General features: G+C 43.2%; 1 protein-coding gene across 1 annotated transcript; it reads left to right on the forward strand.

Moving 5' to 3' along the window:
* Positions 1–3,477: 3,477 nt before the first annotated feature.
* Positions 3,478–74,421, forward strand: LOC119857793 (SITS-binding protein-like). The gene is given in 14 exon segments (XM_038407204.2): positions 3,478–3,748; positions 4,471–4,552; positions 4,554–4,679; positions 4,681–4,785; positions 4,787–4,918; positions 16,140–16,311; positions 24,263–24,470; positions 24,986–25,136; positions 29,185–29,385; positions 31,818–32,086; positions 38,587–38,723; positions 48,467–48,588; positions 51,167–51,346; positions 72,982–74,421. Coding segments are annotated over 14 exon segments (2,106 nt in total). The 5' UTR covers positions 3,478–3,701; the 3' UTR covers positions 73,156–74,421.
* Positions 74,422–119,886: the final 45,465 nt, after the last annotated feature.

Genomic DNA, 119,886 nt, shown 5'->3' on the forward strand with positions numbered 1-119,886 from the left:
GAGACTTTTACGATGGTTTATAGGAGAAGGAGTTTTCTGACCTGGTGCTTCTTGCTTCCCAAGAGAACACACAAAACAAAGCCTTCCTGCCCCCCCCCCCGCCCCCAAGATTTGAAAGTATCTTCTTTCCGCATTGGTCCTTTTGGTCAGGTGCCAACCAGGTTATTTGAGCTTCTTAACCCCTTACAAGTAAGGAAGAATTCTAGGCTACCCTTAGCTATATGGTTATGACAGATGCTTATCTCTGTCTCTCCCTTCTGGATCTGAGGTTACTTTTTTGATGACTCAGCCTTCATTATGGTCTGAAGCCAGTTCCCTTCCCGTAGTTGTGTCCAGCAGTCCCTGTCCCCAGATAATTGTTCCAGGTACCGTAAACAAAATAAGGTTTATTTGGTGTGGGATTGACAACAAAGAAAAAAAATCACAAAATAAAAGCAATACAAATAAAAAAAAATTAAAAATAGCTTACACTCCATGTCCTAGCCAGGTGACCTTCCATTGCTCCTGCCTCCTCCATGAATGGAGAGCCTCTGTTTTATCGTCTCTCTGGGGCTGTGTATCCAGGAGTGATGTCTTCATTAGCGCACTGAATGTGATCCTCATCCCTTAGGGCACGTGGGCAGACTGTTGCACAATCATCCATTGAAGTCAGTGGGGCTTGATGCCAGTACGGCATTCTGCCTAAGCATTGCAGATTGCAGGATCAGAGTCTGCGCTTAGATGTCAATACGCAATTACAATTGTTTCTCTGTGTCACCTCACATTTTAATTAGTTTTCCCCTTTCTCTTGATTAGAGCCACACGAATGCGGCAAGAAACATTTCTGTGAATATTTGTTTGGATATCAAAATGACAGTGTTTGTGCCCCTTGTGTGCTTACCTACAGGTTTGTTCATGCAAACAATTAATTTTTAAATAAATGCTACAGGACATTTGCAGCCAGCACATCTCAAATCCATAACTGTGAGTATTTGCGCTATGCAGTGTTGTGGTAGCCATGTCGGTCCCAGGATATTAGCTATAAGGTGGGGAGGTAAGATCTTTTATTGACCAACTTCTGTTGGTGAGAGAGAGAGACAATCTTTCGACCTACACAGAGTTCTTCTTCTGGTTAGCTCACCCAGATTGTCTCTCTAGTATTTGCACTAAACACCTGATTCCAAGAGTTGCACTTAGCTAATGAAGACACAGAAACATACCATATAACATGTACCCAATTCAAACAGTGCACAACGTGAATATACACTATTCAGTCTCCATGCACTTTTTTTTTTAATTCCCAGCTAACTTCCATGGGTATTTCAAAGGAGTTTTGCTCCTTTCAAAGGATTCTTCTGAACCTCTATAAAGGGCTGTTGAAATACAGACATGGGCACACTATCACATGCTATGAAAGCTGTGATTAGGGTGACCAGATAGCAAATGTGAAAAATCAGGATGGGGGTGGGGGGGTAATAGGTGCCTATATAAGAAAAAAACCCAAATATCAGGACTGTCCCTATAAAATCGGGACATCTGGTCACCCTAGCTGTGATATGATCACTGGTGGCCATGTGGCTAACAAAATCAGCCACTTATTTGTAAAACGTGTTGCGATCGACTGATGAAAAGCACTATGTCAGAGCTGGGTATTTATTATTTAAATCTAACTGATAGGAAATGGCTTGACCAAAATAATAATATTTTAACAACCAAATGTATTCCAGGCACATCATAAAACATGTAACAACCACAGCCCTTGTCCTGAAGAGCTCAAAATCTAGATTAAAATGAGAGAGTGAATTATTGGTCCAGATCCTCAGCAGGTATACATTGGATTAGTTACATTGCAGCCAATGGAGCTATGCTAATTTGCACCTTCCAAAGATCTGGCCTACAGAGTACAGAACACAGATACAGGGTGTGAGGGTATGTATGAAAGCTTTGAGTATGAGGCTTTGGCTTCACGGCAGATAAAAGGTGTGTGTTTGCACTGAGATCACTAATTTGATGTCAAATCCTAGAGGAGACAAGGCACAGGGAGTCTGACATAGCTAACCAAAGTCATCCATAGGTGGAAGGTACAGGGTTGACCTTGAGCTACAACGAGGTAAAAAATACAATCCCTTGTCTCCGCCAGGATTTTAGACTGTGTTGGAATATCTCAGTGTAAACACACTCTTTGTAGTGACGATGGAGCCTGAGTTTGGAGGGATGCATTACGCATAAAGTAGCAAAGTCATTGAAGCTGTATTTGATTTTATTTTGTCATCTCTGGCACATTTCCAGCACTCCTCTATCCACCTCTCAAAGTGTAAAGCACTCCATTAGAAAACCTAAAAAAAAATTCACGACAATATGCTGATTCATCAGACTCCAGAAGCCTTTTTTCAAATAGACTCCCACAAAACAGATTAAAGGCCATCTCTCCAACTGCATCCTATAGTGAGAGACTTCATATAATTCACCTGTCCATCTCCGACCTCTTCCCTTTGGAGCCCCCCAGCCCCTCTATGGCCCTGATCCAGGAAAGCACTTAAAGTTAAGCACATCAGTAATCCAGCTGAAGTCAGTGGGACCAGTCACATGCTTAAAATTAAGTTCCCACTTAAATGCTTTGCTGGATCTGAGCCTAAATGCCTAGGAGAAAAGAGGCTTAGCAGCCTGCCTGGAAGTGAATGAATCCAGTCTTTGCTGGACCAAGCAGGGAAGTGAATTCAAGAAATCCTGTCAAAGAAAATGCTCTCCTATCTACTTGCATTTGTTTGTTATCAATTGCCCTCAAACATGCTGGTCTCCACAGTGGCAGCATGGTGTGGGAGACAGGTGGTCCCTTAGGTAACTGGGTCCCAAACCATGTGGGATTTATAGGATAAAGCCAGCACTTGGAACTCTTCCTGGAAATGTACTGGGAATCAAAACCAGCTCATTAGCGGTCACATGACATCCATGCATCGGTGACAGCTGCTTACATGAAAAGGTAACATTTGGGCACAAGCCAGTTAATTTTTACCTGCCTTAGGGAGACGAAGTGAATCATCTCTCTGTGGAAACTAGCACAAGAGGAGAATCGGGCCTTTGAGTGCTGCAAGTGGAGCTGGGGGCCACAGGTATCTGACTAAACCCAGCCATTCTGTGTTGTGTTTATGCCTCTTTCTAAGTCAGGGAGATGGCATCTTGTCTTTTCATGGCAATGCCACCATGCAGAAATTGAAATGCTGTGCGAAGAACAAATACCCATAACATCACCCTCATATACAGCATCTTAGTTCAAAGGCTGTGCAAATAAATATAAATACATTGTAGGCCAGGAATGCCCCTGTTGAATAGGAAGTGTGACAGAGTGAGTGCGGCGAAAAGATTCAGCTTAATTTCCTGGACCCAGTCATCTGAGCTGGGTCAGACTTCCGAAGATTAATAGCCCTGCATGACATGGGTCAGCGTACATTAAAGCCAGTGGTTACAATTACAGGGAAGTGTGACTTTCACAGAGACTTCACCTAAACCTGAGCAGATGTGCTAGTATTAGTGTTTTTCTTTGAGAGAAGAAAAAAAGCCAAGCAATGTTTTTACTTTGAAACAAACGTTATTTCACATGCAGGAAACCCAACCAAGTGCCGACCACTTGTAAAGAGAACGGCGCTGATCCTCCACTGGTGTAATCAGCATATCTCCATGGGCATCAAGGGAACCACACTGATCTATACCACATGAGGTTTTGAATGAAATTATGCTTTACAGACAGCTTCCAGTTTTTACTACGCAACAGGTAGATTAATCTAACTCTTCTATTTGGGGGAGGGAGGGCTAAAGAACTTGTTAACTTTTAGCTGAGTGACTTGCACTTTTGGAGAATCCCATTCACACCCTTCTCTTTATAATCAGCAAATATCCACTGTGATCTTCTCTGCACCACATGTCCCCTTAACGCTGCATTGCAAGCCTGAACCCAAAGCTGCGTGGAGACTTGAATGCTGTATTTTCCCTATACAGCTGCTGCTGCCCGCTCCCCCCCCTCCCTTACTCCCAATCTAATGGTATACAGGATCCAAGCTTTTCAATGCATGTTTGTCTCTATAGGGCCACAGACAGTGTTCCTGATTAGGCACAGTCTGGCATGCCAGAGAAACGTCACAGCTCAAGCACCTGGGACAAATCTGGCAGGGGGGATGGATCTGACACCACACGTTTACAGCTATATTTTGCAGGCACTCTCCCTTTATACAGCTAGTGCACTGCTGACTAGAGAATTTCCCCTTTAGCAACATGTGCTGAGTGGTGGAGGAAAGCTTTAAGTAGTGGTTTTACTTGTTTTTATTTCTGGGCGGGGGAAGTTGTGAAGTTATTTCTGGGAGGAGGGGGAAATAACCAAAGTTAAAGAGAGCTTCCCAGCAGGTTCCGAAAGAGAGAGCTCCCGGTGTCCTGAAGCAGAAGCGTTTCCTTGCAAGATTGCTTTAAATATTTTGTGTAAAATGCCCCATGCTCGTCCAGGAACCAGAGTCCGATCCTGGAGGTGACGTGGGACTCTGGGCTCAAGGAGATGAATGAGACCTGGAAGGGAGCTATTGCCTGCCTTGGGGGTAGCTGTCTTCTTCGTAATGACCATCGGAATTATCTACCTGGCAAGTGGTGGACCAGCAAACAAGAACTGGATCTTGAGAGGGAGCACCAGTGGTCTCATCTGGGAGCGAAGGTCTCACCTCCCTAGTCCTGCAGACCCTGAGCGAGGAGAAGACCCTGGTGGAAATCAATGTGGGCAACTTCCCAGACCATGGAGCAGTCCTTGTGAAGAACTTGTGCTGGCTGAAACAAGACAGAATTCTGCTATACCTGGGATGCGACGGCGGATCTGGAGATCTCCCTCGAACCTGGTCCCTCTGCCAGCACAGAGTGCTACAGGATAAACTGGACTCCTCTGCACTGCAAGGTTACACTAAAGGTAATGGGGATTTGGTTTAGTTATAAAACAAATGTGTTGTTTTATTAATGCATCCTGGTGTTTTTGGGGCCAGATCCTCCGCTGGTATAAATCAGCACAGCTCCAGTGAAGTCAATGGAGCCACACCAATTTACATCAGTGGAGGATCTGGCCTTATATATTTATATAATTAAAATAAATAAAATAAATCCAAAAAAATAACATTAAGCTGTTCTGCTGGCAGGGCTGGAAGAAGAGAGAGAGAGAGATCTTGTGTGTGTTTACTTTTTGTGGAAGGCACCTGGCCCACATAATGATGGGGTGATCATACAAAATCCTAGACAGATGGGTACTCCAAAGCACTCCAGGTGCTACCGTCACCATTAAAAATACACTAATAATACTCAGCCAGTCAACTATAGCTACTCCTCATAGTGCTGTGGTGTTAACTAAGGGCAGGAAAGCCACATTTAGATAGAGACTGAATACATATATACACCAACACACACAAAAATAACAATGGTGTTTAAAATCAAAAAGCTAGAAAAGGTTATTCCTAAACACAGTCACAATAGATTTATTCCAATAGTCCCTCGGTGGGAGAACAGCAGCACCCTCCTTCCTCTGTTTGTAACTAAAAAGAACTTCTGTAAAATAAATACCTATCGCATATTTGCACTGGCACTGAAATCCTGTGACTGTACCAGGTTTCAGAAGTTGCTTCTCTGTCTATTCTAAAAGTTGGGGAACTTCCTCTTGTGTTCCCTCAGTTGTGTGATGTTCTTGCAACTTACAGAGGGCTTAAGAGTATTTTGTTATACAATATTTAGGAAAGGGAAAGAATGAATCAACTCGTCTGGATCTGAGCACAGCACTTTCCTTTCTCCTGATACATCAGGTGTCAGCACTGAGAACATTAATAAAATCTGATTTCTTTGCTGATCTATACATTATTTAGATAACGACATCTCTGATAGCTGTACAGTAAATCCACATTTAAAACACACTTTGCTTTGGAGTAATTTTTGAACGTAATCGGGGAGCGTAGCATATTGCGCGACTTTGTTTTAATTTGTTTCAGATCCATACTGCCAAGGTGATGAGTAGGATAGAGTGATCATTTTCCAAATAAAAATAAAAAACTATCGGAAAATGATGTGGGGAAATGGTTAGTGGGCCAGAGTCTCAGCTGGTAGAAATCAGCTACCGAGTCAATTGAGCTATGCTGATTTTACATCAGCGAAGGATCTTTATTTAATACTCTGGGCCAAATTCTCCACCTTAGCGAAACATTCAACTTAGTACAGGAGTGGATTTGCCCTGTTTTTCAGTAGAATTTGTCCCTCACTAGCACCCAGATAAGAAATATTTACAAGGTAGTTAAACCATTACAGAGTTCAGAGATTCAGAAATTTTGCTTGACATTTAGGATCAGTCTCAAAGGGACCCCATAGGAACCGAGCCACAAATACACCTTTCATATTATCAGGAGACGAGAATAATTATTCTCTTGTAGATTTCAATCAATCAGAATAAGAAGGACTCCGACACACATAGGTGTTTCAAACAAGGTAGGAACAGGAGTCTGATCCTTTACATGCTGAGAGCCCCCAACTCCTGCTGACTTCAGGGGAGGGGTGAAATTCCTCAGATATTTAAGGTTCAAATCCAGGCCAGTGGAGCGTAGGGGTGAATGTGGTTATAAAAGGTGAAAGGGATTAAGCTGGGAGAGATGAGCAGTGTCTCTAACTTGCAGCAACAGAGCTGGTCAGAGAGAAGAAAATGAAAGGAAATAAAGGCTTTTCGGAAACAATCCAGCAAATTAGCTGGCCGTATATGTCCCTTTATCAGAACATAGGATAATTATAAATGGTTGTTGCTGGCTGGCTGGCTTTTACAGTTGTACTGAGAATCTGCCTCAGATTGTCTCCATGTCCTTAGAAGTTTACACCAGAAAACAAAAATAAACCCCCTAATAGTTAAAGCCATTTATTGATGCACCCTGTGACACTCGTAAATCCTCTCTCTCTGTGCTGAGCCATAGAAACAATGCATCCAATGAATGTGAGCTGTAGCTCATGAAAGCTTATGCTCAAATAATGTGTTAGTCTCTAAGGTGCCACAAGTACTCCTTTTCTTTTTGTGAATACAGATTAACACGGCTGCTACTTTGAAACCAGAAACAATCCTGTGAGACTTGGTTCTGAGTCTTGTTTTGACTGCATTCCATAGTTACACATATAGGGCCAGATCCTCAGCTAGTGTCAATTAGCATGATTCCATTGACTTATTCAGTTTGTACCAGCTAAGGATCAGGCTCAAATATGTTAAGTATCTATGGCTGGCTTTGAGTCACAGTGTTTGGCTCGGTAGTGCCTGTTTTTCATGGACTCAGATGTTCATTTGCAATGCTAAATACAAACTGGAAACAGCCCACTTGAAATAGCGAATTCCCTCCCCGGTACCGCAATTCTGCACGAATCACTGCACAGAGTTAGGAGTTGGTCATTCCTTTTAGTAGTTGAAGGTGTAAGTGGGACTACTGCTAATGCTTAAACAAACCAGAAATCCTCATTCCCCTTGAAATACATCTGGGCTTTCACGGAGGCACCCAAGAGGCCTTGTTTAATTGCCAGAGAATTTGAGTCATGTGGGAGGTTAAGTCTTGCGATCCTGCTGCTTGGCAAAAAGGGAAGTTTAGAAAGAGCAGAGGCACAATGAGCCATTTGAACTGAAATAATATAATTGATTGTATTTAGGTGGTTTAGGAAAACCAGGAGGCAAGGGGGGGGGGAAAGCCACGTAACTCTTGATACTTTCCAGGTTTGTCTTCGTTTTGTATTATGGAGTGGCAGTAGACTCTTCTGAAAAATATTCTTAGCTGTTTTTTAGTTCATCATGTCACCAAAACACCTTGACCTGGAATCTCCAAATTAGTTTTGCTTGCCTTGCTGAGGAGAGGCACCGTTGATAGCACTGGGGGACCTTGGTACAATGTTGGGGAGGAAAATTTAGTGAGGGAAATACATATACATATATTATGGCAGCATCAATAGGGACTCAATAGTTAAGGATGCATTGAGATTTGCACTTGGAGTAGGATGTAAAGTGTAAAGACTCACGTTTTACACTTTAGTGACTGAATTGGTCTTCAAGTTCAATACAGTAACTTCAGAAAACTGAATTTTCATAATATTTGTTAAAATATTTAGCAGCTGTTGCAAAGGAAACATTTTAAAACTATCCCTTCTTGGATTTCCTCATAGCAGCCTGACCAGTCTCTTATATTGCCTTCCTGAAGCTAAAGAACCAGTCAGCACAAACTCAAAACACACACACATTATATTAAAAGAACATTCTTTAGGTTGCAATGTTAAGTACCATTAGGAAAACCATGTGTGATCGCTCATGCAACCTTAATTACTGGCTCAGTGGGCATCCATTCTCTGCGCAGAATAATGCAGGATCCTATAGATATAATTAGGGTGACCAGATGTCCTGATTTTATAGGGAGAGTCCAAATTTTTTGGTCTTTTTTTTATATAGGCTCCTATTACCCTCCACCCCCGTCCCGATTTTTCACACTTGCTGTCTGGGTCACCCTAGATATATTAGTATGATTGTGTAAGACCGTACCATATGGCCATACCTGTAATTATGGTTGTAATCCTAATCTGCCACTTCCTAACTTTCAGGTGCTTGACTCTTCACACATAACTAACATTATTTTAAAAGGTACAAGGTGGGTGAGATAATGTCTTTTATTGGACCAACTTCTATTGGTGAAAGTCTCTCACCAACAGAAGTTGGTCCAATAAAAGACATTACCTTACCCACCTTGTCTCTCTCATATCCTTGGACCACCATGGCTACAACAACAATACATACATTCTTTTAAAGCAGCATTTTGTGTGTAATTGAGGAATTTTGGAGCGGGGGGGGAGGTTAAGATAAAAACAGATTCTGTTGCACGCAACTTTAACAACTCCCCAAATCATGGATCATCAACAGGATCTGTATCCCAAACTTTCAGCATTGTGGCATAGACTGCTGCTCCATGAGCTACAGGACCAACATGAGTGAGTCGTAGGAGAAGGCTGTTTTCTAGGTGTGGGAAGGTGGGAGGGGATTGGATTGCTGAGTCCAGGTGCTGGGTCCAGGAAGAAGCCCAATCCAGCTTGGCTCTTGCTCTCTCCAACCCCCAGAGTCGGGGGGAGCTCCTGCCTCACGTCTTGCCCCCGGAACGTGGGGTTGGTGTCTGGTGCCATTTGCAGGATTTGGGAATGGGGGTGTTGCCATGTCTCTCTCTCTGTCTCCCTCTGCCTAGTAGTTAAGGGAGCCAAGCTTCTGCTCCATGCGATGCCCTGGTGTATAAGTGTGTATGTGTAAACGGGCAACTGGGGCCATGTGCTGGTTCCAGGGATTTGTAGGTGGGCACTCTTCTCCCCGCACTCTGCTCTGGCTATTTTGGAAGCTGCCTACCGTGGCCCTGGCTTGAGCCCACCCTTGGTGTGATCAGCCATTTGTGCCGGCTGCCAAAAGTTCCCTGAGGGACGCAAGCGAGAAAAGGGAAATGGTGATTTAAAATCTACAATTACATATATCACAGCCAACCCTGAATGGAATTTCTTAGGAGAAAAAAAAGGCATTTCTGTAGCCCATGGGGATTCTTTCTTAAATTCTTAAATGTACCGTGTAGCATGTGAGATTCTGTACATAGTGTTTCAAAGTAGCAGCCGTGTTAGTCTGTATTCGCAAAAAGAAAAGGAGTACTTGTGGCACCTTAGAGACTAACAAATTTATGCTCTAATAAATTTGTTAGTCTCTAAAGTGCCACAAGTACTCCTTTTCTTTTTGTACATAGTGTATATACCCTACTTCACACTGCCCTGAGTAAGAATTGCCGTGGGCTATAGAGGCTCCTACGCAGTTGCTACAGGATTTTTTTGGACTGCACGTATGTACCACATAGACTGGCTCAAAGCATTCTCTGTGCCCTGCAGAAACTCAGCACAGTTGGGCTTTGTGAGTGTGAAGCGTGAAAGGGTTAAGGATGCAAACACTCCCCCTAGCTGGGGCCAGAGCATTGAGCCGCAGAGTAATAATCCCTTCAGCCCACTCCCTGTGGCTGCAACCTCTTGGTGCCACTTGCACAGGGCGTTGGGACAATTGAATTTATGTAACTGAGGATTCTGTGGCCTTTTCTCTAACCTATCCCCACCCCATGCATGACTGCCACACCAATTACCCCTCCCTCCGCATGACACAGGAGCTGCAGAAGCTCCTTTGCATAATAATTCTGCTGAAGCAGCACATCTCCTGGCCAGGAGTCCTCTTCAGCGAGCGCTGCCCACTTCTTTGGTGATACTGCCCAGCTGCAGAAACCCCAGTGGCTGGGAGGATACAGCTGCAGCCTGCTTATGGAGGATGTTCTGACACCCATTCATCTGGGATTTAGTTAGCAGAAGCCAATGTAATCCAGGACTAGAACTAGCTCCTTTGTCTTCCAGTCAAGAGGCCAAGCAGCAAGGGGAAGATGGTGCTTTGATCTGTTCTTTTGATTATGAAATAAAACAGTCAGCTGTGTATTTAATATGAAACATACAGAGTTGAGCTTACCCTCTGCTAATGTCATAAAGCAAGCCTGGCCTGCCATGTTGTAGCATTTTGGATGCTAGAGAAAACAGGAGAGACTTTCAAGTTCTGAGGAAGAAAGTCCTTTTCAAGTCAGGGATTACAATGAGAGAAGTAAGTAGCCAACGTTAGGATTATCCTCAGAGTTATTTATTGTATGATGTCTGCCTGGAAACCTTATGGCAAGATCAGTAAGCCTATGTTATCGTGCTGAGCATGCTTACATAATTACTGGATTGACGGAGAGCCAAATTCTCTGCTGTCATAAATTGATCTAGCTCTGCTGAATCTGGTCCAGCCCTTAGGGGAAAGAAACTTCTATCAGTAACCCAGTGTTTGGCAAATATGGGGCCCACTCCTGCTCCCATTGAAGTCAATGAGTTGCTCCCATTGACTTCTACAGAAGCAGGAGTAAATCCACAGTTAGCTGAGTGCAGACTTGAGGAACATGTTCCAGGTGAGGAGGGCTAAATTGGAAGGTTCAGCTTGTGGTCACATAGACTGTTACAGCATTAACCACTGGGATATCTTAAAATATGGAGATGGAAAACAGTGCTATCTATTATAAACAGCTGTGGGCTAAATTCTGCCTACACTTGCACCACTGTAAATCTAGACTAGCTCAGTAGATGTCACTGGAGTTCCTCTAGACTTAAGCTGATGTAACTACGGGCAGAATTTGTCCTGCTGTCTTCACAATCCCCTTGGAATTTGGTTCTCTGGAATGAAAGTTGCCATATATTAAATGTACAGCAAAGCATCCTTGGTTACTTTGATAATTTTGAAAGGATTTAAATATTTGAGAACAGGTACTGCATCCACAAATATCACTAGCATCTAGGCATAAATGTCAGTCCAGATCTGTGAGGGGAAGATTCTGAAATGTGAGACTATCTGGTATCAAGGCCAACAATGAGTTTCTCATATGTCTGAAAGGGAAAAAAGGCAACTAGCAAAGGTTTGCAGGCATGCTATTGTATGACAGTGATGTTTAATAGAGGGAGGATTCTTCAGATTGTTTCTCTTGCCCAAAGGAAAGAGCTCAGCTGGGATATTAGGACTTCTCATCTCTCCACAAACCCATTTTCTTTATTGAAAGGTTTTATTTTAATGCTTCGCTCCTCACATACTGAGTGTGTCTGCATTGTGATCACAGTGTATGATAGCAACTGGTGTAGACATACCCGAGGTAGCTTCAATCTAGGTAGCTCAGGCACCAGAGCAGTGAAACTGCTGCAGCTTAGGTTTCAACGTAGACTATCCGACCGAGTAATTAACCAGTGTTCTGGTCAGGCTTGTGCGTTTAAGTACATTGCTGACCCAGTGCTACGTACAGTAACATACCAACACATCCTAGTATAATGAGAGGAGATGGGGGAGAGATGGTGATGATATATGACGGTGTGTTGTAATATAAAGGAACGTAAGAACACTAGATCAGACCAGCAATCTGTCTAGTCCAGTAATCTCTTTCTGAGAGTGGTTAGCACCAGCTGCTTCAGAGGAAGGTGCAAGAAACTGCAGGAGATAGTTATGGGATAATCTGCCCCCCCCGGGAATGGACATTCTAACACCCCGCCCCACAGTACCCCATTCCCAGAAGTTGGTTTATGCCCTGAAGCAAATGGGTCTGTATCCTATCGAAACTATTGTTAGTTTTTGCGTTATTCACTTTTGTAACCCTGGATAATCTTGTTGTGAGTATAAATGTATAATCTTGCTAAGCTCTTAGCCTCAGGGATAATGTTGTTGCAGTGAGTTCTACATGTTGCGTGTTATATAAATAATATTTCCTTTTAACTGTTGGGAATTTGTCACTTTTCACTTTCATTGCCTGTCCACTTGAAGGGTTCTATTCGCAGTAGTGTGGGATGGCTACGTTGTTTAGATATAATAGACATATTTGACACAAACTGTTTCAGAAATATTTCCTAGGTGCTTTGTTTTAAATGGAGGCACTATTTTCCATATCCTACCACCTAAGAGCATTCATTTTCTTGTGACTCTTGCAGTGGACTAGTGCCTATTTCAAAATTCAAGAAACAATGGTAGGTATTTGAGAAGTTATTCACAGGCAGATCACAAAGGTCAAGACAGCCCCCTGGATAAAGTACATCTGTGCCATTTTATACCTCAGTGTGTGTTTCATTTAATTATTGTTTTATAAAGAACATTACTGGAGAGGTAGAAAAAGCTAGAGGGGGGAATAAAACCTAACCAACGCTGAATGGCGGGTTTCTGGCTTTAATGAACAGCTCACCAAGAGCCTTCCTCAGTGGTTTTACTGTTCTTCATGTTCCCCTTCCTCCTTTGGCCAGGTCCAGGGGATGGTATAGTTACAGCTTTTCTTTTCCCCATTTGGTCCTTCCTTGTCTGTTTTTTATTCTATCCACATGGCCTGTTGAATATGAAAACAGGTTACCTATGATAGGAAAGCTTCTTAATTCCCATTAACAGCTCTGAGGGGAGGGTTTTCAGTGGGGGTCCCCTATGGATTGGTTCTCGGCCCTTTTGGGGTCAGTTATCTTGAAAAAATAAATATCCCCACTAAAGTTTGGAGGACGCAGACTGTGGAGAGGCAAACAGCAACCGGTCGCTGATGCAGAATGATCTGGATTGCTTGATAAACTGGGCACAATCCAATATGCATTAATACAGCTAAAGGCAAGGTCACGCACCTTGGAGCAAAATATGTAGGCCATGCTTACAGGACAAGGGACTGCATTCTGGAAAGCAATGACTTTGAAAAGGAGATGGTGGGGTGGGGGAGAGGAAATTGTTTATAACCAACTGAGCATGAACTCCCAGGGTGATGCTGGGATACACAATATGTATAAAGGGGTGAGTATTGAATAGGAGTAGGGAGGTGGTGTTACCACTGTGTACAGCATTGGTGAGACCACCCTTGGCATATGGTGTTCAGTTCCAACATCTACATTTTAAAGAGCATATTGAAAAGATGGAGAGAGTTTAGAGAAAAGCTATAAGAATGGTTTGTGGTCTATAAAACATTCCTTATGATGAGAGAGACTTAAGGAAAATAGATTGAATGTATCAAAGAGAAGGTTAACAGGTGACTTGATCTGCACAGGGAAAAGATATCTGGTACTACAGGGCTCTTTAATCTAGTAGACAAATGCAGAACAGCTGGAAATTGAAGTCAGCAAAGTTCAGACTGGAAATAAGATGCACATTTTTAACAATTAACCATTGGAACAGATTACCAAGGAATGTGGTAAATTCTCCATCATTTGGCCTCTTTAAATCAAGACCGGATGTCATTCTAAAAGATACATTCTAGTTCAACCACAAGTTATTGGGCTCAGGGAAGGAACCACTGGGTGAAATTCTATGGCCTGTGTGATGCACATTATTATCATAATAGTTCTGTGATGCAGGGTGGTCTCTCACACTATTCCCCATTATGGTTTCAAGTCCGTAGGTTGGCAGTAACACCTAATGGCTCAAGTCTGTGGATTTCTTGTAGGGGAACCCAGGCCCTCCCTCTTCACCAAGCTCCAACCCAGGGCCCTGGGCCTGGCAGTTCAGGTGTGCAGCAAAGGCAAGGGTATCACCAAGACTGCTCCTTGGATCACTTCCTACTACAGCCCCTGTCTCTCTAAAGGCCTAGTGGTTGCCTGGCTATTGACTTGCAATGTACTCTCAACTGAAAGGGGTCTGGAGGTTCTTCCCTCTCACTCAGAGACAGGCACTCTGCTGTCTCTCCACTGGCAGCCTGCATCTCCCAGTTGAGGTCTGTTCCAGATGGCATTGGACTCCTTCTGTATCCCTGCAGGAGCTACCAGAGCAACTCTGCTCACTTGCACTGATCTCCCTGACTGAGCTTTGCCGTGCCTTTTTAAACTCCACTTCTATTGTGAGCACTCCCAGCAAATATGTCGGGGCAGAGCCTCCTGGGCTCAGATCTGTCCCCAGTGTGGGGTTTGTACACTACAGCACATGTCCCTTCTAGCCTTAAAAATCTAGTACTCTTATTTCCAGCATCTCTATATCAGGTTTATGCTTTGATGCACTGCTATTGAGTGTTCTTATATTTAAAAATAAAAAAAATAATTAAAAAAATCTAGACTGGTAGGTTATTGTTTTCCTGAAAGGACTGCATTTTTATTTATTTTTTAAATAAGGGTTACTAGTTTGGGTCAGAACATTAGCAGCTAAAGTTAAAGTTTCAGTTCTGCTCTTCTCTGCATGTTCTCTCTCTTGTATATAGACCCCAGCTGGTCAAAACCTTCTGTTAGCTTTTAGATGGAAAGTTGTGTTTTGTTTAAATAGAAATTCCAACACAAAAAACCCCTAATTTCATCAAAAAAATGAATTTTTGTAAATATAAATTTAGAAACTTACTTTTCAGTTGCCAAAAACCTGATCAACATCCAGATTTTGGTTTTTTTTTGTATTAAAACAATATTTTGTCAGTGTTTTTTTTGGGAGAGGGGATATTTCCTGGTCAGCTTTAATATAGATAATAAAATACACATTGAACAATATTTGTAGTACTTTTGCTGTATCTATAGAAGTGCAAACCATCAAAAATCAATAGGATAAGGGAGCTGGACCAAAATTTCCCTCTCAAGTCCACATGGTAGTAGATATCTGCTTTGATATTCCACCTTCCCTGCATGTGTGGAACTCCCCAGAGGACAAGATCCATTGAGAGGATTTGAAAGGAAAGTATTGCCTTTAGTTTTTGATTGGTAAGAAATAGATACTTTTTAAGACATGTAATGTACTTAGTACCTGAGATGATAGAATAACAGTGTTGCCAACTCTTGTGATTTTACTGAGTCTTGCAATACTTGGCGTTAATAAATCCTCGGCTCCTGGAGTCAAGTGATTATGCAAATTTCAGCTTTCATTTAAGAAAAAAATTCTAGCCCTATGGTTGTGAAGAAACATTTGAGTCACATTTTCAAGTTAAGTTAAAAGCTCAGATACCAAAAGACAAAGAAAAAGTACCTACAATTGATATATCTTTTTAAAATCTCATGGATTAAGGACTGTCTCATGATTATTGAATATTTGGGGCTGGCAACACTGGTAGTATTCGCAAAAAAGAAAAGGAGTACTTGTGGCACCTTAGAGACTAACAAATTTATTTGAGCATAAGCTTTTGTGAGCTACAGCTCACTTCATTGGATGCATAAGTTGACGAAAGCTGATGCTCAAATAAATTTGTCAGTCTTTAAGGTGCCACAAGTACTCTTCTTTTTTGCGAATACAGACTAACACGGCTGCTACTCTGAAACTGGTAGTATTGTGCACTTGCAGAGCAGTCTGCCTCAAAGCACTAGGAAAACATTCACTTCTTAATCCTCACAGCATCCAGTGCGGGAAATGTCATTATCCTGGAGGCTACCAGTGGGGAAGCTTGAGACATGGAGGGTCTGACTTTCCAAAGGCCCCCCAGTGAGTCACTGGTACAGAGTTCCTTGCTCAATCCACTTAAACCTGTTCCCTTTCTAAGCACATACTGTAAAGAGCCTTCTCTCACTTCTTTATTACCCTATGTATGTATTATCCTACGTACCAGTCCCTGGCATAAAGTTTTCTATCTTCATTTCTAACAGAGCTCTGTGTTTGGTTGCAGGATTGTTTTTCAATGATTAATGTCTCCTGGTACGGAGGAGCAAGCATCAGAGCCCAGCGCTGGCCTTTGAACAATGTGAATACAAAGTCCCAGCCATTTGTTATCAGCAACCTCACCAAAAATCCCACTGGCTATGGATCTGTCTTAGAAAAATACTTTTTGGGATCAACAGGTAAGAAGAGTTTCCTTGCTGTGATTTCTCATTGCTGCTGACAGTAACTAGCTAACCCACAGCTTTGGATGTTGGGAATCCTAATTTAGGATATACTTTTACTGATTGAAGGAGAGTTGTCTTGGACCATTGGCTTTCTCCTAATGTGGAACTTGAACCAAAGAACTTGTGACCCAGAAGTGGAAGTGCCATCAACGTGCCCCTCCATTGATCCACTGGTGTCTATGAGCATTAACAAATTAGCCAAATTGCATGCCCTATCTTTTCTCTTCACACTGTGTTAATTTGAAACATTCACTGCTGCAAGAGGTCCCTGTGACTGGATTTTGAAAAGGACTGGATAATTTTATGACACTGATATCTCTATTAGTTATGCAAATTCAGAGAATAAAGGATAATCAGATCTCATGCCTCAGGGTGTAAGATGATCTGCAAGATCCCAGTTCCAAAATACAACACTGCACACCTGGTTATGTGTTTACCACTTCCTCTGAAGCATCAGGTACTGGCAATACCAAAAGCCAGATATTGGACTACATGGGCCAGTGATCTGCCCTGGCAGAGAAATCTTCTATTTTTTCTTTGCAATGCATGCTGACCTGACAATATCCTTCACTGAGGGCAACCCAGAGATACAGTACTGGAAAAGCCCTTGGCAGCTAGCACTATGTATCATTGCTGGGCACATGGCATGTGTGTTTAGGTCTTTAGTGGCATAGGTTACTGAAAGTCACAGATAACTATTTCAGCTACTACTTTGGCTACAGAATCCATTGTGGAAATTCTTCTCCTTCCATTCATGCCGAGTGCTAGCAGAACAGATTAAATGGTGCCTCAGGAGGATGTGCATGGAAACTCAGTCATAAGCACAATTCCTTAAACATGCTCCCTGCAGGGCTAAGTCTCCACTGCCCCACACCTTGGGTAGACAGTTACATCTGTGTAGAGCAGGTGTAGAGGTGCTGCCATTCTGATGACAGGTACATCTACACTACAGCTGAAGGTGTAATTTCCAGCTCAGGTAGATACACATGCACTAGTTCTGATTAAGCCAGCACACTAAAAATAGCAGTGTGACTGGGGAGGGAAAGGTGGTGCAATGGGCGAGCTGCCCGAGTTGGTACCTTTGCACCTACTCCTCCATGTCTGTCTCTGCCAGCAGACAAGCTACATGCAGTTGGAAGTGTCATTTGAGGACTAGACCTGGAATGCCTGGTGCAGCTGCAGTTACATGCAGCCCTTCTGGCTGGCTTGCAACCACTCTTGGTCCCCCAGCCAATCAGATCCTTCTGCTCTTACTCCTCTGCCTGCCTATTCCTTCCCTCATTATTCCAGTGTCCAAGTATAGCCCATGACACTTACTTTCTCCCCCTGAGGCTGTGATACTAGTCATCTAGCCCTCCTTTATTAACCTCCCCAGCTTCCACAAACTCCTCCAACAGTCCCCAAGTCTCAAATCTATTGCATTTTTTAAAATTCAGGAATGAAGAGACTTATAAAGTCAAAGGGCTGGATTGTGTCTTTAGGCACAATCATGAGCAAGAGCCTCCTGTGTATGCTACATCCATCTTGTGACATGGGTCACAATTCCCTTCCTGCTCCTAGAAGGTAGGTAACCACACAGTACTGGCCAACAGTATCAGCAAACTACCTCTGCCCAATTCTACATGCTGGCTCAGCTACACTGGCCATCAAGCTGGAGAGAAAGTAGAGCCAAGGCTCCACCCACTCCCCACCTAACTGCTTCAGGAAGGAAGGAAGCAGACATAGCAGTGTCTACTCCTATGCACCTGTGACCGGGGTCCTAGTGAGGAGCCAGCTGTGGTCACTCAGTTAGCGTGAACTGCAAAGAATGGGGCTGACAATCCCCCCAAAACTGGTGGATATTCCAATACTTAGATTCACCAAACCAGCACAAACAGCTTCTTTATGACCTTACTGGTTACTCAGAAGTCCAAACACAGTTCCCTTAAAGCAGGGATCTCAAACTCAAATCACCATGAGGGCCACATGAGGACTAGTACATTGGCCTGAGGGCCACATCACTGAAACCTTTTGATACAACGATACAAAAGTATAGTCAAAAACGAAAAAAAAGGAAGAGTAATATAGTATGCTATCAAAAGTCAATGTTTTAACTTCTTAAACCATAATGCAAAGAGGGGTTTTAATAAATATAAACACCTGTAATTATTCCTTACGCGGTCAGTAACACTGATGATGATAAAAAGAAAAGGAGTACTTGTGGCACCTTAGAGACTAACAAATTTATTTGAGCATAAGCTTTCATGAGCTACAGTTTATGCTCAAATAAATTTGTTAGTCTCTAAGGTGCCACAAGTACTCCTTTTCTTTTTGCGAATACAGACTAACATGGCTGCTACTCTGAAAACTGATGATGATCTACACTAACAGTCTATCAACATACCTGTAATGGCAGGAGCTTTTAAAGTAACTATACATACAAAATACCTTGCCACTTTAACATTCTTCCCAACTACTCACAGCAAAGAATCATACATGCTGAACTTCATACCTCAGACTGCTCATCTAGTCCATCAGGCCCCACCTCGACTCGTCTCTTCCCACCCCTTCTCTGCCCCCATTCCAACCCCTTCCCCAAAATCCCTGCCCCAACTCTGCCCCCTCTCTGCCCCTATTCCAACCCTTCTCCAATCCCATCCCAGCCCCGCCTCTTCTCCACCTTCTCCCCTGAGCGCGCCGTGTCCCTGCTCCTCCCCCCTCCCTCATGGAAAGTCCTAAGCACTGCCAAACAGCTGTTTGGCAGCGGGAAGTGCTAGGAAATAGGCGGAGGAGCGGGACGTGGTGCGCTAGGGGGGGAGAAGGAGGGAGCTTGGCTGCCGGTGGAGTCAGTGCCTATGGTGGGCTGCAGGAAATAACTCTGCAGGCTGCATGTGGCCCACAGGCCACGTGTTTGAGACCCCTGCCTTAAGGGATCCAGCCTCAGGCCCCCATCCAGGTACCAACATCAAATTTGATGAAAGTCTCTGTAAATCTTATTTTATTATATAAAGAACAGGTTCTACCAATCCTAAAGGAAGGGACACATTATTTCCCAGGTTAATGAATGTTTCAGATCTTACCCTAATACACGCTACAGCCAATCTTATTAACTAAACTAAAATGTATTAAAAACAAAAATATATGATTAAAGGTCAATATACATACAGACATGAGTTCAATTCGTTTGAGGTTCAGATTCAAAGCAGAGATGGTGAGCTTTGTAGTTGCGAAGAGTTTCCTTCAGACTTCAGTTCATAGTTATAGTCCAATGTCAAAATCTCATATTCAGGACATTCTTGCATAACTGGGACCTCAGTCTTGTGACTCAAACTTCCCCTGATGAAGTCTAAGCAGATCTGAGATGACAGAATCAGGACCCAAGGATCCTTTATACAATTTCATGTCTTTGACAAGTCGGAATTCCTCAGGGAACAAAAGGTAATTAGGATGACTTTGAAGGGGATTCATAGACTAGCAGGGTTGGAAGGGACCTCATCTAGTCTAACCACCTGTTCAAAGCAGGACCAATCCCAATTTTTATCCCAGATCCCTAAATGGCCCCCTCAAGAATTGAACTCACAACCTGGTTTAGCAGGCCAATGCTCAAACCACTGAGCTATCCCTCCCTCCGTCACTGGTATTTAGCTTTATGAATTAACATAAGGCTATTTGCTTGTTCCTCCACCATTCACAGCACATTTTAAAGAGAGATGAATACTGAGATATCCCATGTTTACAATTCATTACATAATAGGATGTTCTTTTCACAAACATTATCTCCCCACATCTTCCCTGGGTTAATTATTTTGCAGGATGTTTAAGCCTTTCTAGCCATGCATCACAGTACCCAATCCCAAGGCCTAGGTAGCCCAGCCTAGCAGTATATGGGGTAGTTCCTGTTACCTCCTGGCTCCTGCTCATCCGTGCAGACACATAGTTAAAGTCAGAATCTAATATAATGTACTACTCTGCTGCCAGTTCTGTTTTATCTGAATCTCATGGTATCTGGTACTTTTCTTGAAGCCCCAACTCCTGGAATCAGGTGATTATATGAGAATCTCAGCTTTCATTTAAAAAAAGTGTCTAGCTCTCGTGTTTGCAGAGAAAACTTGAAACATAACTAGAGTGCAACCTAAATATTCAGAAATGAAAAGGCAGAACCTCCCCAACACAATTTGTTTATAATGTCATGATTTTTAAGTCAATCGCATGATTTTAGGGAGCCTGGACTCCTGATTTTGTTGAACCTGCTGGATTAGCAATATTGCAAATATAAGGGTGTGAATGTATATCATGATTTGGGACCTGTGAGAGTTTGTGTGATGGTTTTTTACACATACACAGCTTCTGCTTGTTTAACAAAAGTATCCTCAGAATGCTAAATGAGGCAAAGAAGGCTTCCTCTTGGCAGCATTATGGCAGGATGTCCGTACCAGTCAGACAGCATGTATATTTGCACAAACATTTATGGAGCTGATTAGAAGTCAAAATCTCATGCAGAAACTAGAGGCCTGATCCTGGACAACTGAACTCAATGTTACTTTTGCCATTGGCTTCAACAGAAGTGGGATCAAGGCCTAGATGTAGAAAACCCAATCAGAGCTTGTGTATTGAGAGCTTTGAGTTACAGGCTTCGAAGACTGAAAGGGTCATGTGGATTTGTAAACTAAACTTCATGCATGAAATATAAATCGTGTCATGGGAAATGGATTTACGGGTACCCAGCAGCTGAGCAGTGGAATGTTTTAGTGAAATCCAATGTGTAACACTGACTTTTTTGGTTGTGTCTTTGTGGCTTAGGCTGAATAGAAAGAGGACAAAAGAAATTGCTTGCCTAGAAATTTATAGATAATTCACTGCTCAGACAAGAGTTCAAAAGCCTGATATGCAACTTTATATAATATAAATGTATCTCCTCCTCCCCAACAAGGAAAGCTCTGCTCCAATGCAGATCCTTTTTGGGGATGGTGGTTCAGTCAGATTCCGAGTTTTACTGTAGTTATTCTAGCTAGGTTGGAAAGGAAGTGTGGTCTGACGGTTAAGGCACCAAGACTCAGGAGATCTGGGGTCAGACCCTGCCCCTACCACTGGCTCCTTGTCTGATCTTAGGCATGTCACTTAATCTCCCTGTGCCTCACTGCCCCAGCTGTAAAATGGGAGACAGTAGTGCTTCCTTTTCCCCCCCACACTTGGTCTCTTCCCTAGAAAGAAGAAACAGATAATATGTTATTCTGGACATATACATCTAGCACAATGAGGCTTTGATCTCAGTTGGAGGCCTTTGAATTCTGCTGTTTTTCAAATTCCTTGCATTTCTTTCACCTCTTACCAATGGCCCTGCTGCGTCATCCAGATTTTTGTTCACCCTCCAGCCCTGTCAAGAAATCAAATAATTTAGGGTGAAAATGTAGTGTGTTTTTTTCCTTGTGGGTTTTTTTTGGTAACAAGAAAGATCTTGCTAAAGCCAATATGAACAGAAATGTTTTTATGAAATTTAAAAAATAGTTAATGAAAACTTTTAATGTAGAGCCCCCACCCCCATGAATACCAGGGCGGTAACAGAACACTGAAGGTGAAAGTTTAGCTTCACTTGAGGAGAGGCAATGGGGACCAATGGAGAAGGCATCAAACTGGGTCTCAGGAGACATGGTTTCTATTCCCAGTTGTGAGAACCCAAAGCCTTAATTTAGGGAGGAATACCTGGGCTCCAAGGTAGATCAGCTCATGCCCTCCAAAGGCTCTCTGTGTTTTGGGCCCAGCTTACTTACTTCGGGGGAAAATGGCTTTGTCTATGTTATTAAAAATAATAAATAATCAAAAAGGTCATATCAATAAGGCTAAACTACCACAGTTTCTATCAAACTCAAACTCCATTATCAAATTAAGGTCAACTGAACTAATTAGCAGCAATACTGTCATGAAATCAGTTTAGTCAAATCAGATTAACACAGCAAATAATCAGTTCTTAATCCTAAAGCAGAAATTCAAGGAGATAACTGTTTGCTTAATTACAAACCAGTCAGAACTTTTACTCTCAGGAATGACACCAATCTTTAGCTGGGCGGATATTTTAGTACAGAAACCAAATTTGTTTACATCTGTGCCACTGTCTCAAAAGTGAATTAAAGCTTTCCTCCTTGCATACACTGTTAGGTACAGAGGATAACCCAGAGCTGGCACTAGGCATAAACAGACTGAGTAATGGCTTAGGACCCCGAGCAGCTCAAGGAGGCTCCTATTTGCTTTATATTATGTGTTGTGTGGAGAGCCCCCAAAAATATTCCTGTTTAGGGTCCTGTAGCAGGGTGGCTACCCTGCTCCTAAAATAGAAGGGGTTAAAAGCAGCCCCGGAGAGGGCTGTGGCTGGGGATGGCTGATTGGAGAAGCAGCTGCAGCTGGGCCATGTCCCAATCAGGCCCCAGCTGGCCTGTATAAAAAGGCTGTGAGCCAGAGACCTAAGGAGTCTCTCTCTAGACTGAGAGAGAGGAGGGCCTTGCTGCCAGCCAGGGTACTGAGGGTAGTGCTATGCTGGGGAAGGAGCAGGGTATGTGGGAGTAGTCTAAGGCTCATAGAGGTACTGGGAGGCAGAGGAAGGCAACAAGTCTAAACGCCCTTGCCTATGATGAGTGGCCTTTACGCTGCAGTCTGCCCCAGGGAGTAGGGGCTTGGTGATGACTGGTAGTAGCCTAGACTGAGGCAAGGTGGGGATAGTGGGTTGGGGGTTTCCTGGGAAGGGGAGACCCAGAGGCAGAGTGTGGGGGTACAGCCAGGGGGCAGAACCCCAGAGAAAGGGGCACCAGGGTCTGTGGGGGACACGGGGGCCAGAGCTGGGTGGATCACTGGCCTGCAGAGGGCACTCCAGGCTGGAAAAGTGCTAATTCCCAACAGCCAGCAGGAGGCGCCGCAGGGGTGAGTCTGCTCCTTTACAGGTCTCCACTGGGCGAACACCACCTCTGGGCTAATCTGTTTCCTCTTCTCCCCTCAAATATAAACTTTACCAAGATACTTTAATAAAAGAAAGTTTTACCAACTTTTTCACTGAACAATGACAGTTTTGTTTCTATGAAGACTTTCTGAGAACAAGTAACAAAAACATTGTATTATTTTAAGGCAAAGTTTAGGGAATGTTCTCTGGTTCCTCCCCCTGTGTCCTTAACAGGATCTACTACACCTATAAGCATCCAACCACGTATACACACCCTAAAATAGTAAAAAGTAGAGATGTCTCCCAAAAAGGAAAAATAAAATATTTAAAGTGAAAAACAGGTTTGAACTCATCAGCTCTCTGACTTGTGTGGTGTAGGGACCTGTAACTGCAGTTGTGGACCAGACAGTGATTGCTGGCACTCGGCATTTTGCTAAGGGGCATCTTCGGATACAGGAAAAACTAATCAAGGTTGGGAAGATGACTCCCCTTCTTCTGGAAGTGATTAATTTCAGGGTCTGGCTGGGCCGGTCAGTCTTCTTGTCCTCATTCTATTCAACCTAAGTTACAAAGTCGTCTTGAGATGGCTGGTGACCCAAAAGGCACACAACCCTCTGCGTGACCTTGGTCTCAGTTGACTCTACTACTTTATTCCACCACCCAACTGCTTCAGAGCAGTGAGCAAATCTGGGGTGCAGTACACCCTGGATATAGATGACATGGTCCAGTCCCATCACAGTGACCAAATTCCAGCCTGTGGATAGTTCAGAGAGTTCCCCTTTAGCCCACGATTCCTTTCGGATATCCTTTTGAACAACCACAGACAGAAAGAGGAGGAAATATGAGGCAAGTCTTGGGGATTCCTGAATATTTTTAGAAGCAAACTGAGGGTTCATGCAGGGAGAAGAGAGGCATTTGGGTGGCAGGAGGGAGGAGGAAAGGGAGGGTATCTGAAATGGGGATGTTCCCTGACTTTAATGCTGCCTCTTGTTGTCTCTAAAGGGGTGACAGTGACAGTTGAACCAGATGTCCCCATCTCCCTCTCAGTGGAGAGCAACAGGCACTTCTGTCTGGAGAGCCCTTCCAGCATATCCATGTTCCCCCTACAGTACATGGTGTGCATCAGTCAAAACATCACCTCTGCCCACCAGGAAGTGGGGAGTCAGCTCTCAGAGCAGGAGAGGAGGCTGCCAAACACTGACATATTAGGGTAAGAGAAAAATCTTCCCATTCCAGAGGGCACCAAACAACTATCCAGTGGCAGCAACCCTTGGTCCCTATTGAACTGGGATGGATTTCCACCAGCAATTCAGAGTGAAAAGCTCTGTACCCAGTACCCTGAGCCATGCAGTCTCCCAGTGAATGTAAACAAGAAATTTAATGAAACATTTCCATTTCTACTAGTGTTCAGAAGTAGCTCCATTAATTGATTGGTTCAAAAGCAAGGATCCAAAAGTCTAGTTCGCTGGGGAGGAATATTCCCATTTCTTCTGCAATCAATATCTAAAGTAATGCTCCAAGTGGATCTAGATCATATACTGTTTGATGGGAAGGGGGTTGTATTCTCCAACCATTTCCTCCTTTTACTTTCTCCCACACCCCCCATACACACATTGTCTTCAGAGACCTTGTGTCATGTATCTTCTGCCCAGCTGTGGGAGGCTAGATATAATAAATATCTGTTAAGATCAAGCAAGACTTTTTTTTTTAATTATCCTGATGCAGGTTGCCAATCTGGAGGCATTACAAAGCAGCAGATTCTGCTGCCAAAATGGAGCGAGGATTAAGGTCTTTCTTCAACAGATTGAAAAGACATCATCTCGGGGAGGGGCTAATTGCTCTCAATGAACATTCCACAATGTTACTTTCCAATGCGGTATGTGCATTTATGCTGGGTGAGGGCAAACTGAGGGACTGCTTAGGAAAGCCCAGGAAAAGGGATGATGGGGTTTTGCTACTCTGGAGTAGGGAATGGGCCATTTTTTATGTAGAAACCCAATGCCCCAAGATCTACTTTAGAAGATATGGCAGAGAGGGCTACCTCTTCCAAGAGGTCCCACCTCCAAAGGTAAGAAGTGGTGACTAGTGCATGGTCTGGTCGGTGGGAGAATGTAATGGAATGTTTGAACCTTTGAAAAGGTTGTGTGCAGGGGAATGGGAGAGTATCGGAGATGGTTTGGATGTTATCTGAGCCTGTCCCCCCCCCCATCTCTATGGCAAACAGTAGGGCTGGATAAAAGTTTTCAAATAATTTTTCTCATTGGAAAATCGACTTTGTTCATAAACAAAAAACCTCATGGTTTTTCTAAATTTTCTCTGGGAAAAAAAATGAAAACTAAAAACGTTCAGTTTTTGGCTTCTTTTTTCCTCCTCTCCCTGCCACCCCCTTTTTCAGTGGCCAAATGGAAAAATGAGAGAGAAGATGGGAGTGAATGGGATAAATTTTTGCAAAAAAAAAAAATAAAAATGTTTTTGAACAAACAAAAAAATTATCCTTTCTGAAATCTGAAAAATTAAATTTTTTTTGAAGTTTTCAAAAATTCTCAAAAATGACCATTTTTGGACTAGCAGCCGTGTTAGTCTGTATTCTCAAAAAGAAAAGGAGTACTTGTGGCACCTTAGAGACTACAAATTTATTAGAGCATAAGCTTTCGTGAGCTACAGGAAATGCATCCGATGAAGTGAGCTGTAGCTCACGAAAGCTTATGCTCTAATAAATTTGTTAGTCTCTAAGGTGCCACAAGTACTCCTTTTCATTTTTGGACTAGCTCTAGTAATTTGCATGTAACGTAATTATAAGCACATCATTAAAAAGGGGGGGTATGTACTTTCTAAATCTAATCTTAAGAATAATAAAAGTTGTTTTGCACTTAGGGTACGTCTACACTGCAGTTGGAAGTGTGATCTGCATTCATGAATGTATCCCTGAGCTAGCTTTCATCTAGCTAACATGCCTAAAAATAGCAGTGATGATGCGGCAGTGCAGGCTAGGAAAACATGTACTTACCCAGGCATCCCGCACTGCCACATCTTCACTTAGCTGTGCTAAGCTAGTATAAAGGCCAGTATATATGTGGGGATGTCTATACAAATTATAATCACACCTTCGATTGCAGTGTAGGCTTACCTTTAGTGTGCTCCTGAATTGTTTGTGAGTTGTGGTTATTTTTTTAAGGGATGATGAAGGCTATTTAATTTGAGAGGATGTTCTTGTGGTTCAGGTACTGAACTGGGACTCAGGAGGGTTGGGTTCAGTTCTCAGCGCTGCCATAGACACCCTGTGTGACCTTGGACCAAATTTTCAAGAGTTCAGCTCCCCATTTTAGGTACCTGAATCAAGTGGCTGGATTGTCAAAACCGCTCAGCTCCCAGGAGTTCTCAATGAGTTATGTGGTTTAAATGAAAGCTGAGCTCTTTTGAAAATCTGCCCCTTAATCTGTCTTCACTTCAGTTCCCCAACTGTAAAATCAGTCCTTTAGTCTTTCTATCTTGTCTATATTGATTAAAAGAAAAGGAGTACTTGTGGCACCTTAGAGACTAACAAATTTATTTGAGCATAAGCTTTCGTGAGCTACAGCTCACTTCATCAGATGCATTTGGTGGAAAATACTGAGGGGAGATTTATATACACACACAGAGAACATGAAACAATGGGTTTTATCATACACACTGTAAGGAGAGTGATCACTTAAGATGAGCCATCACCAGCAGCAGGGAGGGAGGGAGGAAAACCTTTCATGGTGACAAGCAAGGTAGGCTATTTCCAGCAGTTAACAAGAACATCTGAGGAACAGTGGAGGGTGGGGAGGGGGGTGGGAGAAATAACATGGGGAAATAGTTTTACTTTGTGTAATGACTCATCCATTCCCAGTCTCTATTCAAGCCTAAGTTAATTGTATCCAGTTTGCAAATTAATTCCAATTCCGCAGTCTCTCGTTGGAGTCTGTTTTTGAAGTTTTTTTGTTGAAGAATAGCCACCCTCAGGTCTGTAATCGAGTGACCAGAGAGATTGAAGTGTTCTCCAATTGGTTTTTGAATGTTATAATTCTTGACGTCTGATTTGGGTCCATTTATTCTTTTACGTAGAGACTGTCCAGTTTGACCAATGTACATGGCAGAGGGGCATTGCTGGCACAGGATGGCATATATCACATTGGTAGATGCGCAGGTGAACGAGCCTCTGATAGTGTGGCTGATGTGATTAGGCCCTATGATGGTGTCCCCTGAATAGATATGTGGGCAGAGTTGGCAACGGGCTTTGTTGCAAGGATAGGTTCCTGGGTTAGTGGATCTGTTGTGTGGTGTATGGTTGCTGGGTGAGTATTTGCTTCAGATTGGGGGGCTGTCTGTAAGCAAGGACTGGCCTGTCTCCCAAGATCTGTGAGAGTGATGGGTCGTCCTTCAGGATAAGTTGTAGATCCTTGATGATGCGTTGGAGAGGTTTTAGTTGGGGGCTGAAGGTGATGGCTAGTGGCGTTCTGTTATTTTCTTTGTTGGGCCTGTCCTGTAGTAGGTGACTTCTGGGTACTCTTCTGGCTCTGTTAATCTGTTTCTTCACTTCAGCAGGTGGGTATTGTAGTTGTAGGAATGCATGATAGAGATCTTGTAGGTGTTTGTCTCTGTCTGAGGGGTTGGAGCAAATGCGGTTATATCGTAGCGCTTGGCTGTAGACAATGGATCATGTGGTATGATCTGGATGAAAGCTAGAGGCATGTAGGTAGGAATAGCGGTCAGTAGGTTTCCGATATAGGGTGGTGTTTATGTGACCATCGCGTATTAGCATCGCAGTGTCCAGGAAGTGGATCTCTTGTGTGGACTGGTCCAGGCTGAGGTTGATGGTGGGATGGAAATTGTTGAAATCATGGTGGAATTCCTCAAGGGCTTCTTTTCCATGGGTCAGATGATGAAGATGTCATCAATGTAGCGCAAGTAGAGTAGGGGCATTAGGGGACGAGAGCTGAGGAAGCGTTGTTCTAAGTCATCCATAAAAATGTTGGCATACTGTGGGGCCATGCAGGTACCCATCGCAGTGCCGCTGATTTGAAGGTATACATTGTCCCCAAATGTGAAATAGTTATGGGTGAGGACAAAGTCACAAAGTTCAGCCACCAGGTTAGCCGTGACATTATCGGGGATAGTGTTCCTGACGGCTTGTAGTCCATCTTTGTGTGGAATGAAACTTCAAAAACAGACTCCAACGAGAGACTGCGGAATTGGAATTAATTTGCAAACTGGATACAATTAACTTAGGCTTGAATAGAGACTGGGAATGGATGAGTCATTACACAAAGTAAAACTATTTCCCCATGTTATTTCTCCCCCCCCCATCCCCACCCCCCACTGTTCCTCAGATGTTCTTGTTAACTGCTGGAAATAGCCTACCTTGCTTGTCACCATGAAAGGTTTTCCTCCCTCCCTCCCTGCTGCTGGTGATGGCTCATCTTAAGTGATCACTCTCCTTACAGTGTGTATGATAAAACCCATTGTTTCATGTTCTCTGTGTGTGTATATAAATCTCCCCTCTGTATTTTCCACCAAATGCATCCGATGAAGTGAGCTGTAGCTTACGAAAGCTTATGCTCAAATAAATTTGTTAGTCTCTAAGGTGCCACAAGTACTCCTTTTCTTTTTACGAATACAGACTAACACGGCTGCTACTCTGAAACATGTCTATATTGATTGTAAGCTCTTCAGAGCAGAGCTTGTCTCTCATTCAGTGTACGTGCAGCTCTCAGCACAATGGGATCCCCAATCTCAGTTGGAGCATCTACATGATACTGTGATACTGCTACTAATAAAGACTGTGCTGTTAACTAGTCTGACTTGCCAAGCCTTGTATTCTCTGGCCATCAGTTTCAAGTTACCTTGATGACTTGTGTTCAAAGTATTGACTAATAGTGCACTCTGCTCTTCCTTCCCTCCAGGACCATATGCACTTGCTCATGGCTAGCAGGAAGATGCATGCTCTGAGACACACCAGGGACCTCTCATTAATTAAACCTCTGAAGTTTTCTATAACTCTGTCCCCGTATACAAGCATTAATTCCCAGCCGTTTCTGATGTCTCTGCAAGAGGGCAAAGAAAATTACTGGCTGAGCCTCCAATCGAAATTCGACAGCCATCCGGTACAAGCCTATATTGCTTTTCTGATCCAATCACTTAAATCTAGGGAGTCTGAATTCAAAAGAAGCCAACAGGTATAAGAAACACTTGGCTGGTTAATCACTCTTTCCGCGTAATAGATAATCAGTGCGGCACACTACACTAGACAGTGTTTAAATATTAGTGATCCAGTCTCAGACATGTAATATTTAATATTAATAAAGCCATATCTTGGATTATTTAATAGAATGTGTCACTGAAAAAAATATTACCCACTTTAGTTGTCTATTAACCAAAATAACTCCTGACTGACACAAATTTGTGTGCTATATTAAAAAGCTAAATCTCTTTTGCTAGATGCTCAGTTTCATACCAGTACTCTTGTGACACTGGGGTATGTTACTACAGAGAGTAAGTTATGAAATGTTTTAAAATGTGCATTGTAACTGGATTTAAAACCAGGCACAGTTAGGTCAATGTGGGGCCAATTAGTCTTATCTATATCTTTTCCTACATTTCCTGTGAAAAGCCCATATAACTCTTTCCCCCTTTCAGTTCTAAATTAGAAGAGAGTCCATAAGCCCAGTCTTCATAAGCAACCTTACAATAAATGGGGAGGACCCATAACTCAGTACCCAGCTGCAAGCCTACCATGATAAAACCAGGGTATTTGTAGCCAAAGCCTACCTCTCTTGGGCCATCAGTGGTAAAAGCTTGAGTCTCTTCCACTTTAGCTCATGGACTAAGGCCTGAAGCTGGCAGCTGTAGCAATCACTGGCCTCTTACGAGGACCAGCCAGTAGAAGGGGGCAAAGACCCACACTCTCCTACAGTGGATTACAAATGCAACTCAGTATTCCTGGCAAACCTTACAATAATGAACCATTACATGGCCGAGCAATGCAGATCATTTTTTGGTAAGCAAGTAGATTTCAAGCTTCCAGAAGGATCTCTTAAATCAAAATAAAACAAATAGTTAAGTAGGAATGTGGCGGGTTTTGTACCTTGTCCACCCCTTTGATCTAGGGGGAGGCGAGGAGTAACCCCGCCTTTCTGCGCTTACATCTGTTCTACTTACCCTTCGGTAGTCTGTATGGTGTGTCTCAATGGCCAGAGTCCCTCTAAACTCTCTCCCCCTAGTGGTATAGTGCAGCCCGGCAGCTGGAGTCCACATAGTATGCTCCCAGAGAAGTATGGCCCAATGGTCCCTCTAAATCCTTTCCCCCTAGTGGGATAGCATGGCCTAGCAGCCAGAGTCCACATAGTACGCTCCTAGAGCAGTATGGCCCAATGGCCAGAGTCCCTCTAAATCCTCTGAGGCATGCAAGGGGTCAGGGAATTAAGTCATCTCAAAAAGGGGAGGCAGTGACCCCCAGTAGGGGAGCCCGGGCCCACCCATCTTCACCAGGTTCCAACTCAGGGCCCTGTCAGGGGTGGAGTGATCCGCCACGGGGTCAATGGGGAATCTGACTGAAACACGCTGACCTCATAGTGATGGGAGGTACCACTCCCTTATCTTCCCTGGGTCTCTTCCTACCAGTCCTCCAGTCACCATAGTAGCTGTAGTGTCAGGGTCCCCAGGGCTCTCAGCACCAGACACTTCCTGGGGTTTTGATAGCTGCAAGCCTCTGGTCCAGGTTCCTGGCTCTTCAGCTCTCCCCAGTAAGGGCTGTAATGGCTCCTGGGCTGGCACTTCCACTGAGCAGCCTTCCTCCTCAGTCACCAGTCCTGACTTAACAGCTCTGCAGGCTTTTATACCTGATTTCCAGTCAGAGCTTGCCCAGCAGAGCCTCAGGGGCATGGCTTCCTCTGCTAGGAGGGAAGAGTTAACTCTCTCAGTCGCAATGCAGGGCCGGTCCACCCCATCACAATAAAAAATACCTCGCAATGCTCTTTTCAATATTTATTCACTGACACACATTTCATAATTTACAAAGGATTTTTTAATTGTAAGCTTGATTTTCAATTAAAGGAATTTTCAGGCTTGAGGCCAATAGCCTGGAGAGAAGTGTAGGCACTTAGGGTTTGATCCAAAGCCTGTTAGAAAGACTTCTCATGACTTCAGGTGGGCACTGGATCAGGCCTTTCGCCAGCAATACAGTGCTGCCAGTTCTCTTGTGTCAGCAAGTCATGCTTTCCGCAAGTCACTTCAAGGGTTGCCCAACCAGTATACATCCAGAATATTATCTCTAACAATGCCCTATGCCATTGGCTTCAGAAGAAAATAAAAGCTCAGTGCTATCTACATTAATAATAATACAAAATAATAACATGGCATATTATATCATGGGAGAAAGCATCTTCCTGACCTCACCTAGTGATCAGCTTATGTCCTGGTGCATGAGGACTGAGAGCTTTTACAATTCCATACTAGCTAGTGTAATGGCAGACGCTCTGGAATTAGTAAGTGTATAATGGTTCAAACCCAGCCTCATAATACCCTTACTGTATCACAGACTCCTCTGCTTACCAAGTGGAAAGGGCAGTTTTCTGTCCGGCTGAATGTGACCAATGATGCTGCAAGAAACTGGTACATGGACAGGGTGAGCCTCTTGTGGCAGAGACTGGGAGCACAGTATGTGACTTTTGAAGGTGCTGAAGGAAACACATTTGCGGAACAGACAATCCAGCCACCCAAAGAACTGGAAGGGGATAAATACATTGGCATTTTTGCATTAATGGCAGCTACGCTGGGAAATTCGACAATAATTAGTGCCGTCACAAGGTGAGTCTCAGGAAAAGCGCTCGAGAGGTGAAATGAAAACAGACATCTAAAACCTCCAATTGATCCTATTTCAGTGCAAGCAGGGTAGCTGGGCTAGGGTCCAAACAGCCAAGGAAGAGGGGGAACTGTACGGGAGCCCTGTTTTAACCCTCCGTGGGAACTTGGGTGGGCATTGTGGAATGAGAGATTCTGCATGTTACACAATTTAAAGCACACAGAGTAACTCATCTTCATGCCCCTTATCTGAAATTGGCTTCAGTGGAGGAGAGCAGTGGTTGATTTATCTCCCACTGAACAAACAGACAAGCTAATGGCAGCTGCCAGTTCTGCTATGCAAGCAAGCAGAGAGTGCGTCTACGTTTGTACTGTAGGAGGTATGATTCCAGCTCACGTAGGCATACCGTGCTGGCCCTACTCGAATCAGCACCTAAAAATAGCAGCAGAATGTGTGGCAGCTTGGGTTAGGTGCCCCATTATGTACCCGGAGGTCAGGTGGAATTGTACTCAGGGCAGCTAGCCCAAGCAGCTGCCTGTGCCTCCAGGGACACACTGCTATTTTTAGATGCTAGCTCAAGCAGAGCTAGCGTCGGTACGTCTATCCAAGCTGGGAGTCACATCTCCCAGCTCATATGTAGCCATGTCAGATCCTTAAAGGCATCTAGATGCTGAATTACCATTGATTTCAAATACCTTTGAGGATCTGGGCCATAATGGCAGTTTGCTCCTCCCAGCCTGTAGCCGCACCATTATTATGGGATGTACTAACCCTGCCAATCTGAAAGCACCACTCCTGAAACTTGTCACTGGAAAGAAAATGTACATACTGCTGGGATGGATTCAGCCCCAGTAGGGACAAGGAAGTGGTTGGGTGATTGGATCTACTGCCTTGTTACCCTGTCAATTAATTTGTTACCCAAGCAAGCTATAATTTGCTGATCTTCTGATTGGGGGCTCATAGAACTAAACTGCAGAGTCTACTGGAAAGATTCTTGCCAAAGACCATTAGACTTTGGTTTGACTCCTGCTGATTTCAGTTCCTTTGCTGAAAAGTGCAAAGCAGAATTAAATGTATATGTTTATTTTATTCCAAAATGAAAAAAAAAAAAGATTGAAAATGGCTTTTTTCCCCACAGAAAAATTCAGGGTTTTTTTTAATTAATCCCCTGCTTTTTATTTTATTTTATTTAGGTAGGAAAATGTTTCAGCTAGAAAATTTTGATCAAATCTACACATACCGTTTTGCAGGCACATAAATGAGGAAATATGCAAAATGGGGCTGGCCAATAAATTTCTGCTGCAGCTTCTAGAATCCAGGGACACAAATCATTGTTTCCCAAAGAGAAAATCCAGCCCAATTAGTACTATGAGAGCAAACAGGCTGAGGCTCCATCTCTCTCTCTCTTTCTTAGAGATAAATGGTGTTAATTTTAAATGGCCATAAAGAATGATAGATTGTTCTTATTCAGTTGCAAGTCTGCACTGATACTCTTGCAAGTCTCTTGAAAATGACCCAACTGGAGGGCTTGTCCTGCAGCGTGAGTGTGTGAGGAGGCTTTTTCTTTCCCTTCCAAAGAATTTTTTTTTTTTTGGTATGTGTGTTATGTTTACAGGATGACACACAAATCCAAGGTCTTGGCCACTTATGGTAATCCAGCTCCCACAGCACCTTTGCAAAGCAGGGACATTAACTCCAGTGTTTTAGCCAAAGTACAGTCTGAGCAATTATTTTGCCTCCTAATTATCACCTGTAGTTTCAAATGGATACAGTCTTCTTCGCTTTCTCTCCTGTAATGTTGCTGTACACTACCTCAGCTGCCATATTCCACACCAGAAGTGGGTGTGTTTCAGTGGAAGGGCAGAGATCAATGGATAATTTGTGCCAGGGCTTGCCAGGGCTGAGACGTGGCACCTCTAGGCTTGTCAGTTCATAGCCCCGGCACCTCTGGGCTTGCCACATAAGTTATTAAAGTAAATCATTGATTGATCCCTGGCACCTCTTTCATTATGAATTGAGCCCTGCAGTGATCTCTAAACAGCCTTTACATACCACACAGCAGGCCTAATTAGTCAGTTAATGATTAAAGGCACTATGGCAGTGGAGAGCTTTGTTGTTTTTATGTTGGGATCTCTTGTATTTACCAGATGGCGAAGGGATACAAATTATTTGGGAAATAAATATTTTCAAGTTTCTTATGAGGGGTTTACAGGAAATTGGAAACAAAGATCTTTTTAAATGGTTCCATTTAAAAAAAGAAAAGGCTGTAACTCTCCTTTGGAATGCCTAGTTAAAAGATATTTCCAAATTGGCTGTGGGATTGACAGTGATTCAGAAAGAAGGTGCTGTCTGTGATTATTCAGAAGCGTGTCAGGTATCACCTAGGTAATGAAAGCAGTAGGGTGGCAAGCTGTTCCTACAAGCTGGTCATTTGTTGATGCAGATTTGCTCAGCCACTTGTAATTAGTAGCTCTCAGATACCAGAACTGCGCCATAAACCATTGCATCAAATCCCATGTCATCTCTTAGAAAGCATCACCAGAAAGTATTTTTGGGAGCACCTGTGGACCAATCAGTCAGTTATTAGTATTACTGTTGCTCATTGTTTATGGTGCTATTTATATTCGTGGCATATCTTCAGATACCTAAAAGACAATATCACTGCCTTGAAGATCTTGTAATCTAAATTACCCAGTTGGGCCTGGGTCACAGTGTGATAAAGGTTAAGAACCCCCTAGTTAATGGTGTTCTTCTAAAATCAAAGGTCACCATTTCAGAGCCCTAAGGGAATTTAGGCACAAATCCTGAAGTTTTTCCCTAATCCTTGCTTGCACATAATTCCTGTTGACTTCACAGAGAGTTTTGCTGGAGTAAAGTCTGCAGGATCTGGCCGTGACTGCACATCCAGAAAAGCAACACCCAAACTATCTTATGGACTTATAGTAGAGGCAATATGCTATCAGAAGCCTTGTGACCCCGGAGTGTGCATTGAGGGCCCAACCTAATTCCCAATGAAGTCAATGGAAGGGCTCCCAGTGGCTTCAATGGGCATTGGGTCAGACCTTGAGTAATGGCACACAGAGCAATAAGGAAACCATGAGGAAGGGTTTGCTGAGTACTATAAGGATAGGTGTTATGGCACTATTGCGGTAGTGACACTGCTAATGACTGTTCTGGAAATGTCCAAATGTTTCTAGGAGCTGGAGCAGTCTGAATCTGATGCTCATGCAGTTTATAATAGCGTTGTACCTTCTTTCTAGCCAATCTAACTCCTGTGTCCTTACTAAATACTATGTGGTGTCAGGAGATACATAAAAGCAAAATTGGAGGACTGACTTCCTCCGACCCCATTGGAATTGCAAGGAATCCTCACAAGGAAATGGCGTCAGTGTGTAAACAGTTTGATATTTTTCTCATACTGATGGGGATCTCAGAGAAAGCAACTAAAATGCCAGCCATGATATTTCTCTGCATGTCAGGATCAGCAGTATTGCAAACGTCTGATGCTTTTACATGGAAGGAGGGACTAGAAGACATAAAGAGGATTTGGCATAGATGATGTATACAGATACTAGGAAAACCTTTCTAACTGTAAGGATAGCTAAGCACTGGAACAGGTTACCCACAACAGTTGTGGAATCATTGCCACTGTATGTTTTAAAGAATGGGTTAGACAAACATTGTCAGGGATGGACTAGGTCTACTTAATATTGCCTCAGCACAGAGCGAAGGACTAGATAACCTTGTGAAGTCCCTTCTAGCCCTACATTTCTATGATTTTAGAATTACTTAAACCTAGAAAAATATTACATCTGAGAGACATTCAGTTTTTAAAAATTCATAGTCAAGAGCAATATGAGTCAGTTAATTTATAAATGACTAACTCGGTGATTAAAGCTCAAACTTGAATTTGGGGAATAATGTGACTCTTAATAACCAAGAGGCTTGTATATGGAATACAAAATGACCAAGTGAGGCAAACTTGTGGAAAAGATTTAACCCACACTTTAGACATCTTGTTGGGCCAGTGAGTGAAATGTAGATTTTGGCTTTTGATGATCTGGCACAGATAAGCAAGTAGTCCAGTGTCGTCATGTTAAAGAGACAAAGCTAGATATGAAGGAAATCAAAATAAAAATCTCTCTCCATTAGAGGTGGTCAAGAACATTAGCCAAGGAATTACCCAGCATTTGGTCAAATATGGTATGAAAGCAATGAAAAAATAATTTTTCAAAGATATGTCAAAAACTGTAGTTAAACTCAAGAGTGTCTCTGTTTTGACAAACAATTCTACAATTCAGATCTCTTTGTTGGTAGTATCTACTAGTAGTTGCAGAATCTACTGCTTCAGACTAACAAATACAGCTAAGCATTAATGATAGAACTGTAGCCTTTTAACCTAGACACTGGAGTACAATGTAGTGTTATTCCATTAAATATCTAATACTGTAGGTAAGGAAAGGATGCAGAAAATTAAAGTAAAGCTTGTTCATATTCAGGTCAGAAAATACTGGTATAAAGGCAAATAACTATTACTATTTGCTTTAGAAAGCAGTCAAAAATAATAGCTTTTCAAACAGTTAAATACAGATGGTATCATTTGTTTGAAGAGTAAAAACCTATCTACCCATGAAATTAGTTAAAAATATGTTTGCTGAAAACACCATAAAATTGCATACAGAGAGCGAAGGCTATATTTGGAAAGACTTCTCAAATGACCTCAAAGACTCAGGGTATCTGAAAGAAAAATTCCAGTTAAGAGAAACAAGTCAATTTACTCTAGTGGTCCAATTATGAAGGGAAAAAATTTGTGCTAATAGATACTGATAAGTGCAATTTTAACTATATGGAAAAAACAGTAATTACTGAAAATTTAGATCAACTTACAGACAGATCTAACTCTAGACATGTAAACTGAAAGCCAAATGAATTAAGAATATGTATCAATCCATGTGGTTTAAATAAAGTCAGAAAATGTGAACTGTATAAGACTAAAAGAAAAGAAGTACTTGTGACACCTTAGAGACTAACATATTTATTTGAGCATACGCTTTCGTGAGCTACAGCTCACTTCATCGGATGCGTTCACTCGATTACAGACCTAAGAGTGGCTATTCTTCATCCGATGAAGTGAGCTGTAGCTCATGAAAGCTTATGCTCAAATAAATTTGTTAGTCTCTAAGGTGCCACAAGTACTCCTTTTCTTTTTGCAAATACAGACTAACATGGCTGCTACTCTGAAACCTGTATATGACTAAAACTTGAAGAATTGGGGGCCAAACACTTTGTACCAAAAAATAGTCTCAGTGTTAGATGAAGAACCTGCATTGTGTCAAGTTCTAAGTTAGTGACTTTTCAGACACTGTTTGGGTGTTTTAAGGTGTGCCTTTAATTATTAATTGTGTTCCAGAGCGTATCAAACAGTGTAAAGACTTGTGAGGAGTACCAAGGGGTGAAAGTTATAATAGATGACATTCTGATTTGGGTTAGAGACCTCAAAGAACACAATGAAAGACTTAGGTGATTTTGGCAGACAGCAAGGGAGAGGCACCTAACCATGAATTTAACTTCTATTAGAGCAGTTGTTGATTTTTATCTGTATTGGACATTTGTGCACTCAAAGAGTAGCCTGTTGCATTTGACTTATGATACCTAAACATGGCAGAAAGAAATGACTTCTAGATTGAAAAGAAGGTGTTTGTGTTTGTCTTACGTTATGTACGTACCCACACCCACACCGAAAAGAGCCATTAATAAACTGGTTGAAGACTGCTTGAAAATGTGTTTAGATTGAATCTTCAGCACAACCTAGATCCCAATTTGTGATGCTGAAGTTGGAGAGAATTATTCCATACTTGAAATAAAAATTGAATAAGGACTTGCCCCAGCTGATACCAATAGCAGGGCAGGAAACACAGTAATACCACCAGACAATAATGTAGATAAATATGAAATTCCTGCAGTGAAACTTATGTCTAACTGGAACATGAAGACACGAAAACTAAGAGTTTTGCAAGGACAACACAATGAAAGAGCAGTGTTAGAAATAAACCTAGCCATTTCAGGACAAAAGCGGGGAGGACAACATTTTGCTAAAGCCAGAAAGATTAATTGTTCCAAAATCACCATACAAATAAACTCTTGCTAAAATACATTAAGTCATCTAGGTATTGAAAAATGTAAGCAAATGGCAAAAGGTGTCTTGTTCTAGAAGGGATGAGCATTCAGAGTATGTCTACACTAGCACTGGAGGTGTGATTTCCAGTTTAGGTAGACACACAAACAGCAGTGTATCTGTGGCTGCACAGGTGGCAGGACGGGCTAACTACCCCAAGCTCTACCTAGGTGTTCAGACTATCTGTTCTAGCTCCAGCGTACGCATACCCTCAGTTGACAGTAGAGGGTGAGGCAGGCAATGCTTTCTGAAAGAGTTGAGGCAGCCTGGCTTACTAAACGTTACATGTGTTTTTCTGGTTTGCTGTTCATCTGCCCTTGTTGCTCGTAGATCTAACCATCTGCCACTCTTCATTCAAATGACCCCACTCCAGTCGGACTGGAGCTATGCTGGTTTGAAGGGAATTATACCTTCTGTGCTTCACTACAGTCTTCTTGGCTACAACTTCTTCATTCCGGATGCTGTAGGTAATATATTTTTGTGATCTGTTCATATCCCAAACCATTCAGCATGAATTTTGTAAGGTCGAAGCATTGCCTCTTGCTACAGCAGGAAGAATGCATGTGGTCTGTTAGCTCCATCAGCAAGCTGCTGAAAACCATAGAAAGCTATATTAAGACAGCCTCAGGGGTTTGGGGTTTTTTTGGTATCTTATTCTATGCCACATCAAGTTTATTTGATTTACTATTAACAGGAATTAACTAGAGAATTTAAAGAAAGGCTTTTATCAAATTAAATAGGAAACCCATTTGCTTCTAGATTCCCTGGGATTAGATTTCAAAGAACTCCTTAACCTTGTACCAAGGGCACCTTAACTGGGTCCAGCTCATTGAAAATATGCCAGGAGCCTGAGGACTGCATGTAAATTTGTATAAACTGGCATAGATTGCATCCACTTTCGTCTCTGGGGTAGACTGTGAACTGGCCATGTGGCATAGTGGGAGCCCAAGGAACTGTGCACCAGCTCCTTGAGGTATTGAGCCAGAGCCTCACCTGGTGTAAATTAGCATAGCTCCACTGCATTCAATGAAGCCTGTCTTATGAAAGGAGACTCAAAGAGCTTGGCTTGTTTAGCCTAACCAAAAGAAGGCTGAGGGGAGATATGATTGCTCTCTATAAATATATTAGAGGGATTAATACCAGGCAGGGAGAGGAATTATTTAAGATCAGTTCTAATGTGGACACAAGAACAAATGGATATAAACTGGCCATCAGGAAGTTTAGACTTGAAATTAGATGAAGGTTTCTAACCATCAGAGGAGTGAAGTTCTGGAACAGCCTTCCAAGGGAAGCAGTGGGGGCAAAAGACATATCTGGCTTCAAGACTAAGCTTGATAAATTTATGGAGGGGATGGTATGATGGGATAGCCTAATTTTGGCAATTAATTGATCTTTGACTATTAACAGCAAAGATGCCCAATGGCCTGTGATGGGACACTAGATAGGGTGGGATCTGAGTAACTACAGAGAATTCTTTCCTGGGTATCTGGCTGGTGAGTCTTGCCCACATGCTCAGGGTTCAGCTGATCACCATATTTGAGGTCAGGAAGGAATTTTCCTCCAGGGCAGATTGGAAGAGGCCCTGGGATTTTTCGCCTTCCTCTGTAGCGTGGGGCACGGGTCACCTGCTGGAGGATTCTCTGCACCTTGAAGTCTTTAAACCACGAGAACTTCAATAGCCCAGATATAGGTCAGGGGTTTGTTACAGGAGTGGGTGGGTGAGATTCTGCGGCCTGCGTTGTGCAGGAGGTCAGACTAGACGATCATAATGGTCCCTTCTGACCTTAAAGTCCATGCGTCTATGAAGCAATGCTGACTCACATCAGGTCAGGGTCTGGTCCCTTGTGTCTGAGGCAGGGGTGATACCTCTGGGAGCAATGGAGAAGCATGTACAGCAGCACCATCCACGTCCTTTTCTCAGGGTGGGGCATATGCACACCCCAGTCTGCCTCTCACAGGAGTTTCTCTGCAATGCTATTGGTGCTAGAGTGTCCTCGACCAGGGATGCAAGATTGTGAGCTGTAGCTCACGAAAGCTTATAAATAAATCAAACAAATGTGTTAGTCTCTAAGGTGCCACAAGTACTCCTTTTTCTTTTTGCAAATACAGACTAACACGGCTGCTACTCTGATGCCTGCACAGAGGTTTCTTGCAAGTTTCTTGTGTATGTTGGCAGGGCCGTCCTATGATTTATGGGGCCCTACACAGTATTATTAAACTGGTGCCCCTATGCTCCATTGAAGGTGGTCCTCAGCTGGTGCCACTGACCCCAGTGTGTCAAGAGGGCACAGCCATCACCTCCGCCCGCGGACCCCCAGGACCTCCCACCACCATTGCTGACACACACTGAGCTTCGTATGCAGCAGACGCTGCAGCAGTGACTCACGGCAGGCTTCACGCTGTCACATGGAGGCTGCAACTTGCCAGAGCCCACGGCCCTCCTGCAGCCCCTTGCCATTCCTGGCTCACTTAAAGCATTTTGACAGGCAGTACCAAGCAGTAATAACAACAACAATGATACAACTGTGTGCGTGTGCATGAGTGTGTGTGCGTGCACGAGTGTGTGTGCATGCGTGTGTGATAGACTGTGTATATGTGTGTGTGAGAGAGAGCCAGTGCATGTGAGAGAGACAGAGAGAGAGACTGTGTGTATATGTAAAAAGAAAAGGAGTACTTGTGGCACCTTAGAGACTAACAAATTTATTAGAGCATAAGCTTTCGTGAGCTACAGCTCACTTCACAAAAGCTTATGCTCTAATAAATTTGTTAGTCTCTAAGGTGCCACAAGTACTCCTTTTCTTTTTGCGAATACAGACTAACACGGCTGCTACTATGAAACCTGTGTGTACATGTGTGTATGTGTGTGTATGTGTGTGACTGTGTTGGGGGACTGCGTGACACTGCCTGAGACTGTGTGTGAGATGATCAGTACTGGAGGACTGTGACTCGTGAGAGGCAGAGTGTATGTGGGTGTGAGAGCCAGTCTGTGTGTGAGGGAGACAGTGTATGTGTGTTAGGGAAGTGTGAGAGACAGTGAGTGCACTGTCACTTTAAGTCCCCTCCCTCGCTCCCTCCCCCTCCACCCCATGTGGAAGTTTCGCTCCTCCTGTCCTGGTCCCGGCCTGCGAGGGGTGCAGGCAGGCTGGGTCCAGGGAAGGACTCCGCTCCAGGCGGCGATGGGCCAGGCTGCCACGCCACTCTGGGCTCCCCAGGGCTGGGGCAGCAGAGCCAGAGGCTGGAGCCCTCAGCCAGCCGGCTGAGGAGGGAGGGAAGGAGGAGCTGGGGTCGGGGAGAAGTCCCCTGGCCCAGCAAGGGGGAGGAGCCAGAGAAGAGAGGATGCCAGTGAGTGTGGTGCCCCAAATTTTCCGGTGCCCTCCGTATGCCTAGGGACAGCCCTGTGTGTTGGGACCTGTCAAGGGCTGTACCAAGAGGGCCTACAAAGGCTGCATCTATGGGCTGCATAGCTACCTGGTAGTTACGCTTTTGCCATCACCTGCCCCAGGCCATCTGCCCACTCAAAGGGTAAGAACAATGGTGGTCTCTATGAATTTCTGCTGCCACTTTAAAATGGTTGAGCTGAAGTCTGCATTCGAGTCCAGTACACTTGAGTCAGGTCTGAGAAGGAGGATCCCTTATGAAAGGCCTAATGGAGAGTAGCTGTACAATCCATGGGTGCCATTTTCTATAATTAGGGCTCTGCTCCTCATTAGTAATTTGGTGCCAAGCTCCCACAGACCATGGCCTTACAAATGGCTGCTCCCAACACCCTCAGATTATTTTTGACCTGCCACTCCCCACCGCCCCTTGACCAGCCAGTATTTTCATGGTGACACTTATCAGCACTGGGAGGTCAATCATTGCTGCAAACTCTACATGAAGGCAGCATCATTTGCACTGGTGCAGTTTACCCCAGCGTGAAGCCCTTATTCCAGCCCAGTTATGGAGTTGCTCAACAGCTCCCCTGCTGATTGGGGTGTGGCCTCAGTAATCCAAGTACGAAGCCACAGCACAGTTTGCTAAAGTACCTAGGTCTCCTGAGGGAAAGGAACTTCCTCTTCCTCCATTGCAACCTACAAAATGATCTGACTGATGTAACTCTGGATCATTCATAGAGGATCCTTGCATAGAGAAACCATTGAAAAGTTAAGACATAAGCCAGGGCTGATGGGCAGCTCAGTGGCCTTTTGACAGAATTGTGCTCATTCCAGAGGCACAACCATGGGTCTGTGTAGATGTCTCAGATCATTTATAGAGAGCCATGTTCATCATCTCGGAGCCAGCCGGGTTGAGTGGTGCCTCATGCCCTGTTGGGAGAACCTGTCTTATCCCAGTGGACAAAATCGGAGTGACTGGTCCCTTGTGCCCTCAAAGGGGAAACCTGTTCACCCTAGATGGAGAAGTGAGGGAGACTGTTGACTCACTCCCTATAGGGACACAATTATAGTAGAGGTTCAAACTGGTGAAGATCCTGATAGAAGGGGACAGACCTGGGCCAGTGAAGACTGTGTCTTTCCTTCTCTCATCAGTGAAGGGGACAGAAAGGTGGATGGATGGATGGATGCCAGGTTGTGAAGCTGCATTTAACTGCACTGTTTTTTGTTTTCCTTTGTCTAATTAAGAGCTAGTAGTTTAATATGAAGTTGCTGCCTCTTGTGTCTGTGTACCTCAGAACCTCCTCTTTTTTGACCATCTCACTCTTGCAGTGGGGTTTGTTTGAATCATTCACACCTGGCAGAGGGGAGATGTGGGGAAAAACACCCCCAGAGCAGGCAGGGGGGGTGGGGCGGGAGAGAGTTGTCATTAGAGCCGCATCTGCACAGGTTGTTTATACTTTCTTTGACATTTCTGGCTTCCTGCTTACAACGTGCTTGGCTAAAGTTCCCTCAGGCAGTGCTGGGCCAGAGCAGCACTTAGTTTCTCTCAGGTCTAAGTTAATATTGATTTATACAACTCATTTTTCACATTTAAAACTTGCTTTAGCAGAGCCAAACCCAGAAGTATATTATTGGCCTGTCTAAGCACACCCTTAAAAGGAGTTTATCTTAATAATGATGAGATTCCCCTTTTTTTTCTTTAAGTGTATATATAACATTACATTGCATCCAAAAAAAAAAAAGCCTATGTCAAAACAACATTAAGCATTACAAACTTAGAAAAGATCAGAAATTAGGTTTCCTGCACAGCTTTCATTTGGCCCCTTGTGCATATCCATTATGATACAATCTTTAATGACATGAGCACATACTATTCTTTTCCACAGGACTCTTCCCTCATTCAGTGCAGGCTGGTCAGTGAATTTTATTTTATTCCCATCATTCAGTGTATAGCCCTAGGCCTTATTTAATGTACACTATTCAAACCTTGCCCTAAGGACAGAATAATTAATTTCCTCATGAATCTGGCCAAGTGTCTCCGATGCAGTGCTTAATTTGAAAAGGAAGAAGTGCCGGGGCTCAAGCATAACAAAATGGCGTCCACCATATAGGCAAGGTCACATGGAGGATGCCATTTTGTAGAACAAAATGGTATCGTCCGCACAGCATGACCTCGCACTCACAGTATATACAAGGTCATGACTTGCATGCAGGTGTAGAATTGCACGCCTTATTAAATGCCACTGATGGAAGAGGCACGTGGGCTGTGCCCTAGCATGAAAAGAGGTGCCAGGGCTAAGCCCCGGTACAAATTAAGCTCTGCGCCTATGCCTGTTTCCAGTAATAACTTGGGCTGGATTCAAGCTGGCGATTTAGAAATTAAAATCTTCCTATCCCAGAGCCGTCTATGTCCCCAGTTTATCCCATAGTCCATATTACTCACTCTGGGTAAAATTCACCCTCAGGGCAGAGATCAGCACAAGGTCTGTATATTATTTAAATCCCATTTAAATCCTCAGCGTAAACCCTTACTTAAGGATGAATTTCATCTCCTGAGAACATTGGAAAATGGAATATATTGCATGTTCAAATGCCTTCTGGCTTTCTGCTGATATTCATCTCTCCATAATGCCTTTCTCAGTGGTAATTACCAAGATTCTGGCAAAACAAAACAAAGTTTCTTTGTTTTATAATAATCTCTTCCCTACTGCTGCTTGATTCATTCAGTTACTCCTCAGTCTAGGGTCTTGTGATGTCAAAATGACTTTCACAGTCACTGGATTGTGTTTGAATGAATCTGAGAGAAAGAGGAGGCAGATTAGAAAGGAAATAGCTTCTGTTTACATAGGTATACTGGTAATCAGCAGAAAATAGTTACAGAAAAGGACAGTTTTCACTGGGATTTTATAAAATTGTATATATTTAGCTTGCTGGAGTGGTGTGCTATAGCTGCTTTTCTCTTTGACAAGACTTACAGAAACCTGGTGTTGCTGTTAAACCATTCAGTTCTGAAAAGAAAGAAGGCGAGAGAAAAAGTTAAAGATTTTCCTTCTTTCAGCAGGTGATTTATCTAGAACATTTGTCTATAATTAACCGCTATAGCCTGTGCATTGTGATACTCCAGCTGGAGTTACCACTGCATCACTTAATTAATTTTAAATCTCCATAACATGGACTGACCTAAATTATATTTTATTTTATTTATTTATACATATTTTATTTCAGCAGTCAGATGGCCAGTAACATTAAGCTTTTCTTCCTTACCTGCATTCTCTCTGTCCCATTCATTCAGAACCAATAGATCAGTTCATAGACCAACCTATTGTACTCATTTTGAAACTCTCTGGAAAACTTTTGTCTCCACATAACCACCTGTGACGAAACATGTGGGGTTAGATCCATAGCTGATGGTAAGTCAGCATTGCTGCACTGACTTCAACAAAGCTATGTCGGTTTACACCAGCTGAGCATCTGGTCTGTGGTGTCCTGAACCATGCTTGCTTCTATAGCTGTTATGACTTTCTTCTTCTTAAATACTATACAGTGGAAAATCCTTATAAGACTAACATATTTTCAGACATATTACCCTTTCAAGTAGAGAAGCCTGGAAAACCGGGATTTTTCTTGAAACATTTTTTGTAGGGAAAAAAATCCCCTTTTGAAATTTTCCCAATGGGAAATTCCAAAAATATGTGAGAGTGGGGTGTTTTTGTTTTTCACTTTCCCACACTTTCTTGCTGTTTCTCAACTTTTTCCAGTAAGGGGGAAACACTTTTTTTCTTGTTTAAAACTATATTTTCAAGTGTTAACGCTTCAACATGCTATTAGTTTTCCAACTGACAAAAGTCTAAAAACTATCAGAAAGTTGGGAAGGAGAAGTAGGTTATACCTGGTCATTTCAAAACCAAATATTCGGAAAAAAAAATCCCCCAACATGCTTTTGGGAAATGAAAAACTTAATCAAAACAATCCGCCCTCCACACACACGCACACACATTTTTGACAAACACTATTTTCTGGTGGTTTTTTTTTTTAAAGAATGCAGCCACTTTTACTTACCAATGTTGCATTATCTGTTGTCCACAAAAATCTAGATTTTTGTAAAAACAAAAACAAAAGAAATAGTTTTTCTGCTGCAGGTACACAGGGCCAGATCTTTAGCCTTAGTTATATGTAGTTCCATATAACTTGGATAAAGATTTACATTGCCTGAGGATCTGGTCCTGGTCTATCTATACAGTGTTATCCTAGGGACTGCTCCCTTTCTAACCCACGCTGACATAAAAATGTCACCAGCTAAACCATAGCACAGAAGAGATGTGACCTTTCCCACCTCACTAAGATGTGAAGTCTACAGCACCCATTTTTCCTCAGTGAGATGGGAAATGAGAGAGGCTTCAAAGTCTTCCTGGGTAATTTAACCACTGCTAAATTTGGACACTCTCCCATCTCTACACTATAGACTTCTGCTGGAACAGCTAGGTTGATCAGGGGTGCGAAGCTTTGTGATGCCTGACTGACATAGCTGTGTTGCCAAAAGCCCTGAGTAAAGGTGCAGTTAGGCCAGCAAAGCAGTGCTTTTACCGTGTAGTTTATTTTGCTTGGGGTGCGGATGGGGAATTGGAACAAAATATACCGGAAAAAGCAGTATCCAGGGATAGCTTGCAGGTGAAGTGTCCTATGTAGTCCTGGCCCTTGAGGCAATGTTAACCTGATCTGATAATGCCAGCTCCTTTTTCACTCCACCCTTCCTGTTGTTATAGCTGCTTCTTTTGTCCGTATCTTGTTCCTGTTTGCTGTCTAAACTTACGGATAGGCCTGTCTCATTCATCCTCTAGTTTAAAGGTTTCCCCTTGGATTTGTTGAACTTCCGTTGAGCCATACTATCAGTCCTCATTCTGTTCAGATGTCGCCCAACCTGTCTTTCAATCTGCTGTATGCATTCTAGAGATCCCCCCTCCAAACGAATAACATCTTCCCGCCTTCACTAGTGTTTGAAACACATATTCAGGGCTGTTTTCTTTCATTGTGTACCTGATCAGCTAGCAACAAACTATAGAAAACTACAGAAATGGGCTGGACCCTTTCTTTCAGTGAAGTTATGGTCATTTACATCAATTGAGGACATAACTTTACATTTAAAAGTTTGACATAGGCTGGGATTTTCAAAGGATGCTAAGGGAGTTAGGCACACAAGCCCCATTGAATTTCCATAGGAGTTGGGTGCTTAACTCAATTAAGCCTACTACACACTCTTCTCATATGCCTCTTCCTACGCCCAATTCCCCCCCCCCACCCTTGATTGTGAGTATGGGTTAGGAGCTTCCTCTTAGCCCATTGGTCAGATTGATGTGGGAAAAAATGGTGGTATTCTACTTAAGATCCACCCAGGGGCCCAGTTTATTGTATGATCACATGTCTTGTTAAAATGGAAGAGTTTTCAAATATTAAACATCAATACTACAATCTTGCTGCTTACTCAGTTTGAAGTCCTGCTTTTCATTCCTGTTGGGTGTTTCTAAATGGGAAACATTAATCCCAGGTTAACAAGAGAAAAAGAACAATCTGGAAAAGTAGAAAACTCAAGTACTCTGTAAGCTTCCTGGAGACTGGTGACTGGGTGGCTCAGAGGATTGGAAAGAAAGGAAGTCTCCACAATAACTAACATGCCATTGCTACCTGTTCTACTGAGAGAGATGTGGGTCAAGCCTTTGCACCACATTTAAAAGCTATTGCATTTAGTACTTGACATAGGTGAGTTTTAGCCATCTAAATAGGGGAGGGGCATGTGGTTAAGGCAATGGGCTAGGTGTCAGGTGACCTGGGTTCAATTCTCAGCTCTGCCAGAGACTCCTGGTGTGACCTTGATCAAGTCACTTAATCCTTCTGTACGTCAATTACCTATCTGTCAAAAGGCAATAACATATCCTTTGTCTATTGAGAATGCATGTTCTTGATGGGGGAAGGATCTGACTATGTTTATGTACAGCGCCTAGCACTGTGGGTCACCATTCTCATTTGGGGACATTGGGTGTTACTGCAATACAAATAACAAAGAATTACATAGTACTTCCTGTAAAGAGGTAAGGATTATACTGTGGGGCTGATAGTGGGCAACATTTTCTAAAGAGAGTTAGGAACCTAAATCCCTTTGAAAATCAATGAACTAAGCTGCTTTTGAAAATTTTGCCCCTGTAAAATGCAATCTTTCACCTCTTCATCACTCATTTATTGCTTTCCCTGGTCTCTAGTGATGACGTGTTACAGGTGCCAGCTGTTCTGTGGCCTTTATGTAACGAGTCAGTGATTTCAGCCCTCTTCCCAGTGGGAAAGTGTCCACAGCCATGGCCTCTGACTTGCATATTTATCTGCAGTCTGACAGAGAGGCTAAGGATCAAATAGGCCTGAGGACTGGAGTACTTTCTTACCCCTCCAGAACAGGTTGAATTACATTGCAGGGCTGGGGGCAAGAGAGGAAGCTGCTACTGCCTGTACTATGGATAAACTATGGACTTCTAGGGTTTTCTTTCTGGCACCTTGCAGCAACACAGATCCTGGGATTAGAGCATCTCATTAGAAATGACTGCATATGTAACACCGACAGACCCCAGTCTTCGGCAGGCAGGATCGAACCTGGGATCTCTGGAGCTAAATGCATGAGCCTCTATTGCATGAGCTAAAAGCCACATGGCTCTTAGCTAAGGCTGTAGCGGACTCGTTAATCTCTAAGTGGTCTCAGTGCCACTAGAAGGGACCGAACACCACACCCAGGAGGTGTGTGGGTTCCACATACACTTTTGATTTGCCTTTTCACAAACTGAATATGTCTTACACAGGAGGGACCCTGGCAAATGAGATCCTGACAGAAGAAGAGCTATATATTCGTTGGCTGCAGATTGTGACGTTCCTTCCTGTGATGTCCTTCAGCACTCCGCCATGGGTCTGCTGTGACGAATGGGTATGTACTCTCCACATACTACACCAACACATGCTCCCTGATGCACACAGGACAGGTAAACTGCCCTTTCATCCAAAGATCACAACAGAGCTTTATAACGTCCCTGTGAGGCTGGTATTACTATCTCTTTTTTACAGGTGAACAAGCTGAGGCACAGAGATGTTTAAGACCAAAAGGTTCAGAATTTGGGTCCCTAAAATCTGAACCCATGTGTTCTAAATGGCAGAGTTTAAAAAAAATAATAAAAATCATTAATACAAGCTCCCCCGACACAATTTGAAGAATTGATTTTCATTTCTGTTCAGTGTTTCTAAATTGGAAACATTAAGTAATCCCAAGTAACAGGAACAAATAACAAATAAAAAGTCTTAAATCCACAGATTCCTAAACAAGTGTGGGTGGATTTTCAATAATGCCGAGAACCTTCATCTCCCACTGAAATCAACAAACCTGGGCTCAGTCAGATCAGTGAAGGAAGTGAATTCCAGGACAAGAGCTGTTCAGTGTGAACACCCTGCTTCTGGAACCCCAGATGTTTATATCTAGGGTCTGTTGGCTCAGGTGTTTCAGCTGTTCTAGAAAGCCAGGGCACTTCCTGTAATGTAGTGCCCATGGCTAAACTTTCTCAACAGGTGAGCAAGCTACTTTCTGCCCCAGCTGTTGCTTCTGAGAGGTTCTCAAGAGCAATTCAGAACAGGACACATTGTGGTTAACCAGTCTAGAAGTCAGAAAGATATGAACAACAATGCAAGGTCTGTGTTTGAGAGAAATACCTTACTCAAAGGAAATAGAGAATGCCTTTTGGGCAACCGGTGTCACCTGAGATTCCAGGAGCAATCCGGCAACCTAAATCACCATCAAAGTGTTCACCACTAAATTGGCTACACTTGCAAGTTAGAGTGCATTAAACCAGCCCCAAGTGCCCTAACTCCTGAGGTGTCCACACTGGCAAGGCACTTAGAGCACCTGGACTCTGCAGCTGGAGCGCTCCTGGTAATCTACCTCCATGAGAAGCATAAAGCTTCCTGTGCCCCGGCTGAAATGCCCAGTGTCAATGTGGTCGATGTGCTGCATTACTGCACTGTGATTGGCCTCTGGAAATGTCCCATAATCCCCTGAAGTCAAGTGGTCACTCTGGTCATTGTTTTAAACTCAGCTGCAGGTATGCGGATATCCCCTTTCAAAGCTCCCTTTCTGACAGCCAGCTGCTTATCTGCTCCAGGACAAAGCAACCCATTACTGTGGAATGCTGCTATTGTGAGTGTGTGTGAGAGAGAGAGGTGCGGGGGAGGGAGAAGGGGGTCTGCTGCTGTCTGAACTTACAAGACAGCATGCTGACACACTGCCCCCCAAAACACACTGTCTCTCCCCCCACATACACACAACACACTCCCTGTCACACTCCACCCCCACCCCCATTTGAAAAGCCCGCTGCAGCCACTTGCACACTGGGATAGCTACCACAATGCACTCCTCTCTGTGGCATTGCAAGAGCTGCTACTGTGACCACGCCACTGCACTTGCAGCTGACAGTGTAAACACACGGCAGCGTTTTCCCTGCTGCTGTCTCTGAAGGCTGGTTTAACTCCCAGCACTCTACATCTGCAAGTGTAGCCAAGCCCTTGGACAAACACTAGAGAATACCCCTGAACTGTAAGAAGCAAACCACACCTACTGGACTGGCAAGGTCCTTTCCCCAATCTATAGGCACTGCTATCTTGTCTGGGTTAAGCTGTAGCCACGTCACTCTCATTCAACCCTCAATAACAACAAAGCAGTGATAAGTGACACTCCCCACCGTTCAGGTCTGATGAAAGTGATACCTAGAGCTGTGTACTATCAACATACTGATGGCACCATTGCCTGTGAAGTCATGCTAAATCTCCCAGCAGTTCCACATACACATAGAAGAAGAGTGGTGGTAGAACTGAACACTGCAGAACTGCGCTACAGACTTTTCTTGAAGCAAATAAGTGCCTGGGAGATAGTGCACTTCCAGTGCTCCCCAGTTTAACATGGAGGTGTTGAGAGTTGAAGAGTTGACTTTCCACCAAGATGATTGCACTTCAAGGGAACACTGCTGAACGTTCAGAAGCAGAAATGACAGTCAGAGAAACAGGGTGTCCTTCTGTATGCACATCTCCCTGCTGCCTCTGAAACAGCAAGTATCTAGAATAGAATCAAGCAGGCTGATCTCAGACATGGCCCAGAGGGAGACTGTAAGGGGGAATTGATTTGTGAAAATTCAGGATGGGAGAATGAGTACTTAAATCACACCCTCTACATGAGTAGCAGAGGGTTAATCATTTATGGGTTAGAAGAGATGAATCCAGAAGGGATATTACCAATACACACAGCTCCTAGTGGAGTTCATAGCTACAGCTATTTTCAATCAATCACAGCTGTTTGCACATGTCTGGTGTGTCTATTGATCATTCTGCTAGGATTTACTGTGTCTGCTTTTCTGGGCAACTACTCTTTTCCTCCAGGAATACATAAGTAGGCTTAAAAGTCTCGTTTTTCTGCTCTTATATTGCCATCTATTAAGTGAGAGAATATGCTAAATTCTTCTCCTCAGGTACTGAATCTCACTAGGCAATACATACAGAGGCATCAAGATTTTGTTGTCCCGCTCATTGTAAAATTCAGCAAGGAATGGCTCTCCTGTGGGTATCCCATCTTCCGGCCGCTGTGGTGGCTCAGCCCCAATGACCCAGTCACCTTCACTATAGATGACGAATTCCTCATTGGAGACGAGGTAAGAAACATTGAGATTTGGGTACTAATTACACGCAGCAACATTTAAGATTATCATTAAGACCAGGTACCCCCTGATGCCTGCACTTCACTCCCGACCCATCTTCATTGAACGCTCCAAATTAAATGCCATTCCTGTGTTAGAAACATAGGAACTGATCCAAAGCCCAATGAAGTCAATGGAAAGACTCCCATTGACTTGAGTGGGCTTTGGGTTAAGCCCACAGACCTTAAAGAGGGAAAAGACCAATTAAGTCATTGGCACTTATCCAGTCCTGGAGGCCAATGGAAGATTTCCCCCTATATTCTCTAGTGCTTTTCTCGGTCTAATTTTTAATGGCTCGGGTGAGTGAGATTCCACCACATCCCTGGGGAGGCTCTTCCACAGCCTATCAGATTTTATTGCCAGCTGTTTCCTGATAGTTGACCTAATTTTTTTCTCCTGAGTTTCATCCCATTACTCCTAGTTATGGGCCCTTTGCCCACCCTAAACAACACTTTTTCCTTTTGACATTTATATTGTCCAAATACTTGCACTCGTGATCAGATCCCAACCTTTGTTATCTCTTTGCCAAGCTAAGCATAGTTAGCTTTTAAAATCTTTCCTCATAAGTCAGAGGCTTCAGCCCCTTCGTCATTTTTGTTGTACTTCTCTGAATTCCCTCTACCTTTGGAGAGCTTGGCAAAGACTACACAAGAATAATTTTGATTTATGGGATCTTCTCTGAAGTCTCCTCTAACCCCTGCAGCATCAGTATTTCACTGCTGTGTTTACAACGCTTTGGCAAAGTAGCTGCCACATATAGCGCTGGTATAAAAGACAGGAATTTCCAACTATCTGAAACTTCATTCATCTCCTCTGCCCATTCATTTTCCTTAATGTCCCCTACCAGTCCAGTGGCGTAAAATCATTGGTTTGTTACTGTAAGATCCTTTATACATGTGCACTGGTTTGTTTCTCATAGGGTTGGTTGTGAGCACTAACAGAGGCCTCCTGGTTGCTTGTGGGAGCAGGGCTGTGTGCTTGCCTTTTGTTATAGGCTTTCTCTGGAGCACTGAGCTGTGTGCATCTGGTTTAGTATTGTAAGGTTAATCAGGTGTTTATTGACTCTTCTAATTTTGATGAGGAGCTGAGAATTTACAAAAAGATTGAAGATTGAAACTTGGAAATCAAAATAAATATTAGGTGCAATGTTGGCTACTGGATGATGCCCCCGTAGCTATGTGTGTTTCCATTACTGAAAAGAGAGCGCACAGCATTGCAGTTTATAATGCATTTCTTGATTACTCATAGAAGGTTCGGTTGTTTGTTTAACCAATTACTTTTTTTCTGCCAATTTTTCTGTTCTATTTCCATGCAAAAGGCAGATGAGGCAAAAAGCTGGGAGCCAGGAATTCATAAAATCTGATCCCAAATCTGTCACTGACTTTCTGTAGGCTTGGGCAAGTCACATAACCTTTGTTTCAGTTTCTCCATTTGTAAAGTAGGGTAAGAATAATAATATTCAGACATTTCACTGAAATTAGTTAATGTTTTTGAAAATGAAAAGCACTGAGTCAATTTTCAGCTAATCAAAATGTCAAAAAATTTCAGTTTCGGTTGAATGAAACATTTTGTTGTGACAAAATCAAAATGTTTTTGATGTTTTTAGTAAAAATTAGAGAAAAATTTGAAGCAAAAAATGTTTAAAACTGAAAAAATGGAAACATTTTGATTTAAAAAAAATTTTTTTTCAGCCAAAACAATTCAGTCAAACTGACATGAATTCATTAAACATTGTAGCCAAATATGCATTTTTCACTGAAAAAAAGGTATTAGCTGAAAAATTTTGCCCAAGTATGGTCATGATGTGAAGGAAAACTGAGACTGCCTGGTGTATCAACACAGGCTGAAGTCTATGCCCTGATGAAGGGATTAAAGCCTTCAGACCAATGGTTTTCAAACTTTTATACTGGTGACCCTTTTCACATAGCAAGCCTCTGAGTGCGACCCCCCCTTATAAATTAAAAACACTTTTTTATATATTTAACACCATTATAAATACTGGAGGCAAAGCGGGGTTTGGGGTGGAGGCTGACAGCTTGCCACCCCCCATGTAATAACCTTGTGACCCCCTGAGGGGTCCCGACCCCCAGCTTGACAACCCCTGCTGTAGACAAACAGGCTGGTGAACTTGCTTGAGGCTATTTTTGACCCCCCTAGATGCTCATATATAAGGCAATTTCACCATATTAAAGAGCAATTAACATTCTTACTCATTTTCCAGTAGAATTTCAAACTCAGCTGATATCTAATTAAGTTGCCTGGGAGCTTTTTTTTTTTGTTCATATCAAGATTAATTTAAATGTCTAAATATTTTTACGCATTTGGAATATTCACACATTGATCTTGGCTTTTATAGCTTCGAGTTTATTGACTATCTGCCTCTGCAGTTTATCTCTTTCATTGCATTAAGACTCACTAAGTCTTCACTTAGCATATAAATGGTCTGAAATTTAGCATCTAGTTATGGCCTTATTAAATCTAGAATGTATGCTCAAAGAACAATTGATGGCTCATTTAAAACTTCGAAAAACTTATTTCTAATATATATCGGCTTTGATAGTGTATATTTTCGTTATCTCTTCTCTAACTCTTGATTATTAGAAAAATTGCATAAAAACCGAGGATCATGGTGGTTTAAGATTTCATTTGCAGTTTATTCCCTGAAGTCATAATCTTCTGTTTGGAACATCACATTCATCTCCACAGCAGTGCATTGTGATGTCACAAACAGAATGATGATTTCAGTTTCAAAACCAATCCAAAATATAACGCCATGTGTCAGTTCCTTGGTAGGGTTTTCCAAAAGTAGCTTTGATTTGAGGTTTTTAAAATGGGCAGTGGAAATTTTAAAGCCTGATTTTTAAAAGTGAATATCGTTCTGGAGACTAACAGTCATCTGGGCCAAAGTTTTCAAAAGTGACTAAAGATTTGGGATGCTTTGATTTTGGGTGCCCAACTTGTAGCCTGATCTATGGATTGTGTATTAATTATATTGATTATTTAGGAATTCCCAGGTATTACTCTGAGGTTTGACAGGTTCTTGTTCCAAGATTGGGCCCAGTATTATTAAAATTACTGTTCAGTTGGGAATCCTAATGTGCACAGTTGCAAGACTCACACTTTAGGAACCTTCTGTCTTTGTAATAGTTTATTAATACATTTAGCATAGTTGCAAGCACTCTAACCCAGCAAGGTAGATGGAGATAATAGAGAATGTACATCTGAACATCCATATACTCACACCATCCCTTGCAAAACAACTTGAAATGTTAACCAGTATCTTCCTCACCACCACAACCTTCCTCATCCTCACCAGTGGCCATTATCCTGGCACCTCCCAAGGGCTACATTTCTCTCTCTCCCTCTGCACACAGGCTGGGATACAACCTTTATAATATGCTGTGCTGACACCACTATGCCTAATGCATATTCAGTAGGGGTTTCTCCCCACTTCCTTATTTGTAAATCCTTGTTCTACTAATGTTGGGGAGCCCTTCTCCTACAGGTTAGTATATTAATGATCTCAAATTATTATCATATATGTCAGTTCGTTGCCATGGCCCTCTTGTGGTCAGACATCTGCAGATGTTCCTATCTAAAATATCCCAAAGCTGGTGTTAGCTCATCTTCCTGTGGTTGCCGGTGTCATTATATACAAACTTCCCCCTTAAACACTCTATTCCCCAAAACTTAGGAGTGACCATTAGGCCATTTATCTGTGCCAAAATTCATTGGCCTCAAGCCTTATGCTAACTGCTGGAGCCAGTGTCTTACAGGATACAGGCCTGCGCTGTAGGTTCCTTGGATTACTGCTAAACCTGAGACACCTTAAAGTGGCCTAAGGCTCAGAAAATGTTAGGCATCCATCCAGAGATGTATGCAGGCAATTTGGGACTCTAGGCACACCAGGACATGCAACCCATTGTGGCCCTGCCTCTTAGGATTGCCAGCTTTCTACTTACACAAAATTGAGCACCTTTGCCCTTCCCCTCCCCCGAAGCCACGCCCATGCCCCACCCCTTCTCATAGGCCCCACCCCCACCCCCACCCTACCCATCGCTCACTCTTCCCGCCCTCGCTCATTTTCACTGGGCTGGCTCAGGGGGCTGGGATGCGGGAGGAGGTGAGGGCTCTGGCTGGGGATGTGAGCTCTGGGGTAGGGCCAGAAATAAGGCGTTCAGGGTATGGGAGGAGACTCTAGGCTGAGGCAGTGGGTTGGCATGCGAGCCGGGGTGAAGGCTCCGGCTGGGTGTGAAGGCCATGGGGTGGGGCCAGGGATGAGGGGTTTGGGGTGCTGAAGGAGGCTCTGGGCTGGGGGGTGGAGCCGAGGGGTTCAGAGTATTGGAGGGGGCTCCAGGCTGAGGCAGGGGGTTGGGGTGTGGAAGGAGGTATGGGCTCTGGGCTGGGGATGTAGGTTCCAGGGTGGGTCCAGAAATGAGGGGTTCAGGGTGCAGGAGGGTGCTCCAGGCTGGGACCGAGGGGTTTGGAGTGTGGGAGGTGGCTCTGGGCTGGGGCAGGGAGCTGGGGGTGTCTGAAGGCTCTGGCTAGGGGTGCAGATTCTGGGGTGAGGCTGGGGATGAGGGAGTTTGGGGTGCAGGAGAGTGCTCCGGGCTGGGGATGAGGGGTTTGGAGGGCGGATCAGGGCTGGGGCAGGGGGTTTGGGTGCGGGGTGAAGGAGGGAGGGCTCTGGGGTGGGGAATCTTTTTTCTGTCATGGGCCATCAATCCACAGAAAAAAATCAATCATGGGCCACTCACTCACCCGTGGAGGGGCGGTGGGGGGCGGGAGCGTGGAGGCTCGCGACTTTCCCCCGCAGCAAGACAAGCCAGTGCAGTGGCTCCTGTCCCATGGCGGGGTGCTGCGGGCCGGATGAAATTAACCATGGGGCTGGATCTGGCCCACGCCTAGGTTCCCCACTTCTGTTACACATAGGAGCCGGAGCGGGGGACATGCTGGCTGCTTCCCAAGAGCCATGCGAAGTGCGGTGCTACCAATCAGACAGTCAATGGTCCGGTCAGCAGTGCTGACCAGAGCCTCCAGGATCCCTTTTCAACCGGTATTCCAGTCCAAAACCAGGCAACTGGTCACCCTACAGCCCCTACACTATAGTGGAGGCTGGTGGCAGGGACCCCTCGCATCTCAGAGAGTCAGTGCAGCAGAATGGGATCCCCATGCCCCTCCCCCCCCAAGCACCAGCAGGGATTACTTCTTCCCTCTGAAGTGGCAGCAGGGTGTCCCTCAGCCCTTAACCTAGCAGCTGAAGTGTATCTGCTTGGGTGGGTGGGCCAGGCCTATTACACTTTTCTCCTGTCACCTCACATAAACAGTCTTCTGCTGAGGTGGTTTTGGCAGGGACCATCAGGACATTGGACCTCAGAGTTCACACCCCTTTGAGATGCATGGGGCAGTTCACATCTCTGAGTCATTATTTCAGGCTCTCTGCAGACTCGGGCAGACATCACTAGGCCAATTTTCAATTTTTTCGTTACAAACATAAAGGCTAGAGATTTTTTTAAAAATAAAAGCTTAGAATCTGAAGTCATCACATGACTCCAGGTGCTGGGACCCTATGTGTGGCCCTATCATGCCTATGCCCTAATCCAGCCCTATGTTTGCCCTCTGAAAATCCTATCCTTTCAAGAAGTCTCAAGCTGGGCACCCAAAATATCACTAGTCTCTTTTAAAAATCTTGGCCTCAGATACTAGCATTTGGACCTGCAGTTAACTGTAAGCACAAGTAATTTAGGTTAAGTGTGTTTGCCAAAATTGAGACTATTTTTAAAATCGGGCTTTGTGTGTGCACATGGGTCATGTTCTAGTGATGATACAGGATAATGTATGTCAGAGATGAGCAATTTTAGAGTGTGGGATGGAGCAAACTCTTTAAGGATAGCAAATACACTTCTGTGTCTTTTGATAGTCTCATGGCAAGCATTCTTTATCCCTCCTCTCCTGCACTCGCACAGTTGCACCTTGGGATATCTCTCATTTTGCCTGTCTCTAATGTAGCCCCTCAGTGGTTTTCTGCTTCTGATTTCCTGCTCGATACCATGCGCTATTTTCGATACCATGCGCTTTCTCTGCTCACCAAAGACAGCAGTCCCAATATTTTCAGTCTGTCCTCATATGGAGAGCTCTCCATTCATCTAACCATTTTCATTGCCTTGTCCTTTTCATCCTTTGGAAATATCATCCTAGCAATACTGCCAACATCACGGTGACTGTGAACCAGTCACAGGTTGCTACACAAGTTGAACTGCCTGAGAGCTGATTTTTCCTTAATCTCCACTCCATCTTTGGGGGTTTTAACTATCTTTGGCAGAGCAGGACATACCGCAAGTTGCTCAGCATAGCCACGTTCCATCGTTGAGCTTTACTTTTTCTACTTACGACATAAAGACTCAACCCTGCAGCTGCAATCTTTGCCCCCTGCACATATCCCTGTTCCCTCACAGTTTTCCACCAGCTGTGAAGCACAAGACTTTGCCTCCTTGGCAGAGTTGGACACAAACCATAGTTCCAGATTCATATGTGCATCAGAGTTTTTGGCTCAAGTTTTTCCTCTATAATGGTCCAAAAATGAACACTGAATCCAATTCCCTTTGACATCAGAGCTGGAGTCTGAAACTCCACTAGTTCTTGTGAGGAAGAGTGATCTTGTGGTTAAGCTTCTGCACCAGTATTCAGGAGATCTGGTTCAGTTCCAAGCTCTGCAACAGACTTCTTGTGTGACCTTGGGCAAGTCCCCATGTCTTTTTCCGTGCCTCAATAGGTAAAACGATGATGCTTCCTTTTCCCCACCTTTTTCTGCCTTGTCTATTTGTTTAGGACTTCCGAGCCTGTCCCTATCCTACCTATCATTTCCCATTCAGTATTAAGACGTAGATTCCTGCCTTCAATTGGCCCCATTGCCCACTTGTTACATTTTCAAACAAGCTCCTTTGTGCTTTCTCCCACGCTGCCCTCACGCTCGGGAGGCATTCCCCAGAGACATTCACAAAGCTACTTCATTATCCACCTTCCAATTCTTCTGTAAAACGCTTCTTTCTCATGATGCCTACAAAAAAATGGGACAGTGGTCAGGCTGCTGATGTGCTGAGACCATTGCCTTAATCTTGTCTCCTCGTACTCCCCTGTCCCTCTGTCTCCATCTGTCGTCTCATGTCTTATGCTTAGTTTAATAGCTTCATGGGGCAGAGGCTGTCTTTGTGTTCTATGTCTGTACAACACCTAGCACAAGGTGCCCTAGTCCATGACTAGGTCTCCAAGGCACTATGGTAATACAAATAGTAACTAATAATAATATTTAGATTATCTGTCTTTCAGGACAGGGACTCTCTCACTATGTGTGTGTGCAGCACCTATCGGAATGGGGCCCTGATTTTGACTGGGACTTCCAGGCTCTACTGTAATAGACATACTTAACAAGTGGATCCAGGATTTTGGTTCAAAGAGCGCCACCTCTTCTCTCCCCACAAATCTCCCTTCCCCCATTCTGGGTGGGGAAATTTCAGTATGCAAGATCAAAGCACAGACGACAGCTTTAAAAAATGGTATTCTTTGGAGAGCCAGATGTTTCCACATGTGGCCTTTCACCCACAGGCACCCTGTCCAGCCCATTCCTTAGGTCCCAGGTTCACTGGTGCCCTAGTGAGTTGTCCGGCAACAACCTTAAAGCCACGTCTGCTACAGTTTCAGAAAGAATGAGGAGTACTTGTGGCACCTTAGTCTCTAAGGTGTACTCCTCATTCTTTCTGCGGATACAGACTAACATGGCTACCACTCTGAAACCTGTCACCAGACAGATTCAGAGTTAGTTTCAACAAATGGATTGCCCCTGAACATAATGGTTGTATCTGTGAGCTGGTACTCACTGTGCCACAGGACAGACAGATGGTGTCCAGGTCAGGGCTGCATCTGTCCTGCCAGGCATGCTGGGCTGTACCTGAGCAACGGGACTCTCCGCTTTGTCAGACATGCTGAGCTACATCTGGCAATGCCACTCGCTGTGCACTGGCACTTACTCAGTACACCTGGAAGACACCTGCACTGGTCAGTGTGTTGAGATGCATTTGGGTGACAACATCCACAGTGCTACCAAATGTGCAGGGCTAGATCTGGGTAAGTTGCCTGCTATGCCAACTGGACAGGCCAAGCTGTTTCTGAGCAATGCCACCCACTTTTCTGCCAGATCTATTGGGTTCATTTGGCTAATGGCACTTCATGGGCATGGTCTGCCTCTGGGTGATGCCACTTGCTTTGCTGCTGGACACCGCTACTGGGCCACGCTGTTTCCAGGCAATGTCCCTCATCGTACTGCCAGACAGCTAGCTTACTTGGGTAACGGTGCCTGCTGGACTGCATCTGTGTGATGTATCCCACCATGCTGTCAGATGTGCATCCGCAAGACTCTATCTGCTGCGCCGCCAGACTTACCTGGTCCACATTCGTACTAGGCTGCTGCTACCTGTGCCAGACTGAGTCTAGGCTTGGTGCCCATTGTGCTGCTGAGTACCTCTGGGAAACAGCACCCCGGTGGTGGCCAGATGTGCTAGACCGAGGATAGACAATGTCACTCACTGCACTGTCAAACTGTCTCTGTGATGGCACGTGCTGTGCTGTTAGGTATGCTGGGATGAGTCTGAGTGACAGCACTAGCTTGCACTGCCAGAGGCACTGGGCCATTTCCTGATATTCCCTTGACACCACAAGCAGTGAAGCAGTCACCAGTAGCTGAGGGGTTAAACAACCAGCAGAGCGAAGCAAGTTAGAATGCAGCTTGCCCCAGCTCCAGTTGCTGTCTGGGTGCCTGAGTGAAAGGAGAACACCACATGTGGGTCAGGGAGAGAAGTATAAACATTTAAATTAAAAACATATTTTATTATCTGTGTTTATTATTTGATCTTGAAGTCTGTGGGCTAGGTGGGCTTTTCTGGCTGCGTCGGGGCTGACTATCATATATCAGCAGTCTGGGAATTATGCCAGGGCTCAGCTCCAACAGTTCACAGAAGGACTGTGGGGATGGGAGGTCAAACTGGATGAAACAGGCACCCCATACTCCACCCGCTATTTCTGACAGGTGAGTTCCAACACTGCAAGCCCAATCCTGCTCACACACAAATCAATCACTTATAAAACTCCCATTTTCAGTAGGGGGCAATGTGTTTTTATACTGGACCAGTGCCCCAGTAAGATGTTCCCATGCAGCTGGAGTAACAGTCTTTTTGATTAGAGGAAAGAACAGGACCCTGACCACTTGTGGTCATTAAAGATTCCAGGGCATCTTTCACAAAATGTGGTGAGTTAACTCTAGCATCCTGTGACCTGTACGTTTAGTTATTCATTTCAGTTGTCTCAAATCCCTTGTTTTCCCAATAATTTGGGATGAAGAATGTCCCAATTGCAAACCCGGGTTGACCATGGAAAATGTTCTTGAATGATAATCTTCAACATTACAGCCAAAATTCCAGACCTTTGTTATTGTAGAAATGTTTTCTGTGAAGTTTAGTTACAATCACAAGCAATCGAAAACATATTTCCTTCCTGAAAACCCCTTGAATTGAAAGATCTCCTGTGCAATTGAATCAGACAGTTCCAGTACAGTAATGTGATCTGCATTAGCAGGAAAAGATTCTCTTTTAAGATACCATAAGCTCAAGAACAAAGATCAGAACCACCTCAGACCTTTCTCCTAGAAGGTGGAGAGCCAAAGTTTGGCTGAAAGTTCGGCTCCTAAAATAAGGTACAATTTAGTGTGTTCTAGGCAAATACCCCAATCAATCTCTAGTGGTTCTGATGAAATCAGACCTGATGCAAGCATAAGCCTATTCCACCATTCAAAACAAACCCGAGCCAAACGTTTTATGAGCTCAGAAGGAGGTTGGATATTATTATTTTACATTTTCATGCAGCCTAGCTCGTTGGGGCTGGAAGTACTAAAATATAGCAAAAAAGGGCATTCTTGTGCAATTTCTGGCACCTTCAGTACCAGGGAGTATTGGGACATATGCAAAATTGTTCTGAAATGTCCACCACTAATGTAGAGAGGAATCTAAATCATAGGACATTTAACTGAACTGAACCTTTGACAGTCTTCCATTACTATAAGCAACTTCTCCAAGGCAAAATACAAACTGCCATTTTGGTAAGGCTGAAAAATTGTTGCTTGACTGATTTCATTGAGCTTTGCATCATCAGCGACACTGGATTAGGGAGAAGGTCCCTGCTTTGGGGCCCAATCCTCATCCTACTAAAATTCATAACCAAACATCCATTGATTTGAAATGGGAGCAGGATCTGGCCCATTGTAAATCCTTTCCTACATGCATATTTAAATTCACTGTGAAGACACAGGAAGAGAACACAGACTGTGGCTGTTGCATTCATACATTGGAAGATATTTGGTGTACTGGCACTTGATAGCACTGCAACAAATTGTGGTACTGTATCTTTTTTATGCCCTTAAAGTGTGAAGTCAGAATGTCAATGGAAGGAAATACAAGAGGAAGGAAAGCTAGGAGACGTTGCCATCCCTGTGCATTAAAAATGCTTCAGTATTAAAAGTAAACATAGTGTGAAAAGCATTCCACAGAGCCGGCCAACTAATAAATTCTTTCATTTGTGAACAACTATGTGATGGAAAAATGGCCCAAATGCACAATGAATATTATTTGCAGTGAATTATTTGACCAGCTGATAACCATATGGAATAGGAAACCAGAAAGGTGCTCAGATGTCGCAATGATGCTCATGGTGTACATAGAAAAGGAAGCCATCATATGATCCTGTGTATAATCTGTTATTTCTCTAGAAATTTACAGTTTCTCTATAGTGCCACATTTAGAAACTCCTTCCATGGTTTTTCAAAAATGAGAGGGAAACAATTATAGTAATCTTTTGGGGGATAGGTAAACCATGTACTCTTGTCTGTTTCCAGCTGTTGTCTCTTGTTTCATATTTAGATTGTCAACTCTTTGGGGCAGGGACTGTCTTAATTCTGTGTTTGTTCAGCATCTAGTACATGGGATCCATGACTAGGGTTCCTAAGTGCTATCATAGTACCAATAATACTTAAGGATAATAATCATCAATGTGTGACGGTTTTGGTCACAGAGACCCCCTTGGGACTGCCACCTGATGTGCTAAGACTACCTCCGAGCCCATTTTCTCTGCCAGTTTAGGCCTCCAGAACCCTGCCTTGTTGAGCCACGCATGCCAGTCTGCTCCAACACAGACCCAGGGTCTGAACCATGCCCCCCAAAGCTGCTGACTTAACTGAAGACAGCTTAAGAAGTGCTCCTGCCTCCAGCACCAAGACACCCAGCTCCCAATGGGGCCCAAACCCCAAATAAATCCGTTTTACTCTGTATAAAGCTTATACAAGATAAACTCATAAATTGTCCACCCTCTAACGCCAATAGAGAGATATGCACAGCTGTTTGCTCCCCCAGGTATTAAGTACTTACTCTGGGTTAAATAAGCAAAAAGTGATATTAAGTATAAAAAGTAGGATTTAAGTGGTTCCAGGGAATAACAGACAGAACGAAGTAAGTTACCAAGGAAAATAAAACAAAACATGCAAGTCTAAGCCTAATACAGTAGTAAACTGAACACAGGTAAATCTCACCCTCAGAGATGTTCTGATAGACTAGGAAGGAGTCTAGTTTGTGAAATCTGAGCCCAATCCTTTTCAGAGCAACATTTTGGTTTATGGCCTGGGTCCAGCTAACACTCACACGCCTGTAGTTACAGTCCTTTGTTCCAGTTGCTTTCAGGCATCTCTTTGGGTTGAAGAGGCCATCTCTTGATCCAGCTGATGACAAAATGGAGAGGCTTCCAGGGCCTTTTATATTCTCTCTTGTGAGCAGAAACCCTTTTGTTCTCCTGTGCAAAATCACAGCAACAAGAATGAGTTTGTAGCCACCTGGGCAAGTCACATATCCATGAATGATTCAGCTTTTTGCAGGCCAACGCCATTGTTTACATGTTAGTTTGAACGTTCCCAGGAAAGCTCAGATGTGGACTGGGGTCTCCCAAAGTCCATTGTCAGTTAAGTGTTTCTTGATTGGGTACTTACTCAGAATAGTCCTTTCTCAAAAAGCTGACCAAATGCTTCACTGATGCTACTTAGAATCAAAAACATTGAGATACAAGTACATAGCCAATATTCATAACTTAAAATACAAAAATGATATACACAGACAGCATAATCATAACTAGAAAATTACAACCTTTCTATAGACACCTTACTTTACCTTCTTTGTACAAGCTTTGGTGGGACTATAGGACCTTGGTTGCAACAATGATCTATACAGTCACAGTTCATGTCAATAACGTTACACTATGGTGAAAGTTAAATGTCACCAGCCTATGACTGGAACAGGCAAACATTTTAACACAGTCCCAGCCATCTAATCTTCCACATAATAATGGCTAGAAGAACCATAGCTGAAAGCTCAGCAGACACCAATGAGTAAAGTGACCATATGACCTGGTTTCACCAAAACAGTCCTGGTTTACCATTGTTGTTTGCAGTGCTGTTGTAGCTGTGTTGGTCCCAGGATATGAGACAGACAAGGTGGGTGAGGCAATATCTTTTATTGCATCAAATTCTGTTCTCTTTCACCAACGTAAATTGGTCCAATAAAAAGATATTAACTCACCCACCTTGTCTTTCTAAAAAGAAAAGGAGTACTTGTGGCACCTTAGAGACCAACAAATTTATTTGAGCGTAAGCTTTCATGAGCTACAGCTCACTTCATTGGATGCATTCAGTGGAAAATACAGTGGGGAGATTTATATACTGTGACGGGGCAAGGCCAGATGGCTATAGAAAAGTAGTGGGAGATAGATATATTAGCTCCAGGCTAAACAAATCCCTGGTACCAGGTTAAGTGGAATGGAAGCTGCTCCAGGTCAATTAAGACACCTGGGGCCAATTAAGAACTTTCCAGAAGGCAGGGAGAATGCTAGGTTGATTGGGACACCTAAAGGCAATCAGGGGGCTGGCTGAAACTAGTTAAAAGCCTCCCAGTCAGTCAGGTGGGTGTGTATGTCAGGAGCTGTGGGAAGAAGTTGCGCTGTTGGAGAGGCTGAGTAGTACACACCATATCAGGCACAAGGAAGGAGGCCCTTAGGTAAGGATGAAGTGGAGCTTGAGGGAGTGAGGGGCTGTTGTGGGGGAAGTAGCCCAGGGAATTGTACATCTCATGTTTCTAAAAGGTCAGCTACCATAGCTGATACCATTAGGGTCCCTGGGCTGGAGCCCGGAGTAGAGGGTGGGCCCGGGCTCCCCCCCTTTGCCCCCTGATTAATCACCGAGACTGGGAGACTACAGAGACTGTGCAAGGAAGGATAACTTCTCCTCACCTCCCTCGCTGGCTTATGATGAAAATGGCTCAGTAGACTGTGGCCCTTGTCTCTAGAGAAAGAAGGGTTACGTGGAGGGTCACAGTGAGCCTCTGAGGCTATGAAATCCACCAGGAAACTTGGGACCCATGGAGGCAAGGACAGAGCTTTGTCACAACTGGTGTCAGGAGTGGGACTTCGTTCACAGCGTGGCGGAAGAAAAAGAGTTTTAAAAAAAAAGTGCACTGGGGTTTTGGATTTTTTTTTTTTGTTTGCTTTGTTCCACAATGGAGGAGGTGGTAAGAGCTCTGATACAAGCCACAGCAGCCCAGCAGGAGGCCACCCGGGTTCAGGCAATGGCACAACAGGAGTCTACGTGGCTACAGCAGGAGCAGTGATGTGCATGCATGGGGCTGTGAGCTATTACCCCACCATCCCAGTGGAGATAGAGATTCAGGGAACCTCATTGAGGTGACCGTGGGTGTAGTTCCTAAACTCCCATATCCTGTAGTCATTGGGAGGGACTATCCAGGGTTTGATAATTTACTCCCCCCCGGAGAGTCTGGAGGGAGGTGGGGACCCTGAGGACAGTGACTCATCACCGGGGGAATGTCAACCCCCGATGTTTGCTGAGATTTCTCAGGATCTGTTCTCAGCCCCCCAAAAGACTTGGAAGACAAAAAAGAAAGGAAGGCCACGAAGGCCTTGGGAACCCGGATCCTGACCCAGGGCCAGAAGACCTCCCTAGTAGGCAAATGGAGGTGAGCAGCCAACAGAGAAACTTCCATCACAGAAGGTGAGCCAGAAGCTGCTCCCAGCCATGATGGCGGCAAGCCATTGGAAGAAGCAGAAGCCGGCCCCTGGGAACTTGGGCAGGTTAGTCCTGGGAGAGAGACTTTTGGGCAGGACCAGGTGGAGGGCCCCAGATATGACACCAGGAAGAGGTGGCTGAGATCGATGGGATACCCGTGGATGGGAAGGTCCGGGGTCCTGGACCTTATTTTATAGTGAAGAAAGATCTCCTTTACTGCGTGGTGCAAATGCAGGAGCAAGAGATACAACAACTTCTAGTGCCACGAAAACATCAAAAAGCCATATTGAGTCTTGCCCACAGTCACCCGTTTGGAGGACACCTAGGAGTAGAGAAAACCCAGGCACGGATCCTGTGGAGGTTCTTCTGGCCAGGAGTACCTGAAGATTTCCAGCGATACTGCACCTCTTGTCTGGAGTGTCAGTTACATAGACCTCACCCGCACTTGTGGGCTCCTTTGATACTTCCTCCAATAATAGAGGTTCCTTTTGAACAGATAGCAATGGATCTGGTAGGGCCCCTAGAGAAGACAGCTCAGGGCCACCAACATGTGCTTGTTGTACTGGACTATGCAACCTGGTACCCGGAAGCTGTTCCCCTGCACAACACAGCTTCCAAGACAATAGCTAAGGAGCTAGTACAGATCTTTGCCCAGGTTGGGCTACCCAAGGAGATATTGACTGATCAAGGGTCACCTTTCATGTCCAAGTTAAAGATCTCTGTTCATTGCTCCATGTACAAGCCCTACGGACCTCTGTATACCACCCGCAAACAGATGGCCTTGTGGAAAGGTTCAATAGGACCCTCAAGGCCATGATCAGGAAAGTGGTGAGCCAGGATGGGAAAGATTGGGATACCCTATTGCCTTACCTCATGTTCACCATCCGGGAGGTTCTGCAAGGCTCCAGAGGTTTCTCTCCATTCAAACTACCATATGGGCGCCACCCTCGGGGCATATTGGATATAGCCAGAGAAGCGTGGGAAGAGGAGCCAAATCCCGGAAGGAACATAGTTGAGCATGTACTGCAGATGAGAGATCAGATAGCCGGAGTTACACCCATTGTACAGGAACACTTGGAGATAGCACAGGAGACCCAACGAACCCATTATAACCACGAAGTGAAGCTTCGATGGTTCCAACCAGAGAATCGGGTGATAGTACTGGTACCCACAGCAGAAAGTAAACTGTTGGCTCAGTGGCAGGGACCCTACGAAATAATCGAAGCCGTGGGAGAGGTGAACTATAAGGTGCGGCAGCCAGGCCGTCGGAAATCGGAGCAGATTTACCACATCAATCTTCTAAAACCTTGGCACGATCGAGAGGCATGCTTAGTCATGCAGGAGACCCTTCCCCAGGAGGATAACTTACACGAGCAAGTGAGGGTATCATCCGACTTGATGCCAATCCAAAAGATCAAGGCAGCCGACATGATTAATTGCAACCGAGATGTGTTCTCTACAAAACCAGGGAAGATGACTGAGACCTACCACCATATCCACACGATCTCCAGAGCCAAGGTAACATTGAGACCCTACCGAATCCCAGCAGCCAAAAGAGAGGAAATCAAGGCTGAAGTAAAGAAAATGTTAGAATTAGGGGTTATTGAAGAATCTTACAGTCAGTGGTCCAGTCTAATTGTTCTAGTGCCTAAACCTGATGGTACCATGAGATTCTGTAATGACTTTTGCCGACTGAATGAAATATCCCAGTTTGATGCATAACCCATACCACGCATCGACGAACTGGTTGACAGATTGGGTAGTGCCCGATTCTTGACTACACTGGATCTGACAAAAGGGCACTGGCAGATTCCTCTGACCAAAGAAGCTAAAGAAAAGACAGCATTCTCCACCCCGGATGGGCTATTCCAGTACTCCATCCTCCCTTTTGGGCTACATGGGGCCCCAGCCACATTCCAGCATCTCATAGATAAGCTGCTGCGCCCCCATTCTAGTTATGCAGCTGCATACTTAAATGATGTCATCACCATACGCCAGACTGTGGAACCCACTTAGAGAAAGTTGAGGCAGTACTGTGCACCTTAAGGCGGGCTGGCCTCACTGCTAATCCCACTAAATGTGCCATAGGGCTAGCAGAGGCTAGGTACCTGGGATATATTGTGGGAAGGGGCATAGTGAAGCCCCAAACGAATAAGCTAGAGGCAATTCAAAACTGGCCCGGGCCAACCCGAAAAAAGCAAGTCCGTGCGTTCCTAGGCATGGTAGGCTACTTCTGACGTTTTATTCCCTACTTCGTCACTAGGGCAAGGCCCCTAACGGACCTGGTGAAGACCTGAGGTCCAGACATGGTAAAGTGGACCGACGCAGCAGAGGGGGCATTTACAGACCTTCGGACAGCCCTCTGTAATGACCCCGTACTCATAGCTCCAGACTTTAACAGGGAATTTATTTTACAAACAGACATTTCCGAGGTGGGGTTGGGAGAAGAGGAAGACCCAATCCTCTACCTACACAGAAAGCTTCTCCCAAGAGAACAGAAATACGCAGTAGTCGAGAGAGAATGCCTTGCTGTCAAATGGGCTATGGAGACACTGCATTATTACCTCTTAGGCCGGCAATTTACTCTTGTGACAGATCATGCACCCCTCCAGTGGATGAAGCGGAATAAGGAAAAGAATACAAGGGTCACCAGGTGGTTTCTATCCTTCTAACTGTTCCAGTTCTGCATACGGCACAGGGCTGGATGCCACCATGAGCATACTGCCTGGCATCCCAAGTTGCCCAACTCTATGGTGTTGAGTGGGGGGGGGGCAGATATGTGACGGGGCAAGGCCAGATGGCTATGGAAGAGTAGTGGGAGATAGATATATTAGCTCCAGGCTAAACAAATCCCTGGTACCAGGTTAAGTGAAATGGAAGCTGCTCCAGGTCAATTAAGACACCAGGGGCCAATTAAGAACTTTCCAGAAGGCAGGGAGAATGCTATGTTGATTGGGACACCTAAAGGCAATCAGGGGGCTGGCTGAAACTAGTTAAAAGCCTACTACAGGACAGGCCCAACAAAGAAAACAACAGAACGCCACTAGCCATCACCTTCAGCCCCCAACTAAAACCTCTCCAACGCATCATCAAGGATCTACAACCTATCCTGAAGGACGACGCATCACTCTCACAGATCTTGGGAGACAGGCCAGTCCTTGCTTACAGACAGCCTCCCAACCTGAAGCAAATACTCACCAGCAACCACACACCAGAACCACTAACCCAGGAACCTATCCTTGCAACAAAGCTCGTTGCCAACTGTGTGCACATATCTATTCAGGGAACACCATCATAGGGCCTAATCACATCAGCCACACTATCAGAGACTCGTTCACCTGCACATCTACCAATGTGATATATGCCAACATGTGCCAGCAATGCCCCTCTGCCATGTACATTGGCCAAACTGGACAGTCTCTACGTAAAAGAATGAATGGACACAAATCAGACGTCAAGAATTATACATTCAAAAACCAGTCGGAGAACACTTCAGTCTCTCTGGTCACTCTATTACAGACCTAAGAGTGGCTATCCTTCAACAAAAAAGCTTCAAAAACAGACTCCAACGAGAGACTGCTGAATTGGAATTAATTTGCAAACTGGATACAATTAACTTAGGCTTGAATAGAGACTGGGAATGGATGAGTCATTACACAAAGTAAAACTATTTACCCATGTTTATACTCCCCCACCCCCCAGTGTTCCTCAGACATTCTTGTCAACTGCTGGAAATGGCCCACCTTCATCATCACTACAAAAGGTGTCCTCCTCTTTCCCCGCCCCCCGGCTCTCTTGCTGGTAATAGCTCACGTTAAGTGATCACTGTGGTTACAGTGTGTATGGTAACACCCATTGTTTCATGTTCTCTATGTATACAAATCTCCCCACTGTATTTTCCACTGAATGCATCCGATGAAGTGAGCTGTAGCTCACGAAAGCTTATGCTCAAATAAATGTGTTAGTCTCTAAGGTGCCACAAGTACTCCTTTTCTTTTTGCTAATACAGACTAACACGGCTGCCACTCTGAAACTCGTCTTTCTAATTTACCATAATATTCTCGTGTCCTGAGAACTTCTTTCTGGACTCCCTAAAATGCCCATTTTATCAGTCAACTTTTTTTTTTAAAAAACTACAAAATATTTATTCACGGTATATTATTATGTTGAGTAAAATTTGCATTGGGTTTACTGGGAATACACAGTCCCAGTGGAACAAGTGTTCAGTGTGATAAACAGTATTTGGCATAAAGAGAAAAGCCAAAGGAGCATAGGCACTATCAAAGCTGTTTCTTAGCTCAATGTGAATGTTAATGGCACTTGTTCCATTTTTCATGATAAATTTACTGAGATACTGGAAGAAAAAAAAAAATCTTTCCCTCTACCCACGTGGCGGTTGATCCAGCAGCTGTCAGGATAACACCAGCACAGTTTTCGGTGTTTTTTTTAAAGTACACTTTTGCATGAGTATTTCACAAGCTTAAAAATGTCACCACAAAAAACTCCCGTTTTTTATTTAGTATGTGTTGTCACTTCATCTATAAGTGGCCTTTCATAGAATGTTGATTGTTTTTAAATAGTGTTTTTTTTCCTCATTAGCATCTTTTTCTCATTTCCTCTTGCTTTTTCAGTCTTTCCGAAGAAAAAAAAAAGCTTTAAAATTCCCTGGAAATTGTGGATTATCATGAAGGAGCTGTACTGGAGAGGCTGGCTTCCGGGGTATTTTTAGAGGACACAAGGTTACTCCAGATCTCAGAATGAAACTTTTGGGTTTTTTTATCCAAAGCAATTATCCACACAAGAAGGCATCAGGCTTGGATTTTTAAAGGAATATAGGAAGTTAGGTATCTAAATTCCAGAAAAACTGTCTTCACTGCAGAGTTAATCTGGGCTTTTACCTGGGTTTTAGCTCAAACACCCCTACTGTCCACACAAAAAAACCTGACCTGGATTTGGGAGTGCTTTAAGCCTGGCCTAGTTTACACAGTTGGGGTTATGGGTTAGAGCTCAAGCTCCACTTAAACTTGAACCCACCACTTTGCAGCGAGGATGCAGACAAATATAATTTAAGTCCCAGTCCTCCAATGCCCTTCCCACAATTCCCCTCAAAGGACAGACAAGTTCTCATGCAATTGACACAATGGACTGGGAAAGAATCCTAGAGCATTTCAGCACAAAGAACCATTAGATATGCCCCCAGACACACACAAGTGAGTGCAGAACAGTGACCACACAGTAACTCTGGTAGGGCTCTGCTGTGCAGACACTCACCTGGGCTAGGCTAACCCGGGTGCCAATCCCCTGGTTTAGCTACGCAGTGAAGACAGAGACAGAATTTCAGTGGGAGCTGGGAGCTTTATCTCCGAGTCTCTTTTGCAAATCCCAGTTTCAGTGTCTCCTGAGCCATTACAGAAAAGATATGAAGACTCTCACGCTGAGTTCAAGGAATAGTCAACCAGAGTATTAATGCACTTACTATATAGTAAGTTACCAGCCAACCGATTCCAGGTAAATCATGCAGCCTGCACCACTATGGACTAATTATAGCAGTTTAAGATCAGCTCTTCTGGATAGACAAAAGAAGAGAATAGAAAATGAGCTGGGGGAGAGTCACACACTAAGCAACTGCAGCTAAAGGAAGCAGTGCAGAGTAGAGTCCATTTTGGAAAAAAATATTATACAAGTTTTTTTAATTGGTGCCTAGATAGCATAGTGATTAGGTACGTTAGTGATGCCTAGTCTAGATTAGAATCAACAATCAGCTAGCAATGGAAGGGGCACACATTGGTGCAGGGTGCAATTTAGTGTGGTCTTGGCCATTAATTTTGATGTAAATGTTCCTAATATAGTAGGAGAGCAGCCTTCCTTGCAGGATTACAGGGCTTTCTGGGTTTGATCCAAAGCCTGTTGAAGTCAATGGGAATTCTCCCATTCAAATCAATAATCTTATTCCTAATTAAAATAAAAGAGTCAGCCTTTATTACTACTATTTATTATTATGCCAGAAATATGAGGTGATAATAAACAACAACATCTAAGCTATTGAGCAAACTTTGAGCCAGATCCCTGGGTCTGGCCAAGCTGCACTCAGTGTGATCTAAACAAGTCATTTAATCTCATAGTCAAAGTTTTTAAGGCCAGAAGGGATCCACTAAAAGATCATTTCATCTCTGTCACTCCCTTCCCCTCCCCCCCCAAATCAGTAAAATGGAACAACATCATCTCCTTTCTCTCTCCCTTTGTCTGTCTTGTCTATTAGGATGCAAGCTTTTCAGGTCAGGGGCTGATAAGAGCTCCATGTAAAGAACTGCATACCAGAAACTATTTGCAGTGCCTGCTATCTTTTATTTTTCCTGAAAAGCCTATGAACAATGCTGCATATTTTTGAGTGTGGTCTACTGGCAGCTTTTCTATTAACTCTGTATTAGAGGTGGCTGGAAACAGGAATTTCCATTTAGTGGGCAATTTCACATTTCTGGGGAAAAAAATCATTATGAATTGGAACAAAAAGTACAAAGTTTCCTGTGAAACAGAAATTTTCAAAAAATTCCAGGGACCCGGGCCATGTAGGGAGCTGGCCAACCCAACCATACATCAAGTGGGAGCACAGGAGCCCGGGAAGCCTGGCAGCCCACCCACACATCAGGCACCTCGTGGAGCCAATCACATGGGGAGCCAGCGATTCTGGAATCCCAGGGAGCCTGTGAGCTTCCCCCACCAGCCATCTAGTAGGCAGACAGAAAACCAAGCAGGCTGGCTAGTTTCTGTTCAAAGTTTAGACAGAACTGACACCTTCCTGTAGAATGTTTGGACTCCATCAAATCAGCATTTTCCAGTGGAAAACTTCCATGGAAAATTTTCAACCATCTCTATTATCTACATGTATACAGACATCTCTTTTGTAGAGCACTCATGCAATAGACTATCACTTGACACAATGGGGCTCTGCTGTTGGGTTGGGCCTCTAGGTGAGACAGTGAGGTTATGTCTACACTGCATACCCATTGCAGTGGCATGTAGGTATGCGTAGCTACATGTGGCAGTGAAAAATCAGGCTGCATCCACACTGGTGTGTGTAGCCACCTGTGGCAGGGAAAGGCTGTGGCGGAGGGGAGGCAGCAGGAAACGACATTTAAAAATAGCAGTGTAGACAGGGGAGGCACTGCTTGGTGTGTAGAGAGCCAAGTGGGGCACATACCCTAAGGTTCTGGCTAGTGCTAATCAATCTCTTGCTCTGCCAGGTCTGCAAGAGAAATATCCATGGGCCAAATTTTGGCCTTGTGATAGTGGGTGCAACTCATTCAGAACTTATGGAAGACCATATGGATTTCCATTCAGTTGCACTTGTCTGAATCTGGCCCTCAGTTTGCTAAGATTTGCTGCAGTAAATTCTACCTAGCCCTGCTGAATGCTGTGCTTCTTTTAAATGCAGGTACTGATTGCCCCAATTACAGAACAAGGGCGAGTTCAGAGAGACATCTACCTGCCTGGGGAAGACCTCACATGGATGGACACCAACACTGCACAGGTGTTTGATGGAGGAACCTTAATCAGGAACTACTCAGTAAATCTTGTGGAGGTGCCAGTTTTTGTAAAAGCCTCCTAGATTTCAGGCTGTCCCAGCTCTCAAAAGATTCACCCACTTCTCAGAAGAGTGATGCTGACAAGACAGGCTCTCTTCCTTTTCAGCCATTTGTGCTTTTCCAGGAACTTTTTTTTATACAGGTGTTTAAATTTTACTGTGATTTGCTCCCGTTCTAAAATAGTGAAATACTGCAGGAGCTTTGGTACAAAAAATACACACATGTAGCACATCCGCTGAGATCATCCAGCTTCATCTGACTCTATCCTGTGTGTTATCTACCAGGAACGTCTCTGACTAACTAATAGTGAAAGAGAGACACCCTCAAAGTCACAGGGTAATGAGAAAGCAGATGGATTCAATGTCTACTAGAAATATTCCCCTGTTTGGGGGGAAAAATAATTAAAGTAAAGAGGAAACTCTAACAGAGCCAGGTATGGACAGACAGCATGACTGGCTGACTTGAAAAGAAACAGTCTTGGTTGACCAGGTCTAACTGCCTGCTGGAGTCTTAGTGAAACAGGATTGCATCATCACCTACCTTCTGCAGACTGCAATGTTTGGTTTGGGAAAACTGCAGCATCCAGTTCTGGGTCTTGTGTCAATGTCTTTATTTTCCTCTAGAAAAAGAGAGTTTTATTATTAGACAAAAACAAGGAGAGGGCAGAGAAAGCTATTCTGTAATGTGTTGCTGCAGGTCACAAATGTGAGAAGTCTTCTCCATTCCTTATGGATGATTATTTGCCTTGTGTAGTTTTAGAGACTATCCTGTCTGCTTCCTTCTGCCCCTGCTTTCTCACTTCAGAGTGCCTCCTTCCCATGGCTTAGGAACACCCCAAAACTGAAATCAGCCTTCGCTTATTTTTGGAACTAAGTAGCCTATCTGAAGCACAGGGATGTGTGTCTTATGCAGCAGCTGGGATTCAGTAAACTGAGGATGTTCTAGAATGGCAACACTTAAAACATTCAAAAGGTTCTAGGAGGCTACAAAGAGAAGATTTTCTGTAATGTTAGGAGCTCAGCAAACACATGAGTTCTTAGTAGCTGATAAGATGCTGCAGAGGCTGGACATACATAGTGTTAGCATAACTGGAGGGAAGAAACAGCTTCCAAGTGAATTCAAATGACCGTACCAAGGCGTGCATATATATAGGAGGGCGACTCAAGATTTTCAATGCTAAAATTAATGTAAATGGTACAATTTCTTTGTGTATCCCATGACAAGTACCCAACTTCACTCATAAGAAATGTCTTACTGCTTTGCCATATCCTTGGGATAAATGAGCCAGATGCTCATAGATTGATAGATACTAAGGTCAGAACGGACCATTCTGATCATCTAGTCCGACCTCCTGCACAGCGCAGGCCACAGAATCTCACCCACCCACTCCTATGAAAAACCTCACCCATGTCTGAGCTATTGAAGTCCTTAAATCATGGTTCAAAGACTTCAAGGAGCAGAGAAGCCTCCCTCAAGTCACCCATGCCCCATGCTACAGAGGAAGGCGAAAAAACCTGCAGGGCCTCTCCAATCTGCCCTGGAGGAAAATTCCTTCCCGACCCCAAATATGGCAATCAGCTAAACCCTGAGCATATGGGCAAGATTCACCAGCCAGATACCCAGGAAAGAATTTTCTATAGTAACCCAGATCCCATCCATCTAATATCCCATCTCAGGGGATTTGGCCTATTTACCCTGAACATTTAAAGATCAATTACTTACCAAAATCCCATTATCCCATCATACCATCTCCTCCATAAACTTATCGAGTAGAATCTTAAAGCCAGATAGATCTTTTGCCCCCACTGCTTCCCTTGGAAGGCTATTCCAAAACTTCACTCCTCTGATGGTTAGAAACCTTCGTCTGATTTCAAGTCTAAACTTCCTGGTGGCCAGTTTATACCCATTTGTTCTTGTGTCCACATTGGTGCTGAGCTGAAATAATTCCTCTCCCTCTCCTGTATTTATCCCTCTGATATATTTATAGAGAGCAATCATATCTCCCCTCAACCTTCTTTTAGTTAGGCTAAACAAGCCAAGCTCCTTAAGTCTCCTTACATAAGACAAGTTTTCCATTCCTCGGATCATCCTAGTAGCCCTTCTCTGTACCTGCTCCAGTTTGAGTTCATCCTTTTTAAACATGGGAGACCAGAACTGCACACAGTATTCTAGGTGAGGTCTCACCAGTGCCTTGTATAACGGTACTAAAACATCCTTATCCCTACTGGAAATGCCTCTCCTGATGCATCCCAAAACCGCATTAGCTTTTTTCACAGCCATATCACATTGGCAGCTCATAGTCATCCTATGATCAACCAATACTCCAAGGTCCTTCTCCTCTTCCGTTACTTCTAATTGATGTGTCCCCAACTTGTAACTAAAATTCTTGTTATTAATCCCTAAATGCATAACCTTACACTTCTCACTATTAAATTTCATCCTATTACTATTACTCCAGTTTACAAGGTCATCCAGATCCTCCTGTATAATATCCCGATCCTTCTCCGAATTGGCAATACCTCCCAGCTTTGTATCATCTGCAAACTTTATTAGCACACTCCCACTTTTTGTGCCAAGGTCAGCAACAAAAAGATTAAATAAGACTGGTCCCAAAACCGATCCCTGAGGAACTCCACTGGTAACCTCCCTCCAACCTGACAGTTCGCCTTTCAGTAGGACCCGTTGCAGTCTCCCCTTTAACCAATTCCTTATCCACCTTTTGATGTTCATATTGATCCCCATCTTCTCCAATTTAACTAATAATTCCCCATGTGGCACGGTATCAAATGCCTTACTGAAATCTAGGTAAATTAGATCCACTGCATTTCCTTTATCTAAAAAATCTGTTACTTTTTCAAAAAAGGAGATTAGGTTGGTTTGGCACGATCTACCTTTTGTAAAACCATGTTGTATTTTGTCCCATTTACCATTGACTTCAATGTCCTTAACTAATTTCTCCTTCAAAATTTTTTCCAGGACCTTGCATACTACAGATGTCAAACTAACTGGCCTGTAGTTACCCGGATCACTTTTTTTTCCTTTCTTAAAAATAGGAACTATATTAGCAATTCTCCAATCATTCGGTACTATTCCTGAGTTTACAGATTCATTAAAAATTCTTGCTAATGGGCTTGCAATTTCAGGTGCCAATTCCTTTAATATTCTTGGATGAAGATTATCTGGGCCCCCCGATTTAGTCCCATTAAGCCGTTTCAGTTTCGCTTCTACCTCTGATATGGTAATATCTACCTCTATATCCTCCTTCCCATTTGTCAGGCTACCATTATCCTTAAGATCCTCTTTAGCCTTATTAAAGACTGAGGCAAAGTCTTTGTTTAGATATTGGGCCATGCCTAGATTATCTTTAACCTCCACTCCATCCTCAGTGTTAAGCAGCCCCACTTCTTCCTTCTTATTTATATGGCTATAGAACCTTTTACTATTGGTTTTAATTCCCTTTGCAAGGTCCAACTCTACTCGACTTTTAGCCTCTCTCACTTTATCCCTACATGTTCTGACCTCAATTAGGTAGCTTTCCTTGCTGATCCCTCCCATCTTCCACTCCCTGTACGCTTTCTGCTTCTTCTTAATAACCTCTCTAAGATGCTTGCTCATCCAGCTTGGTCTACAACTTCTTCCTATGAATTTTTTCCCCTTTCTTGGGATACAGGCTTCCAATAGCTTCTGCATCTTTGATTTAAAGTAATCCCAGGCCTCCTCTACCTTTAGATCCATAAATTCTTCAGTCCAATCCACTTCCCTAACTAATTTCCTTAATTTTTGAAAGTCAGCCCTTTTGAAATCAAAAACCCTAGTTGCAGATTTATTTTTGTTAATCCTTCCATTTAGTTTGAACTGAATTAGCTCATGATCACTTGAGCCAAGATTGTCCCCTACAACCATTTCTTCTATGAGGTCCTCGCTACTCACCAAAATTAAATCTAAAATGGCATCCCCTCTAGTCGGTTCAGCAACTACTTGGTGAAGGAATCCATCAGCTATCGCATCTAGGAAAATCTGAGCCCTATTATTATTACTAGCACTAGTCCTCCAGTCTATATCTGGGAAGTTAGTCTCCCATGATCATGCAGTTTCCATTAGTATTTACTTTATTAAAGACATTAAAAAGGGCTCTATCCATATCCAAATTAGATCCCGGTGGTCTATAGCACACCCCAAGCACTATCGTAGGAGAGGCTTTACTAGTTTTCTTCCCCAATGTAATTTTTGCCCAGACAGACTGTCTTATCCATTGCATCGCTTCTTATTTCTTTACATTCTACCTCATCATTGATATACAATGCTACTCCACCCCCTTTACCTTTGTTTCTGTCTTTCCTAAACAGCACATACCCTTCAATACCTGTAGTCCAGTCATGACTACTATTCCACCATGTTTCTGTTATCCCTATAATACCTGGTTTCACTTCCTGCACCAGTAGCTCTAGTTCCTCCATTTTGTTACCTAGACTCCTCGCATTGGTGTACAAACATCTTAATTTTCGCTGTTTGGACTCACTCACATTTTGTACCCTATTAGGCACAGTCATTCTACAGCCAGTATAACCTATTAGACTAGTATCCACACTGCCCTTGCTCCTTATATACATTCTTACTTCATCTTCTTCCCTCTCAATGCTAAAATCTGGCGTGGAGATTTTCTGGACATCTCCCATCCATCTCCCCCCAATTCCTAGTTTAAAGCTCTCTTTATCAGTTGTGCCAGCCTCGATCCTAGAAGTCTATTTCCTTCCCTACTCAGATGAAGTCCATCCCGAGAGATCTGACCTCTGTCCGTGAATGCCTCCCAGTGGCCATACATCTCAAAGCCCTCCTTATAGCACCACTGCCTAAGCCATCTGTTGACAGTCATAATCTTGTCAGACCTTTGTTGCCCTTCTCTAGGAACAGGAAGGATCCCGCTAAAGATCACCTGAGCCTCAATTTCCTTAAGCGTCTTCCCCAGCCTAGCGTAGTCTCCCTTAATACTTTCCAGCAAGAATCTAGCCGTATCATTTGTTCCCACATGAAGGATAATTAGGGGATTCTTTCCCGCTCCCTTTAGGATCCTTTTCAACCTCAGGTCTACATCCCGTATCTTAGCACCCGGAAGAAAGCACACCCTTCTATTCTCAGGATCAGCTCTAGTTACAGGCCTGTCTATTCTTCTCAATAAAGAGTCCCCGATCACATAGACCTGCCTTTTCCTGGTGACACTGCTATTCTCCAGTCTCTCCCCTGTTCCCTCTGGCTGCAAGTTCTTTCCATTCCTATTTTCCCTTACAATCTTCTTCAACCCATCCTGTATCCTCCTGGGGCTCATATTTGGTGTAGTCTCCCTTGACTCTTCCCCTTTTTCCTATAGGACTAGCCTCTCTTCTCTTCTTCCTTACCCTTCCACCTTCAACAAGTACCTGCTGAGCCCCTTCTTCATTTTCCAACTCTGCAAACCTGTTCCTAAGCTCTATTTCTCCTTCACTAGCCCATCTTTTTCTCTGCCTGGTTCTTTGAGTCACATGTTTCCACTAACCACTTTCCTCATCCAGTCTCTCCTCAGAATTCCCCAGCCCTGCTTCCATCTGTGAGTCTAAGCTTTTCCCTTCAGATACCTCATATCTTTGCTCCATCATCTGCTCAAACCCCTTCCTAAACTCAACCAGACTTTCCACCTGCATCTCCAAACCTTGGATCTTTTCCTCCATCAGCTCTATCAGATGACATTTCATGCAGAAAAAACTCTTACCGGTTCCCCCCTCCAGGATCATGTACATACCACAGCTTCCACATCCAGTCATCCTCAATGTGTCTTCCACTACAGGAGTCACTCCCACAGCTGCCTCTGTATCTGTCATCTCCTTCCCACCTAAATCCTGTTAATCTGGGAAACACAAGCCACACCAAAAAGACCACCCCCCAGCAAAAGCAAACCCCAAACAATCCAAACTCCCACTCAAACTCCCCTGTTTAGAGCTCTGTTTGCTAGCTCTTGTGCTGCTACAGCTGTCTGTGTCACTGGCTGGCTGGCTACCTTTATAGGGCCCCTAGTCAGAAGCCCCACCCCCTAGGCAGGGCTCAGCTGCTCTCTCAGCACAAAGCCCCACCCCCTAATCAGGCTCAGCTGCTCTCCCAGCACAAAACCCCTACACACACACACAAATACTAAAAATACAAAACCAAGTACAACTACCTTCTCCTCCAACAGAACTCCCACTCAAACTCCCCTGTTTAGAGCTCTGTTTGCTAGCTCCTGTGCCGCTGCAGCTGTCTGTCATCATCTCATCTGGTATCATGTTCTATTGATGTTAGTGGAGTTAGGCCTGATGATCTCTCTCATGGTTTTCCTTTTAGATCAGAAACCACTCAGGATTTTCCTAATTTTATCAAGAGCATCTAGGACTTTCTGGAGTGTGAGGGTGCCCAAGGGCAGTGTCAAAATGCAGGGTGCCACAAGGGGTCAAAGGCTGTGTATGGGAGGGGGAGCCCTGTGTGCCACACAGGGAAGGCGCTCACTCTGACCATGCACAGGAGGTTGCTGTGGCACGGTGTACAAGTTTAGCATGAAAACAACTTGCACACTGTAGGAGACAGAAGAGGCTGGCAAAGAAGAGATGCCTCTTGGTGCTGCTCTGACAGCACTAAGTGGCCTTTTAAATGGAGCCCAAACAGAACAGAATAGATTCTAGCTGCTGCCCTGAGCTTGCAACTCGACATGGTCCCCTCCATGTGTTCAGTCTCATCAGCAATTTATATGAAACAAATTGATACTGAAGGCACCATCCAAGTATCCACATCAGACCTTGGCTGTTTGTAAAAGAGGAATTTGCTTCAGCCTCCTGCTCCAAACCAGGACCTTTCAATATTCCCCTCCAACATTGTGCTTATCGAGCACTGACCTTTTCTAAGTCCCCCCGTACTCTCGGTTTGAGAGCCTTTTCCTCTCCTCTGCAGCTCCTGCCATTTGAAGAACCTTGGGGTGTCTCACTGCTTGATCAACCCTCTGTCTCTTTTCAAACCCCAGCTCTAAATTGTTTTTTTGTTTTCTGGCCTCTCCTTGGTTTCTCCCTCATGCAGCTATTGTATATTGTTTAACGCTGCAATTGTATGATTTACAATAACTTTGTAAAGTATTTTAGGGTAAAGTTTGTATGAAATAAAGTTGTATTGTTAATTAAAAAACTAAAATACACACCCAACATAATTGATTCCAATAGGCATCCTTAGCAAATGTACCACATTCATAGTCACAGGTTTCAGAGTAGCAGCCGTGTTAGTCTGTATTCGCAAAAAGAAAAGGAGTACTTGTGGCACCTTAGAGACTAACAAATTTATTTGAGCATAAGCTTTCGTGAGCTACAGCTCACGTGAGCTGTAGCTCACGAAAGCTTATGCTCAAATAAATTTGTTAGTCTCTAAGGTGCCACAAGTACTCCTTTTCTTTTTGCACATTCATAGTAGCTCTCTGTGCCCCTCTAGTGGTGGCTGGGCCGTGTATAGAGGTTGGTGAAACTGCTACAGCCTTGAGTAATAGAGCTGGATCTTTTAATTTAGGCAGTAGAGACTAACATGTTAAGATAGAGGTCATTGGTTCAAACCCTACTGTCAATGACCCACCCAGTGATGTGGCATTACACAAACAGGCCAAGCTTTCGATGAACATGGAACTGACCACTCAGCCCTAGCACTGATCTCTCTCAATTGGGGTTTTCAGGCACATTGACAGGTCAGGGGCAAGCTTGTACTGCTTCCCATCCTGTACTAGAGAAGGCCTTCCTGGCTCTTAATCCAGCACTTTTCCCCATTTAATTCCCCCCCCCCAATTGCTTCCTTTAGTACAAATGAAATTCTGCATGGTTGCCCATCCACAATCTACTGAAAAGCAAGCCAATCAACAAAACAGATTTTGTTCAAACAGAGTAAGTACTTATAAGTGATTAGTCATACATTCCCCTTGTATTATGGATCTAGAGGGTCTACTTTAGAGTAAATGCTGGGAAAGAGCAGCTGACACTGCATGGAAAAAAATGAAAAACCACCAACTTAGAAGAAGGTCTACTATTTTGGAGGTTCTTTTTAAAGTTAGGCACAGTATGAAAATGGAAACTTTGTTGCTGAAGTTCATCCACTCTTGCTGCTTCTCCCCCTCCCTTGTAGGCACAATGCCAGATTCCCAGCTGCTATCAATTGGTGAAGCCAATGGAGCTGTGTTGATTTACACCAGCTGTGGATTGGGCTCCTCGCTGTCAGATTCAGATTCATGGTTCATTTCCTAGCAAACCACAGTGGGGGTGCCAGCAGAAGAGGATGGCTTCAGGTGAGCGGGAGGTAGCATGTTTTATTAAAAGCTATACCCCAAACTTTGGTGAAATGTGAATGCGTTTGCTATCAGACCCCCCTTTCCCCTGAGATTACTTAAATTTACTCTCTTTCGCGTAATAACACAAACCCTTCAGAAATTAAATGAAACCACAGAACTCCAGAGTCTCGTTGCCATAGGGTTTGCAATTCAAAACCCTTCAGGAACCAGGAATTCCAGTTAGCATCACTGGCTTTAGGCAGCAGTAGATTATATGACTGTAGCCACCCTCTCTGACAGTTGTCAAGGGGCCCTCAATGGAAACGAGGTTGGCTGTTCACAGACACGTCTCATACAGTGTTAAAGTAAGGGGGAGTGTAAGGAGCGGGAGAGCTCCCCGTAATCTCCCTGGCTGGGTAAGGGGCAGTCCCCACAATTCCCTCTTCTCCTTGGCTGGTGCTGTGAGTGCTCCCCACCTTTTGTTCACTTTATTCACAGGTCTAGTGTGAACTTGACCAGCCCTGGCAATTTGGGCTAGAGCAGAGGGTCTCGTGTTTTCGTTGGCATAGATCACATTTTAATACAGAGATTGTCTCATTCTTGCAGACACCACTGCCACCTCATGATCACACAACACCCCAGTACCAACCACAGCTATTGTTTATATGGAAAGGTTAATCCATTAGGAGAGTGATTATGTAATTTAGATTCTTTTAATGTGAATTAGCAGCTAGAAACAAGGAGCAGAGTTGGCCGCAGGTGACCTGCCAGTTCCCACAACCCACTAGCAAGTGCTCCATGGACCACAGCTTAGGAACCTGTGAGCTGTTGCACATTGGCTTCCTTGGCACTTTGTCCCGGGTGGAGTAGAGGTCTGTGAATGCTGGATAATCTCACATACTGTTCAAGGTGTGTGCTACAATACTTTCATTTCCTTTGCTTTTGTGGCTTTACATCAGCCCATTAACAGCCCCTGAACATAATGTTATGGCCCAACGTAGACAAAGGTGTCATTCTGAGTCTACTTCGTTCTGTGATCATGTGCATTTAGGAGGTGATTTTAAGGTTGGCAAGAATCTGAAAGGTAGACAGACAGGAGAGTGTACCATCCACAATAAGGAACCAGCTCATTAGTAATTCACCCTTTTGTGAAATGGGATGACATTTTTTCTGCAGAGCTGCTGTTCTTAAAAGCTGTCATGGTACTGATACAAGATTATTCATGTGGCCACTTTCTGCTGCAGTCTGAGCAGCTCTCATTTCATTAAAAGAGCTTGATACGGTCTTTATGTGACAATGCCATTCAGCAAAGCTTGTCATTGCAGAGCCCAGATTCAGCACGATTTCCCCTTCTACAGAAAAGTTGATCCTCAGGGCTGCAAGTCTTTGCTTCTTGCCTGCACCACTGAAACTTTTTTTATTGGATAAAATACGATCTTCCAGGACACAGAGACTGAGCATGAGGATCAGGTTTGATTCACCCATTTGAACTGAAATTTATTCTGACAAGCTGGATCTAGATTTGAATGAGACCCAAATACTTCTACATTTAGTCACAGAAGATGTGAGTGTGTGTCCTCTCCCAGAAGTCTGATTTGTGATTAAGTTCCTTCAAATCCCAGACAAAGCAAATGCAACCCTCCAGCTTGTCCTAAAAATCAACTCCCTAAAATATCTTGGAAGAAAAGAGGTGGGTGATGGACAATGCCGCTTTTGATGTCCTTGGCCTTTAGAAAAACTACTAAAGTCATTTCTTTTCTATTCCCCTTCTCCCTAGCAGGTTAAACAGCCAACTGAATGTTAAAAAAAGGGAGCCCTGGCCAAACAAATGGTAGAGTGATTATCCCTTTAAGACTGGCAGATTGTGAATGCATTTCCTTGTCAGAAATGAAGCACTGAGCCTTGCAGTGCACTTCAGCTTCCCTGTATGAAAGTTATGAGTCTAGCATTGCAGACAGCTTCAGCTGGACTTTTAGCCTGTAAGAGAAGCAATGGCTCCCCCTTGCACATCTGGGGCTTTCAAAATTGTTTGAGCACTTTCACTTTATATTCCCAGGGGACCATCTGAGTAATTTGCCTTTGCTTTGAGGAGGCTCTGCTGATCATGGTATTCACGACTGAAAGACAGGAAATGATGCTTCTAAGGACAAGAAAGCTGGACATTGGGAGCCTGATTCTCAGATCCTGGGCACCTTCTGCAGCCATTTACTTCAGTACAAAGTGGATGTAAAACACTATTCAGTCAGAATGGTAACAAGTTACACTCACTTCACACTGGCGTTAATGACAATGCAGGACAATGGACTATTGTTCACTCCCAGATGCAGTGTAGACATACCCCATGTTTCAGAATTATAGGGCAGTATATGAGATGATGTTGTTTAACAAAGTTATTATATTTCTACCTCTTTTTCAGTTATGGATTCAAATATTTTAGGGCTGGATGCAATCATTAAGACCATCAAGTCTGGCTTCTTGCATAACCCAGGCCATAGAATGTCCTGCGGTAATTCCTGCTTTGATACCAATAAGTTGAGTTTGAGCTAGTCTGTATCTTTTAAAAAGATATCCAGTCTTGATTTAAAGATTTCTGGTGGTGGAGAATCCACCATATCCCTCAGTAAGTTTTTCCAGGGGCTAATTACCCTTACTTTAAAAAAGTGCACCTTATTTCCATTATGAATGTGTTTAGTTTCAATTTCTAGCCACTGGATCTTTTTGTGCCATTATCTGCATCAGATATTATTGGAGGCAGAATACTGGAGTAGATGAACCAATGGCCTGCTCCAGTAAGGAAAATCCTGTGTACTAAACATGCCCCATCAAGAAATTTATAATACCATCATCTACTATGAGCATATTGCTAATACATTTTATAACTTTTGGCACAGTAGGATATTAAAAAACATACTTGCGGTCATCAAAATGTTAATGAAGTATTTACTAATGTTAACTTAATTTAAAGAGTTAGCCCAGTTTGGTTTCAGTGTCTTTCTCACATTCTTTAATATCAGGTTTCAAAGTAGCAGCCGTGTTAGTCTGTATTCGCAAAAAGAAAAGGAGTACTTGTGGCACCTTAGAGACTAACAAATTTATTAGAGCATAAGCTTTCGTGAGCTACAGCTCACTTCATCGGATGCATTTCCACCAAATGCATCCGATGAAGTGAGCTGTAGCTCACGAAAGCTTATGCTCTAATAAATTTGTTAGTCTCTAAGGTGCCACAAATACTCCTATTCTTTAATATGGTATTCTTGTAAATTTCCATAATCCACATCAGCACAGAACAGGCACTAACATTTCCTTTTCCTAAATCAGATCCTGGAAACAATGCTCTAGTCTAGTGATAATCATTTGACCTGCTTTGCTTATGCTGCCTTTTAAGTAATGTATTTCTATCTTTTTATAGCTACAGAGATGTTGTTTTTTCCAACAGGTTGCCCATTTACCCAAGTTTACCATCTGATAGATAGACAGACTTGTTAATGCATGTCACCTCCACACAGATTTGAGATTGATCTTCGTGGGCTGGACTCCCTGGCTAAAATCCTGATTGCACTGAAGTCAATGGGAGTTTTGTTTGCTGATTTAAGTGGGGACAGAATTTCACTCCATGTCCATTAGCCATCTTATAGTCTGTGGCAAGCTAGACCTACGTTCTCCCATAAGGAGTTTCTGGGATGTTCCAATGTAGCCGACTGAAAATTCTTCAACAGTCTCAAATTTCCTATGTTTTGTATAATGCCTGGCGTAATGGGGGCCCCAACCTGAGTGAGGCCTCTAAGACCCAGATTCAGGAAAGAACTTAAGCAGTGCTGCCCCATCTCATGCTTTTATCACAAGTCTCATGATAACTGGGGTGTTGTTTTTTAAAACCTCAGCTCCTGGAGAATACATGAGAATCCCGGCTTCCATTCAAATAAAGTAATTTTCTAGCCCTTATGACTGGAAGAAAAACATGACAATATGACCTAAAGGCTCAGAAACCAGAAGGCCAAAAACCAAACCAGCCAAACAAAAATCTCTAACCAGTGGGGGGTTAGAAGGGCCATTCCTTGGGGGCAGATTATCGCATAACAACCTACTGCAGTTGGTGCAGGCCACTGTCAAAGTCAGGATACTAGACTAGATGGATCTCCAGTGTAATGCAGAAGGGCAATTTCTATGTTGCGATATTAGCAACAATGGAAGCAATTACAGTTACCAGAATCATGCATTAAATTTTGGCTTCTCAGAAGTAGTATTGACCAGCACCATCAGGGTGTTTACATTTCACATGTGTGAAGCAAACCCACAGCCCAACCAGTGCTGCTCGCTTAGGTGCTATGACTCACTTCTCCAACACAGCTGCACTGACTTACCCTTCTAGCAGTGACTCAGCCCTCAGGCATGTGGCAGCAGCCTGCCCCTGAGTGGAGCCCGGTCAGATGACCCCCAAGTTCAACTATTTCTCCAACCCTGCTAGAGCGGCAGGTTAGTTTGTGTAACAGCACTATACAGCTAGGAACCCTTCTGCTGCTTTGTAATGTGACAAACTTGTTAGACTCCTAGCCTGCTCTTGATCTGGTTGATGTTTCTGCTCCAACCTTGTCCATGCCTACTCTGACCTTGCTCCAGTTCCATTATTGATCTGCTCCAGGCCTGCCACAGGCCTCTTGACACTCCGCAGACCCTTGGACTCTGACCACCTAGCTCCAAACTTTAGCCTGCACCTGGACTTGGATATGATACTGATTTGGCTTGTCTATGGGCTCTGATCTTGGTTCTGACCCCAGCCTGCCCCTGGTTCTAGTGCTGCCCTCTGCCTAGTCCTGACCCTATGTCCAGTGTCCATCTCTGCTCCAGCCACTAGGCCTGACTATGGATCCCACACTGCCTTAAGGGTAGCAGCTGAGAGGGGAGAAAGAAGTGAAGCTGAAGGCTTCCCATGGAGTACCTTGTGCAAGGGGAGGAAGGGATAGTCTCAAAGTATCAACTAAGACATTTTCTAATGGCTTCAGAAAAGTGAGTGGAATCAGGCACCATCTGTTCCCTCAGGGATTAGGGAGCCTTCTATTCTCTCCTCACTGGAGTTAGCTATCCATCCTAGGGCACTTGCAGAAGGCCCATTGGAGCGCCTCTTGCTAAAATGTAGGTGTTAAAGGTTTGTTTTGGGGTTTTTTTGAATGAAAGGCTTGATGTTTTATGCTGCCCTCTTTTAAATAATTCTGTATGAACCCTGGAATCTCCCAGCCCAATGCCACTGAGATCTCATTCTCTCATGTTTCTCCCACATGTACTGCTAATATTGAAAGAATGTGTCTTGTCCCTAGTGAAGCTTGTTAAGTATAGTCCTCCTGGCCATTGCTCAGATAACATGCTGTGGGACACACGAAAGCCTCCTGACTTTGATTGTCACTCTAAAATAGCCATGCAAAATGTTGTGCTGTAGAAGCCCTCTATTTAAAAAGAGATTCTTTTTCTTGTAAAACATCCTCCTTTTGGGAAGAGAAAGAGGCGTTAATGAAATAGGAATGATTAGGGCCAGATCCTGCTTCACACCAGGCTGAATCCAAAATGACTGGACTGAAGGCCAATGGAGTTATTCCAGATTTACACCAGTGTATGTGAAAGCAGGATGTGGCCCAGTGTATAGCGGATTCAAAATATTCAAATTCAGCCTTCAATTGCATGGTAACCTGTGAGGTTGCATGCATGTTACTGCGGGTAGATTTAGGGTAAAAATTTCAAAGTCTAAGTCCCATTTTCAGAAGTGATATACACATGGGGGAGCCTAAGGCTATGTCTACAGACCTTACAGAGGCACAGCTGTACCACTGCAGCTGCACTACTGTAAGATCTCCTGTGTAGCCGTTCTGCGCTGACGGGAGAAAGCTCTCCCTTCAACATAGTGCTGTCCACACCAGCGCTTTTGTTGGTGAAACTTATGGCGAACAGGGGACTGGGTTTTTTTTTTTTTTCACACCCTGACCGACAAAAGTAGCTTTTGTAGCTAGTGTAGACATAGGAACCTAAATCCCATCAACTCTCAATAGAATTTAGGCTAAGTGCCTAAGTCACTTGAAAATGGGCTCTTAAATTACTTAGGCACATTTGAAAATTTTACCCATGGTCCTTTTCATGTAAAAAAGGCACATTTAAATAAAGAACAATTCCGACAGATAAAAGGAAGTTACTCAAGACAAAAGGAAAAGCTAACTTGGCTCCCTTCCTAGGAGTTATGTATCCACAGAGGTAACTAGAAGGGAGACTATGCTAGCATTAAATGTATCTTGGGTAACGTATCCACTTACCAGCTAACCTATCATTGACACATTGATTTTACAGATGGCAAATCTTCCTGTGGCTAAACTACGGAATTTCCTGATCATTTGGAAGGCTACTACTAGCAAAAGAAAAAGATTTCATGTGAAGTCTATGATGCTTCTAAAAACCAGGGAAGCGATTGTAGAGACAGCAGTGTAGACCCACTCCAGATCAATGGAATCATATTATCCCCAGAGAGTAACATTTTTACTCAGCGTAAGGCTCGTTCCTGGAAGGTACTGAGCACGCTGACCCTGATCCAGCAAAGTACTGAAGCACTTGTTTAACTTTAAGCACATGAGACATCCAGGAGACTATTTACGTGAGTAAAGCTAAGCAAATGTTTAAGTGCTTTATTAGATCCAGGCCAGAGCGCTCAGCGCTTTGCAGAATCAAGGCCATATTTACCAGATCTCGCTCTCCTGGCCCAGCAACAGTAACTCTTTATTTGTGTTACCCGCTACACAATTGTAGAATGTCTCTGGATTTACAGAGAGCATAACTATAGAAGGATGTCCTTATATGGGAGGAATCCATTGTTGCAATTCAGGGAAGCAGGGGCCAGAAAGCTATCTGCACAGACCAAGGAGAATCTGTTTTTCAAGTCTGCAGAGTATAGACTCTTACAGACAAAAGTTTCTGCCAAAAAGCATCAAATATATATCAAGTAATATAAAATCACCCACCAAGAGCCCACTGGCACCAGAACAGGTGCAGATCCACGGTGCAAAATGGGGCAGAATCTGAGAGCTAGTCATGGGCACGCACAGCATGGAATCGCATTTCATAGTGGTTTCCGCATAATAGGCTGCTAGCAAAAGTGAGGGATGCATAAGGGATGCTAGGGCTACTCCAGCCAACAGAGACAGGAGCATCCTCTGTGGAATCGCTCTGCAGCCATTTTGAAGTCTGGGGAAGCCCCATATTCCCAGTGCATATTCCCAGCACTCATCCAGCTACTCAGGCACTAGCACAGTGATTTGGCCTTAAGAACAGCCCTTGCTGTCAAAGAGAAGGAGCAAAACTTGAGCTCTAGGTATTCTCAAAGACGGTTACCTGCTGCTAAAGAAGAAATTCCTGTAAGGCTATGTCTACCCTGCAGACCTTACAGCAGCACAGCTGTAGATAGAGGTCACTGCTGGCATCATTAAACCTCCCCAATAAGCGGCGGTAGCTGTCAGCAGGAGAATGTCTTTCGGCGACGTAGCACTGCCCATGCCAGCACTTTTATCAGTGAAACGTATGGCGCTCGGGTGGGGAAGGGGGGTGTTTTTCACACCCATGACTGACAAAAGTTTTCCTGACAAAAGTGCTAGTATAGACAAAGCCTTAAAGATTTGAGCACTAAAAGGCAGCTGAAGAATGTCTCGAGAGCTGAGAAACACTCTCCTCTTCCAGGTTGCATTTGGATAAGTCAGAAATGGCTGAATGGGTTTTTATTACATTTAAAAGAAATAATAATACTTCTGTGCTGAACCAAGCATGAGAAATGAGAGGCCCACAGGTAATTTGCTGAGAAAGTTATATGCAACTGAAGACGAGGGTTAGAAAAGAAGTGCCCCTTCAGCCATAACTACATAATAGGTATGTGCAACCTGCTTGAAGTCTGAGGCAATCTAGGAGCTCTGAGTGATTTATATGGCTAATGTTTTCTGCAGTGAGGTCCCAAAGGTTACTTAGGGGCTACAGGAAAGGATTAAGAGATAGAAGGGAAAAATTAATTGCCTGCTTACCGAGCTATTTTCCCCAGTGTTTGGGGGGATTTATGCTGTGAGGATCTTGGCGGGATCTCTGAAATACAGAGATAAAGGGAAACTAGAAGAGCCATCTAAGCTGTGTGTCAGGCTGCATTCTAACCTGAACGCCTGTGTTAATCTCCTGTGAACAAAGGCAAGGTTTACATCTGCACAGAATAATCATTTTTATTGTTCGGTGCCAAGTGGTTGGGAGCCTTCTGGGCATGTAAAATGTAATAAACTAGACTACCAAATTAAGGAATTATCAGACAGACTTTTTAGACTTGACCCTTTAATGTAATTTTTTCTCAATTTATATATATATATATATATATATATATATATATATATATATATATATATATTGCTTATGGAAATTCATGCTTCTGGACATAAGCTGATTGGCTGTTGGAGGAAGCAAGAATCTTTGCCCCTCCAACTGCTATCACCACGTACAGCCTTGCCCAAAACTAACTATATTATGGGGCAGCGTTCATCTTTTTCTGAAGCAGGATGCAAGATTCACCATGTTGAATCCTACATGGATCAATAATCTAATGTGGAAGGGCAAATCCCTGCTGATTCCTTTTTTAATTCCTACTCAGGTATGTGGCCGGCTGATGTGTCCCACCACCACTCCCAGATGTTGGGGTGATGAGAGATCATCTCAAATTTATGAATCATATGTAGCAATCAGCCATTTTAGAGCACAGCTGTTTAATATAAGCAGAAGACCTACAAAGCTGGTGAGAACAATCAGATGGTGCTATAAATCTTGAAAAGTCTGTAGTTAATATACTGACTATATAAGTCAGATCCATGTGGCAGCCCTTTTCTTTCCTACACTACTTAGTACGAGAAATATCTTTTAGGCTGAAGATGTGCATTGGATTTTTCTGTTGCACAGACCATTTAAGCACTGCTGGGACCCCATAGGTATTTCAGGAATCAGAAAAGCAGATATATCTATAGGAATCTGTAAGCACCTCTTTGTCTAATGGGCTACAGGAATTGGAGTGTCCTGAGCTTTGTACAGGTGTTCCTGATTACATAAGGAGCTGCTCTTTAGCTCAGGTTCTTTCATTGTATTTTCCCATCTTCCTCATCCACACCCTTAACTGGACATCTCATTTCTATTTCATTCCTTTCCACCCCCCACCCCCCATTGCACTAGTACACTGAGATACCAGCTTCTTGAATATTATCTGATGGTGACATCTAGTGGAGATTAGCTATGCTCCAAAATTTCTGCTAAATTTTTAAGTTATTATAGCTTGTTTGTCACTCTTTTGAATGGATTGGAGATCTCCGAAGTATCAAAAAAAAGTTTCTGTATAGGTACTGGACTTCTTTCATTACCCAAATGGTGTTTAAAAATCAATACTGAATTTAGGTTCCTTTAGTGCTGCAGAATATGGTTTCATACTGGTAGATTTAGGAGACATCACTCAGACAGGAGGACTAAAAACCCATGTGTAATATGAGATGCTTAAATACGGCATTTTACATTAATGTTGTCTAAATCATTATGGATTCAGTCATACACAGTGCTGAGGACTCTGGTCCCATCAAGCAAAAAGTACATGCTTAACTTTAGGTGCATGAGTATCATAGAATATCAGGGTTGGAAGGGGCCTCAGGAGGTCATCTAGTCCAACCCCCTGCTCAAAGCAGGACCAATCCCCAACTAAATCATCCCAGCCAGGGCGTTGTCAAGCCGGGCCTTAAAAACCTCTAAGGAAGGAGATTCCACCACCTCTCTAGGTAAAGTCCCAGAGAAGTCAATGGATCTACTCCAATGCTTAAAGAAACACTTTGCCAGATTGGAGCCAGAGTGCACAATTAAACATTCAATAGCTTGTAAGGGGAAGGAAATGGCAACTGAGCTTGCCCTTGCTCATAAGACGACTTCATCATTGTAGATGGAAAGTTAATTTTAAAAACCTGAGCTAGTGCTATATTGATCCAAATGCAACCAGAATTTGGGTGGAATAAATATGACTGGTAATATCATACAAGTGCTGCAGCTTCCTAGGTCTTCCTGCAACATATAGATTTCCTCCAAGGCACAAACTACACAACAGGTCAATTACCTGCAGGATACCCCTCAAAATGGAGGCCTTTCACATGACATGCTAAACAAACTCACTGCAATCTTTTAATATACACACTCAAAAAGGGCGATGGCTGTAAGCAACGCCCACAGAAGTATGCCCTGACACACGGGTGAGTCTGCTGTTCTTATTTACAGCCTGTTACTTCGTTTATATTGATTTATGCTAAGTGCAACAGACTGTGTAAACTGAAGATGTCACAGAATGAATGGCATATTTGAGATTGTGTCGTTATAGAGACAGACAGTCAAGAATAGAACAGGGCTAACGTATTAAAATGGTACTGAACATCAGCCTTTGCTGGTGACTGACAGTCAATCTAGCAAAATATTCTAGGAGATTCCTAGTAAGACCTGGACTAGCACAACTTCCTAGAAATATTAGCAGAGATTTGCAGCATTGTTACCGATACAGTGTAAAAACCAAGGACCAGATCCTTGATTGCATCTAAGGGGCATACTATGCAAGCCCGGGGGTTGCTGGAATTAGGGTTTGCAGCTGAGCCTGGGTCCACCTAGCTCCACCTCCCTAGTGAGCAATAGAGGACTTGCAGCTGAATCACAGTTAGCTTGCTGCAGAATCATCTGATTGGCCAGGCTGCCCGATTGGCTGGAGGAACCAACTACCATGCTCCTAAATCCAACAGCAGCAGTAGGCTGATAGCTGCTCAAAGCATTTGCTCAAGGCTGTAACAGTACCTGCATGTTCCCAACCTTGTTCCAGTCTTTCTCCTGCTTTTCTTCACTCTGGGTAATCTGACTCTTACCCTTGGTTCCGATTCCTTATGTCCACTCTGGCTTCTGACACCAGCTCTGATGCTGGGTTCCTATTCCTAGCTATTGACTCATGCTCCATCCACTAGGCATGACTACCCGTGCCCTGGTCTCTGATAGGTGGTAGCATAAAAATCACTTTTGCTGTCCTCTGATGATGGGTCTGGTTGTGTGCAAACCTGGGTCCCTTGGCATAAGCTAGAGTAGCCCTCAGCCTGCTCTAATGTATGCCAATTTCAAACTGCCCCAAAACTGCAGCTGGGGATCATTGCAGGATAGCAGTGTCCCACACACATCACTTTCTTCTAGCTGCACCTATTGTGCAGGTGGTATAGAAGGGGAGTAATGTAGAAGACTCTACATTGCAGGTAGAATCCCCTGACACTTGTATGATCCTACTAGGCTCCAGGGCCAGACTATGCCAGTAACACGAAGGATTACAGCAAGTGCCATCCTGGATCAGACCCATGGTCTGTCTAGTCCAGTATCTAGTCACCAATCTCCGTACCAGAAGCTTTAGGGTAAGGTGCAAGAAACCCTGCAATAAGATTCTTCTTAACCCCATTAGAGGTTTGTTTATGCCCTGGAGCAGGAAGGTTTATATACCTTCCAAAACTCTTTAATTGTTGTTTTTTTCTAGTATCTATGACAACCATGGATAGTCTCATTATCCATATAAATATATAATCCCTTTTTAGATCCTCATAAACTCTTGACCTTCATAATATCTTGTGGCAATGGAAACCCACAAGCTAATTGTGTATTGTATATATAGGTTTGAATTTGCTACATACAAACTTCACTGAATCATAGAATCATAGAATCTCAGGGATTTCAGGAGGTCATCTAGTCCAACCCCTGCTCAAAGCAGGACCAATCCTCAACTAAATCATCCCAGAAAGGGCTTTGTCAAGCCTGACCTTAAAACCCTCTAAGGAAGGAGATTCCACCACCTCCCTAGGTAACCCATTCCGGTGCTTGTCCCCTTGGTCTTGTATTATAAGATGGGACAAATAGAAGGTACTGATTAAGCTGAAGGAGCCACACCACAGTTAGGATCTGGGCCTGAAAGTCACAATACAAAACAAACAAAAAATAACCAAAACAGTGCTGCTCTTGGGTGGGCCACAGAGGGCTGTTAGAATGACACAAGATGTTCCCTCTCCTTGGGAGAAGAGCGAGTTGCTTCTGCAGCCCTTCAAATTGCAAGTTATTTAGTGTTTTAATGTTTGAATATATTGTCCAGTGTGCCAAACACTTCCTCTTGCCATCAGAAGATTATCACTTTCCTTAATACAGCTACTAGCTGGTTTCAATCTGTGCAGATCCATCTCTGCTTTTGACTTCTAAATAGTACATTTCCTTCTCCTTTCCACAACCCCAATAGGCAGTGAAGGTGTGTCTGCTGTTCAGACGAGTATCATTCAGATGATTTGGGGGGTTGGGGGGCATCTCAGGTAAGAAGGGAATCCTTTTAAGCAAGTTTCGGATGTGGTGGCAGCAGCTGATTAATATGAGCCCAACCTAATTTCTTCATGTCCTAGCTACAGAAAGGCATACAAGGCTGCCTGATGCACCACTGGAACAAAGTGATATTGCATCCAAAATCAGGGAAGACACTACTGTTTGGTGCTTGTTGGGACACTTTTCAGTGACAGGCCTGAGATCAGGTTTCAACCACCAGAACTGATCTCCACTGGCTTCAGGGATCAGATTCTCCTCCTTTTCCCCTTGGCTTTCTTTTCTTCTGCAATGAAACTCCCCACCTCAAAGGCTAGCCCATAAGGATGACTGTGAAGCAGAAACAGAGGGATGGAGTGTGAACTAGATAGATGAGATTGCCATACTCGAGCATTAAGAAACTTGACATTAGGCACGGGACTTTCTCTGGTTCAGGAAAGAGAATCTGTGGTCCCTTCTGACAATTTGTCATCTCAGATCAGACACTTAGAGGATAATGTCCATTGCCCTGGAGGATCCAAAGCAATAAAAGGCTTTTATGAAAGATTAAATGCCAAGGTGTTTTGCTAAAGCAACTGATAACTGCAATAGCTGGCACAAGCAAGTACTAGTCCAATAACGTGAACATTATATAAAAATTAGATGACAAACCACAATATATAAAGAAAAATCTTTTTTTCTTGACACATGAAGGATGGTAAATTCTGTTCTGCCACCATCTTAGATTTTGTTTCCTGGGACCTTGGGAATTAGTCATGATTCAGTGACTGAGAGCAAGTAGTCAGTATAGCTGCACCAGTACTGATCCCAAAATATAGACAAGGATTAGTTGGGGTTTGCACCAACTTAGCTAATCAACGTTTACCTCTGTGCAAACACTGGCATGTCCTTGACTGCACTTGAATTGCTAGCCATCAAATGCTGAATGAACTGAGAATGGGCAAGCCGTTAGACCAGTGGTTCTTAACCCACAGCCCACGGGCTGCTTGCAGCCCAATCAGCACACAGCTGCGACCCATGTGACATCTTCAGGGCCATAAAGGTAGTATATGTATTGTGTGGATGCGCCCCACATAACACATAGAGAGCTGCATATGCAGCCCACAATGGTAAATAGGTTGAGAATTACTGCTATTGAATCTCCACTGGCTCACAGTGAGGTTGTGGCTGGGAGGACGGAGTGTTTGAGGTTGGATTTAAAATAGGGTTCATTCTTTGAAGGGCCGAGTTGCATGAAAAATGAGTGATTAATAATGCTGGACCAAATTTAAAAAAAAAAATAAAACAGACTTTACATTTAAATCATTAGCTGACCTCTCCCACTGGAGAGAGAATGCCTGTTGTATTTTTGCTGTAAGCAGTCAGCAAGGCTAAACTGCGTTCTTTAGCCAAATAAATTTGCACAAAAATGAGAGCTCAGTCATCTTATTTCCCCCTCTTGCACTCCTCTCTGTTTCCCTAAGCTCTTTCTACTGTTCTCAGGCATAGATTTACTCACTCCTACTCTAATCAATAAGCATCATTATTATTAGAGATGATTGAAATTTTTTCAGTGGAACAGTTTTTTATGACAAAATGCAGTTTAATGTAAATTAAAACATTTAATGGGAAAGTCTTGATTTCAATGAAATTTCAAATGGGGAAAAAGCTGAAATGAATCACTTCTACTTTCTTGTTTTCATAAGGTAAAAACATTTCATTTCAAATGTATTGTTTCAATTCCTCTGGTTTTACAATATGTTAAAATATTGATATTAACATACATATATTTTAATATGTATAATATGAATTATAATTTATATTTTATAATATAATGGTTTGACACTATTGAAATCATTCAGCATTATCTAAACAAAATGTTTTGATGGTCACAAATAGAATTTATTTTTTCCATTTTTGATCTATTGAAAATTACTACATTTTGGCTTTTTGTTCCAATTTAGAATGAAAACAAACTTCAGAATGTTAAAATTTCCCATTGAATAGAAATTCCAGTTTCTGGATGGCTCCTATTATCTATATGTGTTTTGTAATGAAAATAATAACCATACATAGCACTTTACAAACCTATATATAAGATATAGTCTCTGCCTGAAAAAGCTTACAGTCTAAGGGCCAGAGTCACAACTACAACTCACACTGAACAGTAACATTACTTGCATTGAACTACATGAGACTACTTGTGAACTAAAGTACTACTCAGTTTGAGTAAGGATATCAGCATCTGGCCATAAATAAACATTGGATGTAAGTGCCATCTTAATGCAAGACCAGCGGTTAGGGTGATCTTGAAGACACAAATTTCCATCCTCACCCCCAAAATTGGTCCAGCGCATTTTATATCGGATTTAGCCAGGACTGATACTTAAAGGATGAAAGGATTAGATGGATTTTATGTAGTTAAATTACTTAGGTTAAACAGCAGCATTTCAATTCAATGTGCATTTAAATAGAGAGTAAATAAAGTTTACCCACTATCATCCTCTAAATAATCCGTATGCTTACTCTCTGTAAACAAGAACCTGACCAGATAGCAGATTCCATACAAAATGGAATCTTCATCATACTGCTTTAAACCAGTATAAATTGGGATTTTCAATTGCAAAATGTCAGCATTCCAGTTTTTCATTTCCATGGCCACTCTCTCCCCCTTTTCCTACTCACAAATGCATTGGTATCATTTCAGGCAGGAGATCCAGCAGCAGCGGGAATGAATGACCCAAGTGCAGAACTTCGCTGGTCTCAAAGAGTCAGTGACCTGGGAAATAAGCAGTTTTGTTCCTGTCTCCCAGTTTCCTGGAACATGATTTCTTGGCTGGTACATAAACAGTTTGAACAGAAATCAAATCAGCTCCAACTATCAGCTGTTTCTATTTGTTAGGATCCTGCTAATAGATTAGATGTAATAGTTGTACAGTATTTGCCCAGCTTGATTTGCCAGCAAGATACCAGTACGTATAAACCAGGCTGATGATAATGTACTAGCACAAATATTTACTTAGGATCAGATAAATATGTGAATAAATCTTGGACCATAATGCCTGTCATAACAGGTCAGATCAATAGTCCATCTAGTCCAGGGTTTCCCAACATTTTGTAACTGAGACTCTCTTTCAAAGGAATTAACTATTCAGGAATGATGCCTTCCTCCCTCTCACCCAAATCCAGATTTTTTTTCTTTTTAGTAATTTAGTGTTACAGGTCTAGTATTGCTTTTTTGACAAGAACAAACAAAATCTTCTGGGGAAAAAAGTGCATCATGCTACTTTCTAAAAACAAAAAATTCTCTTCTCTCTTAGACGGAGTGTGCCCTGTCATGTATCTCATCCCACTAAGGAGATTTGGCTATTAAATATTTTCCTTACATGTAAACACATTCCTTAACATTGCCCTGCATATGACAACTTTTACACCATTGATACTTGTTATTGGCCAGTGGTTCAACAATAGCCACACAAGACCCTTGCCAGGATGTTCTAATATTGTTCTTGACTCCACTGAAACTTCACATTGAGTGCTATCAGTTTCCTTGGAACTCAGTTGGAAACACCAGCTGCTCTCGCCAATGTCTTTAGAGTTTATTTTCCCCTGTGCTAGTGCCCTCGGTTGTAAAGCAAAGAAAGGGCAAACATAATTTAATACATTCTCCTCTGAGTACCAATCCATCCTTGCAACCCACTCATATAGTTACTTAAAGACATGACATTCCCTCTTGGAAGAGACTGGTTATAACAACCAGAATATTGGAATAGACACTCTGGGTGACGCAGGTGCCAGAGGCATGAATGACCCTTTGGGCTGCTGAAAATCCAACAGGGAGCCTCCAGAATTGACAGTCGTTCAATGAAGTGATGATACATGCCCTGATAGGATTAGGAAGGTATGACCCTTTTAAATATAAGGAAGCAAAAAGATCTCATATGCAGAACCACTGTTTGCATGCACTCCTGAAAATGACAATGGGGCAACCATGCGAACGGCAGCCAGAAGAACCAGAGGCTCCAGCTGGGAGGCTGATGGCAGGAGAGAGGGAGTGACATCCACGAACCTGCCAACATCCCCTGGAAAAAATCTAGCAAATGGCATATTTGCATATATATTCATTTAGTTGGCTTGGTTGGTCTTGCCCACATGTTCAGGATCTAACTAATCGCCATATTATGGGGTTGGGAAGGAATTTCCCCCCAGGTCAGATTGGAAGAGATCCTGGGGGGATTTCACCTTCCGCTGCAGCATTGGGCATGGGTGACTTGTAGATTTAAACTAGCGTGAATGGTGGATTCTCTGTAACTTGAAGTCTTTAAATCATGATTTGAGGACTTTAGTAACTCAGCCAGAGGCAGGGCCAGCTCCAGGCACTAGCTTTCCAAGCAGGTGCTTGGGGCGGTATTAAGAATGGGGCGGCAGTCCGTGTCCCACGGTAGCGATTCGGCGGCAGCTCCGCCGCTCTTCCCACTGCTGTGGCTTTTGGGCGGCAGCTCCGCCGCTCTTCTGGGCGCGGCAACAATTCGGTGGCATCTGCTTGGGGCAGCAAAATTGGTAGAGCCGCCCCTGGCCAGAGGTTAGGTGCATTCCAGGAGTGGGTGGGTGAGATTCTGTGGACTGCAATGTGCAGGAGGTCAGACTAGATGATCATGATGGTCCCTTCTGACCTTAAAGTCTATGAGTTGCATACATTTGGGCAAAACCCACGGGATTTGCATGTTTCCCCATGTCACACTGTCTGGAGTAGCTTGCATAATGACAGGTTTCAGAGTAGCAGCCGTGTTAGTCTGTTTTCGCAAAAAGAAAAGGAGTACTTGTGGCACCTTAGAGACTAACAAATTTATTAGAGCATAAGCTTTCGTGAGCTACAGCTCACTTCATCGGATGCATCCGATGAAGTGAGCTGTAGCTCACGAAAGCTTATGCTCTAATAAATTTGTTAGTCTCTAAGGTGCCACAAGTACTCCTTTTCTTTTTGTCTGGAGTAGCTCACAGCTATGAGTGCCTACCTCAGGGCAGACAGTGAGAAAACAAGTCAAACACCTCAAACTGGTGGTGTGTGCTATAATTAGATTTCACCAAGCCAGTAACACATGTGAACACCTGAATCACTATACCAGTCTTACCATGGAGTCACAGACAGTCCCCTTGAACTCTCCCATCTATCTTACCACCTTGACAAACTAGACTTTGTGATAAAAGGTCACTTAAACCAAAAGTCACACCACATCAGGTTGCTCCCAGTCCCAAGAGACCAGTCACTTAACCTAGATCAATTGGTACTCTAGATCTCATACCAAAGACAATGCTGGTAGCCAATTCTATAGTAAACTAACTAAAGGTTTACTAGCTGAGAAAAAAAGAATGAGTTATTGAGAGCTAAAGCAGGTAAAATATAGGTACAGGTGAATCACAGTCTATAATTCCAAATGGTGGCAGTGATGTAATAAACTGCTAGTTTCCCAAAAGTGTCTCAGTGCTACCCACAATAACTCTAGGGATTTCCGTCTTCTCGTTCAGTTATTCCACCCTGTTAGAATCCAAAAAGTCAAGAGATGAAGGATCTTTCCTTGAATCCATTCTTATAGCTTCTTGTTACAGAAAACAAGCTGGCAGTGTCACCACCCATGTGGACTTTTCCTTTGATGAAAGAGAGTGAAGAATGCATTTAGAGTCTTTGACCTCTGATCATCACAAGCAATGACCACTTACTTTGAAATTAGCATTTTTCTGTTACAGTTCGTCATTTGAATACCATTAGGTGGCTTCTGCATTTGATGGGTTATTTAGCTACAGGAATATTTACAACGTAAATGTTTGCTATACATTATAACAGGCTACAGAAAAGTAAACACAATGCATGTAACATCCCATTAATTTTCATGAAGTTAAAACACCAAATACACTCTTATCCATTTAACAATTACTTTGATCTGTACTAATACACAAGTGAATTGATCTGGGATTTCGGCATGAGCTGTCACCTGGTCTGCCAGCATCACACCCCATTTAAAAGTTACACTGTGTTAATCCCACTCAGGGGAGATAATTGCAGGCATTTGTGAGGGGTCGAGAATGTTTGATATTTATTGTATACAAAACCAAGATATTTTCAAAGGGGCCTATATGAGGTGCCTAATTCCCATTGAAGGCAGATAAAAGTTGGGTGCCTCTCTCTCTTAGGACCCTTTGAAAATCCCAGGCTAAATAAATAAGTGTTGATTTCACTCTGTTTCAAAGTGGCAAGTCATAAGAAGATGGAGAGGGAGAGAAATGACTGTAACTCCTTGTTTGTTTACAGCCAGATTCTCACATCCTTACTCCATGCTGAATAGTACCTTTCTTCATAAACAGTTCCATCAACATCAGGGTACTAAAGGTGAGTAAGGGTGCAGGATTTGGCCTCCAATTAGTACTTAACTAATTTCTAAAACAGGAGTGGGCAAACTTTTTGGCCTGAGGGCCGCATTGGGTTTCGGAAATTGTATGGAGGGCCGGTTAAGGGAGTCTGTGCCTCCTAAAACAGCCAGGCGTGGCCCAGCCCCTGCCCTCCATACCCCCCCCATTTCTCACCCCCTGACGGCCCCCTGCGGGACTCCTGCCCCATCCAACCCCCCGCCCGTTCCCTGATGGTGGGACCCCTGGCCCATCCAACCCCTCCTCTCATTCCTGACTGCCCATCCGGGACCCTGTCCCATCCAACCACCCCTTCTCCCTGTCCCCTGACTGCCGCCCGCCACCCCATCCAACCCTCCTTCCAACCCCACCTCCTTCCTAACTGCCCCTCCCCAGAACCTCTGCCCCCATTCAACCCCCCTGTTTCCCGTCCTCTGGCTGCCCTGACCCCTATCCACATCCCCGGCCCCTGACCACTCCCTCGAACTCTCCAGCCTTCTATCCAACCCCCCCTGCTCCCTGCCTCCTTGCCACGCTGCCTGGAGCACCGGTGGCTGGCAGCGCTACAGCCATGCCACCTGGCTGGAGCCAGCCATGCTACCACACAGCACAGAGCACCAGGTCAGGCTGGACTCTGCAGCTGCGCTGCCCCAGGAGCTCCCAGCCCCGCCACCCAGAGCATTGCGCCGGCGGTGCAGTGAGCTGAGGCTGCGGGGGAGGGGGAATAGCGTGGGAGGGGCTGGGGGCTAGCCTCCTGGACCAGGAGCTCAGGAGCCCGGCAGGAGGGTCCCGCGGGCTGGATGTGGCCTGTGGGCCGTAGTTTGCCCACTTCTGCTCTAAAAGTCAAAAGAAATGCAGAAAATGAAGCTCTTTTAAACAATTCTGTTTTAGAGGAAATAGTAATTACATTTAAAGGTCCTGATCTTCAATGAGCTTCATTCAGAGGAACTGCTGTGCCCTGTGGAGTGCTGTTAGCCTTCAGTAGGGCTCCATGTGGACACAAGGGGTCTGCCTTTGTGAAGCTCACAGCAGGATTGGGGCCTACAGTTTAACACTGGAAAGTCAGGGATCAAAAAAATACATTCCTGGTTTAGAGTGGTGGGTGACTTTTTGTTTTGTTTTGCAAAAGTATCTGCTTTCTGGCTACAGCCAACCACCAGGAAAATCCCATGACTGGTTCAAGAAGTTCTCATAGCATATTTCATACTAGAGTAGGATGAAATGAGAAATCCAGGAAGTACTGGGGAAGAAATGAGAAATAAATTTAGAATTAGCTCTTGGTTTTGGGGGAATTTCAAATATTCCTCAAGAAAATTAAAATCACCCTATATCCACTGCTTATAATCTAGTATAAAATCAGATAGCAGAACAATTTGTGCAGGCACTTAAAGTGGAAATGTGGAAAAAGATAAGATGGTAGAACCTTGAAACATTCTGTTACAAATTTTATCAGTGTTGTCAACCTGAAGCATGCAAAAATCATGATTTTTTTTAATATAATAAATTTGGGGGTCTTATTTTCCTTCTGTCTTTTGAGCCTTTAGGGTTTGCATTTTCAAGCTTTTTCTCTTCAAGTGTGAGGTCAAGAAGTTACTTTTATTTTAATGAAAACTGAGATTTGCCTGCACTGACATGACTGCAGGATCTGGGGCTTTAGGATAAATACTATCAGATTCACAATAAAATCATAAGAGTTGGCAGTGCTGTCTCTACCACTCTCAACCTCCAGTTATTAAATACCAATTATGAATTAGATTTGATTCATTTAGACCAGATTTAGCAAAAGAACTTTATGAAAAGGAACAGACATAAAGGCTCCCTGTATCTATATCAATAGAAATACACACACACACACTCTAAGTCTTGATGCCTAGACTAAAGGGAGAAAGGAAATAAGTGTGTGTGTGTGTGTGTGTGTTTACAAGTGAATGGAGAGTCCTACTTCAGCTACATTTTATATTCATTTTGCACAGATGTAAATGACCATACAAAGTGTGAGGTAGTAGAGAATCAGGTTTCTAGATTGTAGGGCTAAATTCTCCTGTATGACCATACTTTCTCATGTTATAGGAACACACAAATTGCCATATAGGGTCAGATCCTAGACCATCTAGTCAGGTATCTTGTCTCTGACAGGGGCCAGTAGCAAATGCTTCAGAGGTAGGTGCAAAACCCCCCACAGTAGGCAGATGTGGGTAATCTGACCCCAAGAAGGCCTAATCCCTAAATAGTTAGAGATTGATTGAAACATGAGATTTTTCCTCTCTCTTTCAATACTCTTTTTGTTAGTGTTAGCCACATGGGGGCAGCAGAGCCTATTTTATTTCAAACTTCTGCACTAACAGAGGATTTTATCATATTGGAAATGACTCTTCAGCAAGGTACTGAACACACTAGCCAACGTGTCTGTTCAATTTAATACCTATGGCCAATTTTTTTTCAAAAATAGGAGCCTAATGTTAGGCTCCTACATTTGCATTTAGGTTCCTATATAGGTGGTGTCATAAACATACAGCTAAGGGTAGCCTAGAATTCCTCCTTACCTGTAAGGGGTTAAGAAGCTCAAACAACCTGCTTGGCACCTGACCAAAAGGACCAATGGAGAAAGAAGATACTTTCAAATCTGGGGGGAAGGCTTTGTTTGTGCTCTTTGTTGTATGTTCTCTGAGGAAGTAGAGAAACATCAGGTCAGAAAACTCCTCCTAAAATGAGTCTCAATATTGCAAAAAGAGTAAGTAACTAAGGCAAGGCACATTAGATTATCTTTTGTCTTTAGCTTGTGAATTTTCCCTATGTTTAGAAGGAGGTTTAACCCTGTTTTTTTGTAACTTTAAAGTTTTGCCCAGAGGGAAATCCTCTGTGTTTTGAATCTGATTACCCTGAAAAGTTACCTTCCATCCTGATTTTACAGAGGTGCTTCTTTTACTTTTTTTTCTTTATAATAAAGTTCAGTTTTTTAAGAATCTGGTTTACCTATTTGGTTGGTAGATTATTCTCAAACCTCCCCAGGAAAGGGGGTGAAGGAGCTTGGGGGATATTTTAGGGAAACAGGAACTCCAAGTGGTCCTTTTCCTGAATCTTTGTCTAACTCACTTGGTGGTGGCAGCAGTACCCATCCAGGGACAAGGAAGGATTTGTGCCTTGGAGAAGTTTTTAACCTAAGCTGGTAGAAATAAGCTTAGGGGGTCTTTCATGCGGGTCCCCACATCTGTACTCTAGAGTTCAGAGTGGGGAGGGAACCTCGACAGGTGGCCTGGTGCTATATGCCCTTCAATTCCCATTAAGGTCAGCAATTTTGAAAAGAAGATCACTTATTTAGGAGCCTAAATATGGATGTAGCAGCCTATTTTAGGTTACTTTTATAACATCATGGGTCAAGATTTCTTTTTAAGTTGAGTAATGTCTAATAGGTTGCATAGGTTTACTTTCTTCAGGGTCACTTTCAGATGCTTTTAACTGTCAAAACTTTACTTTTTCAGGCTATATAGGACTCATGATTTAAAGCAATTTAATTTCAATTTCCTAGGAAGTCTACTTAAAATCGATCACTGTGAAGAGCCTAACATTTTCCCATAAATATCAGGCACTGATCACACAGAAGAATGTCCTCTTTTAAACCATACTAGGAGAAATACCGCTCCAGACATAAGAACATAAGAATATAAGATTGGCCATACTGGATCAGACCAAAGGTCCATCCAGCCCAGTATCCTGTCTGCCAACAGTGGCCAATGCCAGGTGCCTGAGAGGGAGTGAACCTAACAGGTAATGATCAAGTGATCTCTCTCCTGCCATCCATCACAACCCTCTGACAAACAGAAGCTAGGGACACCATTCCTTACCAGACCTAGCTATGGAATTCATTGGGAGCCAAATATAATTAATTATAATCTTAGACAACTTTGTGAAATGGGAATATTGCATTTTCCTATGACTTATACATTTTAAATCTTTCTCAGGAGTATCGTCTGTATATAGGTGCCATTTGAGCCCACTGACTGACTGATTCAATTTCTTAATGTTCCTAGAATAAGATGTTTTTCATTCAAGGCAATGTTCAGATTTGTTGGCACTACATGCTTTAATAATTCCATATGCTGATGACAGTCTAAAGTTAGCCAATTTTTCCCTTGGTGTTTCATTAAATTTAAAAAAATGCATTCATGATATATGATATTATCCTAGTTGCTAAGCAGGGCATTTGTGCAGTCCCTAAAGCCATTATCTCCACTAACATAAACCTTGAGAGCAATTTGTATGAGCAATAAAAGTAGAAGGAAACAAGAATGCGGATCACATGTCTTTGGAAGACTACCCCCTTGTCAGAAACTTTTTATTTAAAAAAAAAAAATCACTTGTGAAAACTTTTTCTCTAAAGCTCATCTGTTTGCACTAAACATTCTACAAAATCATTATAAACTACCTTCTTTCAGTATCGGAAAATGCTTTTACAAATTATGTTATGGTTTGTGGTTGCATTCACCTTTCCTTATCTGTTTCTGGATCTTTATTAACCACATGCTTTTTAGACATTCTGGGCAAAATTTGTCCTTGGTGAAAAACCACAGAAGTCAGTAGAATAACACAGGGGGTGAATTTGACACTGTCTGTTCAGCCACAGTGTGCTTATGGACAAAGTCCACTGACAACATATAACATTTGTAAAAAGTCCACCAACTGCTTAATAATCATTTGTAAACTGGCTCAGTTTTCATTGCACATCTTGAAAGGGGCTGAAGTCTGTAGTTCAGGTTTTATTTTCTTTTGGCTGTAGCAAATATTTTGACTAGCCAAGGTCTTAATAAACACGCAAACCAGAATAATAAACCTCCCAGCATCTGTAAGTCCTCACTGAGCCAGTTAAACAGAATTAAATACTTCAATTTCTGCTAAAAATCTGAAAAATAATATTTTTTTTTAGGTGCTTGCTTTTAGACTCAAAATACTCTATACTGATACATTTTGGTCAAGATTACTTCAAACCTCACCACCCTCTTCCCCAAGTGCAAACACACTTTCTCAGTCTTGTTTTTCCTAATATAAATACATAAAACGGTGTACATATAAAGATGCTAAATTATACATACTAAAAAATAACCCCCTACAGTTTCCTTCTGGGGAAGGAAGGAAAGAAAGAAAGAACTAGATGTGACAGTCAAATTGCCTACTGTACTTCGGGCAGATACTCAGATACTATGGTGATGTGCATAAGACTCTGAATAGATCAAAATAGAATAGACTTAACTGGAACATGAAAAATAAATTATGAATCTTGTGATTTTTTCAGCTTTTAAAATAGTGCTGAACATTTCTTATGTTCAAGAACATGTATTTGTTAATGTCCAGAATTTGCTATTGATGTTGCAGTCAGTATCTGAAGCAAAAAGGGAAATGCAAAAAAAATTAATCAGTGAATTCAAAGGCAATTATTAAACCAAAACCTTTTTGTTAGTTTGGAGTTTTTTTGGGGGAAAGGGGGGTTAAGGTTAAAAATTCATAAGGAATAAATGAGGGCCCAATCCTGCAGCTCATTTCATGCAGGCAGATCCTGGTACCAATCTGAGGCTACAGAGCCTCATTGTCGTCAGTGGGAATTTACGAGAGCACAGAAGTCTGGCCACACAGAGCAATTTGCAGGATTGGGGCTGTAAGTAAATAAGTACATCAGCTGTAAAGCTCTAGTAATCAAGGAATCAGGACCAGGTTAGAAGAAAACTAATGAGGAAACCTTTCAATCCATTCCCACAGAGGAATCCAATTATATTCAGTACAAATCTCATGCTGCCTAATATGGCAAATTCGGTGTGAAATTGGGGAAAGATTCACCACCCCACCCACCCAAAAAAGTAGTAAAACTGCCACAGCATGCTTTTCCACAGGCTCTGCTTACCCTGGGCCTGAACTGAAGCCCATTAAAGTCAGTGGAAAGACTCCCACTGATTTCAATGGGTTTTGGCTCAGGCACCATTAATTAAATGGGTCAGACAGCATGGATACCCATTACGGACAATTATTATTAATTATTGTTATTATTAGTTTCACAGTAGCAGCTACAGGCCCAAATAGCCAATGAAGTCCTCTTGCCTTTGATGGTATAGAAACACATAGTAATTCAGTTCCTGGCCCCAGTGAGCTTACCTTTTAAATACACAAGGTAGACAAAGGGTGGGAGGAGAAACAGAGGCACAATGGTGAAGTGATTTGCCTAAGGTCATACAGTTGATCAGTAGCAGATCCCAAAGTAGAATCCAGGTCTTCTGAGTCCCCATGCTCTATCCATTAGACCATGCTGCTTCCATTTTTGCCCTTTATTATTGTGTGAAAAATAAGTTTGTTTAATTAAAGAAATGACAATGAGTTCTGGTCTATAGTGAAAACCAAAAACAATTAGCTCAGCAATATCCTTTTTATTGAGAACCCATCACAGGCACTTTAAGATTCTACTTTTCTACAGGAGCTACTGGCCTCTCCTCTCCTGTCTACTATAAAGCAGGTTAGTTAAATTCTGAATCACCCTAGTCTTGCATGACTGGAAGTATGTTTATCACAGGACTCAAGAAAGTCAAATTCCAAGATTTTCCCATGAGCCCCTGAACTTTCTTTTAGAAACTCTAAAGACAGTGGGTTGAAAGAGAGAGGTCAAAAACAAGACAAAGGGGTTATAGTGCCACTTGTCCCCTGAAATGAGGATTCCAGTGTTTTCTTCCATCCTGCAAGTGTGTGAAGATTCCACCCCTGGAAAAGTAGCGTAGCAGCATCTGTTCTATGGTAAGACAAGGCTGCACACTGAAATTTGCTGTCAGTGAAATTTCAAGCTTAAAACCTAGTTTTTGCAAGTGTTCATGTTAGTAAAGTTCAAACAATTGAATGTGCATTGAAAGCAAGCAAAAAAGGGTTGTGAACATGGTTGAATTACTTAGATTGTAAATTCTTTGGGAGCAGGGACTAGCATATTTGTACAGCACCGAGTACAGAGCAGGCTGGTTGCTGACTGGGGCCTCTGAGCACTATTGTCTGAGAACTACTGTAAGACAAATAATAGATAATACTAATAAACTTGTTTTAGAACTCAAAGAAATATTCACAAATAATTTGCACTATCTGCTCAGCTCTTGTAATTTTAGTAATTTTATCTAGACCACATTTGCCTAGTTTGCTTATGAGAATGTCATATTAGACTATGCTAAAGCCTTACTAAAAATCAAAATAATCACATCCACTGCTTCCCCCCATCCACTAGGCCAGTCATTCTGTCAAAGAAGGAAATTAGAGTTGGTTTGACATGATTTGTTCTTGGCAAATCCAGATTGGCTATTTCTCATAACCTGTTATCCTCTAGGTGCTTACATTTGACGGTTTAATAATTTGTTCCAGTAATCAAAGTTAAGCTAACTTCTATAATTTCCTGCATCCTCTTTGTTCCCTTTATATTATATTTGCCCTTCTCCAGACCTTTGGGACCTCACTTGTCCACCATGAGTTCTTGAAGATAATTGCTAATGGTTCCAAGATTGCTTCAACTGATTCCTTAAGTACCCTAGGATGAATTTCATTTGATTCTGCTGACTAGAATACATTTAACTTATGTAAATATTTTTAACCTATTTTTTCTCCATTTTGGCTTGTGTTCCTTCCCTTTGTTGATAATTAGCTGTGTTGAGTAACTGGTTACCATTAACCTCCTTAGTGAAGACTGAAGCAAAATAGGCAAAACCGTATCCTTCTTGATGTAATCAGTTATTAGCTCTCCTTCCCAGCTAAGTAGAGGACCTGCACTTTCCTTTGTATTTCTCTTGCTCCTAATGTATTCATAGAACCTCTTCTTATTGTCTTTTATAGCCCTTGCTAAGTATAACTCTTTTTGTGCTTTAGGATTTCTGATTTTTGTCTCTACATGCTTGTGCTATTCTTTACTACTACTTAGCAATTCATCCATGTTTCCACTTTATGTGAGATTCCTTCTTGATTTTCAGGTCATTACAGAGTTCCTACTGGAGCCATATTGGCCTCTTACTATTCTTCCTATCTTTCCTTCACAACAGGATAGTTTGAAGTTGTGTCTTTAATGTTGTCTCCTTGAGAAACCGCCTATTCTCCTGAACTCCTTTTCTCATATGCTTTCTTCCCATGGGATCTTACCTACTAGTCCTCTGATCTTGTTAGTCTGCTTTTTTTGAAGTCCATTGTCCTTATTCTGCTGCTCTCACTCCTTTCTTTCCTTAAAATCATTAAATCATCATTTCATGATCACTTTCACCCAGGCTGCCTTCCACCTTCAGATTCTCAACAAATTCTTCCCTGTTGGTCAGAATCAAATCTAAAATGGCTGCCCGCCCTGGTTACGTCCTCCACCTTCTGAAACAAAATGTTGTCCCCCATACATGCCAAAAATATAATGGAAATTTTGCGTTTTGCCATATTATTTTTTTAACATATGTCTAGGTTGTTAAAGTTCCCCATTATTAACAGCTCTTGTGTTTTGGATATTTCCGTTACTTGTTCTAGAAATGCCTCATCCACCTCCGCTTCCTGATCTAGTGGTCCACTATAGACCTTACATGATGCCAACCTTTCTCCCCACCACTTTTATCTTTACCCATAGACTTTCAACTGGTCTGCTTCTCTCCTCCTTCTGGTCTTTATGTGTCGTTCCCCCCACCCCCACCCCCAACATCTAGACCTCTGTTAAGGTCACCTTTCTTTATACTTACCTGTGGGTTTTTGTCACCTGCCCCCTTTGAATCTAGTTTAAAACCCTCCTCACTATGTTGGGAAGTTGATGTGTGAAGATAATCTTCTCCTTCTTAGTCAGGTTTACCCCATCCCTTCCCAGTGGACCACCTTCCTGGAACATCATACTATGGTCAAGGAAGCCAAAGTAATCCATCTGCTCAGCCATGCAGTCATCTCCATGATGCATGTGTCACTGCCTGGGCCCGGGCCCTGAACTGGAAGGGTGAAAGAGAACACAGCCTATGCCCCCAGTACCTTCATTTCTACTTCCATGTACTCAGATCATGCCGAGCAGTATCATTAGTGTCCACATGAATGAGCAGTATGGGATAGTTGTCAGATGAGAGACAGAAGAGCCTTTGCAACCTTTCTGTAACATCTCTGATGAAGGCTCCAGGCTGGGAGCACACCTCCCAGGACATCTTGGCAGATGGATTCCTCTAGAAGGGAGTCCCCGAGCACCAGCACCCTACACCTTTTTCTTGAATGCAGTAGCTGTGAACCTCCCATCTTTGAGGGCATGGGTCATCTCCTCTTCCTCTACCATTAGGGTCTGCTTCTCACCTCCTGTTGCCAGTACAGCATACTAGTTCTTCACCTTGATGGACAAGGCCCTGGGTGGAGCACTGTCTACTGCCAGAGATGGCCAACAGCCAGATTCCTTCTTATAGAGCAGGTTCTCCTTCCTCTATGGTGCCACTGTAGTAGGCTAGCATCCTCTAGCACATGTTCCTACATGTGTCCTGTTAATTAAGTCCTCACATAGCCAGATGCTACGCAGATAAGCCATCTCCTCCTGCAGCTCTCTTACCTCCTTCCTGAGGGACTCCCACAACAGACACCTCTCACCCCAGGTGGTTCCACCTGTCTTTCTTTCATCAGCTGTGACATGCAGGCCATATTCCCAGCAAGTAAAGACCCGGACCTGGGTGGAAGCATCTAGGGTCAGGATGCCTCTCTGGCAGGGGTCTGTGGGTACAGGCAGAGGAGGAGCTAGCAGTGGTGATGGAGACATGCTGTATTCTCCCCATTGCAGGGTCTTCCTTATAGAACACTTACAAGTTAAAGAAAAGAAAAAAACAACGCACAATCCCGCCTTCCTTTGCTGGCAAACTCCCTTAGTCTCCCAACTGCCTTTGTCTCATCAGCTACTTGGAGCCTGCATGCCTTTTAAAGCTGAGAAACAGCTGGGCCCCATAGACAGCTAGAAGGGTGACTCCTTTGCCTCTAATAACAATCACTGGCCTAAATGGATCAAAAACTGCACCACTCTCACTTCAAAGTGTCCTGCTAGAAACCTGGCACTGCCTCACCTTACTGTAAGGCAACCTAGTCCAGAGTCAGTCAGCAAGCAAGCAAGCCAAGACACATACATCAGTATCTGATGCATCTATTGGCAAAGAAACTGCAGTGTAATAAATTTTGACACTGATACTATGCATTAAGTATTAAAGAAAACTGTTATCAGTTTTATGTGCATAAATATTAGGCTTTTGAGTGACAGCTCCAGAATGGGGATTATTAGCAAAATGTTTCACATGTGGACATTATACATAGCTGTATTGCCCCAAAAGTTTCCAAGAATGCATTAAAATTCTACTCTTTCCTAACAATGGTCATGCACATTTTCAAGCTAAAAGGGTTTATTTCCCCCAAATCTTGGAGGGGTGCCAAGAATAAAGCTTGTAATAGATTGGTTGCAACATCAAGACTTGGCAGAACTTGATTTTTATTTTATATAATTTTAATGGATTTTTATTTTTAAGCATTTTTAAATTTTATTTTTATCAATTTAAATTTTTGCAGTGGTGGGAAATATGGTGGGGGAGAGGGGGTCAGACAATGGAAGGGGGTCAGAATAATTATATAATGCCAGATGCTGAGATTCAAAAAGTTAAAGCTGTGTATCCATTAAAATACAAATTGTCAACTTCACATGTCAAAATATACAAAATAAATATCCTTAAATCAGTGCTAAAGTTCTCAAGTAGCATGTCTCTTTCTTTGCCTATCTGTACATGTGATGGGTTGGATCACAGAAACCCTCTTTGGACTCCCATCTGATGTGCTTTGACTGTCTCTGAGTCTGTTTTCCCTGCCAACTTAGGACTTCAGTGCCCTGCCTTGTTTGAGCCAGACATGCTTGCCTGCTGCAAACACAGCCCCAGGTCTGAACCACATCCCCCAACAGTTGCAGGCTTAACTGAAAACAGCTTAAGAAGTGTTCCTGTCTCTAACACTCAGATGCCCAGCTCCCAGTGGGGTCCAAACCCCAATTAAATCTGTTTTACCCTGTATAAAGCTTATGCAGGATAAACTCGTATATTGTTCGCCCTCTATAACACTGAAAGAGAGATACGCACAGCTGTTCCCCCCCCCCCCCGTATTAATACATACTCTAGGTTAATTAATAATTAAAAAGTGATTTTATTAAATACAAAAAGTAGGATTTAAGTGGTTCCAAGTAGTAACAGACAGAACAAAGTGAATTACCAAGCAAAATAAAATAAAACAAAACATGCAAGTCTATGCCTAATACAGTAAGAAAGTGTTTCAGAGTAGCAGCCGTGTTAGTCTGTATTCGCAAAAAGAAAAGGAGTACCGGTGGCACCTTAGAGACTAACAAATTTATTAGAGCATAAGCTTTCGTGAGCTACAGCTCACTTCATCGGATGCATTTGGTGGAAAAAACAGAGGAGAGATTTATATACACACACACAGAGAACATGAAACAATGGGTTTATCATACACACTGTAAGGAGAGTGATCACTTAAGATAAGCCATCACCAGCAGCAGGGGGGGGGAAGGAGGAAAACCTTTCATGGTGTCAATCTGCCAAGCGCTATGATATAACCGCATTTGCTCCAACCCCTCAGACAGAGACAAACACCTACAAGATCTCTATCATGCATTCCTACAACTACAATACCCACCTGCTGAAGTGAAGAAACAGATTGACAGAGCCAGAAGAGTACCCAGAAGTCACCTACTACAGGACAGGCCCAACAAAGAAAACAACAGAACGCCACTAGCCATCACCTTCAGCCCCCAACTAAAACCTCTCCAACGCATCATCAAGGATCTTCAACCTATCCTGAAGGAAGAGCCATCACTCTCACAGATCTTGGGAGACAGACCAGTCCTTGCTTACAGACAGCCCCCCAATCTGAAGCAAATACTCACCAGCAACCACACACCACACAACAGAACCACTAACCCAGGAACCTATCCTTGCAACAAAGCCCGTTGCCTACTCTGTCCACATATCTATTCAGGGGATACCATCATAGGGCCTAATCACATCAGCCACACTATCAGAGGCTCGTTCACCTGCGCATCTACCAATGTGATATATGCCATCATGTGCCAGCAATGCCCCTCTGCCATGTACATTGGCCAAACTGGACAGTCTCTACATAAAAGAATGAATGGACACAAATCAGACGTCAAGAATTATACATTCAAAAACCAGTTGGAGAACACTTCAATCTCTCTGGTCACTCGATCACAGATCTTAGAGTGGCTATACTTCAACAAAAAAGCTTCAAAAACAAACTCCAACGAGAGACTGCTGAATTGGAATTAATTTGCAAACTGGATACAATTAACTTAGGCTTGAATAGAGACTGGGAATGGATGAGTCATTACATAAAGTAAAACTATTTCCCCATGGTATTTCTCCCTCCCACCCCACCCCCCACTGTTCCTCTGATATTCTTGTTAACTGCTGGAATTAGCCTACCTTGCTTGTCACCATGAAAGGTTTTCCTCCTTTCCCCCCCCTGCTGCTGGTGATGGCTTATCTTAAGTGATCACTCTCCTTACCGTGTGTATGATAAACCCATTGTTTCATGTTCTCTGTGTGTGTGTATATAAATCTCTCCTCTGTTTTTTCCACCAAATGCATCCGATGAAGTGAGCTGTAGCTCACAAAAGCTTATGCTCTAATAAATTTGTTAGTCTCTAAGGTGCCACCGGTACTCCTTTTCTTAGTAAGAAAGTGATTACAGATTAAATCTCACCCTCAGAGATGTTCCAATAAGCTTCTATCACAGACTGGACTCCTTCCTATTCTGGGCACAATCCTTTCCCCGGTACAGCCCTTGTTCCAGCTCAGGTGGTAGCTAGGGGATTTCTCATGATTGCAGCCTCCTTTGTTCTGGCCATTGCCTTATATATCTTTTGCACAAGGCGGGAATCCTTTGTCCCTCTCTGGGTTCCCACCCCCCCTTCTAAATGGAAAAGCACCAGATTTAAGATAGATTTCAGTACCAGGTGACATGGTCACATGTCCTGTGAGACCCCAAGCCTTCATTCCTCCCAGCCTGACTCACAGGAAGGCCTGCAAGCAAACAGAGCAATCCACAGTCAATTGTCCTTGTTGAGGGAGCCATCAAGATTCCAAAATACCATTAATGGCCCACACTTTGCATAACTACAATAGGCCCTCAGAGTTATATTTCATATTTCTAGTTTCAGACACAAGAATGATACATACATACAAATAGGATGACCGCACTCAGTAGATTATAAGCTTTATAATGATACCTTACAAGAGACCTTTTGCATGAAGCATATTCCAGTTACATTATATTCACACTCATTAGCATATTTTCATAAAATCATAGAGTGCAACATCACAGTACGTTTCTATTATAGATGGACATATTTTTTTTTCATTGGGATATGTGTGTGTGGTGAAATAGACATTCACCAACATTAACTGATTTAAAAATCTAATTCTTCCAAGCTTAGCTGTAGCTGTTGCTAATATGCAGGGGCAGGACTGTAGTTTTCACTTGTTCCCTTACCTTACAAAGCCTTCAGCTGCAGACCTTCCTCTCAAAGTCTGGTCATCCTCCATTCTGCTAAATGACCTTAGGCACATGCTGTGCTGTGGAAGGTGCTATCCTTCACACTCAGGACATGGTTCATATCCCAGCATCCAGTGTGACATTAGGGGCCCTGTGCTGCTAAAGATGCTACCTGAGTGGATGTGACTGTGAACAGCAGGGGCATTGGAGATAAACATTTGAGGGAAGGGAGAGGGCACTATGAAAGAATAAACAGCTGAGAAACAAAGCAATTAAGGAGAGAAATACAAGCTATGAAAATTTGGACTCTTTAGATTTCCTTAACCACCTACAATCTAGCTTTAGGCCTTGGAATGGAACAGGAACTGCAGTCACCTCAGTCAATGATTTCTTGCTGACAAGGGAAAAGATCAAGTGATCATGCTGATTGTGTTAGATCTATATGATGCTTTTAATGCCACTGCCAAAAGATGATGTTGATATGCCTGCAGACTGTGGTGGAAATAGAGTGGCTTTGGGCTGGCTTTCCTCTTTTCTGTATGGAAGGACTCATGTAGTGCTGGATGTTCTTGTCTTGTACAAAACCTTTTTCATGTAGGGAAGTCACAATGTTCTTTTGTCTCTGAACAGGGAGGCAAGTAGGGGAGACAGTGAGTCAATGGGGGCAGTAGTGTCTCCATTACGCAGATTACATTTCATTTCAATGGGACTTAGGTGCCAAAATTGCTCAGGCACTTTTGAAAATCCCACTAAGCACCTATCTGCATCTTTAATCACTGCCCCCTACTGCCAAATGTGCCTGCCAACTTCCTTTGTGGACTTGTTTGCAGGGAACATATTGTACCTGTGCTCCAGAGGCTGCATGTGCTTACAATACATGTCTTGGCGCAGTCTGAGGTATTAGAACACAAACAGTAATCTATACCATGTGTCTGGCTGGTCTCTCCAGGTAATTATACAACAGATGAGATCAGGTGGGGTGCTCAAGCTAGCAACTCTCAAAGGTAAATACCCAGGTACTAGGAGTAGCCCAGTGAAGAATCCTTGGATCAGATCCTCAGCTGCTGTAAACTGCCATAGTTCCATTGAAATCAATGGAGCTATGTGGCTTCACACCAGCAGAAGATCTGGCTCTTGATTCATGGAAGTCCTATGGCCTGTGTTATACAGGAGGTCAGACTAGATGATCACAATGGTCCATTCTGGCCTCATCTATGAACTCTAGAACTCTCCTGCTGGTTCAGCAGAACCTAAATTTGTTAGGCTTTGCCACATGGTTTGAAAGCTTTCTTTCAGAGGATGGATAGAGTGATGAGGAGGTATTAGGATGAGGAGATTGGAAGGGTGGTTAATTGTAGCCATTTGATCAATCAGAGGTTTTTATGCATTCTAAACTTAATATGCCTAAGCACTTGGAACACTGGAGAGGTGTATTTATTTTATTTAGATTTATAAACTACAAATAATACCAGTCATATGCTCTGAGTGATCTTTGTAATTCATGTCCACGATAACTTAAATGGATTGCGCACTTCAGAAAAATAAGTCATTAAAAGAAAATCTAAATAAATAGATTTCTAAAAAAAACTTTAAAAAGTGGAGAGAATTATGGCACACTAACAGCTGGCTCCTGTTTCCCTCTCCCTACTGCACTCAGGGATGCACATCAAAAACTGACTAGCAAGTTTCCCTGCTAGATCTGGCAGTCATCAGGAAAGGTTGACTGTATAACAGACCAGATTAGCAGTGGTGCTTCTTTTATCAGGTGAAAGAAGCAGGAGTTAAGAGACAAATTCTACCCTTCTAAGTTTTGGGCGAGTGAGCATTATCTCCTTAACCTACCATATATTTAAGGTTTTAGGGAGGTGCAAAGTCAAGAAGAACTCCTCCCCTCTGCCAAGTATTGGTAAGGTGGTAGATTTGGTTCCACTCTTATAAATACGAATGACGGTGGCTAAAATGGCTGACTCATTACCATTCTGGGTTGAAGAGACCTGGGAGAGAAGAGGGCCTGGGATCTATAAACACAGGGCTTTCTACTTTCTCCAGTATTGCAGACCAGAGTATGGCACAAGAGCCCCTCTGAACAAGCCTCTAGCCTTTGTTGCTAGTATGTGTACATCTTGGCTGCTATAAGTCACTTTTGAGTAGTTCTTGTAGTTAGTAGTATGCACAGTTTGCTGTTTTAATGAATAAATCAAATTTTGTCCTTTTGATCTAAAATCTTGTGTTTAGAACTTTCCTGATGTCACGGTTCTGCCCCTGTCACTGTACACAAAGACATGCATGGCCATTTTGTATGTATATATGAAAAGGCATTAACACAAGTAGCCTAGCAACCTTTACAGAACGATTTAAACAGAACAATTTCAATGCCTCTGTCCCACATTCTTGAACAAGTGTTCCAGTTCAGTTATTACCAATCCATTTCCCAAATGTATTATTGGTGGGAAAGTTGCTATGGGACACAGAGTTGCCAATGGTAACATCCTAACTATAAACTGGAATCCTCTGTTGCAACATAGAAGAGAAAGAAATGGGAAGAAGAAAAAAATGCTCTTAGTTCTGTTTATAAGGAAATCACACTGCTATTTTGGCCAGCTAGCAAACTGGAAAAACATTTGTTCATAAAACTGACATTGAACCTAACAATGTAATTCTCTAGATGCCATAAAGTCACCTCCACGAGTGGTGGTCCACACCAGCACTTCTGTCTGTCACTTATGTCACTCGGCGGGGTGTTTTTTCAGACCCATTAGCGACATAAGTTATACCAACAAAAGTGGTAGTGTAGACGTGGCCTTAGACACTGGTAAAAACTATCAGCATGCATCTTATCTGGAAATCTGAACATTCCAGGTAGGAACCACATAAAATTAGTCATTGATGTGTTTCCTTGAGTTAACCTCATTGCTCAGTATCCCAAGAAAGGGGAAAAAATTCAGAGGAAGGAGTTGTAGACTAAGCTGGATGAGCAAGCATCTTAGAGAGGTGATTAAGAAGAAGCAGAAAGCATACAGGGAGTGGAAGATGGGAGGGATCAGCAAGGAAAGCTACCTAATTGAGGTCAGAAGATGTAGGGATAAAGTGAGAGAGGCTAAAAGTCGAGTAGAGTTGGACCTTGCAAAGGGAATTAAAACCAATAGTAAAAGGTTCTATAGCCATACAAATAAGAAGAAAACTAAGAAAGAAGAAGTGGAGCCTCTAAACACTGAGGATGGAGTGGAGGTTAAGGATAATCTAGGCATGGCCCAATATCTAAACAAATACTTTGCCTCAGTCTTTAATAAGGCTAAAGAGGATCTTAGGGATAATGGTAGCATGACAAATGGGAATGAGGATATGGAGGTAGATATTACCATATCTGAGGTGGAAGCAAAACTGAAACAGCTTAATGGGACTAAATCGGGGGGCCCAGATAATCTTCATCCAAGAATATTAAAGGAATTGGCACCTGAAATTGCAAGCCCATTAGCAAGAATTTTTAATGAATCTGTAAACTCAGGAATAGTACCGAATGATTGGAGAATTGCTAATATAGTTCCTATTTTTAAGAAAGGAAAAAAAAGTGATCCGGGTAACTACAGGCCAGTTAGTTTGACATCTGTAGTATGCAAGGTCCTGGAAAAAATTTTGAAGGAGAAATTAGTTAAGGACATTGAAGTCAATGGTAAATGGGACAAAATACAACATGGTTTTACAAAAGGTAGATCGTGCCAAACCAACCTAATCTCCTTTTTTGAAAAAGTAACAGATTTTTTAGATAAAGGAAATGCAGTGGATCTAATTTACCTAAATTTCAGTAAGGCATTTGATACTGTGCCACATAGGGAATTATTAGTTAAATTGGAGAAGATGGGGATCAATATGAACATCAAAAGGTGGATAAGGAATTGGTTAAAGGGGAGACTGCAACGGGTCCTACTGAAAGGCGAACTGTCAGGTTGGAGGGAGGTTACCAGTGGAGTTCCTCAGGGATAGGTTTTGGGACCAATCTTATTTAATCTTTTTATTACTGACCTTGGCACAAAAAATGGGAGTGTGCTAATAAAGTTTGCAGATGATACAAAGCTGGGAGGTATTGCCAATTCGGAGAAGGATCGGGATATTATACAGGAGGATCTGGATGACCTTGTAAACTGGAGTAATAGTAATAGGATGAAATTTAATAGTGAGAAGTGTAAGGTTATGCATTTAGGGATTAATAACAAGAATTTTAGTTATAAGTTGGGGACACATCAATTAGAAGTAACGGAAGAAGAGAAGGACCTTGGAGTATTGGTTGATCATAGGATGACTATGAGCTGCCAATGTGATATGGCTGTGAAAAAAGCTAATGCGGTTTTGGGATGCATCAGGAGAGGCATTTCCAGTAGGGATAAGGAGGTTTTAGTACCATTATACAAGGGACTGGTGAGACCTCACCTAGAATACTGTGTGCAGTTCTGGTCTCCCATGTTTAAAAAGGATGAATTCAAACTGGAGCAGGTACAGAGAAGGGCTACTAGGATGATCCGAGGAATGGAAAACTTGTCTTATGTAAGGAGACTTAAGGAGCTTGGCTTGTTTAGCCTAACTAAAAGAAGGTTGAGGGGAGATATGATTGCCCTCTATAAATATATCAGAGGGATAAATACAGGAGAGGGAGAGGAATTATTTCAGCTCAGCACCAATGTGGACACAAGAACAAATGGGTATAAACTGGCCACCAGGAAGTTTAGACTTGAAATTAGACGAAGGTTTCTAACCATCAGAGGAGTGAAGTTTTGGAATAGCCTTCCAAGGGAAGCAGTGGGGGCAAAAGATCTATCTGGTTTTAAGATTCTACTCGATAAGTTTATGGAGGAGATGGTATGATGGGATAATGGGATTTTGGTAAGTAATTGATCTTTAAATATTCAGGGTAAATAGGACTAATCCCCTGAGATGGGATATTGGATGGATGGGATCTGAGTTACCCAGGAAAGAATTTTCTGTAGTATCTGGCTGGTGAATCTTGCCCATATGCTCAGGGTTTAGCTGATCGCCATATTTGGGGTCAGGAAGGAATTTTCCTCCAGGGCAGATTGGAGAGGCCCTGGAGGTTTTTCGCCTTCCTCTGTAGCATGGGGCATGGGTGACTTGAGGGAGGCTTCTCTGCTCCTTGAAGTCTTTAAACCATGATTTAAGGATTTCAATAGCTCAGACATAGGTGAGGTTTCTCGTAGGAGTGGGTGGGTGAGATTCTGTGGCCTGCGCTGTGCAGGAGGTTGGACTAGATGATCAGAATGGTCCCTTCTGACCTTAGTATCTATGAATCTATGAACTAACACTCCACTTTGAGTAACCTGAGCTCACGAAAGCTTATGCTCAAATAAATTTGTTAGTCTCTAAGGTGTCACAAGTACTCCTTTTCTTTTTGCGAATACAGACTAACAGGGCTGCTACTCTGAAACCTGTCAAAGTGGAGTGTTTGTTCATGCTTGACTTCTGAAGAACTGAGCAATGAGGTTAACTCAAGGAAACACATCAATGGCTAATTTTATGTGGTTCCTACCTGGAATGTTCAGATTTCCAGATAAGATGCACGCTGACAGTTTTTACCAGTGTCTAAGGCCATGTCTACACTACCACTTTTGTTGGTATAACTTATGTCGCTAAGGGGTCTGAAAAAACACCCCGCCGAGTGACATAAGTTACACAGACAGAAGTGCTGATGTGGACCACCACTCGTGGAGGTGGTTTTATTATGTCGACGAGAGCTCTCTCCCGCCGGCATAGAGCAGCTACACGAGCGACCTTACAGCAGCACAGCTGCATCGGTACACCTGTGCTTGTAAGCTTACTAGTGTGGACATGGCCTAAATGCTATTTTGTCCAGAGTAGACACAAGTAAACATAATGGAGGTCTTCCAGATACAGAAACAGTGTAAGAAAATTTAGAACAGGGAAGCGACACTGCACATAGGTTTGCCAGGTGTCTGGTTTTCGATTGGAATGCCTGGTCAAAAAGGGACCCTGGTGGCTCCGGTCAGCTAAAAGTCCAGTTGGCCGCAGTGGCTGGCTCCGCATGGCTCCTGGAAGTGGCCGGCATGTCTCTCAAGCTCCTAGGCACAGGGGCAGCCAGGAGAGCTCCACACGCTGCCCCTGCCCTTGGTGCAGG

This window comes from Dermochelys coriacea, chromosome 6, assembly GCF_009764565.3.
Source record: "Dermochelys coriacea isolate rDerCor1 chromosome 6, rDerCor1.pri.v4, whole genome shotgun sequence".
Taxonomy (NCBI): domain Eukaryota; kingdom Metazoa; phylum Chordata; order Testudines; family Dermochelyidae; genus Dermochelys; species Dermochelys coriacea.